At 40.7% G+C, this 144,179-nt stretch overlaps 4 protein-coding genes across 5 annotated transcripts; 3 read left to right on the forward strand and 1 right to left on the reverse strand.

Moving 5' to 3' along the window:
• The first annotated feature begins 11,914 nt into the window (after positions 1 to 11,914).
• LOC108439342 (carboxypeptidase A1-like) lies at positions 11,915 to 21,218 on the forward strand. The gene is made up of 11 exons (XM_017717707.1): positions 11,915 to 12,027; positions 12,114 to 12,195; positions 12,293 to 12,427; positions 12,829 to 12,930; positions 15,162 to 15,263; positions 15,408 to 15,506; positions 15,621 to 15,731; positions 17,059 to 17,149; positions 17,233 to 17,432; positions 17,960 to 18,044; positions 20,551 to 21,218. The coding sequence occupies exons 1-11, from the start codon at positions 11,930 to 11,932 to the stop codon at positions 20,736 to 20,738; spliced, it is 1,293 nt and encodes a 430-aa protein (XP_017573196.1). The 5' UTR covers positions 11,915 to 11,929; the 3' UTR covers positions 20,739 to 21,218.
• Positions 21,219 to 24,302: 3,084 nt separating this feature from the next.
• On the reverse strand, positions 24,303 to 31,686 carry cep41 (centrosomal protein 41). The gene is made up of 11 exons (XM_017717705.2): positions 31,523 to 31,686; positions 31,066 to 31,129; positions 30,533 to 30,580; positions 29,320 to 29,381; positions 29,134 to 29,200; positions 28,639 to 28,780; positions 27,732 to 27,901; positions 26,184 to 26,251; positions 25,968 to 26,082; positions 25,603 to 25,818; positions 24,303 to 24,481 (listed from the first exon to the last, which is right to left on the reverse strand). The coding sequence occupies exons 1-11, from the start codon at positions 31,553 to 31,555 to the stop codon at positions 24,366 to 24,368; spliced, it is 1,101 nt and encodes a 366-aa protein (XP_017573194.1). The 5' UTR covers positions 31,556 to 31,686; the 3' UTR covers positions 24,303 to 24,365.
• A 235-nt stretch (positions 31,687 to 31,921) lies between these two features.
• On the forward strand, positions 31,922 to 82,688 carry poc1b (POC1 centriolar protein B). Of its 2 annotated transcripts, none has more exons than XM_017717704.2 (13): positions 31,922 to 31,985; positions 32,227 to 32,337; positions 32,863 to 32,947; positions 33,901 to 34,072; positions 34,178 to 34,357; positions 36,777 to 36,884; positions 37,029 to 37,144; positions 37,251 to 37,384; positions 37,784 to 37,852; positions 37,944 to 38,096; positions 38,324 to 38,401; positions 79,528 to 79,755; positions 80,378 to 81,077. In XM_017717704.2, exons 2-13 carry the CDS (start codon positions 32,323 to 32,325, stop codon positions 80,516 to 80,518), a joined length of 1,479 nt encoding a protein of 492 aa, XP_017573193.1. In that variant the 5' UTR covers positions 31,922 to 31,985; positions 32,227 to 32,322; the 3' UTR covers positions 80,519 to 81,077. The 2 variants fall into 2 exon arrangements, 1 of the variants encoding a protein (XP_017573193.1); XR_001858752.2 differs by lacking the exon at positions 31,922 to 31,985 and adding an exon at positions 81,173 to 82,688 and having other exon boundaries at positions 32,039 to 32,337; positions 80,378 to 80,570.
• Positions 82,689 to 107,967: 25,279 nt separating this feature from the next.
• dusp6 (dual specificity phosphatase 6) lies at positions 107,968 to 112,930 on the forward strand. Its single transcript, XM_017717702.2, has 3 exons — positions 107,968 to 108,989; positions 109,754 to 110,188; positions 111,170 to 112,930. The coding sequence occupies exons 1-3, from the start codon at positions 108,587 to 108,589 to the stop codon at positions 111,484 to 111,486; spliced, it is 1,155 nt and encodes a 384-aa protein (XP_017573191.1). The 5' UTR covers positions 107,968 to 108,586; the 3' UTR covers positions 111,487 to 112,930.
• The last annotated feature ends 31,249 nt before the right edge of the window (positions 112,931 to 144,179 follow it).

Below are 144,179 nucleotides of genomic sequence, written 5' to 3' on the forward strand. Positions count from 1 at the left end.
TACATTGCCCCTAGATGTGAGGGACTGTCTGTCTGCCCTGCGATGGACTGGCGACCTGTCCAGGGTGTGTCCTGCCTTCCGCCCGAAGACTGCTGGGATAGGCTCCAGCACCCCCCCTGCGACCCTGACGGAGAAGCGGCTTAGAAAATGGATGGATGGGTTACTACACTTTCTGTCACTGCAATGTTAGAAAAAGTTTTTTTTTGGCCCCAACTGTAAAGAGGAAGAATGTAGCGTATTACTCTTTACTTTAAATACGTATCAGTCAGTATAGTGGGTCAGTCATTTCAAAAGCCTTGGATTTTGTATTACGTATTTTTTTACTTCTTTATACACTGAATCATACAATCTATATATCTCAGTAAATACGATGCCTATTTTACCACTCCACCACCACCATAGGTCTGTTTTTAGACCTGGTCAATCGCCTACATCAAACAGAACAAAGACCTTCATGTGACATTTGAGGAAAGAAAAAGGGGGAAAAATACTTACTACTACTTACTACTACTACTACTAAATACTTAGAATATTAAACAAAACACCTAATGTTTCCAATATATTGACACCTTAGAATAATCATGCACGTTTAAACACTTATCTTCATGCGTGCCAAAGTGTCAAAAAATGCATTTATTCTGTATTTCCAATTGTTCTCTGATGTCCACATAGAGGGTATGTGATTTTGCTTGGGGGGAATAATGCCCAGAGCAGTTTTATATACACATTTACAGCCCTATGATTTGGCTGTAGAATGAAATGAGCTGTTTTCTCTTTTGTTGGGTGGCTTTTGAATAATTTGATGAGCTCTGCTCTGATTTTTGGTTTACAGCAAGGCACCGCGATGGCTCATACAAAAGCAACATGTCAAAATAGACACAGCCAGGAAAATAAAATGAACCTCTGTGTAAATAAGCCATTTACTTCTTAGTTAGCTATGCTAGTTACTTGGAGCTTACTGGTAGCTAATGTTACCTGTATTAGCTGTACCTGTGCTACTTGCTTACGATCTCAACAACAACACAAAGTAAACAAAATTTGTTAGAACACCTTTCAGTTTAAGATGATCTGACTTCAATCTACAAAAAGTGGCTAAAATCACACAGTATGGTTGCTGCTTACGGGTTGCTGTTGGGGTTACTTTTGGTAAATATGACTGAAGATGTGGGAAATGAAGCAGGAGTCTCATGTGGCAGCCTTGTCAGGGTGTGACTGAAAGCAAAGGAGCACAACAAGGAGTCCATTTAAACATTTATTACCCCTACACAAGGTTCTGGCCAGGCAAAAACACCTTTTTTCCCCCCAAAGCAGGGCAACATGGCTACTTTTAACAACATGGGTGAAACCACAAACAATCCACAAGGTACCTTCTCAACCAACAGTAACTAACAGATTACATTTACCTTAACACTGTTTCCCATTTCACAGCACATTTCCAACACACAAAATAATATTTCTATATTAGAGAGCTATATACATAGTATAAATAACAGTGTATTTCTATACTTATGTGGAGCAATTTAAAAAATGCATTAAACTACATGAAATCCAGAGCACATTCCAATGCCCAACACACACAACCCATGTTGATGTTACATGTGGGGACCTTAGTGGGCCATCACAAGCCTCAAGGTCATATAACCTCAGTGCTTGTAAAAGGCCACAGTCTCTTTGAACGGTTCTACTGCAGGAAGCAATGATGAAGCGTCTTTTGGTCTTGTTCGCTCTGCCTGTGGCCAATTTTTGCCAAGGAAAACTTTGTGGGGTAAGCTTCCACAAACGTAGTATATTTCAGTCTTTGAGGAGTTTTGGGGTCAGTTACTTTACTATGGTTGCTATTTCAGAGTTTTGATGTGGTGTTCAAAGAACTGAACTCCTTAACTTGGCTTCACATACAACGTGCAGATTCTCACAGGAGATTCCTCATATAAAAGTGGAAGCTACACATGTGTAGTTAAAAGCAGTACCTATTCAACTGGGCCCTTGCGCTAGTGCAACTCTCTAACATTGGCTTTATTGTAAGAAGATTGTGAGGTCAATTACACAGTTATCTGTGACTGGGAGTCCAACAGAGCATAATTGGCCTTGCACCCACTGGTGGGCAGTACAGACCTCCCTTTACCCCATCACTCACTTACTAGCCTACACAAGCATTTGTTAGTTGACATGACAGAATTAGCAGTTAATGTTCTCATCCAAACGTGTTGAGCGCCTGAAAATATTCAGTGGTGCTTGAAGTATCTCAGCAGATACAAGCTAGGTTTCACTTTCTCAGCCAGCATAGGGGGAGAGCAAGCTAGCAGGTGGAAATTGGAAATGACTAAGTTGAAAAGAGAAAAAAGTTATCCACAAAAAAGTAAAATATCTGTAAAAATGACATTTGCTTATGTTCAATAGTGATTGTGATACTTTTTCTTGTAGCACTCTGCTTAAAGCAATTTAAAAGAGATCTTTTTGATAATGTATAATGGAAATCATTGACACAATAATCATTGTGATCTCACTTCTAAGACAATATTATAAGATCACTATCCTGCAGTTTGGGGAATAAAGTTGGTAATGCAACATTGCCAGGAATTCTGTGTGAAAGTAAGCTCAACAATAATGAAAGACATAGATAAAAGATTGCTTGAGTGGTTTACCAGCTGATTAATAATACCTGTGACCAATGAGACTAATGCTCTGTTGGACACCAGGTCCTTCACAAAGATGGAGCACTTTCAGGTAAAACTGAATCATGAGAGATTTTTAGAACTTTACTAATGGAATTACACATAGCTCATTTGATGAGCCTGATGGAATCCTCCTTAGCTGATATGTAGAACTCCTTTTTTGGATATAACTAACCATGCTTCCATATGCATACCAAAGATTATAATGCCGTTTGTGTATTTGTCTTTTTGTGTTTGCTGCTGGATTTGTAGATGGAGCCCATTGATGAGTATCTGCCCATAGATTTCTGTGTTCTAGTCCACAGCCTGCACCCTGTCAGGTCCTTACTGGATTATAATGAGATCCACCATGATATTATGATTGAGGATGTTCGGGTACATGTTTTAACATGACTTGATCTGGAAAATGCAACTAAAAGAGCTATTGGAGTGTGGTTTAGTGTTGTCAGTGCTGTTTTCACTTTGCTTGACAATCACCTCTTTGTACACTAAGGAACTTCTGGTTATAGAACAGCAGGAGATGATGAGCTCCTGTGCTCTTCAGCCCAGATCCACTGATGACTTCAACTACACCAGCTACCACACTCTGAGTGAAGTTAGAACCACAGTATTTCTGTGTTTTGGTTAAGAGGGCTGTCCCTTAAATGTTCTGAAGGTAAGTGTCATGCATCCCTGTAGCTCTAATGCCTGCTTGGACAACACCAACAGGTTTTAGCAAATGTTACTCAGTCTCTGGAGCCTCTTATGCAACAGAAAATAGAGCAACAAGTCCAACTAGCTCTTTTCGTTGCTAATATTTCAACACCTGTTGATTTTAACAAGCTGTTTTTTTCTGTCAGTAAGCCTGATAAGTTTGATGGTAACCCTGAAATGTGCCATGGATTTTTGTCAGATTTTCCTAAATAATTCCCTCCAAGCTCTGATCAGGCAAAGATTTCTTTTTAATCTCATGTCTGTGCAACAGAGCATTAGATTGGGCAACTGCTATCTGGTCTAAGGTTCAGAACCAAACTTATGAACAAGGTTTGAAGGATTTATGTTTTTTTTTTGATCACCCTCATGAGGGAAAGCTCAGTGGTGAACTTCTGAACAAGGTAAGTGTTCAGTTTCTGATTAATCACTGAAGTTTTGCACGCTGACAGCTGTAAATCACAAATGTGGTCAGTGTTCCCACAAAAGGGTTGGTTTCTTGCCTGGCTCATGCCTGTAACTATTTATTGCCAGAAACTATCATCTGTTGTTTCAACCCTAATCGACTCTGGAGCAGAAGGGAACTTCATTCATGACCAACTCATGGATGAACTGCAGATTCCCGTGACATCCCTGAAGACAACTTTGTGTGTAACTGTTCTGGAGGACCTGTAGGAGCTGGATCCAGAAAAGATAACAGAATTCATAAGAATATGTACCAGGGCCCTCCATAGTGAACAGATTTCCTGTTCAGTATTGGACTCTTTAGAGTTCTTTGTAATATGAGGTCTTCCTTGGTTAGAACTAATTTCTTGTCCAAATTACTGTCACCAAAACTGCATCACCTATCCTGCCGTTCCTGTGCAATCCACTTCCATTGAAAGCCCTGTTACTGACACTGACCTGTAAGATCCCTGAAGAATATTCTGATCTCCACAAGATTTTTAGGAAGGGAAATGCCACAAAGCTACCAGCTCACCGTCCCTGTGGTTATGCTGTAGACCTCATTGAGAATATGACCCTACCCAAGTCTCAAGTTTACCGTTGAACTCAGGAAGAAAAGGAAGGAGGCTTTAGAACAAGGGTTTATTAGACCCTCAACTTCTCCAGTAGCTTCAGAGTTTTTCTTTGTCAAAAAAACGATGGTGGCATCTGTCCTTGTACAAACTACCGGGGTTTAAATCAAATAACTAAGAAGTATCTGTACTTCCCCTCAATCCTCTAATTTGAGAACAATTAAGGGGAGCTCAGTTTTTCACCAAATTGGATTTAGGTAGTGCTTATAATTTGGTGAGAGTTAAAGATGGTGACAGAGACCATATTTGTCACTACTTTATGGTACTATGAATACTTAGTCGTGCTGTTCTGCCTGTCAAATGCCCCTTTCGTCTTTCATTAAAAATGTATTTTGCAACATAATTGGTAAGTTTGTACAGAGCCCCGCTGGTGGCATCCTGCCATGGCTTAGTAAGACATGGGAATGAGATGATTAAGTGATGGCCGTGACTTATTAAAGCATGGGAACGGGATCCTAATGTGTGGTCATGTCTTAGTAAGCTGTGATCTCGTTCCCATGCCTTACCAACTCATGGCCACACATTAGGATCTCACTTCCACACGTTCTTAAGTTGTGGCCACATCTTTCTCATCTCATTCCCATGCCTTACTAAGTCGTGGCCACACATTATTTTTATTTATACAGGATTTCATTGTTTTTTCAAGTTTGTCATTGCATATATTGATGATATCCTTATTTATTCACCTGATCTTGAGTCTCTTGTGTTGAGTTTTGTATAGCAATTTATGTGTTATGGGTGAGAAATGTGAATTTCATTTACAGTCAGTATCTTTTCTGGGTTACAGAATCTGGAGAGGTGGAGGTTTGCACTGGAGAGGAGAGGAATGAAGGTCAGTAGAGACAAGACAGAATACATGTGTGTGAATGAGAGGGAGGCAGGTGGAAAGGTGAAGATGCAAGGAGTAGAGGTCGTAAAGGTGGATGACTTCAAATATCTTGGGTCAACCATCCAGAGCAATGGACAGTGTAGAAAAGAGGTGAGGAAGAGGGTGCAGGCAGGATGGAGTGGGTGGAGACGTGTGTCAGGGCTGATGTGTGACAGAAGGATAGCAGCAAGAGTGAAAGGGAAGGTTTACAAGACAGTAGTGTGTCCTGCTATGATGTATGGTTTGGAGACTGTGGCTCTGTCTAAAAGACAGGAGGCTGAGCTGGAGGTGGCGGAGATGAAGATGCTGAGATTTTCGTTGGGAGTGACAAGGATGGACAAGATTAGAAATGAGCAGATCAGAGGGACAGTGAAGGTGGAGCAGTTTGGAGATAAAGCCAGAGAGGCCAGGTTGAGATGGTTTGGACATGTGTTGAGGAGGTATAGTGGATATATTGGGCAAAGAATGTTGGAGATGGAGCTGCCGGGTAGAAGGAGAAGAGGTAGACCTCAGAGAAGGTTTATGGATGTAGTTAGGGTGGACATGGAGATGGTTGGTGTGAAAGTAGAGGAGGCAATGGATAGGGCAAGATGGAGGCAGATGATCCGCTGTGGTGACCCCTAAAGGGAGCAGCCGAAAGAGAAGAAGAAGAAAGAAGATCTTTTCTGGGTTACATTATTAGTGCTAATGGTGTAATTATGGACGACCATAAAGTAGAAGCAGTAGTAAACTGGCCTTGACCCTCCTCTGTGAAGGAACTGAAATTTCAGTACTATCATGGCACCTTTGACAGTACCTCTTAAAGGAATCCCCTAGAAGATTTGAGTTGGGCACTTCAAGCTGAATGTGCTTTCGACTCTCTTAAAAAATGCTTTTATGCCTGCTCCTGTTTTAAAACACCATGATCTACCCAAACCTTTCACTGTGGAGGTCTAAGGTACCTCTTAGACATGGTGTGGGTGCATTTCACAGATCACAAAGCTCTTGAGAACCTTCTAAATTGTACTCTATTGCATTCTTTTTACATAAACTAACACCTCCTGAATGTGTCTATGGGTTCAGAGATTTTGAGCTCCTGGTGATAAAACTAGTCTTAGAAAAATGGAAACACTATGCTATCCCTATCATTGACATGACAGATCATAAAAACCTAGAATATCTATGTGCTGCCAAACATCTCAACCCCTACCAAACATGCTGATATTATTTATTTTCGAGATCTAACTTCAATCTCGTATCACCCTGGTTATCATAATGTTAAGGCACATGCATTATCTAGAGTACAGCATGGATGAATTTGAGAGCTCTCAGGAACCTGAAAACATTTCGGCCCCACATGTTAATGCTTTCTCTATCCTTTTGGAAATAGACAAGATAGAGAAAGTACTAGAAAAAAAGGTCTAGGTGTCTATCAGAGTTATTCATAAAGCAATGTTTCTCAATCCTGGTCCTGGAGGCCAACTTCCCTGCAGTTTCTAGTGTGTTCCCAGCTCCTAACAAACCTGATCCAACTAATCATTAACAGCCCATTGTTATGTTAAAGCGGAGAAAGCACTTAAATGCGCAGGGCAACAGGCCTCCAGGACTGAGAAACACTGCCATAAAGGACCAGGGAAAGGGAAAAGCAGTGTTTGCCATCTGAAATACATGCATAACCTAACATAAACACTGGTTACCTAGATGATGTCTGTTATCTGTCTATTTTGTCTGCCTGTATGACCTTGGTGAAACCTTGGACACAAATGATGTCCATGAAGGTGCCTGCTGTATGGGATTTATGCTTCAGCACCACAAAGTAAAGTGGAGACAAGAAACTGCTGGGCAGACTGCTTTTGTAACCTTTTAAAGAGGATTTTGAATACATACTCTCAAAGACTTGAGTCTTCCAAAAGCCAGGTTGATGCAATCTTGAATTTCATTATGCGTGATATAATCAGCTCCAATCCCGTAGTTCCAAATAACCGATGTCAAGCACAGTTTTCTGCTCAGGCATCCCTGATTCAATTGTAGATAACTTTGTTTCTTTGCTGGGTTCGCATGGTTTGTTGGAGGGCCAAAGCCTTAACAAAAGCTTTGTAACCTCTTCCACACTGGTAGATTTCAATCTGCATCTGTATTTCTATTTGAGTCGCTTTGCAATGTGGCATGGTTGCTGCTTTTTGAGGCTTTCTAGCCTGCTTCACATTGTTAGACATGTTCTATTTAGATTATGTTTAGATTCAACAAGTATGGCAATAATCATGCCTGGATGAGGCCAGTGAAATTGAACCCAATAGTCAACTGAATTTGTTTAACTGGTTGATTTAGTAGCTAAGGGGGCAATTAGGGCCAGGTAGAACTAAACAGCATTTTTTCTTAAATAAATAAAATGAGCATTTAAAAACTTTTTGTGTTTACTTGGGTCATCTTTGTCTAACATTAAAAGTAAGTTGATGTCCTGAAACATTAAAGTGTGAGAAATATGCCACATTAGAAGACATTTGGAAGGGACAAATACTTTTCACAGCACTGTACATGTGCCTGCACACAATCATGATGCAGTGTAATGAAAAAAGGAACCACACTGCTATATTTTAATAACACTTTTGAAAGTTATAGCTTGGCAATAAATCAAATTCACACAATTGTTCAGTTACCCCAGACATAGCTAATAGTTAATCAGCCGTGACACATTTGGTGCCCAAATTTCACTTCTTTAGTTTTAAACTGGAGCGATGAGTTTAGCAGTGTAGCTAACATACAGCAGAAATCAATAGTCACCCAAATGTTTCCCATAAAAACATCCCCAGATTTTCTCGTAATCCACTTAAATCACATTAAAATGGATTTTTTTTGTCAAACCATTTTGTTAGGAGGCCTTGGTAAGAATGACAGAGATGACTTTCCAAATCAAATCAGTCCTCATCAAAGAGGACTTCCTCTATCTTTTGGCCTTATGATTACGTGAGGACATTGTTAGTCTTGTGAGAACCTTCTGAGCAAACAGTTTGCTGCAAACAGAAAGTCCATAAGATTTGGTGGAAATATTTTGGCAAGGTGATTTTCCAGAGGTTTATATCTGGGCCTGCACTTCTTTTTCAGACTTCTTACTGCAGTGAGAACCTCATTAGACTGTTATCAAGATGTTCTAACTGACAGACTGGTAGAGCACTGCATGATCAGTGGGGTTAGAGTTAAAGTGTACACAGGCACCCACAGAGGTACACTGAAATAATCAGTTGCTGGACCAACACATTGCTTTACACTGGCTTTCTTGTCCACTTCAACAAGCAAATTTTCTGTGTGCTCTTTTGAGGTGTTTTCACAAACTGCGGTGATTATGAAATGGTAACCTCCACACTGCGCAATGGAGCTGATGGTTTTACAGTTCAGGCTCACAGAGACTGGGTTCTCTGTTTGTATAGCTCTGTCAATGAAATGAATGTACTCAGAATATGAAAACTAACATGAGTGCACTGCCTGTCTTTGGATTGGTTTTATTTCCAGTGCATCAGGCAGTGGGCTCCTGCTGGTTCTTTGTGTAAAACCATGATCAATTCTGAAGAACTATCACGTATGCTTATATAATTACAAGAAAATCTTGTACGCAGAGTGTTGCATGGTTGCATAAGTGCCACCACCACCATGGTTTGTCAAATGGCAGATGATTGCTACAGTGTTCCAGTAAGCCGTGGTGGTTTCAAAATCCTCATTGCATTCCATGCTGTATTAATAGATTCTAAATTGCACAGCAGGGCTATGCAGAGACCCTTAGAAACGAAGGTGGATTGTAAGACCCCAACTACAGCATAACCACTTCATCTACAGCAACAACTGATATTCAACTAGGAATCTTACATCACACCATATTACATCTTTTGATTGGCTTTTATCCAAACATTTGATTGCAATTATTTAAAAATAGCATCAGTCATAATTTATGACTCTATAAAATGTGTAAAATATTTACAACATGTTGATAATGAACTAAAGCCATGGGTCATGCTGCAACAATGAAACACATGGTTTTTATCACCAACTTATTCCTTTTGTGACAAATTAGTAGACTTCCTCTGTTATCTGTAACAGATAAATGTAAGTATATTGTATTAACGTTTAGTTACAGAGGCTGAGACAAAGGATTTACAACCTCCCCGGGTCTTACCTATTTTAGACTCAGATCCAGAATAACAAACTATGAAAATTAGAAGTGAAAAACAACAAAAATAGGTTTCTAATGCATATTAAAATACCACAAAATGAGCTCTGAATGAAATAAGGAAAAATGTATAGACTTGCAGATACAATTAACCAGACTGTAATACATAATATAATACATAATGTATAAGCTATATCAAAAATAACTTGCCCTATTAGACCTTTTGAGATTATGCTATATATGTGTTTACCAGAAAATATGAAATTTCTGTTAAAAGTTCAACAGAAAAATAAAAAAATAACAGTTATTAAGGGTTGATGCTTAGGCGCCGACTCAAAAATGGCCTGAAAGTGACACATTTATTTATTTATTTATTTTTCAATTTGAACTTTATATACTAAACAAGAACGTTTATAAGCCTGTGAAAACATTTAAAATATATTTTAGAATAAATGATTCAATTGCTGTAAAGGCTGTGGATACTGATAAACACCCACACACCCACACACCCACAAAAAAATGTTAGATATGCTTTCAATACAACTCAAACTTTACCAGGCCACTAAACCTGCATTTTACTTCAAAACACATATTGGAACACTTATGCATACACACACATTGTCACGCATCCCTCTGGCTCTAACTCTTTGGAGGAGTCCATCTCCCAGAATCCTCTGAATGAACAGATAACTGTGACGTCATCCCACTCTATCTATCAGAGATCTGCCTCATCAGATTACTAATTCTGTTCATCTGCCCTGTGTGCCATATGACTTAGGATAGTTTATAAGCCAGAGCTTTTAGCTTTAGACTTTGTGAGGTATTGCTTGGATTATGTGCTACTGATCACTCTTTCCCTAGTGCTAAATGTCCTTCGGGATCAAGAAAGTATCTATCTATCTATCTATCTATCTATCTATCTATCTATCTATCTATCTATCTATCTATCTATCTATCTATCTATCTATCTATCTATCTATCTATCTGTAGTCAACGATGAGGTCCTTGGTCTTGCTGGTGTTAAGAACTAGGCTGTTGTCGGAACACCACGTGGCCAGGTGCTGTAGCTCCTGTAGGCAGACTTGTCATTGCCTGAGATGAGCCCTATCACCATGGTAACATCTGCATACTCAATCATGGTATTTGTATTGTGGACAGAAACGCAGTCATAGGTGAGGAGAGAAAAAAAGTGGGCTCAGTACGCAGCCCTGAGGAGCACAAGTGTTCACTATTAGTGCAAAGGACTGGTATGTCCGCAGCCTGACTCACTGAAGGTGACTGGTCAGAAAGTCCAGTGCTGGGGTGTTGACTGAGGCCCAAGTTCTGAAGCTTGAAGGCCAGGTAACTGTTTTCTTTGGTACAGGAACAAGGGTTGCAGTCTTAAGGCATTTAAGAATGACAGCCAGTAACAGAGAGATGTTGAAGATACTGGTGAATAACTGCAAGCTCAGCCACACAGCCTTTAAGAACCCTGCCAAAAATCCCATTTGGGCCTGCTGCTTTCCTAGAGTTTACACATGCAGAGGACTTCCTCACCTTGTGTGTCTGTAGCACCAATGGTGGGTCTGATGTTGTGCATTGCGCTCTAGTGATTTCTCCAATTTGACCTTTGTCAAAGCAAGCAAAGAATCTGTTGAGTTCTTCAGATAGTGTAGCATCACCAGTGGACAGCACTGCACTGTTGCGGTTGATAAGAGATTGAATGCCTTGCCATAGATGTCGGGGGGTTATTGCTGATTAAGTAGTCCTCAATTTTCTGCCCTTGAGCCCTTTTGGCTTGTGTGTCTCTGAGTACATTATTAATGAATGATTGAACAACAGAGGGCACTATAGACAGCCCGAATGGCATTACCAACTACTTGTAGTGGCCACTGGCCTAGGCTTATATTCTGACCAGCTAATGACTAGAGATGATAAACAAGTGTGTAAGTTCAACATTCCAGTGAAGAGGAATGCAGGAATGAACATTCATTGGTGGGGTGAAGTGTGGGGAGTCGCATGATCTTCCAAAGGCTTACGTGAGCTGGAGTCCTCTATGCAATCCATGGACTCAGCAAATCCCACAGAGAAAGAGAACAGGTAAAGAACTGTCCTTGGCGGTGGGCGTTACATGCATAAAAAAGATAATGGTATTCAGTGTGTCCCAGGACTTTGTTTCAGCACTGTATGTAGGCTGATGAAACACTACTTGTTATATAATGATATTTATTATATGTTCCACATGTGGTATAATATATTCTATAAAATCTCTGAAGATTACATATAACCAGCAGGTTAATTGTTAAATATGTAATAGTACTGAAGAATAGTAAACAGTTATGCAACTCTTGATTGTAACACACTTCATCTTTTTTGTGTATTTAGGGGACTGCTATGGTGTAACTGTATTGGTTTTTTTAACGATGCAACGTAGGAACTGTTCTGTTGTCAGTCATGTGCAATGCCTCAGACCATCCCATCAGTGTAGAAACAGTATATAAGGCCAATGCCACAGAGCAGCTCTGCTACAGGAGGCAAAATGAGAAAGCTGTTGATTTTGGCATGTCTGATTTTGGCCGTCTTGGGCAGGAAGACTTTTGAAGGGTATGTGTTTGAAATTGACTTGATACAGAAACATACATTTTTATCCTTGAGGAAAGTTCATGAATTGCTGAACTTGACATTTACAGACACCAGGTCCTGCGGATCACAGCAGCCAATGATGTTCAGATCTCTCTGCTGAAGAATCTGACTGATCATGAACATCTTGAGGTAAAATTCTTCCTGAATGTTGTAGGTAGTTTATGTATCATTAGCATTTGCATGTAAAATATCAATGTGCTGCATGTGTCTGTCCACCTGTGTGCAGCTGGACTTCTGGAGGGAGCCCGTTCATGAGTCCCTGCCTGTTGATGTTCGTGTTCCCTCAAGCAGTCTTCACAGGGTCAAGAGCTTCCTGAAGAACAACAAAATCCATTATAAAATCATGATTCAGGATCTTCAGGTTGGGTAGTTTTGGGTTTTGTTATCATTATTATTTTAGCAACAAATTTCTTGTATATTTAAAACATCTTAGATCTTGTTTTATCCATAATAAAGCATGTGGGACTACTTGTGCTCTCACAAATCTGACCACTGAGTCGCTTGTCCTCCTTACACAAATTGTAATGTTTATGATTACTACACGCTTAATATATATTAACACATTTAGTTATGATCAGTTTTAAGTTTCATTTAAATTTCATTTCAAAAGGAAAGTTTTATTACACACTACTATAACCTAAGAACAGCTCAGCCAGTTTGGAAGTCCGTGTAGTTACTGGAAAATAAGCATTAGTACGTAATGCTGAAACTTGAAAGGGGTTTAACTTCTAATAACTCATTTAAACTCTCTTTTTCCACCAGGATCTTTTGGATGAGGAACAGCAGGAGATGATGCGCTCTCGTGCTCATCAGCCCAAATCCACTGATGGGTTCAACTACTCCACCTACCACACCCTGGATGAGGTCAGAACTATTCTACTTTAATGTCCTGGCTTTGGTTACACATAGATGTGTTTATAGCCCATATTTGTCTCCATCAGTTTAGTTATTTTAAGAGATTTTAAAGTCATGTGATGGCAATGCGATCACAGTCAGAAATGCGTAGCTTTACTCATGAGGTGTGACTTACACGACTTAGATGATGACTGTGATTTCTTCAGATCAGACATGCTCCTGGTCAAGATCCGTCTAAATGTTCCTGGAACAAGATTTGTTTTAACCAGTGACAACCATCTGATAGTAATGATATTGTGCCCTGTACTGTGACTGAGCAGTTTAACAATTCTTCACAAAATTCAAGTGAATCACTGATTGTCTTTATCAGAAGTCAACCATGTCAGCCCAAAGGAGCACTCTTCACAATCTCAAATGGCCCCCTACTCCCTGTGTAGTGCATCTGCATCAACAGTGCATAATATGTCTAGCAAATCCGTTTGGGATTCAGCCATGAATGCACAATTCCCTCATGGATGTGTAGTGTGCTATTTCTGTGTAGAAGCCAGTTTCATAACTCACATGTAGCTATATGTAGGGATTATGGAGCTTTTTGCGATTCATCCTTAGTATTTTGTATGTGTAGTTAACATTCCATCCATCCATTTTCTAAGCCGCTTCTCCGTCAGGGTCGCGGGGGGGTGCCGGAGCCTATCCCAGCAGTCTTCGGGCGGAAGGCAGGATACACCCTGGACAGGTTGCCAGTCCATCACAGGGCAGACAGACAGACACAGACAGTCACTCACACCCAGGGGTAACTTAGCATGTTCAATTGGCCTGACTGCATGTCTTTGGACTGTGGGAGGAAACCCACGCAGACACGTGGAGAACATGCAAACTCCACACAGAGAGGAACCCAGGCCCTCCTTGCTGTGAGGCAACAGCGCTACCCACCACGCTACCGTGCCGCCCCGTAGTTAACATTCAAAATGTGCAAATGCATTTTTAGTTCCTAAAAACTGAATCTCTAAAACATTTAAGCTTTCTTTGATGAGTCATTCAAATAAGTACGATGAGTAGTCTTAGCAGTAGCAGTCTTAATCCAGAAGGCCATCATCAGAGTAGCCCCTCCTCCTTGAGTATTCTGCACAATTTGACCCATCATGATATCATCATTGACTCTGGAGAGATTTTCTAATGTTGATTCAGGATCCTCATCTTCAGTGTTCATCCTGGAGAGATGTACTAATGTTCAGGTGAATCATCTTCATGTTGATCTGGACTTCATTTGCAAATTTTGACCCTGGACAATTATCTTCATGTCCATCCTGGATAGAGTTACTAGTGTTGGTAATGTTGGATTAAGAGCCATTATCTTCAGGTTCATGCTGGATAAATTTACTAATGTTGATTCACAATCGTCTTCTTCATGTTGGTCCTGGATAGACTCATTAATGTTGGTTCAAACTATCATTTTAATGTTGTTGACCCTGGTCAAATTTGCTGTTGTGCACTGAGGACCATCATCTTCATGCTGATCCTGAATAGACTTAGTAATGTTGTTTCAGGACTATCACCTTCGGTGCTGATCCTAGAGAGAATGTAGTAATATTGATTCTTCACCAACATCATGTTGATCTGGACTATCCATCCATCCATCCATCCATTTTCTAAGCTGCTTCTCCGTCAGGGTCGCGGGGGGGTGCCTGAGCCTATCCCAGCAATCTTTGGGCGAAAGGCAGGATACACCCTGGACAGGTCACCAGTCCATCGCAGGGCAGACAGACAGACACAGACAGTCACTCACACACTCACACCTAGGGGCAATGTAACATGTCCAATTGGCCTGACTGCATGTCTTTGGACTGTGGGAGGAAACTGGAGAACCTGGAGGAAACCCACGCAGACACGGGGAGAACATGCAAACTCCACACAGAGAGGACCCCGGTCACCCAGCAGGGGAATTGATCTGGACTAGATTTTCAAATTTTGACCCAGGAACTTTATCTTCCCTTTGATCCTGGACAGATTTAGTGAACAATTTTACTTGATTTTAAGAATTTTCAAGTGGCTCAGGAAGGATTATCTAGCACACACTGATGACATTATCAGATGGCAGTGATTGGTCAAAAGAAGTGTTGCAGGAACAGGAAAGGCATACTGACCCATGAACTTGTCTTACTTTAAATCATGTTCACTGATGTTTGACCTCTGACTGACCATCAGATTTGCAGTTCTAATGATGTAGCTCTGACTTTCAGATTTATAGCTTCATTGACATGCTGGTGACGGAGAACCCTCAGTTAGTTAGCAAAATTGTGATTGGTCAAAGCTACGAGCGCCGTCCGTTGAATGTTCTTAAGGTAAGTAACTATTGTTAATTAATGTTTTTAATATTTCATTAAAGTAAACTATTTTAGACAACACAGTAAAACAGTTAGGGGGAAGAATGGGGTGTGGAACATGAAATTTCTTCTAAGTTATGGTTTGTTTGCTCTCTCACACAGTTTAGCACTGGTTCTAACCGCCCTGGAATCTGGATCGACACTGGCATCCACTCCAGAGAATGGGTTACCCAGGCCAGCGGAACCTGGTTTGCCAAGATGGTTCAGTTTTTTCCTTTCCTCCTTCACTAACAGTACTAACTCATATAAATAAGACCTTGAGGTGAAATCCATGTATATCACTTAACTTTAACGCATGTCTGTCTCATCGTGCAGATTGTGGCTTCCTATAACCGTGATCCTGCTCTTACTGCCATTCTTAATACGTTTGACATTTTCCTGGAGATCGTCACCAACCCTGATGGATTCCAGTTCACCCACACCTCTGTGAGCCCTCACATGTTCAGAAAAACAATAGCCCATATAAGATCTGTTACCTGTTACCTAAGATCTGTTTAACCATAAAGGTTTTCTTCTGGTACAGATGAGACCTCGTTCCTACTGATGTTAGGCAAGAATTTATTTGCCTTCTTTTCTGCCTCAAACACCATGAAAAACTGAAATGATATAAACGTTGAATTTTATAAACAAATTGCATCATCAACATAAAATGAGCATTTCTCGGCAAAGTCCATTTGGTGTCCGTTCAGATTTAGTTAGCCATTCTGCTTTAACCAATGTCAATGCTCTCTCAAGTCCCATGTTTACATTGACTTGTGAAACTGTGAATGAATATATTACAAAGGTGAACAAAAAGCAAATAATTACATACAGTGTGCGCCTTCTGACCAGAAATTTAGGAGTCGTAACAATTTTAATGTTGAACTGGAGCTCTTCTTTGGCCAAACACTGTGCACAGCTCCTCACAGTTCCAACCTACATATTTTTCTCCCGCAACCAGTCGGCCTGATCACATGACCACAGCATATTGCCCATTCAGTGCAGCTCATTGGTTTGAACAGTAGGGGCCGCTATTACTCCTAACATTCACAGACCCAACGTTATAATTGAAAAATACACTCACTGGCCACTTTATTAGGTACAACATCAGGTGTTCAATTGCTTGATAACACATAGCTAATCAGCTGATCACATGGCATGTAGAGGTGGTCAAGACAACTTGCTGAAGTGCAGGCCGAGCATCAGAACGGAGAAGAAAGGGGATTTAAGTGACTTTGAACGTGGCGTGGTTGTTGGTGCCAGACGGGCTGGTCTGAGTATTTCAGAAACTGCTGATCTACTGGGATTTTCACGCACAACCATCTCTAGGGTTTACAGAGAAAGGTCAGAAAAAGAGGAAATATCCAGTGAGCGGTCAGTTGTGTGGACGAAAACGCCTTGTTGATGTGAGAGGTCAGAGGAGAATGGGCAGACTGGTTCGAGATGATAGAAAGGCAACAGGAACTCAAATAACCAACCAAAATCTCTGAGGAACATTTCCAACACCTTGTTGAAAGTCTGCCACAAAGAATTAAGGCAGTTCTGAAGGCAAAAGGGGGTCCAACCTTTTACTAGCAAGGTGTACCTAATAAAGTGGCCAGTGAATGTATGATTACAATATAATTGTCCAACACCACATATGACAATAAACAAACTATTTCTCTGAAAAGGCATTTCGATACAATAAGAAAACGATACAATATCCTATGACCACTACACAGTCCATCATAGTAATCCAATAAATCATGGTTCTTTTAATCCGTCATGTGTTTAGGACCGCCTGTGGCGCAAGACAAGGAAACCCAATCGTGGATCTTCTTGCATTGGAGTTGACCCCAACAGGAACTGGGATGTTAACTTTGGAGGTACAGTATACAAAGTTATACTTTTTTTGTGATTTATGTACATTTACACATCAGGCAAAATATCTAATAAATTTAATCTCCAGGCCCTGGTTCCTATAACGACCCGTGTGATGATCGGTACTATGGACCTTATGCCAATTCAGAGTCTGAGGTCAAGGCCATTGTGGACTTTGTAAAGTCACATGGCAAACTCAAAGCCTTTCTGTCCATCCATAGCTACTCTCAGTTTTTGCTCTACCCTTACGGCTACACCTCAACTCCTTGCAGGGACAATGCAGAGCTGGTGAGAAATAAAAACAGAGCTACACAGTAAAATATACATCACACATTATGATATATTACACTTACTACATACCCTGACAGGCCACTTCATTAAGTACATCTCCTTGTTCTACACTCATTGTCCACTATATCAGCTCCACTTACCATTTGCACTTTGTAGTTCTACAATTACAGACTGTAGTCTATCTGTTTCTCCGCATACTTTTTTAGCCCCTTTCACCTTGTTCTTTGATGGTTAGGACCCCCAAACGACCAATACAGAGCAGGTATTAGTTGGGAGATTGATCATTCTCAGCAGTGACATTGTCATGGTGGTCCCGTAGCCCTCCTGGTCTACGGTGAAAGAGTGAAAGAGGACTAATGAAGCATGCAGAGAAACAGAGGGACTTCAGTGCGCAAGTGGATTTGACAAAATGGACAGAGTGCGGATACAAGATGGGTGTGCTTAATGAACTGATTGATCAGTGTAGCTCAGGTGTTTTATTGCTTTATGCTGTACAAAAATATTTTCCTACTATTTTCTCACAGTATAACCTTGCATGGAAGGCTGTCACTGCCTTGTCTCGTCCTTATGGCACCAGATACCGATTTGGCAGCATCATCAACGTCATTTGTAAGTAGAACAAAACTAGTGTTAAATCAGCTGCTCCTGTGTTATAACATTTATGAAAAGTTATTATGTGTTTACCAGTGAAACTAAGCTATTAGTGCAGACATACACCAATCAAAAAAATAAATGCCCACTTTTATATACTACCGGTGGACGTTGGGTTCAATAGAAGTTTAACTGATTAAACTCTTAATTTGGCTTCCTGTATATTGCAGCTTAACCCTCAACCAAGTCCCTAACCTTAAACATGTAGGGATACTGTAGATAACCCTCTTGCCAGTGATTACTTGTGGCTAACAGAAATGTAAACAATAACAGTAATATGCAAATATTTGCACCAACAAACAACCAATGGTGGACGAAGAACACAAATCATGTACTTGAGTTAAAGTAGAGATACCCAAGGTGAAATATTACTCCAGGAAAAGTAGAAGTCCTTACTCTAGACCTCAACTTGAGTAAAAGTACTAAAGTATTTGCCTTCAAATGTACTTAAGTATCAAAAGTAAAAGTACTAAAAGAGTAATTCTGGCTCTGATGTCCTGTTATCATTTTTGTAACAAGACTCTCTTCATGAACTCAGTTTAGGTGAAAGTCCTCCAGCGTCTCTCTTGGTAAACCAGTCTTTTACTAGAATGTCATTAATTCGTCTGACACTGACGTCTATTAAAATGATGTGATTGTGAGACACAAAACACAGTTTCCATCAGGGAGAACCGAGTCCCTCTGAAACAAGTTTTTACAAACCAGCAAAGTTTCAGTTTAAGGTTACTTTGTAACTTAGTTACAATGTGAATAAAAACTTGCTTTAAACTCAGGATCACAAATAAGTTTTCCTTTACTATGTTGATCTGTAGGACATAGAAAATGAAAGTTTTGAATTCAGAAGAAAAGAAACGCGCCAGTCACAACTGCATGTGTGGACATATTTCTATATTGTGGTCTATTTACACAAAGTTAGGTTAGTTCATCATTTAGGTGACGTATGTGCTCCCAAATTTTTACACTGCTGCACTAACATTGAACCGTGTGCTGCACTGGGTCGGTAAAACAAGCTCAGAACAAAGTGACCGCTGGGCCCTGATTGGTGCTCTTTTGTTTTGACACGTTACATTTTTATACACACAGAAACCAAAAGGAACGACATTTCTCAAAATGTAGTGGAGAAAAACGTCAGATATTAGACTCTGAAATGTGGTGGAGTGAAAGTAAAAAGTCACCAAAATGGGAAAACTTAAGTAAAGTACAGATACACGAAAAAACTTGAGTACAGTAACGAATTACATTTACTTAGTTACTGTCTACAACTGTAAACAACCATGTGAAATCAAAGGTTTATTAGAAAATGTTAGACGACTTTACTTAAGGGCTACTTTCAACTCTCAGCATCAAAATCCATTGAATATTTGGTTCTCACTTTTAGCTTAGGTAGCCTTACCAGATCATAATGTCATTTCAAAGCAACATCAAGGCCCTTTTCTATTGGCTATACTACAGGACCAATAGAACTGAGATAAGCTGGTTAAACTTCTAATTTACTGATTTAGTCTCCCCATTTAATACTTTCTTTATTATTTTCATACTAAACTGATCTATACCCCCCCCCCCTTTTTTCTTTCTTTATTATTTATTTACATTATTTTTTGACCAGGCTACATATATAAAAATGAAAGTTACAGTTACAGAATAGTTACAGAATCTTACAGTAGATTCAGAATATCTCTCCAGTTTACTGCAATATAGTACACGGCTATTGTAGAACACTGTAATACAGTACTACATGAATATTAGCCTACAGAAGGAGAAAATACAGATTACACAAGTATTACAGAACAATGTAGAAATCTCAGTTTCTTCTTACTATGGATGATTTTTGTAAGGGTACAATCACTATCAGTCACTCAGAACATCTGATGCTATCATCAGCTTTAGTTTTAAAATAGCTGGATTTACGGAACATAAAAAAAATATTTATGCTAATAAAATAAAAATACATTTTAAATACAAATCAACTTTTTGTAGGAATTAAACTTGGTGTGTGAGATTTCTGGTCTAATATAGACACATTAATGCCTATCCCAATTAATTTAATGGAAGAAACCATTAAATTGTGGTATGTTTGTTTTACATGTCATATTTCATGTTTTTTATTAGTACTAGTAACATTCGTACTTGATCAAATGAAATGTTTGATATCAAAAAGCTTAAATGGCTTTCAATAGAATAGAAGTTTCTATTGTGAGAAGCTAAAAGCCAGTTTATATTATTACTGAGCAATCATTTGTACATTATAAATATGCTAAATTGCTTGCATTAGTATGAATAAAAACACAAACAACTGTGTGTTAAAGCTCCCACTCAAAGTCTACCCACCATATTTGCTATATATTTGGATCAGTGTTGGAAAATAAAGTTGGGTTTATCAGTCCTGAGGAATGTAAACTGAACTAGTACTTTTACAACTAACTGTTCAAGCCCCTAAAGGTCATTTGTCAATCTTATCTCTCAGACCAAGCAAGTGGTAGCAGCGTTGACTGGAGCTATAACCAGGGCATCAAGTACTCCTACGCCTTTGAGCTGAGAGATACCGGTCACTTTGGTTTTGCCCTGCCTGCCAATCAAATCATCCCCACTGCTTATGAGACATGGCTGGCCCTCATGGTCATCATGGAGCACGCCAAGAACAACCCCTACTAAACCAACAGCTGGCTCAAATAATGATGCTTCAGTTAATATTGCGCCTGCACATGCATGATACTAACTAATAAAGTTATTTTTATCAGAGCAAATTCCTCATTAAAGCTTCCAGGTGCTGTGAAGGACAGCGTTTTTGTGTGCTACAGTAGCCAGTCTTTAAAGACCCCTGCACTCAGAACATGTTTGCTTCTTGGATGGATTATTATGAGTATTGTCACTGTGCAAACAAAAGTGTATTAAAAATGTTTTAATGTAATTGTTTTCCAGGTAATTTTGGAGCATTTGTTCGTTCATTTATTCAGAAAATTTTTCAAATGCAAAAAAGTAAAAAAGTGGAGATACAGTATGAGGCTTGTATGCAATAGCAACAAGTTCACGTTTTTCCATTGAAAGCATGTTTTCTCAGTACTGACAATTTAGTTTTGTATGTCACAAATAAGCTTGAGCCTATCACGGTCCAATAAATAAAAAATAATCCAATGAGTCGATTCCGACATGATAAGAAACTACAAAACATGTCTGCCCTAAAGTGTCAAATATGGGGTGTGCAGCCGAAGAGCATAAATCAGCCTGGATTTTTTTTTTAAACCTGTTGGTATCCTGGCGAACCCAGTGATGTGATGTTGAAGTTGCAGATAGCAGTAGCTTCACACACCAAAGTACAGGTTTGATTCTGGCTCACCAACACTTCTGACACAAGTTTAGAGGGTACAGGATCAAATCACTCTGAGGGAGTGAACCTATGCAGGTGTGTGTGGAAGCTACTCTATCATACTGTCTTGGTTTCACATAAAACACAGGTTCACCGTCTCACTGATGCCTTAGACATGCTGAGACTTGACCCTAGTGTAGAGGATAACTGGTGTTGGAGCAGAGGTGGCCAGTGCCACTCTGTCATGAAGCCAGTCATCCTGGCCACTCCAGTTATGGAGTGCAAGACCATCATCATCAATAAAGCAGTCACCAGGAAAATAGCATAAATGGTTTACACGTTACAATGGAAATCTGCCATCAGGTAGAGGGCCTGTCTAAATGTTATGTTACTGTTGTGCACTGAAAAAAGTGCATTTATAGCTTCATTGACTTGACCCAATACCAATTTCCTCATGAATTACATACATTACATAAGTCAGAACTGCAGGGTAGCAGGGGGAACTCACAGAAAAGGAGGCATTTGCAATTTGCATTATTGTGTATATTCGTAAATCTTGGGATTCTTAATAAGTGCACGGTTTAAGGACATCACTATGTAGTTTCTTGGGTCTAACAATAATACATAACAATATTTAATAATTTTTTATTCATTATAAATCAATGCTTTTTTTGATGGTGGATATTAGGCTTTAGAAACACTCTAGGTTTAATTTAAATGCCCCTGCAGTACAAAAAATACTTCCAATGAATAAAAACCGACAATGTAATTTGCTTGTTTACACACTATTGTTTTGTCTCAAGCAAGTTGATGCTCTGAAGGCGTGCCATTCCACTCAATAACACCTAATGTTTGTGGCTTTTTAGGATTTTTGAGTGATGCACAATAAATATGATGTTGTGAAGAATCTGTTTAAAATGGTTAACATGGATATACAATTATACCAGTACTTACATGAGGGGCCCAATAAAGATTCCAGGGGTCTCAGTAGCCATGGGCCCCCAAGTCTGATTGCCAACCCTACCTCCTCAGTAGTTACACCACTGAGTAGCACCTTGCTATGGCACCATAACTGGCATGCTTGCACAACTGCCAGTCACGGTATGCGGGGAGGACTGCTATAAAGTTTCAGCAAGCTATAGTTTGGTGGTAAAAGGGCTCAGTAGCTTCTCAACGTCTCAAAGCCAGTAAAAACTAACCTGCAGGCTATGTTTTACAAAAATGTACACAAAGGATCGGGCTTCCCTGGTCAAGTTACAAGTTTTGTTGATTTTCTAAGTGAAAGTATGTTAACACATCCTACACAGAACACACTCCTGCACATTGTAATGCATGGTTTCTATTTCTTTGCTGAATTTAACATATTAGGGAACAAAATTTCCATTAATTGCCATATTTCTCTGTTCTCTGTAGAGGAAATGAACAAAACCTGCTCAAATTTTGTGCTCAACTACACTGGACTATGGTAAAACACCTATATCAATCAAGCACGCCTAAAAAAACTCTAAACAAAAATGAAAAATGTGTGACAAAGGAGAGATAGAGGCAAAATATTTCAACAGCATGTCTTTCCATATTACACTGAGGAAACATTAGTAAAGCGTAATAATGAAAATATGTTTACAGTATAAAATATTTCTTTATTCAACTTTAAATATACAAACGATAAACCAGGTAGTTTTCATTCATATAATCTTCACTGGTCATTCAAGCAAGGTTTGTTAAAGATTAGTGTAACTGACTTTCATCAATCAAGCAATGGACAAAATGAAAGCTTCTCGCATGCGCGCGCACACACACACACACACACACACACACACACACACACACACACACACACACACAGCATGTCACACAGGCTTTCAGTGCATTTTCAAAATTGCGTTACAGTAAATGCACTTTGATTTCCTTCATCTCTTTATCTGTGTTCACAACTACAGGCACAGCAATACTGAGTGACTTCTATGGTGCTCAGACTCGGTCTGTCGTGATGCTCTAGTATATCCTTCTGCAACGGATGAGATGGAGTTAACTTCATTAGCTCCACATTCTATTTGACCATGCATTTCATCCTACACCAGTGGAAGGCTCTTCTGCTGTATGTGTTTATGAGGTATGGGTTTGTTTGTCTCAGGCATTTTACACTACAGCTGTTTTGCAGACAAGACTGGGAAACTGCCACTTGCTTTTGATTTGGATACCCCATTAAGACCTGTTAAAATAAGTCATCTTTAGACGGAGAGGAAGGCGTAGTGCTAGAGTGTAAAAAGAAAGAATAAGCAGTACAGCATCCATGCCTATTCAGAAACAAAGTAATTCACCTAAATCGAAATAGAGTCAATGTTATCTCTTAGCATTCAGATGAACCGAAGGAATGCACTGACAAAGCTTTCACTAAAAGGACAGTAACAGCCATTCCATATTCCATATTATTAGTTTCAGAGGAATGCAGTTCAAATAAGCCTCTACTGGAATGAGAATAGATTCACATCATCTACAGCACAGGTTCCGAACCCTGGTCCTGGTGCCCTACACGCCCTACACATTTTAGTGTTTTCCCAGCTCTCGACACACCCACAAGTCACGAAGGGCTTTGGTAATGAGGTGATTAGTTGGATCAGATGTGTTAGGAGCAGGGAAAAGACTAAAATGTGCAGGGTAGAGGGTTCTCCAGGATCAGGGCTGGAAAGCACTGATCTACACTTAGTTAACTAAGTGTCATGTGATAAAGCCGATTTAAAATACAACTAACCATGTAAATAATCAGGAATAATAATAGATGTCAGAGATGATCAGTGGTCAGAATATTTCAGTAATAACTGAAATCATTCATAAAGCTAGTCTACAGGTCATCTAGGCTAGGAGCATGTAAATGTGAAGACTCATCACTAATGTTCACAGGAATCCTGGTGTACCAGAATATACAGGCTTTATTTGGGCTGCAGTGATGACGATGAAGATGACGAAGGCAGCGGCTATTTCCAGGGCCGGCTGCTCTGTGACCTGGCACTTGCCGAGCCCTGGCGACTACTCCGAGCGCTGGACACTTTAGAGTGGGCACTGCTGGAGGACATTCTACTGCTTAAACGACCTGGAGTAAGAAAGGACACACACATATACATGTTTATCAAATCTAGTCTAATGTTTCTCGGATGTACCTTGATGTGGAAAAAAGGTAAACTAAGTAGTCCGTACAGTACCAGTATGAGTAGCTAGGTTCGATGCATTGTTGGCAGAAAGAGGATGGCAAATATTAAATAAAAATGTTTGTTTGCCAAAAAAGAAAATATGGCCAATTACAATGGATGCATCCACTCTTATTATTAAGCCATGTGACTGACCACCAAGTGTTTCTGTTCTTTGCTCTGCCCTCGCTACTAAACTTGACAGAAGGTGCCATCTACCGGCTTTCTAATTAATCATTTAAAATATTCCTTTAACATAAACATAATTGCTATTCAGCAATTAATGGTCAGTACATTCTGTTATTATGCTCGTGCTGCAAAATGTAAAAAAAATTCAATATTTAAAATTTCACTTGCACCATATTTCAGTGTTTTTAAGAAGTGTGACTTTGAATGGAGTACTTTTACTCTCTTGTAGAAAGCTGAAATTCAAATTTTTTGCAACATCACTCATTTGATGGAATTTCATTTGAAATAGAACTACAAATAATAAATTACAGCTTTCTTGCTGTTTTAATTTGACTTTATATCGCCATCTACTGGTGAGTGGAGCAAAATGACTACAACAAACTAAGAGGATCTTTTCATATTTAAACCTTAGTTATTAGTTAAACTCGCAGTTATTGCCAGTGGTAACAAAAGCATGTCATTACTATTTTGCGTACTATTTCTGACTCACAGCTCATTGAAATGAGTGGAGAAATTGTGTGGAAAGCGCAAACTCTAAACTTTCCTCCCACATTTGTGTTAGAGCAGAGGAGATCTTTTATTATGATCTGAATTTGATTAAATAAAATGGTGCAGATTTTTGCCAGTTTTTGACTGAAGTGTCGGGTTCAATCTGTCAATATAAAATGTAAACTGAATGTAGATGTAAATGACTATGTAATTATGCAATTACATTTAAACTGTAGTGCTAATCACTTATCTCACAAATACAAGAGTGCAATTTTAAATAGAAATCTACATAAACATAACACAAGTGTCTTATCAGACCCTTTATGTCAGCATAAACCAGATCACTTACTGCTAGTCTCACTAGGTATGAGCACTTCATCCAGATAATGCTGGATTTTGCCAAGGTCTTCTGAAGAGAAACGCCATTTCTTTTCAGCAGGTCGCTGTGTCTGACGTGGTGTGGAATACTTCCGCGCTGAACACCCCACTGGAGATTGAAGACAGGAGATGGGAAAAGAGCCTGTCGTCATTCCTTCTGGAAACTTCTGCGCTATTACCTTCAAACCTTGTACAAAGATGGACAGAAGAAATTCAGAACTTTGTTACTTTCACTCAGAACTGTGTATCCACATCCCACCAAAACAAGACAAAATAGGTCTAAATATGTCTGCACTGCTATGCTTTGAATATGAGCAGCTGCTTTAAAGGGCTCACCTCCAGAGAGCATGAAGAGATTTTCAAAGCCCCTCTCACACATGGTGGTGGCCGCCTGGCTTGCTACCCTTTCATCCTCATCATAGAGAATGATGATCTTTCCTGACACGTTTTTCTGTGAAAAGGTTTAAGACTTCTTTCACAAATACGTGTATTATTGCTTACTCTAATGTAAATTCATGTCTTACTTTCAACAGTAATGAGCCAAAAGGATACGTAGTCCAGCACTTCCTTGGTGTAAGGATTCATTGTTCTTGACAGGGTTGCAATAGGGTAACTGTGTGCTGTAAACAGAGACAGAAATATCCCAAAATCTCAAAACAAGGATTAAAACAATCCCAAAATCAAAGGTCAAAGTTAAGAGCAGATTTACCCTCATTTGGAAATGATTGATTCAAACTATTTTAAGAGGTTATTGAAAACTAAAAAGAACCGATTTCCTCTGAACAGGTTTGGTCTAATCAGAAAATATAAACAATACTCAATTCAATCAATTCCCATTTTCTATTACAAGTCCATACACTAGTAATATAACCCAATTCAACACTAATCTCTGTGCTTTATTCAGGTTTTATTAATATATTGCTGTTGTTGGAAGAAAACCTCATATCTCCATTTTTGTGATTTTTCAATTTGAAAATACATCTTATCCTTAACGTATGTAAATTTCATGAAGAACGGACCAAAAGAAATGGCCCAAAATGACTTAGAAAAAAGTCTGATTCCACTGACTTTCCACTGAAGTACTGCATACTTTGTTTGTCCCCTTTTACCCTGTTCTTCAGTGGTCAGGACCCCCATGGACCCTCAGAGAGCAGGAACTATTTGGGTGGTGGATCATTCTCAGCACTGTAGTGGTGCAAGGTGGTGGTGGTGTGTTACTGTGTGTTGTACTTGTATGAGTGGATCAGACACAGCATTGCTGCTGTGTTTTTTTTTTTTTAAAGCAGTGTCCACTCACTGTCCACTCCATAAGAAACTCCTACCTTGTCAGACCACCTTATATGTAAAGTCAGAGACGACAGCTCATCTGCTGCTGCAGTTTGTGTTGGTCATTCTCTAGTCCTTCATCAGTGGTCACGGGACGCTGCCCACAGGACGCTGCTGGCTGGATATTTTTGTTTGGTGGACTATTCTCAGTCCAGCAGTGACACTGAGGTGTTTAAAAACTCCAGCAGCACTGCTGTGTCTGATCTACTCAGACCAGCACAACACACACTAACACACCACCACCATGTCAGTGTTACTCCAGTGCTGAGAATGACCCACCACCCAAACAGCACCTGCTCTGTGAGGGTCCATGGGGGTGCTGACCACTGAAGAACAGGGTAAAACAGGGTAACAAAGTATCAGAGAAACAGATGGACTACAGTCTGTAACTGTAGAACTACAAAGTGCAGCTATACAGTAAGTGGAGCTGATAAAATGGACAATGAGTGTAGAAACAAGGTCATAATGTTAGGCCTGATTGATGTATAAGCGACACAAACAAAACAACATCTACATATATACATACTTTGAATGGCACATGGAAAGATAATTTCGGAGTTACAGAAACAGTAAAACAGACAAGCTTGTACAGAAGAAGGGTGCTAATGTGCCAGGCAATATTTTGGCTTCCATCCAAGCAAATGCAGAGAATCTGTGGATGTTAACACCATTACATGCCATCAATGCAGCATACATGACCATTATGAAGTAAATGAACTACATATGGTCACAATGATATCGTTTGTCTAAAGTTTATACAAGCTTATTTCTTACCACTGATAATATGACACTGATCATATTGGTCTCTGTCCCGGACGTCTAGCAGCAGGTAAGGGCAGTCTGGGTAGGGGTGCTCTGCAGAGCTGTGAGTGGGCACTGGAGTCAGGCTGACTGCTTTCTGTCCATTCTTATCCAAATCCATTTCTCCAACGCCGCTGATCACACTGGCAAGAACACAAACACTCTCAGTTTAACTGACCTAGGGTAGCTGTCGGTGCTTCAGCAGAATGTAAGTAATATAACCTCACTGGGTCTCTGAGGGGGGAGTCTAGTTGCACTCCTCTGCCCCGGTCAAGTCTAATGGAACTCAGGGCCCTGAGAAAGGGGACTATCCAATGTGGGCTCTTTGTGGATGTACAATAGAGGGGGGTGTTTGGGGAGGACGAGCTGCTCAGATATACAGGGAGACAGGTTGGCTAGCCCGATTAAAGGAATAAGGTTACAAGCACAGAGGTCTGTGTGTACAGTTGAATGCACCCCCAGTCAAATGACATGTTTTGCTGATTTTGTGAAAGTTCTGAGTGAAAGTAAGTAAACACAGGAAACTTAAACAAGGCATTTTCTGCTAAATGTAGTGCACATTTTCTATTTGTTTGTTCAGTTTAACATATTGGAAAAAATAACACAAAGCATAAAACATGTTAAATTCAGCAAACAACGTGATTCTGTGTGAAAACGTGCAGGAGTGTGTTCACTTTATCAAATCAAATCAAATCAAATTTATTTATATAGCGCTTTTTACAACTGATGTTGTCACAAAGCAGCTTTACAAAAATGGGAGGATGGCTAAGTTACTTTCAATAAGAAAATTAACAAAACTTGTAACTTGACCACAGGTGCCCAAACTTTTGCATACTGCATGCATGAGTGACATTTAATGAGAACAAAAGGTTGAAGTTACCTTTGAAGTGTGGATCTAGGAGAAAAGCCAGTGTCTCCTGATTCACTGCCATCGATGAACTGAACAGGTTGAGGTGTAAGCTGGGGTGAGCCATTGGTCTGATCTGAGAGACGATCTGTTTCTGCCGACTCCAAAACCTCATCTAGGACAGGAAGAAGTAGAATAAAGAAAAGACGAAAACTCTAAAACGGTGCAATGATGGATATCAGTATAAGATATTAACCGAAAATTTAAAAAAAAAAAAAAAAAAAAGGACAGAGAAAAAGAATGAATCCATTAGCTGTGCATTCCTTCTTGTTTGGCAGTTGAGTGATATATTATTGAGTGAGTTTTTAAAGACGACCTACTGGATCGTATCGGCAGATACTCAGGGTTTTAATATCAGAGTCAGTATCAAAAAAGTGGTATCGGGCCACCTTTGGTCTTTAATATCAGTTTCATTACATAATAATTAAAACACGAGTCGGGCATTCACTTGATAGTGTAAGAATTTACCTTCGAGTCTAGGGATTTCATCCATTATGCTCTCATTCAGATCAGACACTGAAGCAACTTGTATTATCTGATAAAAGACAAAGGCAGACTTTGTTAGTAAATGATCCCATTCACAGCAGATGATGCATCATATATGCACAAGAACATAGCTACTGAAATAACAGCTACTGTACTTATATAACTTACCAGCTGAGCAAATGTCGTCACTTTGAGCCTCTTAAAAAGTTCATCTTTTCTATATCTGTAATCTGAGAGCAAATGCATTCACAGTTACACAATAAAAAAACAAAATGCCTCTTGAGTCACTATCTTAACATGACTCAAACCCACATTTAGCAACAGTAAAGGGCAAAGTGATTCCCACATAAAATCTCACTCACCTGGGTCCTGTGAATCACCATTTTTAACCTCATCCTCATCAACCAACAAATCACACAAGTTCAACCCTCCGATATCCGTCCCCATACTGTCTAAAACAAGAGGCTGCAGCCTGTGCTGGACCTGAGCAGCTTCTGAAAGAAACACTGTCAGCGTCTCCTTTTAACGCTGGCAAGAGTTCCAAAGGCCGACCTCACCATCTAACCCACTAAAGAGCAAATACGGACACTGCCGCACACTGGCTAAAACCTCACAGAGGAATTATTGTAATCTACAGTACAACCAGCCCCCTCTGCTCATTCAGTCAAACCAGGGAATCGTTGTGTTACTTATCCCTGAGAAATCTGAGAGATGGCTTTGTGTACAAAGTGACCATTCTTGGAGAAAACGACAGGTTATCTGGTCAGAAAATATCAGTAGGGCAGAGCTTCTCTTATTTGCAATGCTTAATAGACAACAACTGAAAAGTATTTCCTTAAATACCCTCAGTGCTTATTGCAGTAATTTAATATAAAGTAAAACTGCCACATTTCACTTGGTGGCCTTGTTTTTCCGGCAAACCTCAGTAAACTGTAAGAAGTACAACAACATGTACCAGTGTACTAAAGAAAGCTATAGTGGTGAAGAAGAAAGCAACAGAAACCTGACCCAGCTTTAATTTAGAGGTGGACGATATGGCAAAATGTAATATCACGATAATTCACTGAGCTTTTTATGATATGCTGCAATATTCATTTTTTTCTGACATTTGATGAGAACAAAAATACAGTGCCACATTTCAACAAATACTGTCAAAAACTATGAATCCAAATACTTGTCTTCAACATTTCTCACACTGTGCTGCTCTAAATCGGACTAAATAGGACTAACTGTGCTCTCTTTTTAATCAGACATGCAGTTGGAAAGTGTAAGTACTGGTGATACCCAGGACATGCTCTGAAAAGCATACTTTTGTGAAGGAATTTATCACAAAAATGAGAAAGATTGTCATACTGCTCAGCTCTACTTTAACTGTACTTACTTTTCTTCATCTCCTCCAACCTCTCCATGTATTTTGTCATGCTGGATCCTATAAAATAAACAGCAATTATATTTTGAGACTAATATTATAATAGCAACCTGCCCAGGGTGTATCCTGCCTTTCGCCCAATGACAGCTGGGATAGGCTCCAGCACCCCCGCGACCCAGAAGGAGAAGCGGCTTGTGTGTATTATATTAACACTACATGGTTCAAAACAAAAATATATAAAAAATACACACATTAAACTCTAAATATACACATTAATATACCACAATTGCATCATTTCCAATGTCCAGTTTTTGTAACAGTAATATAGGTTATGAAATAACAGCTACGATATGTACAGTTGTACATATTTCCATAAATTCATTTAGTGAGTGTGAGGGAGATGAATGAGATACAGGATACATAAGAGATAAAATACAGATTATATATGTTCCAGATTATACAAGATATGGATAAAAGTGAACGAAGAACTCCATTTTCATCCCTCACTGCATGATCCATGGAAAGAATGAAACCAAGAATGTTACCTGTGTCAAGCCTCGATTTTACATGTTGATATTTTGGATTCTGTGGGATTCTCTTTTTCAGGTACTGCAAAAAAAGGAGCAGACGTGATAGGAGTGGGCCTGGTGAGCTGCACCATGTTTCAAACTCAGGCTGGGACTCTCTTCCTTCAACTCTTTCAAGGTAACCCAGTAAAACAAGCTGCAACCCAGCCAAAGCAAACTGTAACTGAGCGGACACAGAGAGCTGGGCTATTTCACATCTAGCAGTGATGCAGTTACGCAGTGAAAACAGCGTCCAGCCTCGAAACCGTCGTTTGAGCTGCTGGCAACGCAGGAATCATCAGCCATGGTGTCAAATGACTGCAGGAACCTGAACGCCACAGCTTCCACAAACCATTCTTAACTAGCCAGGTTAGTTCGTGTAAAGCAGTTATTTGGCTTCAATAAACACCTACAAGAACAAACTGAAAACACTGACCTCTGCGTCGCCAATACTCCGTTTCGAAGACATCTCACAGACGCGCGGCCGAGCACGGCTAACGTTGCAGCCCTCGAAATCAAAATTCACAGCTTTGCAAAATTGAACAAAACCGCCGCTGATTGGCTGGTTGGTTCGCCTGGCCAATCAACGAGACTGTTCATATGCCGTCCGCGGCGACTTCCATCGACTCTGCAGTTGCGTAGCAACAGTGGCGTGAAGCTTTTAGCCGAGTTGTCGAGCCGGCGTTACTAAGCAACCTTTTAGCCGAATCCTTTTATTTATCGATTAAATAATAAATAACGTTTCGGGTTGCGGCATAATAAGCGAAAATAATGTACCTGACGGATTGACATTTCACGCTGCCGTAAGGTGGACTGCTTGCTACAAGCTTTCTGTTTTAAGTTAGCTTGCTAGCTAGTTGGCTAACTCTCCATAAAAGGAGACTTGATCATGCCTGCAGGTGCCGTACATAATTCATATTCTGAATTTACATAAGTAATACCCACAGCTGTGTTCACAATGGAGATTGTTGCTTTTTTATAAAAGCAACTAAGTTAACTAAGTTATAATGGATCATTCGAGAGAGTATCTTGACAACGAAATCGACCCGTCGAGGTTCGACTATTTCGGACTGGCTGTGTGAAACGCGCCTTGTTTGACAGATGGGAAGTAACTTCGCTGCATTCTGTTTGCCTTATTAGATAAAAAGAGAAAGACTAAAAGTTCGTAACGCATGCGAGAAGTTTCAAGACATGCGACTAGCTACCTAGTCAACGTTAGCTAGCTGGCAAAATTCAATGGCATCTGTCTTGGTAAGTGTGTAACGTTACCAACCTGAATTAGCTACTTCGCTAACCGTTTTAAGCGTAGTTGTTAAGTTGCTAGCTAATTGGCTCATGTTAACTAGTTAACCTAGCTCACTTAGTTGGCAGCTGTACTGCTGTACCGAAAAAACGTATAAAAAAGTATATAACACCATGCTGTAGTTGGTGTCCTATTCGCCAGCTTTTTAATTCCAGTTTTACGTTCCACCTTAAGTGGCGCAGCAGCCGTGTAGCGGTGTACATGCTCCAGAGTGTAGGTGTCGCAGCGTTTAAGGTGGAACGAACCGTTCGAATGAGAGGCTGACTGATCAATATCAATTATCAAGAGTAGGCCGTGATCTGACTAAAGATAGAAAGCTCGCTTAAAACAACAAGCTGGAAAGCAGCAGTTAAACTGGTGTCATAGCTTATGAAGTCTGCAAATGCTCTGCTTTGGTATAGTTGTTCTGTGATTGATTTTAGTATATTTAAAGGCATGTCCGCACAGAAAAATAACGTGTATTTCCATTTCAGGAGGATCCCACCCTTGAGAGGTGTTTTAAGGGACACAAAGATGCTGTCACTTGTGCAGATTTCAGTCCCAGCCATAAGCAGTTGGGTATGTTTGAGTATGCCTATCCTGTTAAAGAGAAATTCCTCATATATATATATATATCTTAAGGACTGAATTATGCACAAAAAAATTTATGTATTTATTTATTTATTTCTGCATAATTCAGTCCTTAAGATGTATTCAAAGTAAGAGAGGTTTGGTGTAAGATGTGCTGTAGAGAAACTTACCAGTTCAGATTTATTTCTTGCATAAATTTCACAGGCAATAATGCATTAAGAAAATTTGCTAAAGGCCAAAACCATGTCACAAAACTATTGTAAAATAGTCAGACATCAGGCAATGCTTTCAATCAATGTGTGATTGAATCATGTAGAAAATCCAAGTACAACCCCAATTCCAATGAAGTTGGGACGTTGTGTAAAACATAAATAAAAACAGGATATGATGATTTTCAACAGCGTGGCTTCGTAGTAAAAGAGTGCGGGTACTAGACTGGCCTGTCTGAACTCCAGACCTGTCTCCCATTGAAAATGTGTGGCGCATTATGAAGCGCAAAATACGACGACGGAGACCCCGGACTGTTGAGCAACTGAAGTTGTACATCAAGCAAGAATGGGAAAGAATTCCACCTACAAAGCTTCAACAATTAGTGTCCTCAGTTCCCAAACACTTATTGAGTGTTGTTAAAAGGAAAGGTGATGTAACACAGTGGTAAACATGCCCCTGTCCCAACTTCTTTGGAACGTGTTGCAGGCATCAAATTCAAAATGAGTGAATATTTGCAAAAAACAATAAAGCTCATCCGTTTGAACTTTAAATATCTTGTCTTTGTAGTGTATTCAATTGAATATAGGTTGAAAAGGATTTGCAAATCATCGTATTCTGTTTTTATTACCCAATGTCCCAACTTCATTGGAATTGGGGTTGTAAATTCCTCTTTAAAGTGTATGACCATTCTGTTTTGCCCTATATAATTATGGTGGACCTTTGTTTTCCAGCCACTGGATCCAATGACAAGAATCTAATGATCTGGAACCTCAACCCAAAAGCCAGAGCTTTTAGATTTGTGGGTCATAAGGATATCATAACTGCAGTCCATTTCTCCCCGTCTGGTGACTTGGTAGCTTCTGCATCCAGGGACAAGACTGTTCGACTTTGGGCACCGAACATGTGAGCAAAAACATACAGGATTTTTAATATGTCCTCTTTCTAATGGGTTAGACTTAAATTCAATATTGCTGGTGTGTCTAAAATGTCTCTATTGTCATATGTCAGCAAAGGAGAGTCAACTGTGTTCAAAGCACACACAGCCACGGTACGCAGTGTGAGCTTCTCCAGTGATGGTCAGAGACTGGTTACTGGCTCGGATGATAAGTCAGTGAAAGTGTGGAGTGTGCATCGACAGAAATTCATCTACTCCCTTAATCAGCACACCAACTGGGTGCGCTGTGTGAGGTATGCAGCTGGTTTCTCCAATTTCTCTAATTTATAGTAAACTGATAATGATTTTATACATTTTAACAGAATTACAAACTCAAGAAAAATAAAATTGTTGGTAAATAAATCAATTGGTAAATAGAATAATTGCGATGCATACTGCGATGACTAGTGACAAAGGAAAAAAGCAACATGAAGTGTCTTAGTAAGATCTTGGGCAACCACAAACAGCTTCACTACATCTTGGCATAGATTCTGCAGGTCTCTGGAGGTACTGGAGGGAACACTGTTCTCAAGTGTGTCTCAAGTGACACACTCCAATCCTTATGCGCCAAAACATTGCAGACTTCTTACTGCTTCATTAAACACACATGATTCAGCTCATCAGGCCTTCATGAACTGATTTCAGTGCGTTAGATGAGGGTAAACACTTATTTCCTCAGCTCTTCAGCCTGGAGGGTCCCCGGTTTGACATGCCTGTACTAGAAGATATTTCCTTAATTGGTTTTTCGATGAGGTGGTGGAGAGCGCCATCTAATACATCACCACATTCCAAAATCTCCCATAGGTGTTCAGATTGGTTAAGCCATAGCGTACGATTTCCTATATATGATTTATGCCATTCCAGCAAAATCCCTACAGCATAACAAATCCTCCAGAACCCCACACTGTAGGGGCCAAGCTTTCAGGCCTGTATACAACTTTTGGTGTACACCAAACATGCACTTTCTCACTTGTGATGCATGTGGGGAAGGATTGCTGTGACTGTGCCAATTTTTCCACATCTCTGTAGACCAGAGCTCATTGTATTTCTTCAGTGTACTCTGCTATACAGCTTTACTATAATACTCATATGTAATTGAGGATGGACTGCTGGCACAGTCTGATCACATCCTGCATTGACATTCTCAGCTAACTGAGGAACACTTGCTCTTCTGTTTTCCTTATATATCACACTGATGCTCAAGCATCGCACTCATTGAATGTGCACTTTCAGCTGTAATTTCCAACACCGATCCAAATGTAGACATCATGTTCTTCATTGATCCTATTGACACACAAGCCAGGTGAGCAGTATTTGTGATTGAAGCTCCTGCTGTCCATTCCCCAACAATGAACCTTCTTCCATTTAACACAGATCTTTTCTGTTTGCCGTCTTATTCCAAATTCAAGGTAAACTGGGCCTGATTATCATTTTTTAAATTATATTTTAATTGTTTTACAAAATAGAATTATGCATATATACAATACATAGTGTGATAACAGAACTCTGGAAAACAAAGTGAAGTAGAGAAGGAAAAACCCACACATACACACAGGAGACAAAAATGGCTGCAAAAGGCCACTTAGTGCAAGAATACAACATTGTAACATTTGTAAATTAAGATATTAAAACAGCTGTTTTAGTGCTTGGACTAAATAAAACCAGGATGTAACAGCGATACTGTACTTGAGGTGGGCTATATTAGTAAATGAAGCAATCCAGAAATATTTTACATTTATTTTAGGAGCAAACAATAGCTACAGTGTGGCTTTCTCTCCAGCTGTAAGGGCAGCCTGCCATTTAATAACCTTTTCTGAACTACTGAGATCATTTAATGGGAGTAAACGTGGATCTAGGCCAGAAGTTAATCTTATAAGTTTAAGTTTAAGTGATACTTTTTTGATCCCACAACTGGGGAAATTCCACCTACGCATTTAACCCATCCGTGAACACCACATACACACCAGTGAACACACACACTAGGGGGCAGTGAGCACACTCGCCCGGAGCGGTGGGCAGCCCTATCCACGGCGCCTGGGGAGCAGTTGGGGGTTAGGTGTCTTGCTCAAGGACACCTCAGTCATGGACTGTCGGCCCTGGGGATCGAACCGGCAACCTTCCGGTCACAGGGCCAGATCACTTATAAGATCACTTAATTCTTGCACCACATATTTCCAGAAAAATAAAGTGGTTGCAAATCATACAGAGAAAAGCAGCGTTTGAAATTGTTCTTACATATATTGCAGTTAGAGTTAGATTTTGTTAAATATCACTTGTATGGTGTACACTACGTTTTATAAATAATCTTGAAATGAGTCAGTATATTTGTTAGATTTTTGGAAGTGACATAGTGATTTGACCACGCTGTTTCCCAGTTTGAGTGGAATCCTAGCCAGGAAAGCCCTCTATCCCACTGGTTTATATGAATTTCCAAGAAATTTATTGTAAATAAAGGTAACTGCACCTTGAGAAGTTACAGAGCACTCAATCCTTGCTTGGCATTTTTTTTTATACATGCCACAAAGCATGGTAGAATGGTAATAACGTATTTGTGTGATGCATCATCTCCACTTCTTCAGTTTCTCCACTCGTTTATTCATTTTTTTCTGTGTCACTCGTCTGTATATCAAAGATATGTTTTAGCTTTTGTCACAGTCGGCGTTTGCTTTTCAGGTTTTCACCAGATGGACGATTAGTCGCATCCTGTGGGGATGATAGAACTGTTCGTCTGTGGGACACATCAACCCACCAGTGCATCAACACTTTCTCTGACTATGGCGGGTGAGGTTTTCCTTTTCTCGGTTATGTCTCAGTTTGGAGACCTGAGAAGAATGAACATGTCTGTGTTGCTGCTTTTACTTGGTTTCTTTTTTTTAGATCTCTCGTTCCAAAAGTATTTCTTTGTCACCTCATTTTCATCCATAGGCCAGCAACATTTGTGGACTTCAATGCCAGTGGTACTTGCATTGCATCATCAGGAGCAGACAACACACTTAAAATATGGGACATCCGAACAAATAAACTTATCCAACATTACCAGGGTAAATTATGTTCTCTGCTGTTTCTTTACTGCTAAACTGATTTGAAAACATTTGAAACTATCATTAGAACCATGTTATTCACCAACCTCACATTCCTCTGTCTTAGTCCACAGTGCAGCGATCAATGGCTTTTCTTTCCACCCATCTGGAAACTACCTGATCAGCGGTTCCAGTGACAGCACAGTAAAGATCCTGGATCTGCTGGAAGGAAGGCTCATTTACACTCTTCATGGCCACAAGGTGAAGCGCTCAAAGCTCTCTGTTCGCTTTATGACCTTATGTTACACTTCATGTGGTGTAAAATGTATCATCTGATGAAGAACAAAGCTGAAGTGGGAGTGGCAATGTGGCGAAAATACACCACAGTGATATTTCAGACACTTTCACTATCCTCAATGTGCATCATGATATTTAGGTTTTGAGAGGAAAAGGAGCCAGTATATATTAAAAATACTATTAAGAACGGTCAACACAAGGATTTTTATTAAACTTTTCACATACTGCGCTGCACCAAATCAGATTAAAGTCAGATTAAAATGGATTAATTATGCTCTCTAAAATGTGCATTTAATCCTGTGGACAATGATTAATATTGTCATATTGCCAACCCTTTAGCAGAAATGTTTTTTCTTTTCCCAGGGTCCAGTTCTGGCAGTGGCATTTTCTCGAGACGGTCATCTTTTTGCCTCTGGTGGAGCTGATTCGCAGGTATAGAGTAGCATAATAGGATCTGCTTTCCCTGGACTGGAAGGTCGATCGGTCTGTGTCTGATCCAGAGCATCTGGTGGTGTCTACATAGGTTCTGATGTGGAAGACCAACTTTGATCTGCTGAACTACAGGGAAGTGTTAAGCAGTCACAGCAAGCGTGTAACCCCAGATCCCCCTCCTCACCTGACGGACATCTACCCCAGGTCCCCCCACCGTCACCACACCCAGAATGGAACTGTTGAGGTTAGTGCTCAGACAACAGATAATTTCTCAATTGTCACTATGTCGTCGTTGTTGTCTCACAGTGTTAATCATTCAACCTAAACAGATGAGCCAATCATTGTATCAGCCCTGAGAAACATGTAAACAACTCAAGAGACTACAAGAAGAGTCTATTAATGAAATGCGCTTGTAATGTGATGACTTGTCTATTGTGTCTTTTCTTAACCTTCCAGCATGTGCCATTTCAGATTAATCCTGCTGTTACTGACATCCAGTCAGCTGATCCTCATGTGGTGGAGGTAGGAGAGGCTCCGTTCTCCATGACGGTAAGATTTCAAGAAACAAAGAGAAGAAACTCCTTCAGAATCCATGTAGAGTTTAGTTACACAGACTAACAGTGGAGATGTGTTTCTTAACTGAGGTTGCAAGTAAGCAGATGTATCCATGTCCTATTATGTAGTTTCACCAAAGTTTGCATAGAAAATCTGCAGCATTTTTGATCATTGCCTGTTTTTATTAACTTTAGCAGTTAGCAGTATTTACTTTGAAGGGATTGCCCCTGACAAAGAGTAGAGTATTGTATTGCACCTTTACTTTGTAGTTGCTCACACAATAATTACACTACTGAATCATTTCTTTAGTGAGTGCACAAGCTGTGTTAAAACACAATTCTTGCCAAGCCAAAACTAAAACATTTATCTTGAGTTTCTGTAACAAATGCAGTGAGAAAGGAAATGCCTATTGCAGTCAGTGTTGCTGTGGATTTTTTATCCTGGGTAGTTGTTTACACTACACAGGCAACTCTTTAAAAAGAGGCCTCAGCCTTTAAAACTTATTTAAACCTATGTAGGGCATATAAGATTGCAGCACATCCACCAGGGGGCAATGCAGGCTATATATTGCATGGTGTGTGATGCGATGCCTTCAGACATGCACGTTGTACTGCCACCTGGTGTTGGTGAACAGCTCAACAGTGTCACTATTGTGCTCTAGGATAAAAATGGTAGTTAGTTTGGCTACTGGAATACATTTTTACTGCAGTCGCTGTGGTAGTGGAGAATTTGGTAAGATGATAAGAATTTACAGTCTGTATTCTGCCTGCATGAATATTCATAAAGCAGGGCAGTTATTGAATCCGGAGCACTTCTCCAGATGGTAGCGTGCAGAGGGCACCGTGCGCTGGTGCAGTTCATAACACAGCGCTGAGAGCTCACATGTGATCTGCTTAATGCACACTTCAAACACAATAACGTCAGTTACGTTATTACTCTTAGGGCTGTACAATATTTGGAAGAATAACATTGAGATGTTTTAGTTTTTTTTTTTTTTCAGTAAATGTAGTGATAATTGAGTGTTTGATTTGTATTTTATCTGTCTTTTCTTTCACCAAGACAGATCAAATGCACATCAAACATTCTCAAATGGAGTAAATTATCACTCCATACAAAGAATGTGTGTAGAGAAGAAATTCAGGCAATACCTGTTATAAATAGAGTTTATACTCTTTATAAATAAAGAGTTTCAGTGACGTCAAGGTCTGATATGATTGGCTTTGGTTTCCCTAATGTCAAACAGCAGAGGAGGATCATCATCTACCCTTACATTATAGAAATAAAGGTGCTTTGCAGGGAACATTTACATTCATCAAGGTACAAACAACATAAAACTTCCCTCAAAGGTATAACAGTGGTTTTAAGGTCCAACTGAGAACCTTATATACGTTTTTTTTTTTCTTCCAAGGAAAAATTTGTATTTGTGTTTTTTCGTAATTCAATGTTTTAAGCCTGGAGATGATATGGGGTGTGTGGCATCAGTACAACATAGAAAATATAGTTTCAGTGGATTATGTTACAGTTATGTTCCTTGACTAAAGGTTCTGAGATGGACTCTTGAGGGTGCCACTCTGGTGACGAGGGTAACTGCCCCAGTGACAGTTTACTGCTTTTATTTCTGAGTGTAGTGTAATAATATGGTTAAATCAAAATAACAGTTGTAAAGTGTTAATACTAGGGTTGCATATGTAGAAATTACTAGCGCCAAATACTAGTGCGCCATTGGCCAAGATTTTGTCTTTTTTTTTTTGCTTTTTGGTAATTGGCCAATTTTTTATGTTTATTTTTACGTTCATGATCTGTGTAACAATATTATAACATAATGTGCGTCTATTAAGAGATTCTTTAATACAAGAGTCAATGACGACCCCCCTCTGCTGTTTGGCATTAGGGGAAAGTGTAACACCAACTTGGCCATTGAAACCAAAGCCAGACCTTGACGTCAGTGAAACTCTTCCAAATGTAACGACAGTTCTCTACAGTAATGGCAAATTGTGTCATGAGTGTACCACTAAGCCTTTAATGATAGTACTTTTCAAAAGTAAGTTTTGCTGAAATGATTACTTTAACTGTTATTATAATCGACTGAAATGGTGATGATTACAAACTACATCTGTTTAGTCCTGCATACACTGCTGCAGCTAATTGTTTTCTCGCTGACTGTCTACTATTGGCAGCTGTTAGCTTTTTTTGTCATTATAAAAGAACATTTAATAAAATTAAAAAGCACAGTTTGGATGTTTGCTGGCTTGCCAGTAAGTTAAACTTGTGCTACTTTGTCTTGTTTCGGCTGTAAAACTGATTTGACATGTGTGCCCACTTTGGCTAGCCAAGTTAAATCTTAGAAATTTGTGCATTGTTTAGATTCTCATCAAGGTAATTACGACTGGTTAATGTTTGATTAACAATGCACAGCATACTATTGTCATTTATTTTGGTTTTTAACAAAACGGTACTCATGTCTGTACCAGTCAGTTATAACATACTTTTCTACATTATTTAATCTTCTGTTGGCCATACATACCATCTCCATTTGGAAATGACTATGAAGAGAAACCAATGCATTGATGCACCAGTGACAGGCCTGAAGACAGACCTGCATATTTTGTTTGTTTATTTGTTGGAGCACATGAATACTCTTGATTCATCCAAACACCCACATAAGCTCATCTGAAGCCTTTGAGGTTGGCCAGAATGCTTAAAGCACACAGTAAAAAAAAAAAGTGTAATTTGCTAGACGGCTCAGTGGCGTATTGCAACCTTTGGCAGTATTAATGTTGCTGGTCCAATAGCACAATAATGATTAACAAATATGTATTGTGTGTAGGCTTGACACAATTATTACATAATTGCCTAATCATGATTGTTTGGGATGATCGCAGTGATCACTTTCCACATTAGATTTCACAGTATTAAGTGGTAACAAACAAAATGTAAATTGAATGTGGTGGGTTGAGGCAAAATAATGTAAATATCAGCAGTAAATGCATTCATTGAGACACATCATAGACCTTAGATTTTGTTTATATGTGCTTAAAGGGTAATGCGAAGTAATATGGTTAAAGGGCAGCTCTGAGTAGTGTTTATTTGTTAGCTATGTAGCTAGTTCTAATGTTTTGAGCATGCATGCTAGCAGAATAAGAATTCTTTTGCTTATATTTTCACTCTCAAGAAAAAATATCAGCTTTGCCTGAATATGCGTGATTCTGTGTAACTGAGACATTTGTGTGAGCGTGCTTAGTAAACATGGCTAGGAAGCAAGATGGCTGGTAAGCCAATATTTCCTTCCATACTTTTGACTTTAAATTGAACTTTAATAGATAAAATGAACAAGGGGAAAAAAAAAACAAATCTTTGATCGCAATTATTTATATGACAATGAATCAGTCAGATAAAATTTCAGGATCGTGACAGGCCTAATTATGTGGGCCTGCAGTCAATTTCTCTCTGAATATAATTCTCCCTTTCAATCTCCTCTGTCTGTTTAGTCTTTCTCTTACTCAGTGTCTCTCCCAGTCTTTTGCTTTTTGTCCCTCTCACATATTCTCTGCCTGTGTGCTCTGTGTAGCAGCTCAAGCGTGAAAGCAGCCCAGTAGTCCGTACACACACGCATGCACACACAGACACACACACACAGACACACACACAGACACACACACGTGCCTTTAGCTGGGCTCTAAAGTGACCTCACTTTGCCACTGGAGCCGATGCCTAATAATAGACTATTTCATGCTATGACTTCAGCTTTGCGCTCCCCCCCCCCCCCCCCCCCCCCTCTCTCTCTCTCTCTCTCTCTCTCTCTCTCTCTCTCTCTCTCTCTCCTTTGCACTTGCATTTTTTTTCTCTTTTTTTTCCTTTCCCTCTCTTGCATTTCCATTTCCTCTGTCATTCACTAAATTGCATACAGGACATAAAGTCCCTGACCAACACCATGCCTGCTGCTAAGTGGGTTCAATCTGGTTCAGGGTGCCCTCCTGTTCCGGAGCTGTCAGGCTGTATTTACAGGGAAACCCTCAGATGTCCGGCCCCACGCATCCCTCTGTCCCCCAGGTCAGAGTTTCCTCAGTTCGCAGCCCTGTGTTGCGTGCGTGGGAGGCCAGAGAGGAGGAAGCAGGCGGCGTGGTGAAGTCTAACCCAGGGCACCTTTTTGTGTGACACTTCCTGCCATTGCTTCCCCTTCACTGACACTCTCTCTCTCTCTCTCTCTCTCTCTCTCTCTCTCTCTCTCTCTCTCTCTCCTCTCCTCTCCTCTCCTCTCCTTTCAGCTCTAGCATGTGCCTGTGTGAGATGATACAGTATTTGCTTGATGCCCTCCTCAGTGCGGCTCCTCAGTGCGGCTCCTCAGCCCAGCGCATTAGCCCTTAAGCGCTCTCGTGCATCTCTCAGCATTAGCAGGCCCCATCGCTTCTGAATGGGCACACAGAGCACGTCAGCACTGAGGTCAACACACTCGGCCCATTGATGAGAATTCATAGCATCCTCTCTGATACTATGCATCCAGTTTTATAGCGGTAGTTCAGTGAGACATGCCAAGACCTGTTTGGTGTCGGAAATTTGCTTCTTTAGTTTTGCACTGAAGCTACAAGCAAAAGTAGCTAACAAGAAATTGAAGGTTTTACCCCTCAATTAGCACAGTGCAAACTAGCGATGCACTGAAATTTCAGCCACCGAAAAGAGGAAGAAGGCTAAAAATGTTGGTCAGAAAAACGCAATAGATTTAATAGATCTGCACTGATGTGTCCGGACCTATAATATAAATAGTAATCAAAAATGAGAAATGATGAATGCAATCGCTCTGTTTCCCTCCACCTCCTGCATTAGTCAGACGCATTCAAACTGAGCAGCAGCAGGTCAGCAGTGACGCATTCAAACATGGTCTTCTGCAGCTTAGACCTACACACTATACAATCTTTAGCTTACATGCTTTTCAGCATTAATTGATTTAATGAAGATCTTTTATGGAAATCACTTTTATTTATAACTCACTGGCCATTATTCATCAAAGTTGCGTCAAATCTGATCGTAGAATGAGGGCACACCATCTGTACAATCAAACTCTGGTAGGAGTTTATGTACATTTCAGTTCGAGTTTAACTGAAAAATAGTTTTTGATTTGTAGTTAACGAACCAAAACTATTATCAATGTTGTCTATAATACCAACATTAAGAGCAATATTAGGGCTGTCCTTATCATGATATCTTAGCTGACAGATGTCACATGTTTTTGTTTTTTATTTTATACTATTAAAGTACAAGCTTAAAGTGGCCAAATTATTTGATCGTGTATTGACTGTTAAAATTGAATCAAATTGAAAGGACAAAATCTAGGATAGCATACATGCTAAAAACGTTAGAATTAGCTACATTACTAACAAATGAAAAAACTTTGCTCATGCTGCCCTCTAGAACTTTTTTCCATACTTATGAATTTTTTATGCTTTTTCTCTGGAAATACTGCACTCAGTATGACGTGGTCCACCATGTTAGGTAGGTTTACAGATCACATCATAAGACTGGTCACTCCAAATCACCAATAGATGGTGTAGGTCAACATTCTCTTCAAAGATGGTGTTGAAAATTTGCCAGATGCAGAAGTAATATTTCATAAGTGAAAGAATGATTGCAGAAGCAAAAGTGTATCTGCAAAATCAGCAAATAGAAAAATGAAAACAATGATTGGCAAAGTAAAGAATACATTTATATCAAGTTGAGTGAAAATGGGTAGTAATCTTTCTGAAATTATCTTTGATTTGTATTTGCAATACAAATCATGTTTTAGAAATTTACATATAAAAGTTTTACATTTAACAGCTTCAACAGGGAGTGTGAATGTAGGACTTTCTAGCAAGTGACAGGCATTTACTGAGTGATCAGCTTGAAGGTGATCTGCCTGAGAGAGTGTGTGTGTGTGTGTGTATTTGTGTGCTGACCAGTATCATGTTCCTAGAGTGGGGCTGACAGGCAGGAAACGAGCACAAAGTCTCTTCCTGTGGCATAAAGAGCAGGGGATTGGGTGGCCGCGAGGTGTGGATGCCAGCTTTAAGTGCTGCCATCGGCTCCAGTGACAAGACGTGACGGAAGGAAGTGGCTAAAGATAGAGCAGCCCAGGGGAAGGCTCACTTTCCACAGGGAGAGCACGGAGGAAGATAGCCTTACAGGGAGAGAATTCACTCTCCAAACTGCCAGAAACAGACTCTTATTGATTTGACAGAAATTGTGAAGAAGTTCATGAAGGAAAAGGGCACATGTTTCTGTTCATTTCATGTAGTTACATGACATTAGCGCTGTCACTGTTCATTATATTAGCAATAAAGGCGTTAATAATTATTTGAACGATGGCTTTAGGAGTCAGAGTTTTCCAAAAGCCCAAATGTTCATCGTCTGGTTTGTCATTGTTCAGTTAAAGCCAAAGTCAGATACTCTGAGATGGTTTATTGATATTATCTTTTAGTGTTTTGAAAGATGTAAAAGATGTAAGAATAAAAGAAAACTTTGAAAATACTTAAAAAAGGAATAATACACTATGGGCCTGGTGTTCTGGGCCTTCTGTGCCATTTTGCTTGCATGTAATGCACAAAGCTGGCGGCAACACAGTGTGGAAGCGTGGCTGATCACTTAGTCCACTAACATTTCAGCAGCTAGCAGTTCTCAGTTTTACATGGATTTTAGTCCACTTTTTGAAACTAGAAGTAGATCTGGGGGGCTTCCTTTAACAGTGGCAGCAGTCTAAACAGAGGCGTGAGCCACAAATACATGCTGAAGAAATATTTCCCAACAGAATAGCACTTTAAAGTCTCAGGGTCAGATATATAGTTGTCTGCAAAAGTTTGTTCACCCCCTGGTCAAATGACCTTTTTTTTATGTGTGTGTGTAAGTCAACACATCGTCTACAGAGAGCACACTTCTGCACATTTTAATATACTATTACTGATTACTTGCTGAATTGAACAAATTAGGCCATACTTTATATTGTTTCCAATATGTCAAACAAAGACAATAAATAAAACTATAAGGCATTTGAGAATCTAAAATATTCTTTATCATCATGCAAACTGCCAAATAAGCATTTAATCAGCTTTAGTTTATAGCAGCCCTATATGGCATTTTTCTTGTATTTCATTTCGTCCACTTATTACATTTGTGTGGTTTTAGGTACCGAAAAACAGTAAACTCAGAAAAACACATGACCAATTTCCAACATCTCTTTATTCCTGTTTTAATCCTCAAAACAGGCCAAGTTGCCATATATGGCCTGTATGGACTGAGGAGCGAACAGCATGTTTACACACTGCATCAAAGTTTTGTTTCAAAGAAGTGAGGAAAATTTAGTTTTGGGATGATATGGGCCCTTTAAATCCATGTTCTCTCCTATGAAAGAGCTACATGTCAAATAATGGGGTTATTTTTGGCTGGAGAAAATCCAGCAAGGGAGAAAAAGTGATCCATCAGTAAAACAGTCAGTAAAAGATGAACATAAATCATTATAGAATGGCATTTTTTAAATTAGCCTTTTTGCCGTAAAGCGAACTGACATGTCCTGTATTTGTTTGTACAGTATATTTTGCAGCTTGTGTATGTAGTTCTGTGTGATTATTAGGAAGCAGTAGGTGTTTGAGTGTGGGGGGAAACGTGTTAAGAACGTGTTATGGTTATATAATGGCAGTTCGCAGCTATATTTCCGTTGTGTTATCACAGGCTCGCTGGTGTTGAGTGCTTTTGTTATGACAGTGGGTGGTATCTGGACTAGTGTTCTGATGACCCACACCGTTTTTCCCTGCCATTTCCTGTAAGTGCAGACAGGGTGAAGAAGGGCTGAAGCGGAAAGAGTCTCCTCTGGCCTCCTGGGTGCCCACTAATCCGTGCATTGTTCCTGGTATCTCTTGATGGTTGTGTACCCCCAACTATGCTATATTCATCCACTTCCACTCCTCTATACAGCATACTGTGGCTTAGATAGCATGGCACAACAGAGGTCCACGTGTTGAAGATACCGGAGAGCCGACTAGCTCATTGCTTATTCACCACACGCACAGACAGACCGTTCTGAAGGGCACATTGTCTGACTGATTTTCTGAACCCTGTGACTTTTTGCCTTGGAGATATAATTGAGTATTTAAATACTAGCTTGAGATGTAATTGTTAATGATAGTGAGTTCTAACACTTGTCCTCTGAATTCTAATTCTGTTCCCTTCAGCAAAGCAGGACATGCAGCACAGTTAGACGTCCTGCCCACACAGCGAGAGCATGTCAGCCTCTGGTGTCACCGCTGGGCTAGTCTGCTATAGACAGCAACACATTCAAATGCTATTTTTACCTAAAAAGAGCAAGAAAGTAAAAGTAAACGGCTGCCTCCCCCAACCCACCATTCTTTTAAAGGAGTATATCAGCATTTTTCAGCTACCTAATCGCTATCATACTGTCATCTACCACAGACCAACTCCACACAGTTCTTTATAGGTAGAAAACAGTGGAAAAACCATTGACTCAGATCACTCACAATAGAAGCCAATGGGCAGTTGTGTTGTAATCAGGAGGTTTTCTTTTTACAGACAAATGTGCAGAAATAAATGTCCTTTGTTACTGAAGGCATAGCACAACTCTTCAGATTTATTTAGTAGTAAAAGACATGGGACGTTCTTTATTTCTGCCTTCCATCTCTCTGCATTTTACCTTCTCTTTTAACCGTATTTAACACATTTCATTCAGACTTGCATTTTGTCACTACTGTTTAAAAAGGAATTCTACTAATATTTCAAAATCCCTGATTAATTACATGGTTAAGGTGTTAACAAAGTCCTTCAAAGTTGTTTGATGTGAAATGCTCTGTTCTAGAGAAACAAAGTCAGGATTACTCACCGTGATGGTGATAGGAACCAGATGTCTAAAATTTTAAATGGATGCCTTATAGAAAGCAACTACATGACGTGGTTACGAGTACTCTGCCTGATGTCTGAGTTGTTTTAAAATCATTGTAAGATAAGATTTGCCCTAAAATGAATACAGTATCTTACAAAATTGACTACACCCCTCACATTTCTGCAAATATTATATCTTTTCATGGGACAACACTATAGAAACGAAACTTGGATATAACTTAGGGTAGTTAGTGTGCAGCTTGTATAGCAGTGCAGATTTACTGTCCTCTGAAAAGAAATCAACACACAGCCATTAATGTCTAAACAGCTGGCAACACAAGTGAGGACACCTCACAGTGAACATGTCCAAACTGTGCTCAAAGTGTCAATATTTTGTGTGACCATTATTATCTAGCACTGCCTGAACCCTCTTGGGCATGGAATTCACCAGAGCTGCACAGATTGCTACTGGAATCCTCTTCCACTCCTCCATGATGACATGAAGATGCTGGTGGATGTTAGACGCCTTGCGAAACTTATCGTTTCTATCGTTTCGTTTCTATAGTGTTGTCCATGAAAAGATATAAGCAAATATTTGCAGAAATGTGAGGGGTATGCTCACTTTTGTGAGATGCTGTACTCTTATGGTTGATGTGTACATTCTCCGTAAGCCAAACCAGTAAGAAAAAAGCATTTTTTACATATAAAAAACCTGTTTAATTTGTGCTATCAGCACAATGACTTTATTAATATATCATTTGGAACTGCATTAATCAACATTTAGTATTGTGATTCAATATGAAATATAAAGGTTATTGTTTTGAGAGTGGTTTTAAGATGAAGATTCAAGCTTTGTTCGGAAATACAAAAAAAAATAAAAAATCAAACCCTGATCCAGAAACCAGATGCTTTCTTGTGGCGAAACAGAGGTTTCCTCTAAATGTGGCCTTCTCCTAAAGTACTTGTCAGAACGTATGATTTAGTGCCTGCTTGTCAGTGTTGCCATGATAAATGTAGCAGGGTGACTCTCTTATCCAAATCGAGTTTAGGTCTGTTTGTCATCTCCTCACCACCCCCACCCCCTCTTTGTTCTTTTGACTCTCAAGGGTATACATCGGCCCAGAGAGGCCAGGGATAAAAATACGCTGACAGTCCGTCGACGTGGTTTCTAAAAATAGCATCGCGTCCCTATTACAGGTAACAGGGATGCCTCAAAGGCAAATAATGAGCTCCCCTCTTGCTCTCCTGCTCTTCAGCATCCCTCCTCTCTTTGTCCTCTGTTCCATCTCTGGAAACAGCACGGATGTTAAAAAATGATTAGTGTGAATGTTCATAACAGGCTCACATGCTACCTTGTGACCACATATTATCGTCTTAAAGATGCGGCATAAATTTTTGATTGTAAAATGTCTGCTGTATCATTGCTCTATGCCCATGTGCTGCCTTTGGTGGGTAAATTTGCATCCAAGTTGGGCAAAAACAGCCTAGTGGATTATCACAGTTCCACGTGAGAACAGTAGATGTGACATGTTAAAAAGGCCAAGAGCTATCTTGATGCCTTTTTTTAAAAAAAAATGTAATGCTCCACAAATAGTACAGTTATGCAACTAAGACAGTACAGTGAGAGATACTTCACTTATACTGACGAGTCAAGGCCAATTGGAATGGAACAGGCTGTGACAGTCAGACCAACCTGGCCGAGTGACATTTTGAAAGAACAAATGGAAGGGAGACGAATGTGAATATACAAATGCAAAAGACCTTCCAAGCACAAAAACAGTGTAGGTGGAAGGATGAAGAAAGGGGAAATTAAAAAGGTTTAAAAAAGTGGATGTATGTTAGTTGAAATAACTTGCAACACATCAAGTTGTTAAGATGGATGCAGGTTTGTTTTGCAGGGTGCTTTTACTGAAAAACCTCATGGGCAACTGAAAAAGCCACCGTACCAAACATCAAAAAGCATCCGTATATTTTTTTTGCAGTTCCTATCAGAATGTGAAGACCTGCAGTACTTTGAGACCATTAATGGCAGCCGTGTCAATCGTAATGGATGTATTTTTTTTTTCTTCTTCTTTCAGACTGGTTCATGCTTTTGCAGGCCTGCCTCTGTTTGCCTACATAAAAGTGGCTCGGCTTGTGTATGTGCTCTTTGACACTGGTGCTGTGGCCTCTTCAGAGTTTCATAGCTTCTGTGAAAAACACGGGTTCATCCCTCCATAACCTCGCCGCGCAAACGGAAACCCACTGTGTGCCAGTTTATGATTTAGTGCCTGCTTTTCTTTTTCATGCCCCTCTTTAATCCTCTCTCACCTGTGGGTGCTATTTTTAGCATTACCATGAATGTAGGTTGGAGCTGGCCCCAGTGAACTGTGTGGGAAGAGCCATCAAAACATAGTTACCACTGCAGAAAAATGTGAATGTGTCTCTCACTTATCAGCATCAAACAATGATGTTTTGCATGACAACAGGACCATTTAAAACATGCCCTTGTTCAATCGGCCTTGTCTTTGTTGATGTTGTTTTTGCAAAATAGTGGAGAGGCTTAAAGAGAACTGCAGGCGTGATGAGTTTCTGGTGCACAGCTTCAAGGGAATGGCTTAAAAGGGAGGAAACGGAATGCTAGGGATGATGAAATGTTGTTTTTTTGCCCTCCAGTGAGGAAAGTATAGAGGATTTACTATGAAAAGGGCTGTAAAACAAATCTGCTTCCTTAGAGGAAGGGGCCAGGGGGTCATGGGTTTGAAACCCAACACCGGCTGGGCTTTGGAGGTAAGGCCCACCTGTTAGGAAGTCATTAATTTCTATTTCTATTCCAACTCTTATTCCGGTTCCGTGAGCTCTGTGTTTATGCAACATAAATTTGTCTGTTTTTAACCCCTTAAACATGAACAGTATGTGAGGAAACTCCTTACTCACACAACTACATAATTTACACATACACTTCATAAACGTTTATAGAACTACTATGAACTATAAGGCTACTGTATTACTGTAGCATAATAGTTTACAATACATAAAATAAAACAAAATGACTGCGGCTTATGCAGTTCCTCGGTATTGCAATGGTGTTTCTAGGCGCTAATAGATTTACAGTGTTTGCTAGTTGGTTTTATATTCTGGGTGGTTGGTGTTAGGTTTTTAGTAGATAGTATCTCAGGTGGTTGCTAGGGTGTTGCTCAGCAGTTCTTATGTTACTCCAGGATGGTTCTAGAGTGTTTCTGCATGGTATCGCTGCTGCTGCTTGCTATGGAATTTGAGATGTGGTTACAGTGGTGCTGTAATAATGGAACGTGTTAGGTGGTTACTGTGGGATCTCTAACAACATCCTAGCAACCACCTGGAAAACCATAGCAATCAACTTCCTAACACCTACCAAAAATTAGTGTACTTGTATCAAGGTGAAATGAGAGAGGTGTAAAAACATTTGGCCATGGAGTGCCTTTCATGCCTATGGATGAAAAAAATGAGACATTGAACAGTTGCTACTCAGAATCCATCAAAAGCTGTATACAAGCACATCTCTCACAATTAGAAGGAACATTCTGGTGTTGGTACAATGTTAATATCTTATTCTTCTCAGTGAACTGTACAGCAAACACTAATAACTGAATTATAAAGATGCAGATTACTGCAGATTTTTCCTTGTTCCTTTGGCCATTCCTGTACTGTCATTTTCTTTTTCTCTTCTACCTTCATTTCATTCAGTTACATTTTTTTTATCCAATAACTTAAATGTCATTTTTACCCACAAAATCTCAGTAGCACTTTTGATTGTTCTGATGCGAGTTCAGCTGGTTATGGAGGCTTTCAATGAAGCATGACAGTGATGGCCATGACCCTCTGAACTTCCATGCCCTTATATCCCATCATGCCTACAGCCTATCCCCCGTCCCTATCTTGGCTCAGGCCTGCAACGGCTGCCCGGCGCCTCCCTGTCCTGCCTGGGCCCTGCAGGCTTAACCTCACAAAAAACGCTGGCATTCCTCTCTGCCTCTGGGAAATGTATTAACCTCGCTCATTGAAGGTGAGGTTAAGACTGTACATTGAAGGTCATATGGAGGGGGAGTATGCTGAGGGGAAACAGAGCTTGGCTGAAGAACGTTTAACCATCAGGCTCAACATTCCTCACAGGCCTGCTTCATATGAGCCAGGCTGGGGGCTAACGCCACCACGCTACCCACGTCCATCTCGGACACCCTCCAAATGTGCATGGGTACTGGCAGTTTAAAGTCAAAAGTGCCCTTGACTTATCAGAATGGTCATGGAATTGCGTCGATTTGACATTTGGCTTCACAAGGTCATTGATCTCTTCAAGCATATGAAATACCCTACTTTTAAAATGTATTCATGTTGCACAATATTATGGGTTGAGGGTTTCCTACTGAATGTGGAATGCATGTTAAGGCAGATCGTCCAGTCATGATTGTGGATGCTGCCTTTTAAGATGTTATATGATTCTGTTGTGGCTTAAGACGTTGCTAGTGGCACTGATGTGTTTCGAAGCCTGGGTGGGAATTCAGTAAAGGTTTTCTGGGAATGCAGGCCTTGAGTGGGGTTAGGTGTTAGCATTCCTGTTGTCTGACTGTGGAGTAATTAGTGGCTAGCTCACTGCGCACTGCAGGTTCCCACAGCTCCCTGCATTCAATTTGGTATTATCTCGAGTTCAACAGCAGATTATCTGGTATTTGTGTAGCAATGGAGTTTAGCTTAAGTTAAATCCTATACAGTGACCCTCTTGTTTCTTTCTGTTTGTGAATTCATGGTTGTGTTTTTAGTTTCACAGAGTTCTGAGGTCTATGAATTCTTTGAATTAGTTGCACACCATAATTTCAAAGGAAGATTAATTAGCCCAGTTGAAAAAAGTCAAAAAGCACTCTGAAGGTGGCAGGGCTTGCTGTTGTTTTATTGTACAGGAAGAGATTAGTATTAATCTTTTAATATAGAACTAATAACCTTAATGTTCTGGAATGTGGATGCCAGTTAATAGGGTTTGTTGCACACAGAAGGTGTACTATAGCAAATCCAGTTATCGTGTCATGATTGGAATATTTAATGGACCCTTGTTCTTGATTATTGTAGAACTGTTTTTCATTGTACCTAATAAACTAACAGTACAGTGCACCAGAGAACACCCTTCATTTATTTAATTTCCATTGCATATTCATTTTTCAGGATCACATTTCCACTTGCATAAGAAAGAGGATAGTCAAAGGAATATAACACTGTTGTTAGAAGAAAACATCGTATCTCCAAAATTACAACTTTTACAGGAGAAGGGGAAAACCTAGTTTACTTTTAGTTATTTTGGGCCATTTCTTTTAGTCTATTCATCAAACATACACACAATGTAAAGGGTGACATGCTTTTACAAATTACACCAAAAACTGAAAATGACAAAATGGGGTTACAGGGTTTTCTTCCCACAACAGCAATAGAACAGGAGATTCCAAAACTGAAGTTCAATAAATGATTGAAAGATACAGAGAAAACGGGCCTCCTAACAGCCACCCGCAAGACCTGGTAGACCACCAACACTGCCCCTATCAGATAAACAGCAATTAAAGCTTTCGTCTTTGAGAGAGAAGGGAAATTCAAGCTGCTTCAGATCTGAAAACCTCCACAGATGCTTCTGTCCATCCTTTCACTGTGAGAAGACAACTCAGCAATGTGAGTCTGAAAGGATGTGTAGCTGTTCAAGACGTTACTGAGAAAAGGAAATGGAAAAAAGAGGAAAACATTGCACTAGAACAGGAAAACTAGACATTTGAGATGTATAGGGAGGTTCTAGTGATGGCTGAGTCTAAATTTTGCATTGTGAGAAGCAGAAAATGCAACCAACGTCTGAGACTGAGCTTGTAGGTGTGGAAAAATATCCCTGCAGATTTCTTTGCAAAACTGAAAGCAAGTCTCCTGAAAAGAATGGAAGCTGTAATAAAGGCTAAGGGTGAGCACACTCAGTCCTAAAGTTGTTATTATAGCTTGCATAATTTTCTATTGAATATAAGGTTTTTTTATTTCCTTGTGTGTTTTAAAAGCCGAATCTTGGCATAGCGGTATAATAAATGGTCGGGAACGGCTCTGGTGTCTTGTGACCGTAGTGTGAATGCGTAAAAGTATTAGTAGAGTGTGTGCAGTATGTGTTGACTGGCCTCCAGCAGGTGAGAGATTTGTAGCCTGTGAGGGGCCTCCGTCCTGTTAGGCCGGAAGCCTGTCCATCATTAGCACTGAAGTGAGAGAAAGCTCTGGAGCCTGAGAGCTGAACTTGGGTCAGTAACCCCTCTCTCTGTGCCCTCTCTCAGCTAGAAGGCAGAAGTGCTCTCATTAACAAAACCATACCACTGCCAAAGCATTGAACTGAACTGTCAATTGATGGATTTCATGCTTGGTTTCTTTGACAGTGGTAAAGTTTTCTTCTGTGTGATTCCGGGAAGAGCCCAGAATCGCAGCAATTAGCGACAGTTTAACAAACCTGCAGTAACCTCTACTATGCACAGGGTGCTCAGCTACTCTCCCACAGTTTCTCTCCTCACGTCTCCTTTCTTTACTCTTCCCTCTCATTCAACGAGCTCTTTCCTTTGTGGCCCTTTTTCTGACTCTGAAGATGTTTTCCTGACTTCTACCTTTTGTTGGCTGTTCAAGGTTATGAAGCTGCTGACTGTCTTTCAAGGCAGCAAGGCAGCAAAAGCATGACTTGCCTGAACAGTTAAAATATAAAATAGCCCGCTTGAGGTTGGTATGAATAACACGGTCCTCGCTACATTCTTTAAAGCAGAAATAATGCATCGGATTAGCCAAACATCCGCAGTTTTAATTAGCTCTTGTTATTATTCTGCATCAGAAAATGAAATAAACTGAAGAATATCTCACTGTATCTTTGTACTGGTACCCTGCTGATGTTGATGTTAGTACTTTTATGTTTTGTCTATTTTTTCTTTTTTTATATATATATATATATATATATATATATATATATATATATATATATATATATATATATATATATATATATATATATAGTGTGTATGTATGTATGTTAACACTAAATAAGTAAATAGTTGCTGAACAGTAATTTAACCAGCACCATCATTATCTAGTTTTATTCAGCACTTTAGGCAGTGATGGCCTGGTCCTGGTCAGTTTTGAACAGAATTTTGTTAGACTTGAACCTTGATAATGTGGGTTAGGTTTGGTTTATCAAGCTCAAAATTGGTGGTGGCATTTTAGGCTTTTTAAAAATCATGATGTAAATGGTATGCATCTCTAGGCTTCCCTAGAGCTACCTCGGCTTCCCTATGAGCTCCTAATTTTATGTTAATGGGAATACAAAGGCTACTGAGGGCTACAGAGTTCATGGAACTGCTGTAAGGATCCAGTTTCAGACTCAAAATTTGAAGTTAATTTGTTGGGTTTAGACCGTTTTGTTTCGGTTTGGACTCAAACCGTGATGATGGGTGTTGCGCTATGTCGAGCTAAGTTCTCAGGCTGAATTCTGGTTTGGACCAAAATTACAGGCCCAAATAAAGCTCCGACTTAAACCCATTTCCATAATTAACAGTACAGAAATCCTAATAATTGAGATTGTTTGCCCCAACTTTACTCATGACCACTCAAGACCTAAAGATTATTTTCAAGAGATGTTGCAGTTTTATAGGAGAATCCAATTACTGTGATCACATTGCCCCTATTTCTGATCTGTATTTTTAGAAGCACTTGTTGCCATCTTGGAGGAACTGGCTGTGTACTTCAAAGGCCGTTCACTGGAAAGTAATGTTGACCTGTTCTTCACTCGCACTCTGTTGTCCTCTCTCTCTCTCTATCTCTCTCTCTCTCTCTCTCTCTCTCTCTCTCTCTCTCTCTCTCTCTCTCTCTCTCTCTCTCTCTCTCTCTCTCTTTTAAAGACTGGCTCATGTGAGGGCAATCAGTCAGGAGACACGCTTAAGAAGCACTCCAGTGATGTCCACTGATTTTGCACAGATCAATCGGATTAACCCGAATCAAATTACAAAATGTGTGTCCCTGCAATTCATTGGGATGCCTGTGGGAGTCATATGTTCTGATGCCTTTCAGTGTTCAGTAATGTGCATTTTTTGTTTTGGTATTGACTTGTGGGTGAAGTCTGAGGAAGGAAAGGAAAGATGCCAACAACACGTTAAAGCAAGGGTGCAGTAATAAGCTTATGCCTTAATAAAGCAGGACTGTGTGAGTTCGTACTGCCTGCGAGTGGTAATGGGGGATCATGTGGCAACAGTGTGTCTGACTGAAGTTTTAAGTGCCGGGTGAGGTTAGTTTATGCACCACTTACGTGCAAAATGCATAATAGAAGGTTGACTCTTACCACACAACAGATGCCTTTAAGAGTGGATATGGGTAATGACTGGTTTAGGTCTGGCTAGACAGAACGGTATACTACCATATTACCTCCCTGCAACAAAGACCTATACATTGTACAAAATACATAGTAAAACCTGCAGTGGGCCTGCAAACCATGGGATCTGTTTGAGTGGGCAGTTTAGACCAAGTACATAATGTCTTTGTGGTTGAACAGGTGTGGAGGAGGAAGGATACTGCGGTTTAACTAGGGTGAGGCTTAGGACAGGGTCGTCACTTCATGGGTAGCGAGTAGTTCCGTCCTCGGAGCCACCTCCACCCTCAAAGCCACCTGTGAATCAGATGTTTGGAGGAGAGAAGAATAGTACTTTGAATTTGAATTGGATCTTTTATGAGGCAACCCTCCCTGGACAGGCGAAGTTCTCCATTGTTTGCATTGTTCTAGTCTTGTTGTGTCTGTCTGAAGAAGGCCCATTGTTTCAGTCCTTGGGTGACAATCATTCAAGTTTCTGTCTTGGCCTCCCACTGGTTTGCAAAATCCCCCTCATCAGCACAAGAAAGTTGTAATTGAAGTTCGGGTGAATGCTGCATTACTAATATAGCTCTACTAGGATTTCTGCCCTTTATGTGACTTCTAAGGTAGCCAGTTTTCCATACCAAGGAAACCTGAAGCTGAAAATGCACTTCTTGTCATACTTTTGTGGCACAGTGGACAAATCTTGGTACTTTTCCTTTGCCAAATGGAAAATTCTAATTTGTAGCTTTTGCTCTGTGGTTGAGATGATGATCTGTTGTGGTCCTCAGCCACCTTTTGCTACAAGAACACAAAAGACCTCAGTGTTACTAAGACAAAGAAGTACAGTGAATGATCATCCTCACTTGACTTTATCATGGAGAGGAGATCTGCTTGACATTAACCCGACCCACACAGGTGGTGGAATTTCAGGGCCGGTGAAGAACATCCCTCTTATCTTTTGTTTTTCTTCTCCCACAAGTGCTTTTACTTTTTTATCCTCCCCACAACCTTTTTTTTTTTTTTTTTTTTTTTAAGTGCATAGGAAAACATCCGCCTCTCTGTCTGAAGCCTTGACTCGTTGATCTCCTCACCCACTCTTTGCCATGACCTATGCTGACCTTCCCTGAGCGATGGTACAAGAATGCATCAGGCTAGGAGCTTGAGTTCCAGCACATTCTACAGATGCCTCACCGTTCTCTCTTCCTGTTCCCCTCCCTCAACCACTCCCCCGGTACCCCTTCCCTCACTTCTCTCACAGATAGTTGGCACTCTTGTTTTTTTACGAGGCTGTCATGGGAAGGAGATCCCACCACCTTTCTACTGGGGCTAAAATTAGGTGCTCGTTTCGCACATTTTGAAAAAACCTTGCGTATATTATATCCTGGAGGTGCTTCAAACCATTCCGGTTTTGCTCCTGTCTGGCACAGGGTGAGGTGTCTGCCTGGTCCCAGGTGTGGGAAACTCATGCTGCAGTATGGGCTTTGGTTTCAGGTTCAACACAAGACACTTCTCTGGCACTGGGAGAATAGAATTCCCAGTCTCTTGGATGACACCCTTACTCACTCGTCCTTGTTTGGGTCCTTCTATTCAGAGACTTGTAATATGTGATGCATTTCTAGTGCATCTGTTTTTTCATTCAGTATATGCTCTCATTCATTTCAGTGCAGTTGTCCATCATGAAAGAAAAGAACCTGATGATCAAAAAAGTATTTCAAAAACAGCTTTTAAATATAAAGCATAAAATATAAGCCATACAGATAGATTGCTTGTACCTTTTCTTAATCAGTTTCATGCTCTGTTAAGCAGACCTCTTCAGACTTAACAATCAGTGCCTCTAATGGTCAACTTCTATTTTATGTTATTTTTAGGGATTGATAAATGGAGACATGTTTACTCTTGTGCTACTGAGAAATTGCATGTCCTTATTCTCAGCCCAGCAGCGTAAATGAAGCCACAATTGAACCTTCGGCTGCAAAATGACTGTAGAAGCTTAGAAATGGATAGTGACAATTTAGGCTTTTTATCATTTGAAGTGAATCATTAGCTTACCCACAGGCTCTTAATTTCATGTTAATGGAATGCAAAGGCTCCCCAGGGCCAGAGGGTATATGGGGCTGCTGCGGGGCTTTAGATCTGAGCAAACAGGTTTTGCCTTGGGCATGGTGGGAAATGCAGCCTAGAGAAAGGGGCCAATACAGGCTTTTTTTTAATTGTGTTTGGACCTAATCGGCTTGCAGTAGACTGGAAAACTGAAGCTCTCATTGTTCATGACAATACCACTTCAGAAATGCCACACGTCAGCTTACAGTCAGTCAGACAGACTCTGTGGAAGTCTGGAAGGAGGTGTAGTGCAGGAGACTTTACTGTGGGTGCTGGAACTGCATTTCAAGTGTAAAGCAGCTAGGCATGGGTAATATGACAGTTTTATCAGTGTTTAGAATGTTATCAAGATAAACAGTAAGCATTCTGAACGTATTGTGGACATCACCAGTACTTAAATAACACAGACCTGCTGGGTTCATAGTACTTTGTACTCGTAATTAGTATTTTTAGTTTTATTGGATTCAGTACAGCACAATATGTGAAATGAGCTTTCAGTAGCACTTTTTGTTGCATTTTGCAAATTGTGTATCTTGAAAATGACTTTATTGATACACTATTGTTTTCATATTGTCCGTCCACACATTAGCATGTTCATATACGTGTGTGTGTGTGTGTGTGTGGAGTTTGCATGTTCTCCCTTTGTCTGCGTGGGTTTCCTCTGGGTTCTCCAGTTTCCTCCCACAGTCCAAAGACATGCAGTCAGGCCAATTGGACATGCTAAATTGCCCCTGGATGTGAGAGTGTGAGTGACTGTCTGTGTCTGTCTGTCTGCCCTGCGATGGACTGGCGACCTGTCCAGGGTGTATCCTGCCTTCCGCCCGATGACCGGTGGGATAGGCTCCAGCATATATTTTTATTTATTTATTTATTTTTTTTAATGTAACATTTTTCTGAGGTTTGCTGTTGGAAGAGTGCTGCAAAGTGGTGGGCGATATGGCAGAAATACAACATGCTTTTTCACAATACATAATACATATCACAACATGTTTTTCAGACTTTATCTGTTTTGATATGAACAAAACCATCAGCAGTGCTACATAAAAAAAGGTACATTACTGCACTAAATTATCTAATATAAAGTTTTTCACCTACAGCTGGAAGAAAGTCTGGTTACATAAGAATAGTTTCCATCCATCCATCCATCCATCCATCCATCCATCCATCCATCCATCCATCCATCCATCCATCCATCCATCATCTTCCGCTTCTCCGGGGTTCGGGTCGCGGGGGCAGCATCCTAAGCAATGAGGCCCAGACCTCCCTTTCCCCAGCCACTTCCACTAGCTCCCTGGGGGGGATTCCAAGGCGTTCCCAGGCCAGCTGGGCGATATAGTCACGCCAGCGTGTCCTGGGTCTTCCCCGGGGTCTCCTCCCGGGTGGACTTGCCTGTGACACCTCCCAAGGGAGGCATCCAGGAGGCATCCTAACTAGATGCCCGAACCACCTCAGCTGGCTCCTCTTGACGTGGAGAAGTAGAGCCACTGCTTCTGAGTCCCTCCCGGATGACCGAACTTCTCACCCTATCTCTAAGGGAGAGTCCAGACACCCTGCGGAGGAAACTCATTTCGGCCGCTTGTATTCACGATCTCGTTCTTTCAGTCATTACCCGAAGCCCATGACCGTAGGTGAGGGTGGGAACGTAGATCGACCAGTAAATCGAGAGTCTTGCCTTATGGCTCAGCTCTTTCTTTACCACAACAGACCGGTAAAGAGCCCGCATCACTGCTGACCCAGCACCAATCCGCCTGTCAATCTCCCGCTCCCTTGTACCATCACTCGTGAACAAGACCCCGAGATACTTAAACTCCTCCACTTGAGGCAAGAGCTCATCCCCGACCCAGAGAGGGCTCTCCACCCTTTCCCACCTGAGAACCATGGCCTCGCATTTGGAGGTACTGATCCTCATCCCGGCCGCTTCACACTCGGCTGCAAACCGAGTGAAAGCGAAAGCTGAAGTTCACGGCTTGATGTCCTTAATAGGACCACATCATCTGCAAACAGCAGCGATGTGACCTTGAGGTCACCAAACTGGACACCCTCCGTCCCCTGACTGCACCTAGAAATTCTATCCATAAAAATTATGAATAGAATCGGTGACAAAGGGCAGCCCTGACGGAGTCCAACTCTCACTGAGAACGAGTCTGACTTACTGCCGGCCATGCGAACCAAACTCCTGCTTTGTTTGTACAGGGCCTGAATGGCTCGTAGCAAAGACTAGTTTTGTTTTCTTTATAATGAAGCTTGCAGTTGATCAGTGTTCTCTAAGTGCAATAATATTATAGTAAGTATATTATAATATTAACAGTTATACTCAGAAAAGCATATTGCCCTCCCCAGCGCCACATATAAAAGCTATGAGTCAGTTTCTTTGACCAACAATAAAACTGATTTCCAAAGTATTTTTACCATTGGCTTTGCAAAAAAAAGTCCAAGACTTCTTTTTTTTTGCATCCAGATAAGTAGGGCCAATTAAGATCTTTCAATCATTCCCAGCATTATAAGGATTCCAACTTAGAATCTTCCAACAATAAAGCATAACAAAAAAAATCAAAAACTGTAAAGTCAGTGATTTTTTTTTATTATTTTTTTTTTTATTGAGCATGTCACATGCTGTACTGAACTACATCTAATTAAGCATGAGTAATTATACTCTTTGCAATGAAACATGCAGTTGGTCAGTGTTCTTTAAGCTCTCACAATATCCACAATATGTTCAGAAAAGTGTATTCTCTAGCAGTCTGTCATTTATCATGGAAACCAGAAATATTGTCATATTGCCCACCCTTAATATAAAGGGGAAACATTACATTTGTCATCTTAAGTGTCTCAACTTTTACCATGTTCATTGGCTTCTAAGAGGCAAAAACAGGGGTCAGCACTCATGCACAGCTTTATGCCTATAGTCATCGCTGTATGTGTAGGGAAGGAAGTCAGTAGCATGCTGTGCGGTATGAAGAGTCAAATGACAGGAAGAACTTCACCACATCACAGAACTGCAGATCGCATGTGACATTATAGTTAATTTAACTGTCCTGATTTGTTTGTGCATTATAACTGGCAAGTAGATAACGCAATATTAATATGGTTTGTCCTAAATAATCAATTAAACTAAATTTTTAAAAAATCTATTAAATTGTACCTTCTCAGTGAATCAGAATTCATACGTTGTCATACATTTCTTGTCACATTTTTTGCAAAATTGTGTAAAGAACCCTTTTTAAAGAATACCTTGTATTATATTTTCTTTCTGAGCCCCGATTATGACATTTGTGTATTATTGTGTGTCAGAAACAGTCATTATTTCTTTAACCTTAGAATTAAACTGGCTGTGTTTAGTGTGTATGAATGGGTATATACGTGCATATACACTCACTGGCCACTTTATTACTACTAAAAGGTGGGATCCCCCTTTGCCTTCAGAACTGCCTTAATTCTTCGAGGCATACTTTCAACAAGGTGTTGGAAACATTCCTCAGAGATTTTGGTCCATATTGACATGATAGCATCTCACAGTTGCTGCAGATTTGTTGGCTGCACATCTATGATGCGAATTCCCGTTCCACCACATCCCAAAGGTGCTCTATTGGATTGAGATCTGGTGACTGGAGGCCATTGGAGTACAGTGAACTCATTGTCATGTTCAAACCAGTTTGAGATGATATGAGCTTTGTGACATGGTGCATTGTCCTGCTGGAAGTAGCCATCAGAACATGGGTACACTGTAGTCATAAAGGGATGGACATGGTCAGCAGCAATACTCAGGTAGGTTGTGGCATTTAAACGATGCTCAATTAGTACTAAGGGGCCCAAAGAAAATATCCCCCACACCATTACACCACCACCAGCAGCATGAACTGTTCATACAATGCAGGATGGATCCATGCTTTCATGTTGTTTACGCCAAATTCTGACCCAACCATCTGAATGTCGCAGCTGAAATCGAGACTCGTCAGACCAGGCAACATTTTTCCAATCTTCTATTGTCCAATTTTGGTGAGCCAGTGCGAATTGTAGTCTCAGTTTCCTGTTCTTAGCTGACTGGAGCGGCACCCGGTGTGGTCTTCTGCTGCTGTAGCCCATCTTCTTCAAGGTTCGACATGTTGTGCGTTCAGAGATGGTATTCTGCATTCCTTGGTTGTAACAAGTGGTTATTTGAGTTACTGTTGCCTTTCTATCATCTGGAACCAGTCTGCCCATTCTCCTCTGACCTCTCACATCAACAAGGCATTTTCGTCCACTGAATATTTGCTCACTGAATATTTTCTTTTTTTTCGGACCACGCCACATTCAAAGTCACTTAAATCCCCTTTCTTCCCCATTCTGATGCTCGGTTTGCACTTCAACAAGTTGTCTTGACCACCTCTACATACCTAAATGCATTGAGTTGCGACCATGTGATTGACTGATTTAACTATTTGTGTTAACAAGCAATTGAACAGGTGTACCTAATAAAGTGGGGTGTGTGTGTGTGTGTGTGTGTGTGTGTGTGTGTGTGTGTGTGTGATGTAGGCGGCATAGGTGGATATATTGGTTGTTGGTTCTTATGACTAGTTTAATAATGTTTAACGCCACATGAAATTCTTTTATTTTCAATAAGCAATAACAAGTCCAATCACCCAACTCAGCCAGTGTCAAAGAATTAGAGTAAATTTAAAACTCGCTTTTTACAGCAGTAAGTATTGCATGTGGTACTTGGCTATAGAAGTGAAGGTCCGCTGTGTGGCTGCAGGGCTAATGGCAGGGCTGAAAGACCCCCCGGTGGCTCGGAGACCCACTCGCTGTGCCTGACACTCTCTGGCTGGGCTCTCTGAAGGGCACAGGCTCAGCTGGGCCTCATGCCACCCATGGCTACAGCTGTCAATCAAATGCCTGAACTTTCAATTTGACTCTGCTTCCTACTGCAGCACTGCAAGCTTAACAGCAAGAGCACACGCAGGCACTCTACACACCAGTACATACAATGAACATGCCTGCCACACGAATGCAGAAGCATCTGGTACGTGCAGGACACTGTACCTTCACTGTTCACACACACGGGGAACTGCTCATACACCACACAGCTATTTACAGGAACTTATGTAAAACATGCATGCTGACGTGTCAGAAGTTCAGTATCATTTTCATATTCTTACACACATTAACGCACTTTTCAGGTTACATATTTGCATACACAGTGTCACAATAGTTATCAGTTAATCGCCTTAGGGTGGAACAGTAACACTGAAGGGGAATTCCATTGTTATTTCAGAATTTCTGCACATTTGTTTAGATTCAGAGTGGTTTGATGTGAAGCTGTAAATTGTAGAGAAATTAAGCAAGGGCCTTGGAATTTAGAGCCAGTATATTTGATATTTTTCTTACATATGTGTGTAAATTGGGACTAAAGACTTGAATTAGCATTACAGACAAATGCAGTGAGAGTGACAAATGCAGTACAAATAAAATGCAGGACCAGAGTTTGTGATGTCTGCAATACAAGTGACCAGTGAACCTTCATGTGTCTTCTGAGTTTTTATATATACTGTAAATGGTGGTGATTAATCTGGGAAAAAGTGTTCTCTGGGGACTTCTCTTATCTTCTCTTATCTTCTCTTATCATACTGCACATACCCCTTCAACAGGAATGTATTTAATAGGTTTTAGGCCAAAACCTAAAAGCTGTCATAAGCAGTGTCTCAGGTGGTGTATTCGTAACTATTTCATGTAGTAGCATTTAAAAGCATTAAAGGACTCCTATCATGGAAAAAACCTTTCTTTTTTTTGTAAAGGGTTGGGTATAGTAGGTAAACATTGTTCAATAAATTGTTGACTCTCCTCTTATGGAAACTAAGCTGAAAAACAGACAGCTTTGAATTCATTGTTTCTGTGATGTCATGAAAAACTCAATCTTTTACAAATATCCTGTTCAGCTATTTACGCTGATGTTGTAAGGAGTGTTTCAGCTCAGACTGCTTTTTGAATAAGGCTTGATATAGGACAGCCAATCAGACAACAGGCCATTTGCATATATCAGTCTTAAAAGCAGAGTAACAGAAAAATTAGCAAGGCTTAAGAAAAATCCTGATTCTGGAGTTTTTCCTGAATGTGGCGCGTCAGATGACTCTGACCGTTTCGTTCTATCTCAATGAAAGTAGTTGACGTGTGCAGAAATTTTGAAACATCTATGAATTTGTCCTTTAAACAGGAGTTTTGCAGTCCAGATTGGTTGCGAATCAAATGCTTGTATAGTAATATGTGTGCTGAGTAAATCTGCTCCTCTGATTCCAGCTCAGTGCATCATATGGAATGCTAGGAGGAATGTAGTTAAAACAGGCTTATATATAAGATGACAAAAGATATCATATTTTATAAATCTTATGGTTAATTATGTCTTGCTTGCCAGTGTGAATTGGGTAGAGACAATGAGAGGTGGAGAGGGGAGAAGTCCAGAGATAAAAAATACAGTATCAGTGCCCTCCAGGGGGTCAGCCAATGAATTTTTATTGGACTGTTTGTACAAATCAAGAGCTGTTTTTATAGCAGATGTTTTGTAAAGCTGTCTGAAAGCAGTGATCTGGCTGAGCCAAGCTCAGGGTCATCCCTCCACGTTCTCTCATTTGAAAAAGAACGACTTAAATCTCCTTATTAATTTGCTCGTTTCCATGCAGATACCATGCATTCGGACCACTTAGATATGCTGTCAGTGGGCTGTGGACCAGACAATTTCTTACAATGTTCCTCTGACTTACGCAGCAATTGCACAATGTTCTCTGGCCCTGTTGCGGCTACAGCTGCACCCAGAGAGGGAGGGAGAGAGAGACCGAGTGAGAGAGAACTAAAAACAGAAGTGGCTGGAGGAGGCAGAGGAAGAGAGGGAGGGTGGAGAGTGGAAACCCGAGTGCTTACTGCAGTTCACAATAAGTGGAAGAGCTGCAGAGGAAAAAGAGGAACAGAAAGTTAAAAGAAAGTTAAAAAAACAAAGACAAATTCAGGAGAGCATTGAAATGTGTGGGTAAATGGAGCAGAAGAACAGCGTGTATTGTAGACAAGAAGTCAGGAAACCGAAAGGACACTGTGAAGTATGGAAACTAAAAGGAGACGAAACAAGATGCATGAAGCAGATATAGAAACATGTCATGCTTTATGAAGGAATTTCCCATCAGAACTGTACTAGATTTTAGAGGATATTGCCACTGTGTGCCATAATTCTATTTTCTGCAGTGAAAACAACTAAATAGCATTACGTTATATAAAATGATTTAATTTAAATTCAGTAACATGCATATTATCTGAACTCTTGATATGTATTTCGACTCATTTTGGTGCTCTAATATCTGTAAGCGGTAATGAATGGATAATCAGTTAATCACAGGGAAGGGAAAAAATGGACATTTAAGGGCTGCTTACCTGGAGAAGGTGCCGACGCTGGTGTTACACAAATAAAATTAGCAGCATGAGCAGGAATACATTTCAAAACATCCTTTATTATTTAAAAGTAGCCAAGGGAACTCAGTAACCTAGATTTTTCTGTTGGATGAGTAACACAGGCTAACTCTTCAGAGGAGCTAATGAGCTGGTACAGCACTGGAAGTTCATGAGAACTCGTCATGTTCTTACAGGTGAACAATGGGCCAAAATGTTAGCCTACTTTGGCCAGAGCCCATCACATCCTTAACAGCGTGTCCTTGGCAGTACTCTTGTGCTAAGGTGTAGTATCTTAGTGTAATATCCACACTTACTCACAAAAACGAGCGAGCTCAGCATGTTGTCCTGCATTGTTAAAGCATACAAACGGCATTTCACTGAATTGTTTGTATTTTTTCTCCATCTTTCTGGGATAAAATGAGATGAATACAGAAATCGAGATGTCTGTATTTGAGGACTGGCACCTCGAACGGTTAGTGAAGTACTGGAGTACCCATGCACATCGCTAGTCTCAACAAAACTGTATCTTATATTAATTTTTGTTGTTTTTCTGATATAATTTGAAAATGGCAGCTGTTGTTTATACAGTGCCAGAATTTCATGATAAATAGACCAATAGATCCAATAGCAATGGTCCAAAATGACTTGGAATAAAATCATGCTACATTAAATTAGATTGAAATTTATTTTAAAAAATGTAACATTCACCATTTTTCTCTTTGGTTTTGCTTGCATAATCAAATAAACTGTATTTCTGTGTTTTATTCTGTTGTCCTTAACTACCATGTCATAACATATTATAAACTGATGAAGATGAAGCCTAAGAATCCTCACTGACAGCATAATGCAGTGCTACTTTAGCTCAAAGCAGGCCTGTGACTTCAGATGCGGTAAACAAGGTAAAGATAGCATACAGTGTAAACTGCATTTGTGGCCTGCAGCATTGTTTCCAGAGAAGAAAGTATTCAGGGCTTCAGAGTTACTGTCTACTTCATGTCACATGTATATTTAACTTTATGTGCAGTAATATTGGCTAAACTGTGCTCAGCAGATGTGTGTAAAGTTCCCGTCCCACCTTGTGCACATGTTCTCTCATTTCTTTATCTCTCACCCACAATTCTGCCTATAAAAGCAGAAGGGAAGCGGATATGGTTTCATCTGGTGTGAAGAGCACACAGGATGAGGGATTGTTCAAACACAGCTGAATGAGGTGTCAGTTGGCTGTATTATATCTCAGGCTGATAACAGAGTCACAGTGGGTTGTTGACCCTGATGTTAATCATTGGCTGTAAGATCGACAGGTTGAGCATTAAACCAACATTTGCCTTTTATTGCAGCCTGCAGGTTTACAATAGCACTGAGTTTCTGTCTATCATTTGTTTTATCTATACGTTACATGCGTGCATCCAGTGACATGAGATTGGTTCACGTGTTTGTGTAATTCAGTCAGTCAGTCAGTCAGTAAAGTTTTTTTTTGCTTTCTTAGTGCCTGGAGTTGCAGATGTATGCAATAATTTTACACACAGCTTCTACAGAGAACACACATCTGCAGTTTAGTGCATAATTACTGTTTGCTGAATTTAACATACTGGGGGAAAAAACAAAATGTGGTCTGAGCAAAAGTTACGTATATATGGACCCTTTAGAATTTTCTATGTTTCTGCAGAATTTTGACCTAAAACTTTATCAGATTGATGCTTATCATCTCACTCATTGGTGGCCATCCCACCAATTGAAAACACCTGATTTTAATTTCATCTTCAACTTATCTGCTAATCCTATAATCTTTCACTTACTTTTGCCACACAGATATGTAATATTGGATCATTTTCCTTAATAAATGACCTATAAATGACAATTACTTAATAAATATCTATCTACTATTAGAATTTTTGTGAAAATCCGATTGTTTTATGTTTTTTGCTTGTTTTTTTTGTTGTTGTTGTTGTTGTTGTTGTTGGTTTTTTTTTTTTTTTTCCCCCCCAGTAACCTTAACAAATAGAATGGCATGTTTAAGCATGTTCCATATAGAGGACATGGTAACTTATTTTCATGTAAAAAATCAACAGCACATACTCAGGACAGACCTGTAGTGTGCTGTGGTTTTTGTCTGTGATGCATTAACATTGCTTATTCGCTACAGCGTCTAATGCCCGCTCCTCACACCTGGACCTATCCGCTCACCTCAGTCCAGCTCTCAACCAGCGGAAGGCAGTAATGATCAATTACCTACAGGCAGAACTGTGACATCAGTTTCTCGTGGACAGGCGGATTTAATTTCCTGCCCTGCGTCTGCTGCGTAATGCCACCGTAATGGCTTCCTGCTCCGAACTGCTGCGGCTGCCGCACCGATTGCTAATTTGTATCTGCCAGGAGAGGCGGCCCGGCCAGTTCACCTGATCCAGACATCACACCGTCTACTTCTCTGGCCCATAAAACACAGTCTCCTCTCTCGCGCTCTCTATCTCGCTCTCGCTTTCTCTTTCTCGTTTTTTCTCTCTTTGTCTCGTGTTAATGTACTCCGCCCTGCTTTGGGACAGAGAACACATGCAAACCTTCTCTTTTTAGAGACGGCTGGTTTTGATAGGTACCAGTGGTGATCAAGGTGTGTGTTTTAATTAGGGCCAGACAAATACGAAAATTTTGTGGCTGATACAGATTTTAAAGGGGAATTTTTCAAAATTTCTTTGTAATATGGTATATATTATATGTGTGTGTGTGTGTGTGTGTGTCTATATATATATATATATATATATATATATATATATATATAGATAGATAGATAGATAGATAGATGAAAAGTCAAATGTGAAATGGTGCTGGTGATGCAACACACTTGTCACTAGAACAGCCCTTTCTGCAACATTTTGAGGGCAGCCTGTGTTTGTTCGATGTTCTGAATCACATCCTGATGCATTTTAGAACGCAGTGTCATGCAGAAGCTCAAAGTATGACTTTTGTGGAATATGTTTCTGGCCTTGGCGTTTATTGTCAGGAGACTGCAAGTTCGCAGTCATTCATAGCTGGGAATGTAAGAGCGCATCTTTTGGCCTTGTTCTCTCTTGCTCAGTGCAGTGCTTGAACGAGCTGGTATCTGTTAGCTCACACATCAGTTAGTGTTCTCCTCCAAGCATGTTAAACTGTCCACCGAAGAGATGCAGTAGAGCTCTGCGCATCTTGGAAAAATACACTCTAGCCTTCACCCTCCAAGTTTGATGCCATCATGTGATAGGAGGAGACGTTACTTGCGACTGGAATTGGAAACGACTAAATAGTCAAGAAACTTGGGTTTAAAAAAAAAAAAAACACAAGGACCTATCAATTGAGTTTCCATTAGTTTGTGTGTGATTTCACTGCTGCATTTTAAAGAATTTTATAGATTAGATGAGATTAAAATGTGTCTGTGCAGAGTACAGGTACAGAGACAATGAAATGCAGTTAGAATGTAACCAAAATACAGTGTTATTTATATATAAAGTGCAGGAAAGGAACCAAACATATCACTGTTGTCAGAACGAAACCTCACAACTCAAAAATCATAACTTCACAAGAGATTGAAAAAACCTTGTAATTGAAGTCAGTGGAAAGTACTTTTGAGTTATTTCTGTTGGTCCATTCATCCTGAAATTTGCATACAATGTAAAGCGCAACAGGTCCTTTCAAATCAAAAACTGAAAAACGTCAAAAACAGAGATATGAGGTTCTGTTCCAACAACAGCGATATATACATCTGTAACGAGTGAGTGAGTAAAACTACATGATAGCCTAGCATTTCATCGCTTTTGAAAAACACTTTGCAATTATACTGTCTAAGAAAATACAGTAACACCTTACCTAAACCCTGCTGCAGAACACAGCCATAACCATGTAATGAACTAAACATTATGACGTCTGCTATGACAATTATCAGTAATGATAGCATGACGCTGTATTACTGGACAGAACCTAACAGCATATGATATCTGCAACGTTATGTATCAGGTTCAACTAAAGTGTTGCCGACACTGCTTTGTTGTTTTCAGACACTCGATATAAAATGACCCTGATTGAGATTTGGGGCAAATCTGAAATGGGACATCGCTGTCTCGTAAACTGTTTGCTCTCTTCCTCTCCTGCAAGTTCTCACACACAGCCTGTTTCGTGCTCTCCTTTAGAAACTTCTGCTTTTCTGTTCTTCTTCTTCTCCTGAAGGGTCCTAATGCATCAGTTCATCTAGGAGTCACTTGCTCCTCGGCTGCTCGTCCCAAAGGGAATATGCATGCTAGTCAATGTTGACCCATTGAGCTATTTAATGAGCTTTTAATGCTGATGGCCCCATGTGCTCTTCGCGTCCCACATGCTTTTTGCGCAAAAAAGTTTTCACTTCAACTTTTTTATTTTCTGCAGTGCAGTCAAAAAACGGCCATGAGTCATACTGAGACTTTTGAGGTCCGCATTTCATTATCTCTTGCTGTATTTTCTAGCTCCTTTCATTCAAGAAAATCTATGAATATCAGAGGCCCTCGCGTACGTCTTTTGACTTTCGAGCTGCAACAATAGCCAGTGTTTTAATACCACACAGTCAACAGGCTTAATCTCTACATTTCTCAAGATGACTAATCTTCTCTGATGTCTTATGTAAGATGGTTAAATTTCCTTTGGAAGCAGGCCAGAGATGCACAGATACCAGCAGCATGGCCGGCTTGTTTAACCCTGCCCGCCTTCTGGAGAAACTGGCTGGCAACAGGACACAAACAATAACAGCAGCTCCGATGGCAGACACAACAAGCGTTGAGAGCACGGCACGGCGCGCTTCTGTCGTCTCTCACAAGGTTATTTAACGCTGCATTTTCACATCACGACTTAGCCGAGCGCTGTGAGTCACAGGCTCTTAAGAGAAAATTACTGGAAGGATTTGTGTGCAGTTCAACATTGCAGTGCACTGCAAACGGACGCGGTCCCCATGTGCTCTGCGTGGCTATGCTGAGGCATGTTAAAGGCTGAAATAAGAGCATGTCAGTGTAATGACGGCCCCGCCGGCTCCAATGCATAGGGAGTGCTTAAGCTCCTGCTTGTGAAACAGAGCATTAGATGCACTTCTGTTGTGCGCAGAAATGGATTGTTTTTGTTATTGAGATGATCACAAGCAGCCCAAACAGCTTTCAGTGTGCTTTGAGCAATTTACTGTGTTTCTGAGGCCTGCGCACACTCCTCCTGAGCTGATGACTCATCCGCTCAGTGGGATCTCAGTGACAGACTGCGCTTCAGCCGGGAATTGGGTCAGAATGCAGCTTTTGCCTCCTTCCAGCCTGTTCCCATTTCCGCAGAGGGATCGCCCCGTTCCACCAGCGAGGCATTCAGAGATAATCCACAGGCTAATATTGGTCATTATCTGCCCTTTCCTTGCCCGCATCATTAGTTTCCTGAGCGATCTGTCACTTGTGTAAGCAGTTTGTTGGTCCTGCAGGCTGGTTTGCATAAGAGACTTACATCCTGTGGCCTCGTCTTTCAATAGGTGCAGGAAACTGATTAATGTAATGCAGCTGGACACACACTGACCATGGTTGGAGACAGAAAGGGAACACTTTGTCCAGCTGCACATTGCCGTTGCTCTGCAGGTTTTATTGCTGGACCTGTTTGATCACCGGTTCCACTAAAGGTGCACACTCTAATCCCAATCGAAATATGACATAACCTCTTAGTCACAAAGCTGGTTATAAAATGGTACAGTTTTTATGGCATCCGTAGAAGCGGATATTTATCTGCCCTGGAGCCAGTGTGTGGGCGAGCGAGTAGTGGTGAGAGAGATGTTGGAGAGCGAGAGGTGGAAAAAGAGAATTCGAGGGGGAGCGAAAGAGAGTGTGAGGAAACGGGAGGAATGTGTTTCCACCCTACTCATCTGGCACAGGATCCAAATGGAAATTCTATTTTCTGAGCAGTGATATTGATGAATGTAGAAAAGCCTCGGCTCTGGGCCTCGCTGACCTGTCCTCCTGTCCTGCGAAGCTGCAGACAGCTGTGGCTCATGTCCCCTGACAGGAAGTGGCCTACATTCAAAGTGACAAGTGTTGGTTTCACATTTCCGCTGCGCTAGCCAATGTCACTGGTCATCTCTGCTCACTTCACTGGGTACGGACAGCTCACCGAAATATCTGCGAAGGCAGTCGTGGTCCTCTAGCATGATACGTACGATTAGGAGTGTTACAGTTTGCTGTAGGGCTGTCACTGTTATTTATATCAGTGATCGAGTAATCTGCAGATTATTTTGAGAAGTTTTTAAAAAAGGCCAAACAATAAATCATGCGTAGCCCTTCAAAGATTCCTGTTTATTTGGAAAAAGGTGAACAATGAAGCCTTTAAGAAGACTTATTTAAAATGCATATAAATTCTGTTCAAAAGTTTGGAATCACTGCTGATGTATAGAATGTCTAAAAACTGTAATCTACATTATTCATTTTTTTTTCTTGGAACGAAACCTTGTATTTCCAAAATTTTTCATGAGAAGACCTTTTAATGTAAGTTAATCACTCACACTTTTATTCTAGGTCAATTTGTACTGTTTCTTTAGTGAAAATTTGAAATTATGCCACAGAAATTGTGACAGAAGGTTTTATTGTGACTAACAAGATGTTTTTGTATGTACAGCACTGCAAAAGTCACAGACTGCCTTACATTGATTATTTTAACCGTTTTTGAGAGATATTTCTGGTGTAATTAGATATAAGATAATCCACTTGCATAAGGAGGAGGAAAGTCAACATAAAACAAGTGAAAGAAACAGGAATTCCCAAACCGGGGGCTCAAAACGTTAAATGATACAGAGAAAGTGGGATTCTAACAACTATGCAAGACGCCAAAACTGTCCCAATCAGATAAACGGCACTTAAAACATTCATCTTTGAGAGAGAGGAGAAAATCAATCATATGAAAAAAATCCACAGGTGCTTTTATGGATGGAAAGGTTTAATGGATTAAAGAGTCTAAAGTTGTGATGAGACAACAGATGCTTGGGTGATGAGAAACAAGAAGTGCAACCAACTTCTAATACTGAACTTTGGAGGTGTGGAAAAACATCCCTGCAGATTTCTTTGATAAACTCAGTCTCTTGTAAAGAAGAGAAGCTGTAATAAAGGCAAAGAAACTACACTTGTTTGTTTTTCCCTGATGCTAAAAATGAGCAACATGGTTTTAATCTCGGTTTTAGTAGTAATTTTAGTAAACAACGGGTGGTCTTTGACTTTTTTATTTGGTAACCAGATTTAATTGAGTAATTGTAACAGCCCTCGCTACTATAGCTACGTTTGCGGTGCTTTTAAAATCACTGTAATGCTGGACCTCTTAGGGACATAGTCAAATACTTCAGGTAAATTCACACATGGCTTCAGCATCTTTGAATTCAAAGTAGAAGAATATACAGTATAGTGTCTTTGGCACAAGCAAGACCAGATGCTTCTTAACTTCCTGACTTGATGTGATCTATTGTGAATAGTACAGGAAGTATAAGATGTGTGCACACCAATATGAAACCTAATCAGAGCAGTGAGTGGAGCCAGAGAGGAGCTTTAACTCCATTAGCCTCCCTTTAGCAGGTACTCTACACAGCGGAAATCAGACTTTGATCTGCGCAGAGACTGATAAAGAGACAGAGAGCGAGCGGAAGAAGGCTGAAATGAACTTGGTGGCGGAGGAGAGAGTGGGAGGTGGGTCAAAAGCTAATGCCTCCTTTGATTTCAATAAGGATTTCCTTGTGCTGGGAGTGCTCACTTTAATGGCATTACATGGCATCCTGTGACAAGGAAATGTTCTCTTCTCCATCACAAGACAGCCGGCACTGCGCTCCTAATAGCTTAATGTGTTTGAGTCAGCGCAGGGGAAGGTTAGAGATTACCTACGTTCAGTGCAGCGCTACTCAGAAGCTGTTTCCTCAGTAGCTTTGTGTTTAGTGGCAATAATGATATTACAAGCTCAATAGAGAAATGAGATATGAAAGACGCTCATCACTTCTGATGCCTGCTAAGAAAGCTCGCGCTTCGCACACTCTTAAAGTGATGGTTCGGTGAAATATCAAATGTACACAGTTTTCCACTTAACCCAGATGTAGTCCCTCAGCCAAGACATCTTTGGTGTCCAAATTTTCCTTCTTTTACTTTAATTGGAGCTAGGAGAATAATGCAGCTAACAAACACTAAAAGTCAATAGTCACCCAAATTTTCTCTGTCAGTAAATCCCTAAAACTGCTCTCAAACAGCATCCGCATATTCATTAAAGTCGCACAGACTTGTTGATGTGGTTTACAAGTCATGGGGGTCACCATTTTACACCACAGATGTGTATGCATCTCATGTAGACCTCAGAGGATTTTCTTTCCATCTCCTTTATGCAAATGCACATTAAACATGGGAAAAGCCAGAATTGTTTTTAAAAAAGTGTGATTCAAAAATCATTGTTCAAATAATTGTTGAGGTGGCAGGAGGCGTATATATTGCAGTGCGTCCTTTCGGAACTGTTCAGTGTTCGTAGGGGTTCTGTGGGCAGTAGTGAAATGGGACAGCAACTTCAGCCCTCGTTAAATGGGCCATTGCCTGCTCCAGTCAGCATCTCTGAACTGTCAGGGCTCCAGTCATGGACAGCTGGAAGAGGGCTGTCGAAAGTGCTTTACTGTGAACTAATAAAGTTCAAAATCTTCCTTACGCCTCGCACAATGTGTCATGTCTTCAGAAATTTGCACAAAACAGTAGTTAATGAACACACTGCACTGGTTAAATCATGCTTCCCTTTTTTCCTTTATTGATTTTTTTTTTTTTTTTTTTCTGCCTAGAAATTTGCTTAAAATTTGCTAAATATTTGAATGGAAAACCCGCTGTATGGATGCAAAAGATGACATTCACAATTTCTGTTTGTGTTTTTTTCATAAGTAAATGTTAAAAAATTCAAACTACAGATTTATGTTTATAAACCGAAAGAACAGAAATGATGAAAATAGTCTAGCATCCATATGTCTGTGGAGACGTATGGACAGAGTTGGGATTTTGTGATTGAGGCAGAATTTGGCAGACCTGTCTAACCTGTCTGAAATGGCTGCCTGTTGTATTTTGCTACATGTTGGAGTTCCTTTTTAATAGTTCACAGTAAGTCATAATGTGTCTTAAACCACATCAGCAAGTTAAAGTGAGAGAACTTTTGTGGATGTATTTTCTTTGTTTACATCTAAACCATGTGTTAGGCTCATGGGCCTCATTACACACCTCATCAGCTAATTAGCAAGGCCTTTATTAACTGAATTCGAAGCATTGAATGAGGGTACATGTTAATCTCTGCATCACTTTGGCCCGGGAAGTTCCACAGTTTGATATGCCTACTCTAAACTAAAGAAGCAAGATTTGGACACCAAACATGTCTTGGCTGATCATCAACATCTGGGGAAAGTGAAAAACTATGTACCTTTTTTGGCTGCACCATTCTCTTGAACTGTAAAGGTCATAAAAGTATTCTTTGGAGTGATGCCGCAGAAAAAAAGTTTGGGTTCCCTAAAGAACCTTTAAACCTAGATAGTTTTTTTTTATATAGCAATTAGCTATTTTTTCTAAATTAAATGTGAAATTGGGAAGAACCACACTAAAGTTTGAAGTACCTTAACATCTTTTATACCAGTTTAAAGGTTTTTTTAGACCCAAACATCCAAGTAGAGAACCATGTAGGAGGGCAGAACTTTGCCAAATGACTACAATTAGTCTGTTCATCACTACTTAAAGAAACTTACTGACCACTGAAACCTGAGGCAGTTAATATTGCATTTGTGAACTATCCAGGCTATGTTAGTGTTGTAAATGAAGCTCAGGCATCAGGTTGCACTTTCAACTGAGTGCATTAAATCTGCCAGATTTGGGGAATAATGTCAGGAGGACATTGTGGAGAGGAGGCACGTGACTGAGCCTTTGTTTCATTGATGTGACTACAAGAGGACATGATTTCCACAATCCTTCTGATCTTTCCTATGTTAGACAAAACATTCCATTTCTGGGATGCAGTGCATGGAACTGTGCGATATTTCAAAGGCTTTTCTGTGGGGCTAAAGGAGCTCATAAATATTCCCCGTTGGCCCAGTAGAGACCAAGTACCTGTTTAGCAGCCGGCAAGCTTGTTGACATAAATTATAGCCTGGCCGGCATAATGGCCATGGGTCTGTCCTCGAAGCTGAATGATTATATTCAAGCTGTAATGACCCACCTGTGCCCACTTCAGACCCACTGAACAGACTGCCAGGGTCACACCATCATTTGACTATATATGGTGCTCTGCACTCATTCACACAACCATATTTGAACGTTCATGCTGCTAATTCACAGTAGCTTTGGCAGCTAATGGTAGAATGCGTGGGTCTTTATTATATAACTGTACTCCAGCCCGTGGTCCTGGATTTGCATGAATGATTGTATGGAGGTCTGAAGGTGGAATAGTTTCGTCTGAGAAGGCTCTCACTGGGCTCGGGGACAAACAAGGTTAAAAGAGCCTGAGGTACAATGGAAGACCTATTTCAGCAAATTGGCACCCAACTGAATATGTGCCTTTTTCTGGAACACTATTGTAAGTAGAGCCTAACTGATATATCAGTTGACTGATAATATCAGCCGATGTTTATGAAACATAAGGCAACTTTTTTAAACCTACAGTCTCTCATCAATCAGGTGAAACTTTAGAGTTTTTAGCCCTTAAAAGCCCGATTCGAGGCACACCGTCTTAATCTACACAAAATGGACTGATCAATTTGAACACCAAACTGTCAGGCAGTTATATTGGTAATTGAGCAATCTGGAATATTTTGACAGATAATCAAGTAATCATGCAAACATTTGTTACAGCAAACATAGACTTATACTTTACATTCATAAGCTTTAACTATGTACACACAATCATGTTATCCTGATGCTGTGGGTTTCCTTTCTTTTGGTGATGAACACAAAATTGATTTACATGAAAATAGCACCCCCTGTGAAGAACTTCAGACTGCTGAACATGGCTTTATAGTGTGGATATCTGTGGATATCCTGTTTTTCATTCAAACTGCAAAGTAGTAAACAGATTAATTCAAGGTACGTTTTTAATGTTTCTTTTTTTATAGAGTAACTGATTTTAATTGCATAATCAAAATAAAAAACACTGTCATGGTTAGAATAAAACAAACATGGAAAATACATCAACCGTTATCACATGAATAACATGTTACAACTGATTAAAAATATGGAAAATAAAAGATGACAGAAACTAAAATTGCTTCAAATTCTAGCCCCACCCCAGCTAGAGTATCTGTAATTTTTAATATTAATTATTTTGTTTGTTTGTTTCTGCTTTTTATTTGAGTTTCAGACACAAGACCATTGAGAACTGACTGTCATATTTCACAGTTGGCAGTTGGCAATCATACCAGTCAGTAAAGGGCCCATGTCCTGTTTTTCTTCTTTTTAAATATTTATTTATTTTTCCTCCTCAATTACAACTTTTTTCTGTACAAAAGCAGTTGTAATTCTTTTTACATTACCATTTTCCAAACTCCCTTTACCTTTAGGCTTTTTTTTTTTTTTTACTCTTCCGTTAAGATTGATATATAATAAATGGCCTCTATTCTGATTGGCTACCCTGTATTGTGCCATATTCAGGTCACAGTCCAGACTGAAACACTTCTTATAACTTCGGCAGAAATTGGCAGGCTAAACTGCAGTAGGAAGAACAGACAGAGACACATACATACATACATGCATTGGTTTGTATGACATCGTCAGGAACGATAAATTAAAAGTTTGACAATGTTTACATCAAATGACATCAAACTTTTATTGGATGAAGAAAATTTGTCAATAAAACTACTGGAATATAAAAATAAATGCAATATAAATAATATTTTATCGGCTGATATCAGTTGGAATTTTGTCCCCTTAACATCGGTATTGGTATAAAATGTTCATATCGGTTAAACTCATGTTGTGATCATCCTGACCAGGTACAAAGATTTAATCTAATGCTGCCTCCTTAAACCACAACATTGGTAGATGGTTCATGGAAGTTATGTCACCTATAAGATTATGAGTATGAAGTATTTAACAGATTTGAAGGCGCTGAGAAAGTACTCATCCTGTATCTGTGGGAAATTTTATCTGACCTTATACACTGGCCATTTTGTTAAACTCAGTGCTTTGTGGTTTGAGCTTGTCATCAATTAGTCATCTATCTATTCAGTCATTCATATTCTACTAAAGCTAAAGTGCTAATGGCCTGTTTTTGCATGGCAGTGATTCATGTCCGTTTAGCCTGGACTTCTAAGTGAGGCCCAAAAGACCACTCTGATTGGCAGTCAGGCGAGCCCTGTTATCCTCGCCCCTTTCTGCCCAATTGAACTTGGGCTTCCTGTGCTGATGGGGAGGGGGAGGGGGTGTTGTGGTGGTGAGGAAGAAAGAAGAAGCATCTAGATCTGGAGAGCTAGGAACTTGCAAACGACGTGAACAGATGTTTCCCAGATGTGGCCGGTGGGTGCAGGAGGGACCCACAAGCTGGCTGTACTACACACTAACTGCTTTGTTCACCTCCTCCCCCCCACATTCACCCCCTTCCCCTCCCAGGCCATGCTGCTGTCTCTCAGGCCTGGCCTTTGAAGTCGGGACGCGGCACAGGAAGCAAGGGGCTGCAATCGATTTTCTTCCTGCATTAGGGCAGGAATGTGTGGACTCCCCTCCCCTCCAAGGCTCCCCACTCTGGTGATGAGCCGTGTCTTAGCGCTGTTTGGCCCTGAGAGTCAATGACCTCTATGCTCTGATGCAAAGCTTTCAGAGTCAACAGAGTTCAGCAGAAGTACATGGGATAGCAGGTGTTTGAATGGTAGTTAGTAGTAGAGAACCCTTAGCATCCTCTTATTGAATAATGACCATCAGAAGTAGGTTATGATGGATAACTCAGCTGTTGAAGTTCCCTTGGACTGAGGATTTTACTGTTTTTCCTACATCAACACACCCACTTAAACTAAAGGTGGACAAAATCAGGACTCTTGAAGACATTTTCACAATAGAATCAGAATCATTATATTTCACCAAGTATGTTACACATACAAGAAGTAATAGATACATATTATGATATTTTGGTTCTATATTGTGCTTTTTTTGAAGCTTTGAGTACAGTTTTTTTTTTTTTTTTTTCAACTTATTGCGCATTACTACATCAGTTAAATAGGACCATGGACTCCTGGCATCAACATTATTTCACACCAGTTACTCTTTTTGGTAAAGCATGTTGTTTGTTTGTTTGTTTTATTTGTGTTTTTTTTACCCATTACACCCCAATTAAATGATGGGTATGTCCACCCACCATCATACGATGCAATAAAGCCGGGAGGGTGAAGGCTAGCACGTTGCTTCCTCCAAAACATATAACACAATGTCACTAGACAGCGCAACACGCTTGAAGGAGACCACTAACTGTTAATTCTTTTACATCTGTAAAAGAGGCCTGCATTGCAGTGAGGAAAGGGATGACCACATCCACTCCCGACACACATGGCAGTGGCATCAACTTGGAATCTCAATCTCTTGAGGATAGTGCTACTGCTTAGATGGTTGTGCTCCCCTGGAGTAAGACTGAATATATACCAATACAGATGCCTTGGCTTCAATGCTGATTCCTGAGTTATAGTTTTCTCATACCTTTCTTTTAAACTACAAACTGAAAGTGGGTGTGGCTTAAACCAGAAATGAGTGTGATGGCCTGGAAGTGGGAGTGTTTCCTGACTGTGACGGATTACGGACTATTTAAAAGTAATGGCTTTAAAGACATGCATACAGCGTGTAATTTGGACAGCCAATCAGCAGTCTGGAGTTTTAATATGTATGCTTATTTAACTTACTGATGCTGAGATGATGGAGTACTTACATATTCAAATGTGATATTTAATAACATGGAATTTTTTGAAACTCGGTAGTGTTGAAGTATTTGGTCGATTCCACCAAAATATTGAATTATGATGGCCTTCTCAGGAGCTCTTCAGTGTTCTTGGAGAGCTGCAATATGCACAGTATATTCAGATAAGCTCATCAGAATCAGAATCGCTTTATTTCGCCAAGTATGTTGCAGTGTGTTAGGGCTAGTGTGAAATAAGCTAAAGAGAAATGTGAATGTCTGTACATATGCAGACATTCATCATGTTATCCTGTTGGAATTTCTCTTATTATATCGCCTCTAACAAGGACTTATCAAATTGCGTGTTCAGGCAGGGAAAAATATACCAAAATATTTAGGTAAGAGAGTCTGCACAGCTGAAAACCACTGGGTCAGTACATATTCTAAATGAACAGCCTACTCTTCCTGGACCCTATTTCATCCTTTGTGCTGATGGTCAGTAGTAGTCAGGTCCTTTGGCTTCTCATCATCCTTTCTCCTTCTTGCTCTTTGTTAGGGCGTGAGTGGACGTGCAGGTGGGGTCCCAGGTTACAGAGATCGCCCAGGCACCAGCAGAGCCTCAGCTTCCACCTATACTCATGCATACGAGGAGCAAGAGGAAGATGAAGAGGAGGAAAGCCCGGGACTTGGGGTCACATACCTGTTGGATGAACGCTCAGGACTTCCACCAGCTTTTAGAAGCACTCTAGAGCACATTGTCCAACAGCTGGACATTCTGACGCAGGTGAGCAGAGCTGGCTGTCTTGCGCTTCTGATACTGGCTTTCTCCATGTCCCTTAGAAAACAAATTGATGCAAGGGTGTACATCTGTACAATTTGATTTGATTCAGTTTAATCCAGTTTTGATGTGAATTAAAATGATAAATTACAGAATGAAGAAATGTGATTGGAGAAAGTGGTAGTTTCTCCAATTGGTAATAAAAGTAATAATATATTAATAGCTTAATGATAAAACTGTGTAACTACTTGGATAAATGGGTTTGAAAATAGCCCAGTACTTTTCATTTTACTTTTAAAATACTTGGATATTGGATATTTTTATCATTTCATAATGAATTAGCACTTTAGATGGATGAATTTAGTGCATTTTACTGCGCTCTTACTTTAAAGGAGAACCACATTTTCTCTTCTTTTAATTTCTAAAGTCAGTCATTATAAATAACACCAAGTGAAGTATTTCTTAGTATGTAATGTAATAACCTTCCCTGAAAATGTTCTCTCAATGACTTTCACTTCATGTGCATCTCAAGAATTTCATTATGCAGAATTTTAAAAAACTGGTGGATTTCCCCTTTAAATTCCCAAGAATGATTGGAGTTAACACTGATGCTGTGCTTGTTCCTCAGACTGTGGCTGTTCTTGAGGAGCGCCTCACCTTGACAGAAGACAAGTTAAAAGAGTGTCTGGACAACCAGGCCGTTATTCTCCAGACGCTCCACACGGATGAGCTCCACGAGGAGAGGGGCGCTGAGGGGCCGGCTGTGTGAGAGGCTGACCCTCTTCAGCTGCCACTTCAGGGATTATTGTCTCCGACCTGAAGTAGGACATAGACATAGCTAACATTTACCATTTCTCCCTCCTCCTACCTTACACATCATTCCTTCTCTCTCTCTCTCTCTCTCTCTCTCTCTCTCTCTCTCTCTCTCTCTCTCTGAGAGAAAGACACGGGAGAGAGCAAAAAGTAGACAAAAGAAATGGAAGGGATTGAAAGTGGAGTGAGGAGGGGTTAGGGTTGGAGAGAGGGGGGTTTCAAGGATCTTGTAGCAGTCTCTTCCAGAAATTCATTAAGTCCCTGTGGAGGAGACAGCTGCAGCTAGCAAAACATCCCAGCCTTGTTTTGACAGCAGTGAGGGGCGGCATTCTTCAGGACAGCCGCTCTGAAGACAAATCAGGAAAGAGAAAGAGTAGCGGTCTCTTTCTCTCTTTCACTATCTATCTCTCTCTCTCTCTCTGTCTCTCTCTCTCTCTCTCTCTCTCTCATTTATCCATAAGTCTGTCCATGTAATCTTCTCTCATATTTATAAGAATAAAGACTGTTTCAGATGAGCAGTGGTGTGATTTGCATGCATTCATGTTTGCATGTGTAAAACTGAGTTGTCGTCCCCAGAGACACTCTTGGCCTTGTTTACTCTCTCTTGCAGCCTCGTGGCTTTCCTCTGGGTGGAGGTCAGGCGGAAGTGGGGAGAGGCGAGACACAAAGGGTCCGGCAGCTCGTGTTTGCTTTGGGTACCACATCCTTCCCAAGTGTTGGCGCGCTGCTCCACTCCTCCCCACACTTGTACTCTCACACAGAGAATGTACGCCACTGGCCGGGGGACACAAAAACAAAACATTTAGTCCACTTAAAATGAAATCTGCAAGTGGAAACCTTTAGGGTCCAAGCACCATTTCATAAAAAGTTCTGATTTTGTTTAAAAAAAAACAAAAAAAAAAACACTTTTTGAGCACTCTGCATTTTTAAAGTACTCTTTTTTTCAAATTACATCCACCAGTCTCTGCACACCATTTCATCATGCAGCAGACACACGTGTTATGTTTGATTTTGGTCAGATAGCATTGTTGAGTTTATGATGCAGTGATAAAAATGAAAAATGCTTGATCGCCAACAAGATTGTGATAAAGTTCAGGGGCCTCTGGAAAACAGTCATACACATAGTTTTGATCTAAAATAATGTTACATGTGTAAGATTCATGTGTAAGTAGGGATTTATAAAAAGTGAATTTGACGTGAAAATTGATGTGCATTTTTGAATGAGAGTCTGAGTGTGCTCCAGGCATTTAGTGATTGTCTGTGTGATTTATTTTTTATTTACTTTTTATAAATCAATCAAACGCTTATACTGAGAATTTACCTTAAGAACACATTAAGTATGAAATTAAAAAGTTTTTTTAATGAGGCCACTGTTTTAAGGCTACGGGCTGCCACGCACAGTGGCACCACTCAGCATCTTACTTTTCCTGTACTATGTTAAACCCAGACCATAGATCTCAGTCTAAAGTCTATAATATAAACAGACAAATGCTGATACAAACATTACTACCCCAGTCACACTGTATATCACATTGTACCTTTGAGCTGGAAAAAAGCAAGTTTGTGAATATTTAGATAACTATTACCAAACAGTGTTGGTTTTATTCCATTAAATCTATCCTTAAATCAAAATTTTTGGTAGAGTATAAAATGAAATTCAGCTTGAAGTTTATCTTCACTTTTCCAAGATGCTTCCTATGTGCTATAGCTGCATTTTGTACTTTCTGCTAAACGCCGCCCGCCCCTTTGGCGGTGCCACACTTGGCTTCTACGGTGTGTGGTAGACTTTAGCCGGCTGCAGTAAAATTTCTATGCTTTCGTATTTGGACTAAACAGATAAGAAACTGACCAAAAATGTTGACCCTTGAGCTCCCTATGGTGGAAAATAGAGTTCACACACCTATTGGTTCTCAAATAGAAAAATGTATAATGAATATATAATGAAGCCAATTTGTAGATCTACAATACTAATGTACTGCTCAATTTTCATAAAGGCCTAGTCCAGTATTCCAAAATTCCTCCATTCCCAGCCTCAGCCCCTAATAAAAGGCTCATGAAGAGGATCTCTTTAGTTGATCATATGTACACTTCTGTATAGTCCTGCAGACATATAAAAGTGATTTAAACAAAACTTTAGAACGTTGTTTTGAAATTTAGAAAGTTATGTGATATCTGTTTTGTACACATCGCTGCTGTTGGAAGACAACCTTGCATCTCCCATTTTTTTTTTCTTCAGTATTTGACATGATTGACCAAAAGACACGTCCCAAAATGTCATGGAAAAATGGTTCCATTGACTTGCATTAAAAGTAAAGTATGTTTTTCCCTTCTCCTGTAAAGTTACAAATTTGGTGATACAAGGTTTTCACCTGACAACAGCGATATGTTGTGTTTTGGAGGGAAATTACATTCTGCATTACATTCCCTGTGCATTCTTGCATTCTGTTTGGCAGCTATTTCTGTTTTTTGTCCTACACAAAAAATATGGCGAATATGTACCTCTTGTTGTGGAACATCACTAGACTGTATGAAGTGTTCTGATGTGCCAGTTGACCCCTTTTCCTGTGCTCTTCTGATGAAAGAGCCTTTTGCAGTTCTGCTCTGCAGGCATAACATAAGAGCAAACACTCAACACGTGACGCTTGTTTTTCTAATTATCCCCCCTACCAGCCCCTCAAATGCTTCCTCACACATAAACACACTCCCACACACAGAGCAGGTGTGCCCCATGACCTCTTTGCCAGTGGCACGGGCCCTTTGTTCCTGATCGGGTTTCCGAACAAGGCTCTTCCAAGCAGCCAGCAGCTCCGTGGCTGCGGGTTCACGAGCCAGTGGTAAATGATAAGGACAAAAATAACAGAGTGCGTGTGTGGCAGGTGTCTGAGGTGGGGACTCGAGTCACATTTTGACTGACTTGTGACTCGACTTGTATTTGCCCTTAAATGGCTTGGGGCTCAGGACTTGTGAAATTTTAGGCTGAGCAAAAAGTCATTACTACAGTGGTGTTCTCACACAGCTTGCAGTGGCTTTAAGTTATTGAACAGGATTCAGTCCGATGGACAGAATGAAGTGTTTGTAATGCAGTGTTTAAAAAAGAAGATGCAAAACCACTTGAAAACCAATGGCTAGCGTGTAGGTTGGAAAGCAGTATGTTCGCTTTACAATACTGTACAGCTACAATACAGAAAGCTGGAGTTTTTTCTATAATGGGGTTGTTATATTAAGTCTTGTCAAACCTGATATGTTTTGCATGCATTTTGCATTTTGTACAATGCAGTGCCTGCAAATAATAGTGAGACTGAATTAAAATTCCTTGCTAAAGACTCAAGACTTAACTTGGACACCAGAGACTCTAGATTCAATGCACATACTAGAGACATAAAACCCAGACTCACACTGCAGAGACTCAAGATTCGACTTGGACCTGCACTTCAGAGACTCGAAACCTGACTTGGACATGCACCTTACAGACTAGAGACAATTCAGAGTTACACCCCAGAGACTCAAGGCTCAAGTGACTGGACTTGGACTTAGAGAGACTAGAGATTCAACTCTGACTCGCACCCCAGAGGCTAGAGACTCAACTGGACCTTGAGCTAGAGAACAACTGGAGCGCTCCAGACACTAGATTCTTGACTTGCACCCCCAAGTACTCCACTCAGACTTTAACCCCAAATACTCAAGACTCAACTGAGACCATCACCCCTAAGTACTTGACTCACACTCCCTCCTTAGAGACTAGAGACTCAACTCGGACTTGCACCCCAGAGACTCAAGACTTGACTTTGACTCACGCTCCAGAGACTCGAGACTTGACTCGGACTTGCACCCCCAGGTACTCGACTCAGTCTTGCAACTCAGAGACTTGAAACGTGATTCGAATTTACACCCCAGAGGCTCTAGAATTAACTCAGACTTGCACCCCAAGTACTCAATGTGGTTTCACACTCCAGAGACTAGTCTTGACTCGAATCAGACTTGTACCCCAGAGACTTTAGTGCAGTACACTACAGTGTCGACTTGTACTCGCACTCTGGACACTGGAGTCTCGTCTCCGATTCCTGTCCCAGACTCTCAAAACTCGTCTCCGTCTTGCAGCCCAGGGACCCAGTTTAGACTCTTATTAATGGACTTGTGAACATTGTTGCCAGGTGTACGTGTATTTCTCAGGATGCGCACACAATCCTGCAGGAGAACACAGATTTAGAGGCCTCCTCTCCTTCCTCCTGTTAGCAAGCCAGGGTGGTGCTGAAACATACACAGCAATAATCTGAGGAAATTCCCGCTAAACCTCCAGCCCTGGAGGAAGAAGAGTAAACACTAGGTTTGTATGTGGGGGTGAGAGGGGGCGTTTAAAAAGAAAAGGAGGAGAGGAAAAGAGGCAGTGCTCAATCTTTCTGCTCTGACATCTGTACACAGCAGACACATTCAGGTGTCGCCTCGCTTTTAGAGAGAAAGTGTGTTGAAAGATTCCCTCAGCAAACAAAAATAGACCCGGTGGAAAAAAGTTGAAAGCTTTGTATCCACCTGTAAGGGCTGCGGGCTGTATTTGGGTTAGAGATCAAGCTGGAGCGGCTGGGTGGAACTGCGTGTAAGAGGGTATAGAACAGGGTTGTCATTTAAAGTTACAGTTTGGCACCCGAATGTGGTTGATTACCCTAGACATTTCTGTTAGTTTTACACTTGAGCCACGAAGCTAATTTAGCTACAAGTTAGATGCATTTGAAGTGGAGTTGTTATATATAATCTCTAATAGTCTTTCTCATGTGGTTGCTGACACTGTATGATTCACTGTTATCTGCAAAACGATTAGACAGTCAAGCACAGTTCATACTTTTTAGAAACAGTTGAAAATTTTACCTCTTTAGCTCCTTTTTGATTGAAATTCTTCCTTCATTTTTCATTTCTTTTATTCAGTTCTTTTATTGCTGATACCAAACTTTACCACCTGTCTGTAAAGCACCTTGAGCTGCCACTAGTGTAAAAAGTGCTCTGTACATAAAGTTCATCGTTGTTTTTGTTGGTGATTTGCTATGCATTGCGCAACACTATTGTTATCTGATTTCTATTCTTCTACTTTTTTGGTTTCTTGTCCGCTAACTCGTCCTGCGGTTTTTGGGATATAGATACCGTTCCAGCTCCGGAATGTTCGGTCTGAATGGGAATGTGCTAATATACAGCTTTTTGATCCTACACATATTGTTTTTCTCATTCCTCATTTTTCCCATGGACTCCCATTCATACTTGCCTTCACACAAGCCCAATTATTTCTTTGCCTAACAGCCAGCAAATTGCATGTTCACACCCAATCTCTAATCCAAAGCCACACTGACCTGCACTCCTCTGTGTCATGTTTTTTCATCCCTTGTACCTCCCATAGTCTCCCGTTTATTTTCAAAACAACTAGCAACCACTCAGTTCACACCCTCATGCCATAGCAACTGCCTGTAAGCGCTTTATTAAACTACACTACTAAAAGCTACTGCTCAAACGTTTGGAAATTGGTCATATTAATAATTGTTGTTCAGTAATATTGTATACAGTATCTGTTGCAATGTTATAATTAGACATCAAAACGTAAACCCATGGTTTATTCACAATTTGGAAGAATTTGGGAATAACAAGAATTTTCTGTAAGCATAATATGTAAAAAAATGTATAATAATAATAAATAAGCTGTTATTTATAGTTAGTAACTGGTCACATAATTACTATGAATAGCCATTTGATTAGCAAGATTTGGTCACTGCTTTTCAATTATGAGGCATTTTGGATAGTAATTTTATTCTCACTTCTGTACAGCTCCATTCATCATCAAACATTTCTTAATTTTTACGGCTTCCTACAAATAGAAACCTATAGAACATTAGCTTCATATGAGAATCGCTTTCCATATCGTCACTGTCCAGTAAAAAACGGGTATCTCCAAAATAGTAACTTTACAGGAGAAGGCAATAACACTCTTACCTTTCAATGCAAGTTAATGTAAAGATGTTTTATTCCAAGTGATTTTAGAGCATTTCTATTGGTCCATTCATCATGACATTTTCACACAACATAAAGGACAGCTGGTGTGTTGAAATGAAGTAGGAAAATAAAAATCAGACAAAAACAGAGACACTTGATTTTTGTTGGACAGCGACGATATGCTTCTGCATTAAAGTCCAATAAAGTGGAATATTCAGGACATGCTTCATGATTATGGACTGTGTTCTTCAGTGACCAGTTGACCCTACCTGCCATTCTCATTTGACCAGTTTAGCTGCACTATTTGTCTTTTGGCCGAGTGTGGACCACACAGGACTTAAAATAAAAAAAGAGAGAAAAAGCAGCAGTTGGTGGACAACTCCCGTTAAATATGTGAATGGTCTAAGCAGGTCATTAGATTTATACATTTTAGGGCTTTTAGAAGGCATTAAAGCCCTGGAATCCTCTTTAGTGTCTTCTTGTGCTTCATCTTCACTCAACACCAGCTTTGTGTGTGCATTTGAAACAAGACTTTCCCGTCTACTGACAAATCTCTGCCCTCTTATCTTCTGCTCTGTTTTTCTAAGTCTGGCTCCTTTTTGAAGTCGAATGCTTGCTTGGCCCATAGCAAATCCTTTGACCCCGAGTATCTCGGGCTTTCCTTTGATTGTGTAATGCTAAGAACCTGTTTTGCTTCCTGAAAGGAGAGACGTCTGGTTTAAAAAGGCATTTAGGTATGATAACACCGCAGCTGCACTTAACATTTCAGCCCGAGCCGGAAAAGGACAAAAGACGTTTTCGGGTTTTGTACCTGTTTGGAGTGTCTTTGTTGCAGATTTTCGCACAACAGTCCCTGCCTGCTTTCTGAAGTCTGTTTTTTGCTCTCCGTGTGATGTTCCAGCGAGGGTGTTAATTGGACCGGGAGCATCGTTTGCAAGTGTGAAACATTGGTGCGAATGCTTTCGAGCCGCTAGATTGCTTGCCGTGCCTGAAAATCTCCCGTTAGGGACTCTGATTGATTTGTATATATGCAGTTAGGAACTTGTATGTTAATCATATGTTAGACATTATTAGATTAAGAGGAAATTACCTTTGGTCTTAAAGGCCTAAGTATCCTGCTCTTTCCCTTTCTTACGAATCACTTTGTTTTCATAAAGTCTCATGAGTTTCCGGTTTTCATGGATATCTTCCCTTTTTTCTGTCTCCCTCGTTTCCGTTCCACTGAAAGAGGAAGTGTGACAACAGGTTTCCGATAATACGGAACTCCCCACCTCTCCTGTGTGGGATCGGGCCTCGACGGGAAAGAGAAGCTGCCAGGGGTCACTGTGAGGGCCCCAACGTCCTTCCTGTCCCTCCACAACCCGCTGGACAAACCTGACCTTGTCCGTTTTTGTACTGGAAATGACTCAGGTGGTCAGGCGTAGATGGTGTTGGTAAAGGTTTACAAACCAACGCTTTTACAAAGCAGGGCTAACCACTCTTATAAGAAGGCTCTTATCTGATGTTGAGAATCGCTAACCCACAACCTCATTTCATAATTCCTTCATAATGTTTTAGCACTTCTTACAGTCCAGGTCCAGGCCCAGGCCCAAAGTTGGCAAACTAAGGTTGACAGTGGCAACTCCTTAAGAGCAAGAGGAAGAAACCTGAAGGCCCAGAAGTGGAAGCCGTCTTTCTCTGCTCAACAAAGAACACAACAAGAGCAATATGAATAAAGAGAATATCAAGGAAAGAAAAGAAATGAGGCTGTCATTGGACAGAAGCATTTAGATTAACCAATGAAAACCAAAGACTGATCACAGAGGCCTACTCTTAGAGGCCTATCGCAAAATAAAGGATTATGTCCAACGCTAAAATGCTTTCAATATTAAAATCCTCTGTTTTCCTGTCACATTATCTTCTCGTGTTTTGGTAGAAATCATGTATTTAACTAGCCTAGCCAAATGATTAGCAGACCCTGAGCTTGTTCAGTTTTTAGAAACCTTTGTCTTTCTCGGCCACTCTGGAACACTGAACTGTGCTAAACTGGTTGACAACATGCTTCAAGCGTTCACGTTGATAAACTGCAACATGTCACTGAAGATGCATTTTCTGCGTTCACACTTGGACTTTTTCTCATCCTGCCTCAGGGCTGTTACTGACAAACATGGTGAAAGGTTTCACCAAGATCGAAAAATGGAATCAGGGCAAGTGGAATCTGTCAGTGCTTATTGGCAAAGCAACTAGAAACGAAACATTTTTTTGTTTTTATTGCTGCCACTGCAGCATGTATGTGTGCTTAAAGTCAGAGACTACCTTTTAATTTATTTAATTTCAAGTCAGAATGGCCTATACTATGACCATCTGTGGAGAAATAGAAAGGAGGTCATAGAAAAATAATTGAAAAAAAGCCCAGAGCTTCCAAAGCTGGAGTTAAAACATTATTGAAAACAGAGAAAATGGGACTAGGCTGTGCAACTGTGCAAGACCTGGTAGACACCAGCACTGTCCGCATCAGATAAACAGCACTTAAAGCTTTCATTTTTGAGAGAGAGAGGAGGAAATCAAGCTGCTTCACATCTGAAAACATCCACAGGGGTTTCTGTCCATCCTTTCACTGTGAGAAGACCACTCGGTGATATGGGTCTGAAAGGATGTACAGCTGACAAGAAGCCCTTACTGAGAAAAGGAAATAGACAAAAAAGCAGAACATTTGCACTAGAACACTTAATCTGGTGGTATACATTTCTAAATAGGACCGTGGGAAACAGAAATGTTTTGACAACCTGAAAGCAAGAGTCCAGAAAACAATGAAAGCTGTAATACCAGCAAAAGAAAACCACGCGACACGCTTGTTTACGTGGTTTGTGACACAGTATGACACACTTATATGAAATGGACAATGGTTCATTGCATAGCTAAAAACATAAGCGGAGTAGTACTTTCATTGTTATGATTTGAACATGCGGTTTGTGCATTGCTGTTTAGCGTGCGTGAGCTTCCGTTACTCGTCCATCTGCCTCAGCAGCCCTGCCTGTCAGATTTCCCTCTCTTTGAGCAGTTGTAGATTTTATCTGTACTGTATGTTGGCATGTGTGTCTCACATCTGAATCACTGGAGGTTTCCTCAGGGGGAGACTGCAGCTGGAGCGATGGGGCCTCTGGAAAGTGCCATCTGGGTGGTGGGTGGCAGAACTCCCTGACATGTTGCTCCTTGGCTCCCCAACAAATGTAGACCACACTGGTAACGCCTCGAAACCGTACTGCTAAAAGGTATCAGGGATCATAACAATGCATGGCTTTTAAAATACAGTTAATTTCTCAGTTTGCAAGAATGTGCATGTAAGTGTTTGCCTGCCCGTGACATATGCTCAACATTCTCGTTGAATCAGAAGAAAATGATTTGTATTTATTTTATTTATACCTAACTTTATTTTACGCTTCTTTCCACTCTGGAAAAGTAAGAGGAGCGTGGACAGTAGTTTCTGTACCTCATTTAGCAGCCGGAGCTTTTAAAAATGTTGGCCGCTCAGTTTGAGCTTATTTTGGAGATGCTAACAGCATAAATAATGAAGCAGAGGACAAACGAGTCCCGTCACCAGTGAAAGTTGATCAAGCAGAAAGTGAATATAATAACGTTAAATTTTCGGCAATTGAAAAATTTTGTTTGATGTGCAGGATACTGTCAGTTATACACGGGATCAAAATAATTCACTGTCATCCGAAAATACTGTACAAATAAATTGCGTGAGGTCTTTTTTTTTTTTTTTTTAATGAAACTTTTTAGCGAAACAATTAAGCTTACAATTTGAGGCTAAACAAATATGCATCTAACCCTGTTGAACTGAGCCAGAGCTGCTTTCACAACTTTCATTTCTTTAGCATGTCATCCAGCACTTGGTAGCTGCCAAACAACATCAACTAGCTCATGTTTGGTTTGGTTATTTGTGTTTATTGTGTTGCATTATGTTATAAAAACATGCAAATCTGACATATTCAATTTTTTTTTTTGCTCATCAAAATGATCTGATCATCAAAATCTTGTGGGCCTCAAAGCTTTTGAGGTCCATTGCGTGGGCTGCTAGATCGAAAAGGTTGGGAAGCTTAACAGGCAATACCAAAGAATTCTTGTTCTTCTTCTTCTTATTATTATTATATATAAAATATCAATAAAAATGAAAACATTAAGACAGAAAACTATCATCTTTACAATGGAGAGAATGGATTTGAATGACAGAAATGACTCCAACAGAGACAACAGGCTAAATGCTAAAGTTAACAAGGTGGCTCCCAGGCTATCTAGATACTTTAGATAGGAGTTTGGCTTTATTACTCTGAATGGGTAAAAACATAGAATGACTGTTTTCTTTATGATTTTGTTCAGTGGCGAGTAAGAGTTACTCTCATGCTAGCTTGGTTGTCTGCATTAGCCTATAGATCAGTGGCTAGGCAAGCAGTCCGGGCTGGTTGACACCACATGTCTCAATATTTGTGTAATGTATTTGCATAATGCTTGCTTTCTATTAGTAAGAGAACATTGAAGAACAACACATGACACAATACATTCAACACTGTGAATTCTGCCAAACTCATGAGGCTGAGGACACCATAGAATACTGCAAATAATACATTTAATTCTAGTGTTAGTTTATAATTGCCTTTGATTTATGGTTATAATGCACATTTTAATTTGCACCATAGCTTTTTTGGTCTGTATCAGGTAAAATTTGTTAATAACAGTGTTAAATATTAGAAATGTAGGCGTATAAACATGCTATGTGTACCTGGAAAATACATGGCAAAGACGATATGATATCGCAAAGGCAATATCACTTAATGATGATAAGCCTTTTGTCCAACAAAATTGAGGTCATGCCTGTTGATAAAAGCTTGTGTAGACACCGTCACTGTCTTTCACCAAATGTGTGCACGTCATTCCAATCAGCTTTGATGTTCCTTGGCCTTACTGTAGTGAATGTGATGTGTTGGGGTGTGCATTGTGACCGTGTCACAGGCGGCTTTCCCAGCTCCGTGTCCATGTGCCTGCTCTGTCAGGTGCCTCATTCCCGGATTCCATCTCCATCATCTCTAGTCTAATGGCTTTTGCTTAAGCCGGTCTTTGGGCCTCTTCCCGTGGGCTCCTGAGTGGTACTGGGTCCTGACTGCGGCAGGTGGACAAGCCCAGGTAATCCCCCTCCCCTCGGCCCTCGGCCCTCATCCCGGCTTAACAGCCGTCCTGCCAGGCTGAATGAGACAGCTCATCTGTCGATTCATCTCGGAGGTGTATACAAGCCTGAGGGCCACAGAGCTCGCCCTGTCTGAAACCCTCCTTCTGCACTGATTGGATTGGGCAGCTAAAGGAGTGCTTTAGAGTTTGGAAGGTCACAGATTTGTTTCTTGGCCATTCTGACCAGATCTCCCTTTCTAGCACTTTCCAATTCTCACTTTACATCCTGTTTACTTTCATTCAGTGGTGGACAAAGCATTCAAATCCTATACATAAGAGAAAGTAACATAAAACAAACTATTACTGGAGTAAAAGTTCTGTTTTCCTCTATATTAATACTTCAGTTAACTTACATAATTACTTTTTAAGTATCACAAATAAAGATTCTCTTTTTTTAGTTACTCTGGAGTTTTTGTAGTTACTCTGTCAGAGTATTTTAATGAACAAGTTCTATTAAGGAGACCTGTGTGGTTACAGACAAGAAAAACTGCTAAAATGTTTAGGACAGGGGTCGCAACCCAAATGTTATGAAGAGCCATTTTGTCCTTTCAACAAAAAATCAAATCACACAATATTTTATGTCCATTTTAGCAGCTTGGCTATAAATATGTCTGAGTGTGCGCCACTAGTGCAGACGAAAACGCAGACTTATTTTGCTCTGCTTTAAGCTTTGGCTCAGCTGTAGCCGCTTTTCTCGCATCTCTGGCAGGAAACTTTTCCACAAAAGTAGAATTCTTTCTTGTGAAACCACTCACAACATTCTACTTTTTAGGAGGCTGCTTCAATTTCCCATTCCACCTTAAATAGTGCTCAAGGCAATTGTTGACTGTGTTACTATATGACCAGCAGCCTGCGTACCAACCTTCAGAGTTAAAGAGTGAATTAGTAGTTATGCATTAACTCCAGCGTTTAAGACCTTATATTGTTAAAACTGTGCTGAACCATCAGCAGAGATTGCCTAAAAATCGAATTCTGCTGTGGAGCCACAACAGGGCAGTAAAAGAGCCACATGTTGCCGACCCTTGATGTAGACAATCCAGCTTTCTCTAGTTTTCTGGGCTGAAAGTAAAAAGTCTCAAAAAGTGGAAATACATATAAATACTTTGATGATGTCAGGTTACCCTAACACATCGCCAAGACTGCAATTCACCCTTCCTCAATAAATACTGTGGTGACTTTCATTATGACAGGCACTTAATTGTATTAATTTAAACTTCTACTTACCTGAGGTCCAGGGGGATCCAGGCGAGGTGGGAGCCAGGTCGCTGGTACCTGTAAACAGCTAGCTTAACAGTTAAACATGCATGTGTATATATGAAGGAAATGGCCATTGTATGTATATAAGTGATTAATGTGTGGATTGCTTGTTCTGGATAATGGTATGACCCAAAATTAAGGTGGGAGGGGCTACCAGGTTAAAAGGGAAGGGCGGCAGTGGAGGAGGGGAGGTATGTTTAGGGAAGGTCTGTGTGGCTTCCCTATGCAACAGAATTGTTTTTAGTTCTGTATGAGACAAGTGGCTGCCGGATGCTGACTGCAGAGTCAGTGGGGTCATTTGGCTGTAGCTTTGTTTTTTATTTATTTATTTATTTTATTTACTCGCGAGCGTAAATACTTTTGTGTGCAGAACTACAATAAAACTTCAGAGCACTGTGGAATTGAGTCCTGATGTCCAAGAGCGTTGAATGGTGAGCCTCCAGACCACTTATTGACCACAGCACCATCAAAGTGGTGACCACACCTATCAGTACACATACTCAAATGAAGTACTTATTTACAGTAAAGAATTACTTTATTGTTCACTACTGCTGTCATTTCTGTCTTTAGGTCCTCTTTGATCCAAGAATCTATAACAATAGTGAAAGAAATACCTAATTCTATTAGCATTAAAATGTGAGCACTTAATGATGCAATTATTGACACCAGTGCAATAGGGTCAAATGTTTTGGTGACCCTTATTTCACCCACTGGATCCTGGTCATCATTTAAGTGATTTGACGGACAACTTCCGCTCGGATGCATCCCACTCTAGTGACTCGTCCTTTCCTGCTGTGAATGTCTTTCTATGGGCCACTCTGCTGCTGCTAACAAAACAAATGCTATGTTAATTCAATCTAGCCTTACAGACACTGAGGCCCCGCAGGAGGGGAACCCTCAGGGCCTTCTAGGTCTTCAGAGAAGGCCTGATGATTTCTAGTATTGTTCAGTTCATTTGTATTCAGTGTAATCATGCTTCTTGTACTTTTATGTAGATTTGTAGTACAACTCTTATTTCATTGTTATGTTCTGTTTGGAAAATTATCCACTCAGGATTTTTTTCTGTGTATGGAGGTGCATTCAGCCAAGTGAGCTTTCCCATTGGTTAGGCTTTCAGCTGAACTTCGAACCTTCCGAAAGTCCTTGATATGTCACTGACTGCAAATACGAGCTGTAGTTTAACCAGGTTTCTGTCAGATGTTTGAAATTGAAAACAGTGATGGTTTTCAATGCTAATGTCTTTTCCAAGCTTCAGATGTTCATGTTTAATCTAGAGCGGTCAACAAATATTCTTGTGAATATCCGTTAGCATTGCACTAACATTCAACTGAAATCTGATATGGGCGCCAACAGAAATTGCCATTTTTTTTCCTCATTTTTGACCAGGTTTTGGCATTTCGGACCCAAACTGAAAGCCTAGTTGTAATGGTGAAAGTATTTAACCCTTCACAACAACAGTTACCACTTTTTTTTTGCATTTAAAAAAAAATCGAAACAGTTACATATATTGTTGCATATTTTGTCATCATGCTACTTGTATTTGTCCTCAAACTGCACCAGGCTCTGCTCTGTATATGCAAGGGCTGATTTACTAGGACTTCGGCTTGGTTACCTCATTTTTTTGCATGACACACTGTGCTGGATAATAAGTGCTTAGTCCACTTATGTCATGTCCTCTTCCTGTCCAGTCAGGCTTTATGTAAGTGAGTGGTTAGTAGCCCACACTGGAGCACAGGTGTGTTGTGGGAAGGTCCCACTAATCCCAAGAAGTGCCAACAAAGCAGTGGCCTAGAGTACAGAGGGCTTTGTACGTGTGCGCATGTGTATCCTTGTCTATAATCCTCACCAGGTGTTCGAGCCAAACCCCCAAATTCTCTGACCCTTTAATCAGGCAGTTCCTCTGGTGGTGGTGGTGCTGTGTGAGTAAGTGAGTGAGAGAAAGAGACTGGGGTTCAGGTTAGGCTTCTACCTGCCAAATGCTGTTGTTGTTTCAGATTAGCCACTTGTCTAAATCCCACTCCCACTGCTGGATAGCCCTAGCCCATCTGTCGGCTAGCTTCTCTCCAAGCAGAGGGGGAGCAGGGGATGAGAGGATCTAGAGGAAGAAGACAAAAAGTGTAGAGGATAAGAGGAGCCTAGGGAAGTGTGGCTGCATGCGGAGGAAGCCGTGTGGCCACCAGGCGTTCATCTCTCCGCACCACTTCAGCCGCAGGTGGCCCACAGTCAAGCACTCTGAATGAATTCCTCACTCTTTTCAACAAGCAGTACCAAAGAATTCTGATTAAAGAGAATTTCATGGCAAAATATCAAAAAAATGAAAACATTGAGATGTGAACGGTCATTCAGAGTGATTTGATGTAAATTGTCAATTGTGTTGTGACTTACCAACCCAGATATGTTTACAGTGGTGGTGATGGGAACCAGGATGGTTATATACTATCTAAAATGACCACTGAACCTTCACATGCCTTTTGAGTTTTTATATGTGATGTTGATCATTTAAATAGTGCTACATTTTTTTAATATATATATTTCTTCTAAGACTATTGTGCCTTTCATTTGAGGTCAAATCTTTATCTCAAATCTGTTGTGAAAGAATTTTTCAGGCATCAGGCAACATATTCATAACCATTTAATGTAAAAACGTTCTGTGAGAGATCTTTTAGAGGCAAGTCTAGAACAGAGAATCTCACATTAAATGACTTTGAATGACTTTATTTACATCTTTAATGACTTTATTTTTCCAAAAAATTCATCCATGGAATTCCCTTCAATTGTATTAAACACAGTGGAACAAGTTCTTGCGTTTGAATATCAACTTCAAAAGCTTGAATTGTTGACGATGTGAAGTGATTAGCATGCTGATCATATACCAGCATTTTTTCAGAGTTGTTTTGTCTGATTCTTCGCATTTCTCGCCTGAATGGGTCATTCTGTAACTGCAGCCCATTTTTGGCTGTTTTCCCCAACAGGAAATGAAGGCACTGTTATGAGGCCTCATAATCTGATGTCAGGAAGAGGGTTTGTTCACAAAAACAAAAGCTAATTTATGTTAGCCTTTCACATAACCTCATCCTGTTTTGGCTCCAGAAACAAAACCCCCTGTTGCCAAGGATTAGCATATACATGTGCTTAGATGTATTTGAATGCATCTAAATAAATGACCAGTAGGTTTTCTGTAAGTTCCTGATTTTTCCACACACAGAAGTTTCTGAGGTGGACTTGCTTGTCACTTTCTGTCAGGTGATGCAGTGTTTTCTCCAAACTGCTTTCCGTGCTAAGCGGCATTAGAACAGTTTCCTAATCTTTTAAGATGGTGAGGCGCACGGGACTGGGCAAGAAGTGTGCCTGGCTGATGGGATGACGGCATGCGGACGCAAAGTTTCCCACCGGCAGGCTGCCCTCACACGTCACTGAGCCAGGAGAGCACTGATCCTCTAATGATGTTTACCAGGAGAGAGTACCGTCTGTTCCGGGCCTTCTGTTCCAACGGGTGCAAGTGATGTTGTTGTAAGTGGGAAGTTAAAATGAATCTGTTGTGGTCTCTGAAGGCGCCACTGATGCTGGTCTTTAAGACGCTGACAGTTGCACTTCATTCAGTTTTATGTCTGTAATGTTTTTTCGAAAGACATCATCCCAAAAAAAAACTTCACAGAGGAAAATGTTATTGCTTAAATGTTGCTCTTTGATGGCTCACGAGATTTGATGGTAATTGACAAAAGATTCCTTAAAAGAGATGCTAGACTAAAAGGAGACATGAAATACAAGAGGTAAGAGTTTGGCAATATCTTGGCAAATCTCAGTGTGTGACTTTATTAAGATCTCTGTTAAAACTGAGGAGAGTCTTTTTACTGTGGCCTTTTGCTCAGGAGGAATATCTGAGCAGCAGGAACCTTAATCAAGAGTCTCCTTTATCTTTCCACTTGAGCTTATTGTTGTCTAGGAGAATCTAGGAGATATTAAGATCACTTTTTAGATTTTTGTTTGCAGTGGGTTTCCAGAATTGTACATGCAGACCCCCTTATTAGCAATTCAAGGGAAAAGTGGCAGGAGGAACTTTGCGACTTTTTAGTGTTTGACAGTTTCTCGTTGCAGATTAAATGTATCAGGAAACCCACTGGAGTGCTTATAAATGCATATATATTTTTTTTATTTTATAAGAAGTCCATTAATCTCTAAATGATCAATGTTCATCTTAAATCTTTCTCTTTTCCTTTTCATGAGCTACTAGTTAGACGAGACTGTTGTCTGCGTTGCTATGGTGTAGGCGCCAATCCTCAGTTTAAAGGGTAAATTATCAGTGATAGGCTACATTAACTTCAGCATTTAAGACCGTTTGTTGTTGACCTGTGTTAGAACAAAAAGCAGAGCTTATTTTACTACAAAGGAGAATTATTTTATTTTTACCAAAACATTTAATTCTGCTGGGGGGCCACAACAGGGTAGTAGAAGAGGCCCATGCAGCTCTGGAGCTGTGTGTTGCCGACACCTGCCCTAAGAGCATTAGGACGAACCAATAAGAGGAACCAAGACTCATAAGGAAAAACTCCCTTAGAGCTTGAGGAAGAACCTCTGTGGGGAAACTCTCTAAGAGCGATAGGAAGAACCACTGAGAGTAACCAAGATTCAAAAAGAGACCCTGTTCTCTGAACCGGACAGTGGAATTAGGGTGTATGAGATGATCTCAGAAATAATTATTGCTGCACAATATTTGTGAAGTAAAGTCATATCTTCTAGATGGTTCACAGCCGTGACAAGTTTGAAAAGCAAACCTTGAAACCTCTGACCTCCTCCTCTCTTCCTCACCCAGCCTAGAGCTGGAGAAAGAATGAGAGGCTTTTGATTGGGTCCCATCTGCTCTCTTCCTCTTGTTAAAACACAGCTCCTCCTGACCTTGACAGCGCTGACACGCGTGCTCACACACTGCCAGTGACTCTTGCGGAGCGCTGTGGACATTTCCCAGCTGGAGCTGTTCAGCCACAGCCTCTGTAATTAGCACAGCTTCCTCCATCCCTCATTCAGCTCCATGGTCAACAGTAGTTCTCGCTCTCAGCCCAACTGAACAAACATAAACCAAAAGCTCTGCAGTGTCGTTCAGGTTCAGTACCAAATGTTGACCCAAATGAGAGTTCTCCAGCTACTGAATTACATTCTTTCAGCCTCAGACAGCACTTTTCTTCAAGGCTTGAAAGGACTTTCTAAAAAATAAATTATGTGTGTCTTCAGTCTCTGAGGACACAGTGACTCATTTGTCTATTGCCTAAGGCAAAATTAGAACCCCTTCTTGACTAATTGTTTGAAGAGATCTTGATCTGGGTACAACAAATATCTGATTATTTCTCCGGGGACCAAAACAATGCTCCTGTTGAAGGCCTGGAATTGCCAATAACCTTGTGGGTGGTCCTCCGGCAGAGTGCTTTAGTTAATAATATGTAGCAGGCCTGCCTTTGCATCCTCATACTCAAGCATAGGGTGACCTTTGTGATCAGCTCTCCTTGAAGGAGAAGAAAAGGACCGCTCTGAATGTCCCACCAGGGTGCTGTCGTCCCGGCTTTAAGCACTCCAGACCATCGACTGCCTTGGACGTTGAATAAAATAACACTTGCGCCTTGTTTGGGGAAAAAAAGAAAAGAAAAAAACGACTGAAAGTGTTCAGGTGGTGACGTAATGTGCCGAGGCTCACTCGGCCTACCTGGCTAAAAATGGGCATGCGGTGTGTGCCCACATTCTGGTGGGTGGTCCAGCACTGTAGGCCGTGTCCTTGTGGCTCATATGTCTTTGTTAGGCCAGGCGGGATTTGGATGTTGCCACTTCTGCATGACTAGCATAACAGATGTGAAACTATGAGTAAAATTCTGTTTCACTAAGGAAAATAATGTACTAACCAAATGGAAGTTAAGCAAGGAATCCAGAGGGGATCTGCTGAAAGGTCAGTTGGTCTCTAAGCTGTGTCCTAGAGTACCCTCATGCACATAGTATTTTCTATGCTCCAGCACACCCCCATCAACAACAGCTTGATGATTAGCTTACCTTAACTAGTTAATATGGCACATTAAATAGGAAAAATACCCCGTAAATATGTCGGGGTTGGGAACCACTGGTTTAACATATGCTTTCTACAGGTTTGTTACGTTGTGTAACCTTTCTTTTACATGCACCTTTTCTGCAAAACACATTTACAATGTATGTACAAAAGGATATAGCATTATGGTGAACCCATTGCTAAGGGGGGCATTCATTTGAGCACAAACAGTTTATATAATCTCCACAGAAAAACAGAAAAGCATTGGAGATAGAATAGGATACTCTGGAGCATCCCCACATATGCCTAAGGTCCCCATACCCAATGCCAAGTGCTTGATAGAGGGGTACAAATCATGTTTGTGGACCAATTTCATGAGAAACAAAACATAAATCTAGGCCAATCTAGAATCTAGATACAACTGTCACTGTAAATACAAGCCATAGTTAAACCAGGATTTATGCAGTGGTTAGAAACAGCAGCCGAAGTTATATATATATATATATATATATATATATATATATATATATATATATATATATATATATTACACATATATAAACACACACACACACACACACACACACACATATATATACATACACACACACACATAGTATATATAATATCTGTGTGTGTGTGTGTGTGTGTGTATATAATTTTTTGTTTGTTTGTTTTTTTACTGTTTTGCCACGTGAAGGCCCAGCTCTGTGGTTATCTGATTATTTAAATGATCATGTATATGGCACACTCCAGTTTCTTAGTCTGGAGTAAGGTCTAGAAATCTGTTTAAGGAATCCAATAAAGACAGCTGGATTTATCTCAGTTCAGATTTCTCAGTGCATGAAAACTCTTACTCTGATTTCTCAGTCGAAAACAGACCATGGTACTGGAAATAAGATGGCAGCAAAACACTTTTGGAGCAACGCTGAAACCAACTACATGCTTAATGAAATTCAGGATGTAAATAGTCTTCATCTTCTAAATGATGTATATTAATTTTTTCATTTAAAGCGACTTGATGTTTAAAGAAAACGGCATGAGGTTTGAGTTTACATTATGTTTATATGTCTTCTTCTGTGAGTTTACTGGCTGGTTGCAAAGCAGAAATCCGATTACTGTCTGAATCATGTAGACCCAGAGTTTCCCATTATCTGATTACAAAAGTGAATATACACACGTTGATCAGATTGCTGAAAATATCTGATTTTCTGCAGTTACTGGATTATTAAGTGCTTGTAAACACACTCCTTGACCACACATTTCATGAATAATATATTTATACCTAAAATATATGTGCAGGACAAATGGAGATATACAATAACAGGCTACTAAATGTGGCTCATGTTGAGAGAAAAGCTCAGGCTGTGGCCTAGGTGTGATCCTGTGGTTTTGTCCTTCAGATTGTTCTGAATGATCTCTTTTCATTATGCATTATGCAGTTATGCTAGTAAGGCCAGGCCACAGTGCAATAGTGCTTTTAGCAACAGGAGGAGCTGTGTAGAACTGAGCTGTGCCACAATGAAGTGCAAGATTCTGCCCCCTTTTCAAGGCTCTGACCTGTGGGTATCCACTGAGAAGTGTGAGAGGTCTTGGAGCTCTTTATGTGGCGTTTCCCACCTCAGCTCACCGGACGCTGTGATTACATGCCATGGGCGCTGCAATTCTCCAACAAACAAATAATAACCTTCTTCCTGCCCTCCTTTAATTAACCCCCCCCCCAACACACACATACGCCTACCATCACACAGCTATTACCCAAGATACCTCGGAGGCCCCCAAGCCGGCCGCCCCTGTTTACAAATTCTTGCCATATTTCACGATCTGCAGGACTTCTGTTTAGGAGGCGAGGAAAACAGCTGTTGGAGGAGCAATGGCTTCCAGAAGGGTCTTTCTCAACAGCCAGCAGCGGCCAGAATCATCCATCAGGAATGTGTTGAAATGGTCTGGAGAACAAGAGCGGCACAAGGCCAGGGGGTGCACTGGAGTAGCTGTGTTATTTTGCATTTAGAGCGTAATGGACATTGTTTCAGGGGGCATTCCTGAGAATGAGTCCAAGAAAGAGGTGAAAGCTGCTTGTTGTTATGGAAACAACGGAGGACAAGGTGTCCTGAAATGCCATTACAATGGGCTTTTGTGTTTCGGTCCAGACACACCCCATGAAGTGATAATGGTCTTCTACTCAGGCCTAGATATTCAGTCCAGTTATGCTAACAAGGGCATAACCAGGACTGATGGTGGGAAAATGTGTGGTCTATTATGTATTAAGGCTTAGGAGATCCAAATTTGAGAAAATGTACTAAATGTACTCGGTTCAAATGTAGTCATTTACATATAAATGAAATATGTCACCGTGCTGTTCACAAGTCAGAGACCACCTTTCATTTATTTCATTTAATGAAAACGGCCATTAAGTACGAATTGTTCAGTTTTCAGCATCAGGAACAAAAGCAGGAAACAGAGGTTTACACATACAAATAAATATATTATTATATTTTTCTGTATTTAAAGTATCCACTGTTGACCTTTATTACAGCTTCCGTTCTTTTCAGGACACTTGCTGTCAGATTTTCAAGAAATCTGAAGGGATATTTTTCCACATCTCCTAAGTTCAGTCTTAGAAATTGGATGCATTTTCATCTTCTTACAATAGAAGTAATACAAAGTACACATTTTGACTGACTTTCAGATAAAACAGAAAGATGGTCTTTGACTTATGCACAGTGCTGTTATTTGACAGCTATTCACAATTATTACCAAGATTAGGTCAATTAAAAGACTAATTTTGTTGATGTTGACATTTGAATTAAGCAGTTTCACTCAATGTCCAATGCTAATTGATTCATTAAGTCTCAACACATTTCATCAAACTGTGTTCCTCCGCCTTCTTAGTTTACTGTTACTGTAAAAGAGTGAAGTCCATTTGTAAACATTCTCCGCTTCGGCGGAACATTGTGTATCAACATGGCTCGCACATCCAGCCTGTGGACATGTCCGGCCGTGTCTCTCGCAGCACATCCTGTTTGTGGCTGTCCCGGGCCGGGCGCCTTCTTCCCTGGGGAGGCCCCGAGGGCTTTATTTCCTGTTTTGGTCAAAGCGGCCAGTGTGCAATTCGAAACATGTCCCCGCAGCGCTGCTCTGAATCCAGCCCAGACCTGAAAGCGCAATTAGGCAAAAGTGCACGAGAACACCCACCTCCCTTTAGCCTCAGGCTGAGCGCCTCTTCAACCAAGAATGCAAACAAGTGTCACCGAAGTGGCACATGCAGGTAGACAGGCATGTAAAGGGCCGCTGAAATGCACTCACACAGCATGATACTGAAGCTTTTGAAACTTGCAGGTCACATATTGGCAGAGTTGGCCAAAAGAGTTGGTGCAAAATCTTAGAAGGGGACGAAATGTAGGTCGTTGTTGACTTAACCCAACCTTAAGCTAGTTTTATAGGAGAAGGAAAAAACAATATTAACTTTAATGTCCACTGCTCTGTAGTATAACTAGAATCTTATGCATCAATGCCTATAACGTCAATGTCATTGTCTTGTTTTCTCACTATTGTTATGTATAAAACAAGCTGATGTTATTCTGGTACACTGCTCCGCTGACCAGCATCTGGTATCTAAAAAGCCTGGGATTTTATAGGCTTAAACAATTTTCTTAGCTGCTCAAGACTTTTGCACAATGCTGTATGTGCAGTATTGAAATAGCTCATGTTGAAAACCTCTTTAAGCAACTTTCAGAGGCTCCAAGCTCACTTCTCTGAACTCTATGTACCTGTCTTGTCATACAAAGGACAGGCCACCATCAGAGCTCCCTACAGGATCCAGTACGCAAAGCTGCACAATGGTTAGCCGGCAATGGGAGATGAAGTAAATATCCAGCCAACAGGAACTTCCTCCTGTCTGTCAGGAGGTGGGCAGGAAGAGAAAGCCTGTGGTGAAGCCCAGCACACCCCAGATGACCTTTCACCCCTGCAGGCCTCGAGGGCCACCTGTCCCCGGAGCAGAGAGAGAACAACAGGGCAGATGACATGGGATGGAGCCAGGTGATTGAAGTGGAGCCGTCATTGTCTTAAGCTGCGGGCTGACTTGTGTGAGGGGGTTGCAGGGGGGTGGTGGGGGGCAGTAATTACGTCCAGGAGCCTGTAGCCTGTCAAGAAACAGGGACCTTCCAGCTGAGAATTTTTTTTTGATGCCCCTTTATTCCTTTACCTCCTACAGCGGCACACTTCGTCCCTCCAGCAGAAATCCCCAAATATATTCATTTGAATGCATTTGTATATAGGAAAACAATGGCAAGCTCATTTTTAACAAGTCAGCTTCCCAACAAAGGAAGGAACTGTTAAGCTCGTTTCACATGCGATGCAAAGCAGGCGACAGTGTCTTTCTGTGAGAATCCTGTTGCCTTGCTGTGTGGCAGGGCCCTGCATGCCGGGCTTTGACGCACTAGATCGCATCAGTGCTGTTGTGATAATAGCAGGAAAAGGCGAGCTGTTATCAGTTCGCCGACTGCCTGCGTGACCTGAGCAGCCCACAGCCTGTTGTTTGACGCCGCCTCAACTTTAACTGTAGTCTGTGCGAGTATCACTTGTTGGCACTTGCGTGACTAGTGAGAGGGTGGAGTCACAGAAGAGTCGCCAGGAAGACTACAATAGAAACACTGCAGCAGCATAACACACAACCCAGGAACTCAAGTGGCTGTTAAATGCTCCATCAAAACCAGGGTTTATCAACCACATCACAAGCCACTGAAAAAGCACCCTTTGGTGGCCCGAGGGCCAATACTAAGCCCCCTTAGTATGTGGTGCGTAGTCAATGGGACACAAAGGCAGCTTCGTCAAACAAAATATCGTTAGTATAAAAACAGCTTAATGGTGTAAAAATTGTGTCGTAAAAACATTCAACTTATTTCACCACCATTCTTTTGATACTTTATGCTCACTAATACACTGGCCTTCATGCTTTCTAGTGCAGATTGAGGTGGAAAAGGTGGAGAACCACTGTGGAAGTCCAGGGCTGTACTGTATCTGAGGACTGGCCTGTTTATGGGTCAAGTTTTCATCTTGACTTCATATGTTGACTTATGGCACCTATTCCTAGATCAATACTCCTGATTCTGTACAAAACTGAGGTGAAGCACTCTTAGAAAAAAAGGTTTCTAAATGGTTCTCGTCTAATTGGTATGGAAGCTGTACATTAGTTCCACATCCTTTGGACTTCATAGAAGTTCTTCACTCTTGCACATAAAAAAAAAATCAGTCATTAAAAGTTTCTTCAAGTAACCAGAAGTGTTTTTCTATGGAATGTTGCCAAAGAGCCACCTTTACATTTACGGGCGTGTTCCACTGACTTTGCAGAGTCAAATGGTTAAGATGTAAACAAAGTCATTCAGAGTGGTTTGATGTGAAATGCTTCGTTCTAATGGAACTTATACAGTGGTGGTGATGGGAACCAGACGTCCAAAATGTTTAATGCCTCTGAAAGTTAAGGGAAATTCCACCAACTTTGAACAATTCTGCATCATTAAATGGTTAAGATGTAAACAAAGTCATTCGGTGGTTTAATGTGAAATCCTTTTTGATGTTCACAGTTTTGGTGATAGAAACCAGATGTCTGGAGTTGTTTTATAGCTTTTAAAAAAAATCCTTACAAAAAGCGGCTGCCTGATGACCAAGATGCTGTTTTACAATTGTTTTAAAATCAGATTTTGTTTTTAATTTGTATTTATTTATTTTTATTTATTATTTTTAATAAGCTTATTGAATAGTAAATAATATGGCTGTATTTGTGTCGTGGCCGTCTCACCTCCTGGTTCCTATCACCACTACCATTTTCTAAAAATGGAATTCTCCTTTAAGAGTGTACATTAACTTCATACTAATACAAAATCAGCACCAGTCCCATCATGTAGACATTCTAACCAGGAAACCAGGGCTAGCACTTGCTGATAGACAAGAGTGATAGGTTTCTTGCTTATCAGCAAGAGCAGGGGATCCTATCACTTTATCTACAGGCATATCAGACATGCCTCAATGCGGGTGATGAGATGGAGCTTGTCTGCTTGAGACAAAGCCTCACCCACACTCATGACCCTAAGGTGCTTGGGGGAAAAAAAGAACAAGTCAAATGGAAAGCTAGAAAGCAGGAGCACTGCTGAGTCTCCAAAGAAGCATTTCTAAAAGCTACAGAATAATGACTGCGATGGCGCGCTCCCTGCCATGCGTCCTATATTACAATCTCAGCACCTTTTCACCTGTATGCTCACTCTGCATGTGAATGGCAGGCCTAAATGGACTATTAAGGCCAATTGACTGCTGGACGCCACTGGAGACAGCGAGTCTGAGAACATGTCAGCTGCGCCTGCTTGTGCTTTTCATTTTTCATCGGCATGACAAAATTTTGTTTTACAAATACCAGAGCACTGCAGGGTTTCAGGCTGCTGTTAATGGAAACCTACTGATTATGAAGCTGCAATCATGTTCAAATTGATTTATCTCAAACGTTTAGAACTGCGGTGATTGTGGTGCTTGGCCGACTGCGGATTCAAATCGGTAAAACAGTATCTGAGCTTATTAGATCAGAGGCATATTCCCAACACTGATCCATGGTCAATTCACCAGAGGACTAATACTTAAGCTGTTAAGTAGGTTCCTAACGGTAATTATAATCACAGTGTGAAGTATATTGAAATACTTCCACTTGCTTGCAGTCATCGCTCCCCTGGAAGCACATTTTTAAAGCGCCCATCTCGTGGAAAAATGGATTTTTCTCACTTTTCTGAAATGAGTTTAATGTGTGCATGCACATGGTAACAAAACATAAAGCATACCTAAGCTGCAAGCACAGCATGTTTAGATTTTTTTCCCAGTTTTGTGACATCATTAGCTCATTTACATACATCCCTCTTTTCAACCAACAGCAGTTTAGCCCCACATACTAGTAGTTTATAAAGGGTGTTTCATCCTAGACTGCTTTTTGATCTAGGCACTATGCAGGGCAGCCAATTAGAACAGAGCTCATTTACATGTATCAGCCTTAAAGGCAGAGTAAAAAGTGGCTGGAAACTGGTCATATAAAAATGAATGAGGATTGTTTTTCACTGACATTTTTCACAAATGTTGTAAGTGGACCTCTGGGAGGAAAATAGGAAGAAAATGCAAGAAAATTGTAGGACATGGGCGCTTTAACCCCTTAAATGGCCAGGGCCCAACATTTTATTACACATTTCTATAACCTAAGAATAGCTCAGCCGGTCTGTCCCTGTAGTTACTGAATAATAAGCCTTAGTATTTAATAAGGCCGGGTTTTTTAAGGGGTTCAACCTCAGAAACACGAGGTTTCCTGGTCATTTGGGGGCTTTTATGCACGAAAATCACCAAATAATAAATAATAATCCACCAGCAGTTGCATTTCATGGTCAGCACTATTACTAAAAACTAAAATAACAAATTTAGGTTAATTCTGTGGGGGGCGTGGCTAAATCAAACATCAAACAGCTTCAGGTCTGGTGGCATTTAAAAGAAAATTTCTTATTTTTCTGGATTCTGGATTCGTCAGGTCGCCGTTAACTGGCTGTGGTCACAAGGAGAAACAAAGAAACTGAACAATCGTCCTAAACGATTCAGCCCCCCGAGCCCGGCCGTGTCACGCGCGCTAAAGTGCACTGATGGTTCTGTTAATGTGTTTAATAGAGCATCACTTTAGACCGGATAGAGCCCCGCTGAACACCCAGAGAGCCATCATCTGATCATCTGGCCGGAGACACTTCAGAGGGTTCGGGGGCTGTCAGGTAACTGCCATGTCCAGTCTAAGTTCAGCAGTGACGCTGTAATAGAACTACACCACAGTATAACTGGCTGTGAGCTGTCTATAACGGGTGATTGAGGACATTATAGAAATCAGACAAACCAGTTTGTTTGTTAGTTTGGCTTACACTGTATTTTTAGAGACGGCTGTAGACGCTCATGTCTTCGGCACAAACTCAAACCAAGTATGGTTTCAAAGCAGAACTTTAAGCTGAACGTGTCTGTAACTCTAAACCTGAGCCGGCTGATAATCAACTGTTCACAGATCATCTGTTAACAGTTTAGAGCATCTGTAGATTATCCACAGAGGGACTCTGAAAACAAAAAGTGACCGTTTATTTGTTTGTACACATTGTACTCACGCATTCTCTTGTTTGTTCGTATATTTGAACGACTGCATTATATTACAGACCACTTTCAACAACTTTGTTATCACTACTGCCACTATATACGTTCTTAGGAGTGAGCTTTACACATACAAGAAATATAAGTGCCATATTATAAGATAAGATGCGTTTATTGTCATTGCACAGTGTACAACGAAACTGAGCAGCAGTGCAACGGCACTTACACCTACATACAAAACAATTTAAACATACGGCTAAAATATATAAAGTGCAGATTTAAGGGGGAAAAAATGATTAATAATTAATTATGATTAATACCACCTTTATTAGACAAGCAGAATGCACATCATACGTCAGCTATTCTTAAAAAAAGTCTTTTTTTTTTTTTAGAAATTCAGCATTTTGCGCTGAAGCTCTTCGTTTATTTTTTTAATTATTATTTAATTTTGCACCAGCCTACATTTCCCAGCATGACTAGTTTTTTTTTCGCATTGAAAACTCGGCCATTAACAGTGTCTCATTTGGCTCTTTCTGAAAATAAATAAATAAATAAATGTAATAATGAGCGTCTGCTCTGCTCCGTAGCTCCATTTAAACTGTCTCGAGCGGAGTATGTAACCGGAGCGAGGTCCTCCTCCTGCCGCTTCTGCTCCTCCTCCTCCTCCCCCCTCAGTCAGCCGCCCTGAAGCGCCGCTCCTCCTGTTTGTTTGCAGTCGTTCAGATCCGGAGCGGAAATTCCTTTCCGTTTTTGTGAATGACAAACTCATTAACAATTCATCGACGCGGCCCGTTCCATCCGGCCCCGTTGCCGTGGCGACCGGCGCTCGGCGCCCTCCCATTGGTCGGCGCGCGTAGAATGCGGCCATTGAAACGAAACGCCCCTCGCGCCCCGAGATCCATTCACACTCTCGCGCGCTAGAGAGCAAGAGGCGAGCGTGCAGCGTCCGCGTTCGAACTCGAGAACGCGAGTCGGAGCAGAAACACAAACACGAAGCCGAAGGACTTAAACCCGCGGCCACACACGCGCCCGCTCGTGCGGACGGTGAGATCGACTGTCCCCGAGACCGGAGACGGCGTTATATAACGGGGAAGGCAACGTCAGCCTCCGCGGCTTCACTCACTGGCTGGCGCTCGAGCCATTGATAAACGCGCACGCATTCTCGGTGCGCTCGCATGAATGGACTGGAGCGGAGCGAGCGCGGGCTCGACTCCTTAACGAGAGAAAGGCGACGAGCAGCGGGGAAAGACGCGGAGTGAAAGCCGTCCTCCATCTTTGGCTGTTTTTGCCTGCTTTTTGGTTTTTTGAATGCTCGGGGCCTCGCGGATCCGTGAACGCCTGCCCCGCTCGCCTTCCACAGCGCTTTAAGGTTGTACGGAAAGGAGGTACGCGGCGTCGGTCTCGTGCCTGTCTTCGTTTCTCACCCTGATGCTCGATAAGTTCAGACCCGTTCAGCTCGATTCGGCGGCGATGGCGATCAGTAAGAGTGCGGAGTGGCTGAGAGAGCAGCTCGAGTCGCGGCGCGACGGCTTGCTCGTGATGGACTGCCGAGCGCGGGAGCTCTACGAGTCGTCGCACGTCGAGACGGCCATCAACGTGGCCATCCCGAGCCTCATGCTGCGGCGGCTGAAGAAGGGCAACCTGCCCGTCAAGTCGCTGCTCTCCAGCGGGGAGGACCGCGAGAGGTTCGCGCGGAGGTGCAAGACGGACACGGTGGTGCTGTATGACGAGTACAGCAGGGACTGGAACGAAAACGTCGACGGCGGCTCCGTGCTCGGCTTGCTACTGAGGAGGATGAAGGACGAGGGCTGCAGGGCTTTCTACCTCGAAGGTATGGCCGTGACTTCTGGCTCGAACGCTGTTGGCCTTAATGGAAACACAGAAGCCTTATTCTGTATTGCTTTCCTCAGAGACTAGGCTGAAGTTGGCTTCTTGGTGGAATTTTCCCGTTCCACCTTAAGTGGAATCTGCTGCACAATATAACTGCAACGCAATTTAAGCTGGAACGTGAAAATTCGAGTAAGAAGCCGACTTCAGCTTCGTTCTTCGTGGTTAAATCTCACATTATTGCTTGAACATTAGGCTTTTTGTGATAAAAGGTCTGTCCTTGGAAGCTAATGTTCTCAGCAGAACATCTAAACACACATGCTAAAACCTTGGCCTTGTTAAAAACATGAGCCTTTTTCTCGAAACCTTATGTTGAGATCATGGTCAAGCGCTAGCCTTGTGATAAAGTCTCCTGTACTTGCCAAGCCATTAGCTGTAGTGATAAAAGCTTATGTTGTGTTCATAAAAGCTTATGATTCCACTAAAAGTCGTGTTATATTCCTGCCTTGGTAATGAACATCATGTTCTAGCCTTGTTGATCAAACACCACATTCTAGTTCGAACTTTATCTTCAGTGAAATAAACAGAAGTATTTATTAGCCATTGGTGATAAAACTTATGTTCTTAGCTTTAGTGTTCAAATCCAATGTTGTGTTCTTGTTGAAGGTCTTAGGGAAACCTCCACTCTTACTTAGACCTGACCTACAAGGTACATGTGAATGTACCACTTGTTCCCTCTCTAAAAAAAAAAACCTCAATTTTTTACAGGTGGCTTCAGCAAATTCCAAGCAGAGTACCCTGCCCAGTGCGAGACGAACCTCGACGGCTCGTCCAGCAGCAGCTCCCCCACGGCTCAGGTCCTGGGGCTGGGTGGCCTGCGGATCAGCTCCGATTCCTCAGACATCGAATCGGACATCGACCGTGACCCGAGCAGCGCCACGGACTCGGATGGAAGCCCCCTGTCCAACCCCCAGCCCTCTTTTCCTGTGGAGATCCTTCCGCACCTCTATCTGGGCTGTGCCAAGGACTCCACAAACTTGGACATCCTGGAAGAGTTTGGCATCAAGTACATCCTCAACGTTACCCCTAATCTCCCCAACCTGTTTGAGAACGCTGGAGAGTTTAAATACAAGCAGATCCCAATTTCTGATCACTGGAGTCAGAACCTTTCGCAGTTCTTCCCAGAGGCCATCAGCTTCATTGGTAAGCATCAGAGTCATAATTAATGTTTTTATTGTCTGGATTTGGGTCCTGTTGTTATGTTGATGTTAAAAGGTGACTACAGTTGTGTTTCACGGTTAAAGAGCAACAGTTATTTCTGTGCTCTTGTTGACAGTAGTGTTTACACAGTTCCGTGATCTGTGTCTCCTTAATACATGAATGGGTCAGAACTTAACCCAGAGCTGACACCAGAGCGCTCTAGTAACCCAGTGCGCAAAGAGCATGAAAAAGCAACTCTTTGTTTAAACTCTAACCAACCAGGGTTTGAGTGGATGCCACTGTTCCTTTATATGCGCAGAGGAGTTTAGCCGAGCCTTGTGTAATTGTGGTACAAAGGCTTATGATGAAACAGAAGAAGGGGAGGGGGGGGCGTAATTTGAGCTCAACAGGAAGGAAGCGGCATTGAAAGTAATGTAGGACAGAGCAATGTTTCTCCACACAATGGGGCCCATTTACAGGCGAATGTTGACATCCTGCTAGACATGACAGGGTGCCCCCATGACTTCTACATTTACACGCCCAAATGGTGCCATTGTCAAGTAACCTGGTGAGCGGAAGGATCACTTGATAGGCCATAATAGCCCATTTCCATGTCAGATTCCACAAAGAAAATGGAAGATTTGTTTTTACCCTGTCTGCTGTCATGCACCGGAGAGCTCACAGAATGAAGGGGTTTTGTGTTAGAGCCAGGAGTCTAATGAATTCTGACACACAGCTCTCTTTCGGCAGCATGGCTAATGTAGTATTACACATTTATAAGGGCGCTTTGCCTCAGCCACGCAGCCTCGCAAATTGTATTATTTAGGGGAAACTGAGTTTGTGGCTTCTTGAGTTGTTTTCCTTGTCTTGTCAAATTGGTGAGGCATATCGAGGATGTGTTCTGCCAATTGCAGTGCATATACCTAGAGGACAGAAATTAATCCTCTCTCTCTCTCTCTCTCTCTCTCTCTCTCTCTCGTGCAGATGAGGCCCGAGGACAGAAGTGTGGTGTTCTGGTGCACTGTCTGGCTGGCATCAGCCGTTCGGTCACCGTGACGGTGGCCTACCTCATGCAGAAGCTCAACCTGTCCATGAACGACGCCTACGACATCGTCAAGATGAAGAAGTCCAACATCTCACCCAACTTTAACTTCATGGGCCAGCTCCTGGACTTTGAGCGTACGCTGGGCCTGCAGAGCCCCTGTGACAACCGCGCTCAATCAGCCCCCTCACAGCCGCTCTACTTCACCACCCCTACTAACCACAACGTCTTCCAGCTGGACCCACTCGAGTCCACGTGAGGGTGGCTCCCTGCGGCGCAACCCCTCCTGGCTGCAAAAGGTGTTCAAATGTTGAAACGTGGGTTTCTCTTTTTTCGTCACCTGTCAGAGGGTTCCTGATGTTTTTGACACAGTTGGCTGGAGACGACAGCTGACGTGAGTAGCCACTGACGCGGCATGTGGTTTTGGCTGAGGCGGAAAGGCAGCTGCTGTTCTGGGACAAGAGACAGAGAGCAGACACCACAGCTCTGCTTCTCTCTGAGACTCTGTAAGGTAGTTCCTGTTTTATATCTTCGTATCCAAGCATGTGAAGACTGTCAAAGCAGACAGGACTTTTTATGTGGAACGTCACATACAATATGGCTGGCGTGCCAAAGAGACTTGACTGGAACTGGACAATGATATAGACTCTTTTTTTTTCTTTTTTTCTTCTTCTTCTTTTCTTTTTTCTAGCACTTGCACCTTCACGTTTTTTTGGGTGTGCTCTCCTTGTCTTCAGTGAAGACTTGCCTGTTTTGGGGATAACAAACACCCTCGTTGATGATGGCACAGTATAGTGTACTCCAGTTTATTTGCGTGGAGTCAGTTTTGAAACGTTTATACATGTGTATATTAAAGACGTTGGTAAGCCTTGCCCTAGCCACAGTATACCTGTTGCAAAAGAGCGGGTACTGATACTTTTTTTTCCTTCCTTTCTCATCTATGTAAACAAACTGAATATTGATCAATATTATATATGAGTTAAATGCCAAAAATTGAATAGGTTTTGTGAGAACATATGTGTATATGTATAATATATTTCTTCTACTTTTTTGTTTGTTTTTTGTTTTTGCTTCATTGATGAATTCAGCCTATATCAGCCTTTTCTTATGCACCCTTCCACACTCAAAGTCACCTTGTTCTCTTGCCTTAGGTCTTCTGTACATAGGAGTAATGTTGTGCATTAACCTCTTGGAGCAATCCCCCCATAAGCTTATCTGTTACCAGCTATCAGTTCTCCATAGGATCGAGCTATAACAAATGGCACATTCAGAAAGTATTGTTCAAAAACTTGTATCTGTATGTGTTCAAGGCATACCTTAAAACCAAGTTGGTGTGAATACGGATGCATGCTCATGTTCAATCTAGAACCAGGACGCCTTGATAACGCTCTGTTTTCGTTTAATGTGGGGACGGTGGAAGGTTGATGCGAGTGACGCTTGTTTTTGTGCAACAATTTGAGGTTTCTGAAATGTTGACAAGGCAGGAGACATTAACATGCCTCTCCTCTTCAGGGAAATTATGTGAAATGCAATTTAGTTGTCAGAGGAATGATTGAAATGGATTTTAAAGGGGACGCTGGTTCCCTCAAAGCGAAGGCCTGTTCTGATGGAGGAGGGGCTACTTTTCACAGCCCCTCACTCCAACCCTACGAATGTAAAGAGATAAGTTATTAATAAATTGCTATTTTGTCTATTCAAACCTACCTTCCTGTCTTTGTTTTCTTTCTTCCACAAAGTTGAAATCCGCTTGTCACTCATAAGCCAGGATTCAACCATTCATTCATTATTCTATTGCTGGATTTACTTTTAACTGGAAGATCAAAGCACGGAGAACATTCTCCCCCAGGTTTGAGAGCGCACGCGCACAGAGGTTTAACGCGGACACATCCTGTCCTGAGGTCAAGGGTTTTTGAACAGGGCCCGTGGCAGCAGCGTAGCAGAGCAGCTGGTGTTTCAGAGCTGCCGGGTAACGGGGGCCGATCTCTCCCTCTCTGCTTCCTGTCTGGAGATCAGTGGCTCGGCCTCCGCAGGAAGTGAGCCGTGGAGAATCAAGCCGTAACCTGACTCTGTAACCGGGCTCTGGTGTCTGCTAGAGCCAGAGATAATCCCAACGTAGGAGTGGGAAAAAAACTGGAAGGGAAAATAGTCGTTTCTCATGGATACTAAATATTCAAACTAGCACTTGCTTATGAAATTGACTCTGGTCACGCTAATAGATTGGAAAAGGTATTTAGATCTGTTCTTTTATTTATCAGGGCCAACATAAATCCACAAAATAGAGACTCGGTAGTGAACAGAAGTCACACCATTCATTTATTTCATTTCCAGTCACAATGACCATTGAGTACAAGTAGGAAAAGCAGGAAGTCTAACAGCAATTTCATTTTTTCCGCTCTTTTCCTCTATTATAGCTCTCATTCTTTATGAGAGGCTTGCTTTGAGTTCAAATGAATTTGCTGGGATGTTTTTCCACACCTCCAAAGATCAGTCTCGGAAGTAATCCCGCATTCAGTGAAACTGAGGTCTGGACTCGAATAAGTAATTTGTATTTAACAGCAGTTTTGACTAAGTTAGTCGAGTAAAGGGTGGTCCCTGATGTTCACAAACTACTGTATGTGACAGGTATTCAATAGACATTCTGCTACGTTTTGATGTACAGTAAACTGTTCCTTTAGGTTGCTTCCAGCTAGGTTAAAAGCCAGGAATCACAGTGTATTTAGTCAGTTGCAAGAATATTCCATCGTTATGTTTCTGCTAATCATACCTGTATACCTCACTGCAGCAATTGTGCTCAGCATAATGACAGTATGTGGTGTAGTTTTGGGCAGTTTTGCCTGCTGTCCACGCCTGGAGCCGCTGCTCCTGCAGGCTGCTGAGATCTGCAGGCAGTGAAAACAACCCCACAGCAGGTTGAGGCTATACTTGGTCTGTGTGTTAATCCTGTGTGAAGGGTTTCAATCCCCATCATCCTCCAGTGACAGCCTGCCCTGCCGAGGATTTGCTAGCACCCCTAGCAATTTCCGGTCTTGTGGCGGCTCGAGTTCCAGCACCCCAACACGAACGACGCACACACATTTAAACATGCCAGTCGCTTCCACCCAGCTAGCCAGCTGCACTCAGGCAGTGGTGCTGTGAAATGCTTCATGCTGAACTCACTCAGGTTCTAGGTGTTATAGGCTAAATGAAAGGTCCTTGCCTGTACTTGACCCTTGGTCATATAGCTAGGTAGTAGTTATGTTATGTCATATAATTATATAGTCATATAACTCTAGAATCTGCTAAGGTGTTATTTTTCCTCCATGACCCTTCGACCCTGTGCGCAGGCTCTGCATATTGCACACATCACACCTTACATATCTTTCTCAGTTCAGACAGGTTACTCTTTAAGCACTTAGGACGACTTTACAGGGTGAAACTTTAATGCAACTTGCATTGGGTTGCATAATTTAAAGCATTGTGCAACTTGAAACTGCAGTAGTTGCAAGCAGCTCAACTTTTTGGAGCAGATTCATGAAATAGCCAAAATGCTGATAATGCATCATGTGATAACATCAAATGGCATCATTTCAAATGACTGGTATCACTGAGCCAGCGGACGAGCAAATAAAACAGAAGATGGTTACTGAGCAGCTGAAACTGAGATCCTACCTGAACGATTGAGGTAAAGGCTGGTAGTTTGTCGTTTGATCAGTTTTCTTAGCCATGACAACAAACAAATATGAGCTTCTTAAAGATAACATTTCTGTAACCAGCTGGCTGTACTAGCCAGCTAACATTAATGGCTGGCTGTCAGCATTTGTTCTCCTCTATCCTGCTGTTTTTGTGGTCTACATTGCTAGATTGGTCATCTTCTCCTCTCTTGACGCCCTCTAATTTTGCACAAAGCTGAGAATCTCCTGGGATCTAAATGATAAAAACTTTACAGAGGGTTGTGTCTGAGATGTGTCCTCAATGAACATGCGTTGCTTCTAGGACAAGACGAGCAAAACATCAAGTAACTGTAATGGTCACTTAAACATTAATTTCCAAAGGTTTAACATATACAAAAAAGATTCAGAAGTCAAGCATATAGTAAAGAACCCATATTGATAAAATATAAATATGTAAATATAGAAAACTGTATTTACAATTGGAAATATGATACGAAGGTGATACAAGTTTAAAATATATAAATAACACCACATGGATGACTTTACATAGCAAGACTGATCAGTTCTATTAAAAATGCAAGCTGCTAATTTGGCTAACTAGATAACTATATGTGCTGCATGCAACTTTGCTTGGTGTATCTATCAAGTTGCATGGACATTAAATTGCATGCAATTCATAACTTTCAACTTGCTGCATGAAAGTTTCACATGTAAAGAAAGGCCTTGACTCTAAGTTTAACTTTAAGACTTATTATTCAGTAACTATGATTACACTAATACTATAAATAAGTAATGTACACTATGCTAAAAGAATGCCTTATCACAGTGTGTCCTTACAGTAGTATACTGGTATAGAGAGTCTATCACAGAGCCCTATTACTGTTACTTATACTACTGCCATAAGTAACTGAGAAATTACTGTTCATGTAATATATTTTATTCACATGGAATCAGTTAAATTCAATCCAGAGTTGAAACATGGGCCCACATGCGGGGGGGTTTGGGTTTAAGGGGTTTAAGGGGATGAAAGCTTGGCGTGACTGTTCTCACTTTGTTACTGTAAAGGTGCGACGACTTCAAAGCAGTTGTATCTGCATGTGTTTTCCATGCTGCGATGTATCTGCTTCCTCATCTCCACTGTTTTTCCCATAGCAGACGGATGGGCCAGACTAAACATGTCGGGGGCTCTTGAGGACAGGTGGAGCAGGCCTCTTGCAAGGCAGATTTGACTATCATCAGCACATCTGGTATGTGACATTGTGGCCAAAAACTGCACACTTTGACAGGAAGAAGCTGCTTGACTGACAAAGCAAAGCAATCAATCATAGGCTGTTGTTTTAGCGTGACGTGTAGTGCAGGCTACTGTCAAAATGGTGCTACAACAAAAACAGATCACATGAAACAAAATTGTGTGCCTGCTGGCAAACGCACAAGCTATCTTTTTGCTTGCTACTATCTGCTTTAAAAAACTTGTGAAAAAAGGCTGATTTACACGTAATTAAGTATTAATTTACACTCCAAGCTGCACATTAATGTATCTGTGTGTTGCAGAGAAGGCTTGCAGAGGCCATATTATGCACAATGGACGTGTGGGAGTGGGACAAGACCAAATTACTCGAACGAGAACTTGTCCAAAATCGAAATGGAACAGTTCGAGGATCAGCTGATGAAAGAGGTGCAATCTTGAAAACATCTATACAACCCATCTTTAAAATATTACAGTCTTTCTTCTTTGTTTTCTGCACATAAAGGATCGGTGCCCCCTAGTGTGCATGTATTTTGGCAGCCACTTACGCAAAAATCTATGATGCCCACACATGCTCACAGATTCACAGAGAAGTACAAATCAGCTCTGTCTCTTAGATTTGGTGCTGTGAACTTTTTCAATTGACCAATAATATCTTGCACTGATAGCTCATTGTTGTCAAAGTGCATGGAGCAGGTAGCTGCTTGCTGCTTGTGACTAGCTAGCATTTTGCTCGGTAAACAAAAGTTTTTTTTCTCTCTGAACTGACCCATCAGAGCTGAACTGATAAAAATCCCAAGTTTGTGAGCATCTTATTGTACAGTGTTGGTCTGCGTGTCTTTGGGCCAAGCCTCTGAGGCTGAGACTGGGCTGAGTGTGTGGAGCAGACAGTGCAGTGTGTGGGGTGTAAACTGAGCTGAACGGCCACAGGCTCAACTCCAAACCGCCCACCACACACATACAGCTTCCGCCAGTGTGGCAAAGAGAGCATTTTACCACCTCCTGCTCTCTCTCTCTCTCTCTCTCTCTCTCTCTCTCTCTCTCTCTCAGTCTGTCTCTCTCTCTCTCTCTCTCTCTCTCTCACACACACACACTCTCTCTCTCTCTCACACACACACACACACACACACACTTTCTCTCCTTCTGTCACTTTATGTAGATTTCTCTTTCTTTCATTCACACTTCTGTGCCTCTCTCTCTTTCTCTCTGTCTTTCTCCCTCCCTCCATCTCTCTCTCTCTCTCTGTCTTTCTCCCTCCCTCCATCTCTCTCTCTCTCTCTCTCTCTCTCTCTCTCTCTCTCTCTCCCCATTTCTCTATCTCACTCTGTCCACCCCTCTCTCTGTCTTTCTCCCTCTCTATCTCTCTCTCTCTGTCTCTCTCTCTCTGTTTCCCTCTGTCTCTCTTCTCGCTCTCTGTCTCTCTGTCTCTTTCTCTCTCTCCCCTGTTTCTCTATCTCACTCTGTCCCTCTATCTCACTCTGCCCCCCCCTCTGTCTTTCTCTCTCTGTCTTTCACCCTCTCTCTGTCTCTCTCTCTCCCGTTTCTCTATCTCATTCTGTCCCTCTATCTCACTCTGCCCCCCCTCGCTCACTCTCTCTGTCTCCCTCTCTGTCTCTCTTCTCTCTCTCTCTCTCTCTCTCTCTCTCAATGAGCAGAGACTCCTTAACGAGCTGACCTGCCTGGGAGGAATTAATCAGAAATCCTGCCACTGTTCTACACAAAACACCACCCAGTTGTACACTGTATGGGTTTGTTTGTCTGTGTGTGTGTGTGTGTGTGTGTGTGTGTGTGTGTGTGTGTGTGTGTGTGCATCATTAATAGAGTCCACTCATCAGCCTCTACCTACACACATGCTGCAATGCTGTAGCAGAGTGGACTGAATGGTGGAGAGCACAGTGAGGTGCTTTGTTTCGAGATCATGTTTGTACTTTCATTTCTCTTGTGCTTTTCCCAGGCCTGAGCACTGGAGTCAGTGTGTAGTGTGTAGTTTTACAGTCTGACTGTAATAATTGTGGAGTGATTTTAATCCAGTATGAATCTGCAGTGTGTGTAGTTTTACAGTCTGACTATAATAATTGTGGAGTGATTTTAATCCAGTATGAATCTGCAGTGTGTGTAGTTTTACAGTCTGACGGTAATAATTGTGGATTGATTTTAATCCAGTATGAATCTGCAGTGTGTGTAGTTTTACAGTCTGACGGTAATAATTGTGGATTGATTTTAATCCAGTATGAATCTGCAGTGTGTGTAGTTTTACAGTCTGACGGTAATAATTGTGGATTGATTTTAATCCAGTATGAATCTGCAGTGTGTAGTTTTACAGTCTGACGGTAATAATTGTGGATTGATTTTAATCCAGTATGAATCTGCAGTGTGTGTAGTTTTACAGTCTGATGGTAATAATTGTGGAGTGATTTTAATCCAGTATGAATCTGCAGTGTGTAGTTTTACAGTCTGACGGTAATAATTGTGGAGTGATTTTAATCCAGTATGAATCTGCAGTGTGTAGTTTTACAGTCTGACAGTAATAATTGTGGAGTGATTTTAATCCAGTATGAATCTGCAGTGTGTAGTTTTACAGTCTGACGGTAATAATTGTGGAGTGATTTTAATCCAGTATGAATCTGCAGTGTGTAGTTTTACAGTCTGACGGTAATAATTGTGGAGTGATTTTAATCCAGTATGAATCTGCAGTGTGTGTAGTTTTACAGTCTGACTGTAATAATTGTGGAGTGATTTTAATCCAGTGTGAATCTGCAGTGTGTAGTTTTACAGTCTGACGGTAATAATTGTGGATTGATTTTAATCCAGTATGAATCTGCAGTGTGTAGTTTTACAGTCTGACGGTAATAATTGTGGATTGATTTTAATCCAGTATGAATCTGCAGTGTGTGTAGTTTTACAGTCTGATGGTAATAATTGTGGAGTGATTTTAATCCAGTATGAATCTACAGTGTGTAGTTTTACAGTCTGACGGTAATAATTGTGGAGTGATTTTAATCCAGTATGAATCTGCAGTGTGTGTAGTTTTACAGTCTGATGGTAATAATTGTGGAGTGATTTTAATCCAGTATGAATCTACAGTGTGTATTTTTACAGTCTGACGGTAATAATTGTGGAGTGATTTTAATCCAGTATGAATCTGCAGTGTGTAGTTTTACAGTCTGACAGTAATAATTGTGGAGTGATTTTAATCCAGTATGAATCTGCAGTGTGTGTAGTTTTACAGTCTGACTGTAATAATTGTGGATTGATTTTAATCCAGTATGAATCTGCAGTGTGTAGTTTTACAGTCTGACTGTAATAATTGTGGATTGATTTTAATCCAGTATGAATCTGCAGCGTGTGTAATTTTACAGTCTGACTGTAATAATTGTGGAGTGATTTTAATCCAGTATGAATCTGCAGCGTGTGTAGTGTTACAGTCTGACTGTAATAATTGTGGAGTGATTTTAATTCAGTATGAATCTGCAGTGTGTAGTTTTACAGTCTGACGGTAATAATTGTGGAGTGATTTTAATCCAGTATGAATCTGCAGTGTGTAGTTTTACAGTCTGACGGTAATAATTGTGGAGTGATTTTAATCCAGTATGAATCTGCAGTGTGTAGTTTTACAGTCTGACTGTAATAATTGTGGAGTGATTTTAATCCAGTATGAATCTGCAGCGTGTGTAATTTTACAGTCTGACTGTAATAATTGTGGAGTGATTTTAATCCAGTATGAATCTGCAGCGTGTGTAGTGTTACAGTCTGACTGTAATAATTGTGGAGTGATTTTAATCCAGTATGAATCTGCAGTGTGTAGTTTTACAGTCTGACTGTAATAATTGTGGAGTGATTTTAATCCAGTATGAATCTGCAGCGTGTGTAGTTTTACAGTCTGATGGTAATAATTGTGGAGTGATTTTAATCCAGTATGAATCTGCAGTGTGTAGTTTTACAGTCTGACGGTAATAATTGTGGAGTGATTGTAATCCAGTATGAATCTGCAGTGTGTGTAGTTTTACAGTCTGATGGTAATAATTGTGGAGTGATTGTAATCCAGTATGAATCTGCAGTGTGTGTAGTTTTACAGTCTGACGGTAATAATTGTGGAGTGATTTTAATCCAGTATGAATCTACAGTGTGTAGTTTTACAGTCTGACGGTAATAATTGTGGAGTGATTTTAATCCAGTATGAATCTGCAGTGTGTGTAGTTTTACAGTCTGATGGTAATAATTGTGGAGTGATTTTAATCCAGTATGAATCTACAGTGTGTATTTTTACAGTCTGACGGTAATAATTGTGGAGTGATTTTAATCCAGTATGAATCTGCAGTGTGTAGTTTTACAGTCTGACAGTAATAATTGTGGAGTGATTTTAATCCAGTATGAATCTGCAGTGTGTGTAGTTTTACAGTCTGACTGTAATAATTGTGGATTGATTTTAATCCAGTATGAATCTGCAGTGTGTAGTTTTACAGTCTGACTGTAATAATTGTGGATTGATTTTAATCCAGTATGAATCTGCAGCGTGTGTAATTTTACAGTCTGACTGTAATAATTGTGGAGTGATTTTAATCCAGTATGAATCTGCAGCGTGTGTAGTGTTACAGTCTGACTGTAATAATTGTGGAGTGATTTTAATTCAGTATGAATCTGCAGTGTGTAGTTTTACAGTCTGACGGTAATAATTGTGGAGTGATTTTAATCCAGTATGAATCTGCAGTGTGTAGTTTTACAGTCTGACGGTAATAATTGTGGAGTGATTTTAATCCAGTATGAATCTGCAGTGTGTAGTTTTACAGTCTGACTGTAATAATTGTGGAGTGATTTTAATCCAGTATGAATCTGCAGCGTGTGTAATTTTACAGTCTGACTGTAATAATTGTGGAGTGATTTTAATCCAGTATGAATCTGCAGCGTGTGTAGTGTTACAGTCTGACTGTAATAATTGTGGAGTGATTTTAATCCAGTATGAATCTGCAGTGTGTAGTTTTACAGTCTGACTGTAATAATTGTGGAGTGATTTTAATCCAGTATGAATCTGCAGCGTGTGTAGTTTTACAGTCTGATGGTAATAATTGTGGAGTGATTTTAATCCAGTATGAATCTGCAGTGTGTAGTTTTACAGTCTGACGGTAATAATTGTGGAGTGATTGTAATCCAGTATGAATCTGCAGTGTGTGTAGTTTTACAGTCTGATGGTAATAATTGTGGAGTGATTGTAATCCAGTATGAATCTGCAGTGTGTGTAGTTTTACAGTCTGACGGTAATAATTTTGGAGCGATTTTAATCCAGTATGAATCTGCAGCGTGTGTAGTTTTACAGTCTGACTGTAATAATTGTGGAGTGATTTTAATCCAGTATGAATCTGCAGCGTGTGTAGTTTTACAGTCTGACTGTAATAATTGTGGAGTGATTTTAATCCAGTATGAATCTGCAGTGTGTGTAGTTTTACAGTCTGACGGTAATAATTGTGGAGTGATTTTAATCCAGTATGAATCTGCAGCGTGTGTAGTTTTACAGTCTGACTGTAATAATTGTGGAGTGATTTTAATCCAGTATGAATCTGCAGTGTGTGTAGTTTTACAGTCTGACAGTAATAATTGTGAAGTGATTTTAATCCAGTGTGAATCTGCAGTGTGTAGTTTTACAGTCTGACGGTAATAATTGTGGAGTGATTTTAATCCAGTATGAATCTGCAGTGTGTAGTTTTACAGTCTGACAGTAATAATTGTGGAGTGATTTTAATCCAGTATGAATCTGCAGTGTGTAGTTTTACAGTCTGACGGTAATAATTGTGGAGTGATTTTAATCCAGTATGAATCTGCAGTGTGTAGTTTTACAGTCTGACTGTAATAATTGTGGATTGATTTTAATCCAGTATGAATATGCAGTGTGTAGTTTTACAGTCTGACTGTAATAATTGTGGAGTGATTTTAATCCAGTATGAATCTGCAGTGTGTGTAGTTTTACAGTCTGACGGTAATAATTGTGGAGTGATTTTAATCCAGTATGAATCTGCAGTGTGTAGTTTTACAGTCTGACTGTAATAATTGTGGATTGATTTTAATCCAGTATGAATCTGCAGCGTGTGTAATTTTACAGTCTGACTGTAATAATTGTGGAGTGATTTTAATCCAGTATGAATCTGCAGCGTGTGTAGTGTTACAGTCTGACTGTAATAATTGTGGAGTGATTTTAATTCAGTATGAATCTGCAGTGTGTAGTTTTACAGTCTGACGGTAATAATTGTGGAGTGATTTTAATCCAGTATGAATCTGCAGTGTGTAGTTTTACAGTCTGACGGTAATAATTGTGGAGTGATTTTAATCCAGTATGAATCTGCAGTGTGTAGTTTTACAGTCTGACTGTAATAATTGTGGAGTGATTTTAATCTAGTATGAATCTGCAGCGTGTGTAATTTTACAGTCTGACTGTAATAATTGTGGAGTGATTTTAATCCAGTATGAATCTGCAGCGTGTGTAGTGTTACAGTCTGACTGTAATAATTGTGGAGTGATTTTAATCCAGTATGAATCTGCAGTGTGTAGTTTTACAGTCTGACTGTAATAATTGTGGAGTGATTTTAATCCAGTATGAATCTGCAGTGTGTAGTTTTACAGTCTGACGGTAATAATTGTGGAGTGATTGTAATCCAGTATGAATCTGCAGTGTGTGTAGTTTTACAGTCTGATGGTAATAATTGTGGAGTGATTGTAATCCAGTATGAATCTGCAGTGTGTGTAGTGTTACAGTCTGACGGTAATAATTTTGGAGCGATTTTAATCCAGTATGAATCTGCAGTGTGTAGTTTTACAGTCTGACGGTAATAATTGTGGAGTGATTGTAATCCAGTATGAATCTGCAGTGTGTGTAGTTTTACAGTCTGATGGTAATAATTGTGGAGTGATTGTAATCCAGTATGAATCTGCAGTGTGTGTAGTTTTACAGTCTGACGGTAATAATTGTGGAGTGATTTTAATCCAGTATGAATCTGCAGTGTGTAGTTTTACAGTCTGACGGTAATAATTGTGGAGTGATTGTAATCCAGTATGAATCTGCAGTGTGTGTAGTTTTACAGTCTGACGGTAATAATTGTGGAGTGATTGTAATCCAGTATGAATCTGCAGTGTGTGTAGTTTTACAGTCTGATGGTAATAATTGTGGAGTGATTGTAATCCAGTATGAATCTGCAGTGTGTGTAGTTTTACAGTCTGACGGTAATAATTTTGGAGCGATTTTAATCCAGTATGAATCTGCAGCGTGTGTAGTTTTACAGTCTGACTGTAATAATTGTGGAGTGATTTTAATCCAGTATGAATCTGCAGTGTGTGTAGTTTTACAGTCTGACGGTAATAATTGTGGAGTGATTTTAATCCAGTATGAATCTGCAGCGTGTGTAGTTTTACAGTCTGACTGTAATAATTGTGGAGTGATTTTAATCCAGTATGAATCTGCAGTGTGTGTAGTTTTACAGTCTGACAGTAATAATTGTGAAGTGATTTTAATCCAGTGTGAATCTGCAGTGTGTAGTTTTACAGTCTGACGGTAATAATTGTGGATTGATTTTAATCCAGTATGAATCTACAGTGTGTAGTTTTACAGTCTGACGGTAATAATTGTGGATTGATTTTAATCCAGTATGAATCTGCAGTGTGTGTAGTTTTACAGTCTGATGGTAATAATTGTGGAGTGATTTTAATCCAGTATGAATCTACAGTGTGTGTAGTTTTACAGTCTGACGGTAATAATTGTGGATTGATTTTAATCCAGTATGAATCTGCAGTGTGTAGTTTTACAGTCTGACGGTAATAATTGTGGATTGATTTTAATCCAGTATGAATCTGCAGTGTGTGTAGTTTTACAGTCTGATGGTAATAATTGTGGAGTGATTTTAATCCAGTATGAATCTACAGTGTGTAGTTTTACAGTCTGACTGTAATAATTGTGGAGTGATTTTAATTCAGTATGAATCTGCAGCGTGTAGTTTTACAGTCTGACGGTAATAATTGTGGAGTGATTGTAATCCAGTATGAATCTGCAGTGTGTGTAGTTTTACAGTCTGATGGTAATAATTTGGAGTGATTGTAATCCAGTATGAATCTGCAGCGTGTGTAGTTTTACAGTCTTTGTAAAAATGTATAATGTTGTGTATCATTATAAAATTATTTCAGTTGAAACCTCTACAGTGTCAATATGCGTATGTTTAAAGAGTGTTTTCAATTAATGACATTCATTCTGTATGTGTGTGGCTGGTCTAATCATTAGGACAGATAGAGAACAGTCTTTTGTTGTGTAATCAATCTAACATTAGCATGGTTGCCTACAACCTGCCTAGTCAATTGATTACAACAACAGATCCCAGCTCAGTAGCACAGCATTTTAACCTGAGAAAAAGAAGTGGATGAAGTACACAAATCATGTACTTGAGTTAAAGTAGAGATACCCAAGGTAAAATACTACTCCAGTAAAAGCAGAAGTCCTAAATCTAGACCTCAACTTGAGTAAAAGTACAAAAGTATTTGCCTTCAAATGTAGTTAAGAATCGAAAGTAAAAGTACTAAAAGTGTAATTATGTCTCTGATGTCCTGTTATCATTTTTATAACAAGACTCGCTTCATGAACTTATTTTAGGTGAAAGTCCTCCAGCGTCTCTCTTGGTAAACCAGTCTTTTAATAGAACGTCATTAATTAGTGACGCTGACGTCTATTAAAATGATCAGAAGCACAAAACATTGAAGGTAAACAGTTTCCATCAGGGAGAACTGAGTGGCTCTGAAATCACTTTTTACACACAAGCAAAGTTTCAGTTTAAGATGACTTTGTAACTTAGTTACAAGTTGAATAAAAACTGGCTTTAAACTCAGGTTCACAAATCAGTTTCCCTTTACTGTATTGATCTGTAGGCCTCTGTTCATAAATATAAACAAAACTAATTTACTATAAAATGAAAGTGTTTGTATGAATTCAGAAAAAAAGAAACATGTCTGTCACGACTGCATATGTGGACATATTTCTATATTGTGGTCTATTTACACAAAGTTAGGTTAGTTCATCATTTAGGTGACGTATGTGCTCCCAACGTTTTACGCTGTGCGCTGACGTTGAACCGTGTGCTGCACTGGTTCGGTATGACCAACAGGTCAAAACAAGCTCAGAACAAAGTGACCGCTGTGCCCTGATTGGTGTTCTTGCTTTGCGTTTCTTTTGTTTTGACATGTTACATTTTTATACACACAAAAAATTAAAGGAACGACAGAGTTCTCAAAATGTAGTGGAGTAAAAAGTAAAATATCTGACTTTGAAATGTAGTGGAGTGAAAGTAAAAAGTCGCCCAAAATGGAAAAACTTAAGTAAAGTACAGATACACGAAAAAACTACTTAAGTACAGTAACGAATTACATTTACTTAGTTACTGTCCACCACTGCTGAGAACTCAGAGGAAACAGCATTCCAAGTTAAATACTGTACATGTTTTGATAAAACAGTGCTATAGTTTTGCATTAGGTTGATTGAGACTTTTGCCAGTGTACTCTGAAGCTTGTCTAACATCGCAACAGGATGATGGAATAATACCACCATGTGCTGTGTTGGTGTTGTTATTGAGTTTGTACTGTAGTGTAATAATGATGTGTACATCTGTACTATATACGTATGTGGGAATTTGGAGAAATCACGTAAATACCCATCAAGCAGTCAAGTCCCAAAATTGCATTATAAAGCCTCAGGCTTTTTTCCCGAGCCAGGTCTGGATGTTGTGCATCTGTAAGTATGTGTATATGTGTATGAACATCCTAAACTGTGCGCTTGTGTGTTAGCCTGTGGTTGTCAGGTGAGCACCTTTACCTTGAAGAAGCTCACATCAGTGAGTCGAGCTCTCCAGAGCAAACACACACTTAAAGAAAGAGGGAGAGAGAGGGAGAGAGAGAGAGAGAGAGAGAGAGAGAGAGCAGTAGCCTTGAGGCTGGGTAAAAATAGAGCTTTATATAAGCCTCATCTGTACACTCTCATTATCTTAAGAAATGACCAAAGTGAAAGCTCTCATGTGGACAGGTAGGGAGCAGGCTGTACATCCTGTGGACTAACCAGACCACACAGAGGTCATATGTCACTCAGCTGCATCGGGTAGTGCAGTGTCACCTGACTTCATACCCTTAATCGGAATTCTGAATTGAAACTCCAAAGTGGTGTCGAAGCTGAATTTCCTTTTATCAAGCATGGTTCTGTTATGTCATTTTTAAATGAATTGATGGGCTAAATCAAAATTCAGATGTTCAGATGTTAAGTGTGGTGTTAGACAAAGTGCGAAGGAGGTCAAGGTAGTCCTGGGGGTATTTTGCACACTGATGATGAATCATTAGCCACTACATTCTCTGATTGACATGTGAACACTGAGACGGTGTGCACTGTGCTTTCCAGTGGATATATGTATTATTCAATGAGAAACCTACCAGTTGCTGATGACAAACCAAACTGGTAGTTACATTTTGGTCCACAAGGACCACCTGAAAGTATGAAATATAGCCCAGATTATTGCCAGGTGCCACATTCACTAACAATTACAACACACAGCCGTGTCTATTGGCAGGTTTTGTTATTCCATTGGCGTGAGGAGGATGGGAACAGTAGTACTATTACTGAGGGAGCACTGTTGTCAGCCAGAAGACCGTTTACTCAACAATTATCATATTGATTACTGTCAAACTGTACCAACAACACACATTGGTGATTCATGCTGGAATAAAATCATTGGTCTCTTTAGTAATTATTGAAATTACAGGTGAAAGTAATCCAGATCAAACAAGGATTATGACTAGGCTGTGTAGTAGAGTCTATGTGTGATTGTGGATTCTTCATATTTAACAAATATATATAGAGTTCAACTCTTGAGGAAAATCATGAAGACTCAAGTGTTTTACTGTAGAGGCTCAGCAAATGTAGGCCAGTGTGCCAATACTTCAGACAAATGTCGTATGTCTTAAACAAAGCTTTCATGCCGGAATCTTGCCCTACTTTAATACTTAGATCAGTTAAATCAGAGTCAGAGGATTTAAATCAGGGGTCGGCAAATGTTAAGAAGAGCCATTTTGTCCTTTCAACAAATATCAAACCTCCTCGGGAGCCACATTTTATGTCCACCTGACCATCTTGGCTGTACCTACAGTATGTCTCAGTACGTGCTAATGAACTAGTGTAGGCTAAAAATATAACACACTAAAATGCAGATTTACTTTGCTCTGCTTTAAGCTTTAGCTCAGCTATAGCTGCTTTTCTCACATCTCCAGCGAGTTTCCAGTGATTTCTTGTAAAATGTCTCTCAACGTTCCACCTTTTACTGAGCTGAAGTCAAGTTTCTCATTCACCAGCTCCTTGTTTAATTTTTCCCGTTCCACCTTAAATAGTGCCTGAGTCCGCAGAATGTAACGCCGGCACTATTTAAGGTGGAACGGAACAATTGGAACAAGAAGCTGGAGAAGCTGACTTCAGCCTCACGACTTTTCAGCGTTTGACAGTTTCTCATTGCAGATTAAACGTGTCAGGAAACCAGATGGGGTGATTATACATGCAAATAATCTCCTCCTTCTTCAAATGATTGATGTTTGTCAAACTCTTTCTTTGGCTTCTCGCTAGCTACTAGCTAGGTGAGATTTCTATGGTGACCTGCAGTCTATATGCCAGCCTTTAGGGTTTAAAGGTGAATCAGCAGATATAGGCTTCATTCACTACAGCATCTAAGACCATTTGTTGTTAAAACTGTGTTGAATGATCAGCAGAGCAATATTGCGCTGAAAAGGAGGAATATTTCGTTTTTATCTGAAGATCTAATTCTGCTGTGGAGTCGCGACAGTGCAGTGAAAGAGCCGCATGTTGCCGGTCCCTGGTTTAAACAGCAGGTAAAACACACCTAGGATCGTGTTTATGGCTGTTGGACATCATATATGGTGCTGTAGTGGTGTTTCAGAGCTGCAGTGGATTTCTGTACAGGCTCAGTAACTTGAGATAGAGAGAGAGAGAGAGAAAGTGTATGTGTGTGTGTGTGTGTGTGTGTGTGTGTGTGTGTGTGTGTGCGCGCAGTGGGTCTCTAAAGGAACACTCCAGCTGACATGAATCATCCGCTGCTGTCTCTGCCGAGCCCACGCGCCGCTCAGAACTGGGGGTAAAAATAGTCATTATCATTTAAAAAGAGCTTTTAAAAATAACATGTAGGAGAGAGAGAGTGAGAGAGAGAGAGAGTGAGAGAGAGAGAGAAAGAGAAGATGTGGAAACATTGTGCTCGGCCCACACAGCCTCTAGCAGACCTGATATTAGACCCAAATATCCAAATATTACATATTATATCTGACTCACTGCAGTCTAACTCTGCGCTCTCACACATCTCTACTGAAACTCTCTCTCTCTCTCTCTCTCTCTCTCTCTCTCACACTCGCTCGCACATTCACTCCATTCTTGCCTTTTCTATTTCATCTCTCACCTCTCTCTCTTTCCTGTTTCTCTTCTTTCTCCCTGTCTCTCTCTCTCATCTCTCTCTCTCTCTTTCTTTCTACTTTCTCTCCCTCCCCACCTCCCCCTCTCACTTTCTCCTCTTTTTCTTTCTTTATCTTTTTCTTGTTTCTCTCTCTTTGTTTTTGTTGCCTCTGTCTTTCTCCTCTTTCTGTCTCTTTTTCCTCTCTCTGTCCCCCCCCCCCCCCCCCCCCCCCCACTCAGGCAGACACAGGAAGTGAGTTCAGAGCCTCCTGAATGGCAGCTCTCCAGGAAACGATTAAAGCCTCCCATCACAGGACAGGAAGCGAGAGAGGGAGAAAGACAGAAAGAGAGAAGGAGAGGACGCGAGAAGGAGAGAGAGAGAGAGAGAGAGAGAGAGAGAGAGAGAGAGAGAGAGGTCATCTAATTTGACGCAGTGACAGTGGGAGATTACTGGGCTTATCTGTGTGCCTGAAGTGTTCGCACATACTACATTTCAGCTCCTAAAGCTGGAGGTATTTTACAGCTGGCTTTATCATCCCTGCCACTGTTATTCATCTGAGAGAATGCCATGAATATGTCCTGCCCCTCGCACCCCTCCCTGCGCATCCCTCTCTCTCTCTCTCTCTCTCTCTCATTCAGACAGAAAGTGCATTCAGAGCTTTTATCAACAGCAGCCTGTCCGTCTGCACTCAGTACGACAGCCGCCTGACTCATCCCTGCCCTGCCTCGCTTTGCGGCGCCGTTGCTAAGCAATGGCTCGGAAATTAAATAAATAAATAAACCAACAGGAAAAGAGAAAGAGAAAGAGTGAGGGAGGGTGTGAGTGAGTGAGCACAGTGACCCTTATGAAAAGCATGTGTAGTCATTTATATTTCTCTTGTTATTTCTAGTTCATTCAGTGGTGAAACAGCAACACTAGAGGAGTCAAATATGAATCTGTATATGACACATTGTGATAATTAGGCTAATACAGTTTACTAACATGTATTAAACAAGTATTACAGGTTACATGAGGGTTTACTGAGGCTACTGCATTGTAGATAATAGAGATGCATGTCATAACGTCCTCTAATGTGGCAAGAGATGACAGTAGTTATGACAAAACTTATGCAAATAAGCTGAGCAGTGACCAACCTGATTGTTGATTTGTGGCACGGTAACTGATTGTGCTACACTTACAGGCAAGCTACAGGCTGAGATTTAACACTAGAACACACACCGAGCTGGAGATATGATAAAAAAATCAGAATGTATTAAAAACACAAGACAGTATTGCATTAAAAAAGCAATGCAAGTCTCTATGGAGGTCATTTATAGTGTACATGTTTATATCGCTCTAATGACAATGCAGCATTGACCTAAACAGTGTACAGTTCCTGCAGATTTGGAAAAAAAAAAAAAAGAAAAACAAAAGTTAGGTAAAACCTTGGTGTAGGGACTTCATAGTGTATTTATAAAGTGCTTATAAAGCCTTAATAAACCAGTAATTGATAAATGCAATGCAATAATAAACATCACTCTTAGCAAACTTGTCTCTAAACAATACTAAAAAGGTTCTGACTCATAACAACAGTAAAATCCTCTCTGGTGCCGTGTTGTATATGTTAAAAAAACCTTTTTTTCTTTTTAAACAACCACATATATGAGAGTTTTCAGTCTTTGAAAAGAAGCACTTAACCACACAAAGAGCCATTATGCATTCAAAAGGCTATATCTGCTTTTTTGTAGGGTGAATGAAGCCTTAGAGTGTCTGTAAAGCTCTGACTAAGCCTTAACACACTAGTAATTGGTAATTAACCATCAGGGGTAATCAGCCGTCAGTTGCTTCCAAATGTCAAAGTGCACACGTGAACAATCTGAACATTTAGGCAGGCTGATAAGCTAATATTACTTTTAAGTGTATTATTGTGATAGCTATATTTTGTGTAATGGTACCAGGCTACAAAGAAATTTCAGATCTTAATATTTTCTTGGCTCAGTCTCAATAATAGGAGCATTACACGCACTCTGGAAAATGCTTAATGCAGCCTAGTTATGGATTAATGATGTAGTAATGAGCAGCCTGTTAGTATTTATTGGTTACTAGCTATTGATGTATTCATGCTCTAGAAAATGCTATGTTGTTGGTAATAAATGTATTACCAAACAATCAGTTAGTTACCTATGACTGGTTTGATAAGCCTTGATAAGAGCGTAATAGGTGCTCTGAATATGTTTAATTCAGCCTAATTATTGCTTCATAATGCAGTCATATGCAACCAGTTCATTACCAACTACTGGCTTGATAAGTTTTAATAAGTGCATAATAGCCGCTCTGGAAAAGGTTTAATTCACCATAATTACTGGTTAATAATGTAGTAATAAGCATCCTGTTTCCCGCCGGCTACTGGATTGTTAAGGCTAGATTGTTAAGTGCATTACAAAGGCATTAAAATGCCCTCTATTCTGCAGTCATTTTTTCCACAAGGTTTTTAGTAAGCATTAATGTCAGCAGTTGTGGTTAATCAATCCTGAAATCTGGGGCTACTACAGCTCCATCAGCACTGGTATAACATATATGTATATATATATATATATATATATATATATATATATATATATATATATAGAGAGAGAGAGAGAGAGAGAGAGAGAGAGAGAGAGAGAGAGAGAGCAACAAAGAGACGGAAAGATACAGAGAGAGTTCATATGTGTGTGTGTGTGTGTGAGTGTGTAGGAAGTGTGAATGAAGGTGCTCTGCAGGCAGCTGAATGAGTTGAATGCAATAGCCTCTATGTGAATGGACTGAGGCAACACACTCCTAACACTGTATATTAAAGTGATGGCAAAAAAGTCAAATTCACATAGAGCCAATACCAATGGTGGTAATACTGATGATGATAGTAGTGAAGGTCAGTCATACGCACAAAGGAAGAGGCGACATACACATTAAAGAAGGTAAATAAGAGTCATGTGGACAGGACATGTGATGCATGAATATGTAATTGATGCTGAGGTGTAGGATAGACTTCTATTAGGCATTCTGAATTCATATATTGATATTCCTAATATTAGTTATTAGTAGTTTTTTTCAGTAATTTAAATGTTCAGTCACTTTTTGACCAAAAAGCATCATTTCATATGATATTTCTCATGTTATGTGATATTAATTAGTAAATAATTGCACATCCAGGTATGCAGGAAAGCTGTTTAAGTTGGGAGCGCAGATATTTTAAGTAGCATATATATGATGTGAACGATGATGTCATGAAAAATTATTTTGTATAATCTACACCAGAAGGTGTCATACACTGCTATAAGAAGGCGAGAGATGACAGTGGATACATATAACTGATGCATCAAACCACTGACACACATCTGTTCTCTCCTTCTGGACGAATTATATGCAAATGAGCTGAGTGTTGTGGTGACCAATCAGATTGATGAGGCATGCCGAACGCACATAGAGCAGGAGATATAAAGGTTAATAAAAGCTTCATCACTATGTTAGATTATTTTTTTAAGTTTAAAAAAGTTTACAATCTGCTGCTCTGGGGCCCAAAACAGGCCTTTAACTCTGCACTGACTTTCTTGTGCCTCAACCTGCGTGTGTTTTAGTAAGAAGGCCTAAAGTGGCCATTTATGTATATATAAATGAAATATAAAAATACATGCTCGACTCTAAAACATGCACACATGCTCAAAATATTAATACACAATATTTTATTATTAGTTTTATTAGTTGCAGTCCTAAAATCTTCCCATGTCTCTGAATACCTAATACAGCCATCGCAATCCCCCCTCTGCCATGTCAGTGGCTGTTTGCGTGGCCAATTATGTAGATGCTAATAAATGCAGATGTGATATTCAGCTCCTAGCAGTAGCGTTACATTCCATATGCGTTATCCAAAAAATCAAACAACCCACTCACATGTACCTAATCCAAAAAGGTTCCCCCTGCCTTCGAGATGCATCATCAGAAGGGGGCTTCTCTGCATCCTCTGCTAGTTACCATCTATATTGGGGGCAGTCATGGGCTGGAGGTTAGGGATCCAGCCTCGTGACTGGAAGGTCACCTGTTTGATCCCCAGAGCCAACAGCACATGACTGAGGTGTCTTTGAGCAAGACACCTAACCCCCAACTGCTCCCCGGGCACTGCGGATTGGGCTGCCCACCGCTCCGGGCAAGTGTGCTCACTGCCCCCTAGTGTGTGTGTGCTCACTAGTGTGTATGTGGTGGTTCACTTCATGGATAGGTTAAATGTGGAGGTGAAATTTCCCTGTTGTGGGACTAATAAGGGTCACTTAATTTTAATCTTTCCTAGTCTTTAAACTAGAAAAGCTAGTTTTCTTTGACACCACTGTAAGACTGCAGTGTGGAGTGCTTACTATAGATGTAGTAATGGTCCAATTTTAAAATTTGTCTGGAGTGCCCCTTCAACAGCTGCAATTTTTTAAAGTACAACTTCACAAAACTGTGTTGATGTGTAAGTAAATATTAATTTGGTTAAGACTAATGCTAATCTATTTTGTTGACGTTTCAATTTAATCATTTTTATTGTAAAAAAATGTAAATATTTCCTCTTTTTGTGGAAGAGGAGACTTTTAGAAGTGTCAGTGTCATTATGAGAATTCTAACCTGATATCGCGACTCAGCATAAGTTTTCAAAGAAAATCAATGATATCGCCTATTCCTAGAAGCCACAGTCAAAGTACAGAGTTCAATTGTTGTTAAGCGCTGTTTAGTATGTCTGTCTGCATAACACGCCACTATGTTTATGATGTTACTGGATTTTGTGGCTAAATACTTTTGCGTTTCCACATAAAGTGTCAACGATTGGAATCCTGTACTCTAACTACAGACACTGTAACTGCATTAGACTATACATTGGTATATTGGTAAAGTAACTCAAAGAACCTTTGAGGACCCAAGTATGTTCAGTATTTGGAGAGGAAGTGAATGAGTAGTGACCTTATTAAACCTAGATTAAAATAACTTGGCTATCAAAAATTAAATGCCATGCGAAAGAATAGCACAGCTATTGCGACACACATCAATCAGATGAACCTTGAACAAAATCGCTCAAGCCTGAGGTGACTCACACTGGCCCGCTGTCATAGAGATACCTCAGTAAACAAGCCAAAACACACACACACACACACATTGCCACAGGAAGTGTGTTAGCTCTGAGTACCAGCAGGTTTTTTTTTCTCTCAGTGCGCTGGTCATTGTGAAACCCAGTACTGTTTAAACCTCCTCTTTTCCACATGCCACAGGACTCACACTCACACAAACACACATCATCTTGTTTCTGTGAATTGCTGGGACACTACATAGACTTCCATTCATTTCATGGAGACTTGCTCAAACCTCAACCAGACTGCTAATGGCCCAAGCTGAACCCTGACCCTAACCTCAACCTGCAGCTTAGCCTAACTTTAACTGTACCCTCACCTTAAAAGTCGTTGATTTACTTTGTAGGGAGCGAGTTCCCACAATATGAGTGTATGAACATGTTTTGATTCCCACAATGTGGCATAAAGCTGGTCCACATACACAAACACACAACACACACACACACATTTCTTGTTTCTTTGAATTGTTGGGTCATTCCATAGACCTCCATTCATTCGCTAGAGACCTACTCAAACCTTAACCATACCTTCTACTAGCCTGAACCTTCCCTATCCCTAACCCTAACCTTAATCTTAACCCTACCCTCACTTTAAAATCTAATTATATACATTATGGGGACCAGTATGTAGGTAAAGGTCTTTTTTGTAGGTAAAGTTTTGGTCCCCACATGTGTGCCATAACCCTGGTCCACATACACACCCCCACACACACAAACACACATGCACAAGTTCGTTTTCATGCATTGTCCAGTACCTATAGTAATATTAACATGTCCCGTGTGTCGCTGCTGTGGGAATAAAACCTTGTATCTCTTTATTTTTGTCAGTTTTCAGTTTTTGACAGAATTTGAAAAGGCCTGTGGCCCTTTATATATAACTGTCAAGATAAATGAACCAAAAGAAATTGTCTAAAATTACTTGGAAAAACATCTGGTTCCACTGATTTACAGTGAAAGTACAGTATGTTTTTTCCTTCTCCTGTAAAGTTACCATTTTGGAGATATAAGCAGCGATATACTATATATACGTAGGTTCCTATTAATATTGACATGTCCTATGTGTGTTACGTATATTCCTGGAACAAAGTCTTATATCTCAAATTTGAATATGTTTTACATTTTTTACATAAGTTGAAAATGCCTACAGCCCTTTACATTGTGTCAATTTTTTGATGGACAAATACAAATGATCCAGAATTACTTGAAACAATTGCCTTAAACTCAAAGTTTAGAACATTTTTCCTTCTCCTGTAGGTCTTTCAGTCTCTTTTTTCTGCTGCTCGTCCCTCTCTCGCGCTGCTCCCTCTCAGCTCTTTTTAAAGGCACTGCCAGCCAGATGAGAATCAGCTGCCTCTCATTGAGGGCAGCGTGAGCACCAGTGCCAAGAGGGAATGAGAGCTCACTGCTCCGCCTCCCCGTTACCACCCCCAGCTGGCAACTCAGCCGCCTGGGTCGAATGTAGTGGCCTTGCTGCGTAACAGGCAACAGGGCCCGGGTGGCGGAGCTCGGGACTCGCTCCTTCCTCTGGTGCCTCTAGTGGCCGGCACCAGTGTCGTCTTCCTCCTCCCGCTATCACTCCCGTGACTCACATCCAACGGGGGAACTCGGGCTTTGCGCTCCGCCCCCTCCACCCTCGCGGCTTTCTCCCCAGCGTCCTTGCCAAGGTTCGTCGCCGCTGAGTGTTCGGGCCTGGCCTTCCTGCCGGCTCTTGCGGCCATCATCGCCAGGGCCCGGGGGGGGCGGGGGGGCGGGGGGGCGCATGCCTCATCAGGACATAACTTCTTATCTCTCTTTCATGATAAACAGACCAATAGAAATTATCCAAAATTACTTGGAATAACAAGAAAGAAAAAACATACTTTACTTTTAATGTAAGTCAATGGAATCAGACATTTTTTCAAGTCATTTTGGGCCATTTCTGTTGGTCCATTCTTCAATTTACACACAATGTGAAAAGACAACATGCATTTTCAAATAATGTCAAAAACTGAAAAATGACTAAAACAGAGGTTTTCTTCTGACAGCAATGACATGTAAGTGGCTACATGTAATAATGACGCTCATATTTATTATTTTTATGTAAATAGCCATGTGTAACAATACATTTGTCCCATATGTATTTTAGATATTGTTGCTTTCCAAAGATAAACACACCTGGCCAGGTGCTGGTCAGTTTACTGCTTATGTATCTCCAATATACTAATTTTACAGGAGAAAGTAAGAACCTTCTTCATTTGTAAAGTAAGTTCAACAGTTGGGAAATAAAACTCTATGACTCCATGACGAGAGTTGTGTCTCTTTTAAAAGCAGTGAATGCTACAATATGTAAGGGCCTATATTCATAAGACTATGTTTAACACCATGACCATCTTGGCCTGCCTCCGTGTGCTGGTATTTACCAGCGTAACAGCTCTGCTTCCTGACTTATCACACACACATACATTCACTCGGGGAATGTGGATGGCCCCTCAGTAAACTGACCAGCACCTGGCCAGGCATGACCTTCCTCCTCTCTTGGTGTAGTGGTGTTAAATTGCTCTGACCTCACATTCAACCCACTCTACATTCTGCCTAGGGGAGGGGGCAGAGCTTCAGACAGCTTTGATAACATTGTGATAGCCCTGAGTTGCTATTGTTTTTCTTTTTATTGGGAAGAGGATAGGGCTCTGGGTTTATTGCTGTCTTCAGCTGGTGCAGACCTTTGGGTGACCTGTAGGTCAGTGACACTGTTTAGAATGAGTGTGAGTCACTAGAAATTATTAAATCGTCCTGTTTGATTTCAAGTTGTTTCTGAATATAGCAGGTAATCATCTCTGCACACTTCCCGAATGAGTCAAGCTGAGGAACGTCAGAGAGTGCCCAGTTAACTCGGTCAAGATCATTCCAAGTCACATCTTCCACCAGTGAATGTCATCACTGTATACTTTTGGTTTTTCCACTGTCCCCTTTTATTTTTGGGTGAGATTTACTTCTTACGTGTTGCTAGCGTTTACTGTATTTAGCTCCTGGGTCAAAAGGCGTGTCTATGTTTATCTAATGTCTGGTTGATGTGGGGACCAAAAAAAGTGGATAGAAAGAGTGGCTTCACATACACTCAGTCTAGAGCAAGAGTTTCCAAATAACATCTTGGTGGGTATACAACACAGTGTGGGCCTTAGTCCAGCATAGTTTGGACCTTAGTACAGCATAGTTTCTGTCTTAGTCCAGCATAGTTTGAGCCTTCGTTTAGCGTAGTTTGGGCATTAATCCAGCCCTGTTTGGGCCTTAGTCCAGCATAGTTTGAGCCTTCGTTTAGCGTAGTTTGGACATTAATCCAGCCCTGTTTCTGTCTTAGTCCAGCATAGTTTGAGCCTTCGTTTAGCGTAGTTTGGGCATTAATCCAGCCCAGTTTCTGTCTTAGTCTAGCATAGTTTCAGCCTTCGTTTAGCGTAGTTTGGGCATTAATCCAGCCCGGTTTGGGCCTTAGTCTAGCATAGTTTGAGCCTTCGTTTAGCGTAGTTTGGGCATTAATCCAGCCCAGTTTGGGCCTTAGTCTAGCATAGTTTCAGCCTTCGTTTAGCGTAGTTTGGGCATTAATCCAGCCCGGTTTGGGCCTTAGTCTAGCATAGTTTGAGCCTTCGTTTAGCGTAGTTTGGGCATTAATCCAGCCCGGTTTGGGCCTTAGTCTAGCATAGGTTTAGCCTTCGTTTAGCATAGTTCGGGCATTAATCCAGCCCGGTTTGGGCCTTAGTCTAGCATAGTTTGAGCCTTCATTTAGCGTAGTTTGGGCATTAATCCAGCCCAGTTTGGGCCTTAGTCTAGCATAGTTTGAGCCTTCGTTTAGCGTAGTTTGGGCATTTATCCAGCCCGGTTTGGGCCTTAGTCTAGCATAGTTTCAGCCTTCGTTTAGCATAGTTTGGGCATTAATCCAGCCCGGTTTGGGCCTTAGTCTAGCATAGTTTGAGCCTTCATTTAGCGTAGTTTGGGCATTAATCCAGCCCAGTTTGGGCCTTAGTCTAGCATAGTTTGAGCCTTCGTTTAGTGTAGTTTGGGCATTAATCCAGCCCAGTTTGGGCCTTAGTCTAGCATAGTTTAGGCCTTAGTCCATTTTAAGTTTATGCCTTAACTCAGCAAGGCTTGGGCCTTGCTCCAATACAGTTCGGCTTTACTCTGGCACTGTTGGGCCCTAGTCCAGCATATTTTGGTGATTCCTCTAACTGATTTTACTCATTAGTTAGCTGCTAGTTTAGTAGATGCAGGTAGTCAGGTACAAATCTGTGCTGACATAAGATCCAAACTATGTCAGAATAAGTTCCAAACTGTGCTGGGCTAACATTCAAACTGTGCTGGCTTAACACCTAAACTGTGCTGGACTAAGGCCCAAACTGTGCTGAGCTAAGATTCAAATGGTCCTGGACTAAAATCCAAACTGTACTGAATTAGACCCCAAACTGTGTTGGGCTAAGATCCAAACTGTCCTGGACTAAGATTCAAATTGTGCTAAACTATGCTCCAAACTGTGCTGGACTGAGATCTAAACTGTGCTAAACTAAGACCTAAACTGTGCTAGAATAAGAATAAGATTTAATTATCTAAACTGTGCTGGACTAAGACCTAAAGTGAAGTAAACTAAAATCCAAACTCTTCTAGAATAAAATCTGAACTCTGCTGAACTAAAATCCAAACTGTGCTGGACTAAGACCTAAAGTGTGCTAAAATTAGATCCAAGCTGTTCTGGACTACACTGTGTGTGCGATGCTGGATTAAGAACCAAGAGTTAGGATCTCAATGAGCTTCTTTTCCCTTCCATCTGAAGTCCTGTGTCTTTTACTCCATGATGCTTGACAAAATATGAGCAAGTGTGCTAAACTTCAAAACAACATTTTCAGACCTAAAGCCCAGGGCACCTTCTGCTCAGGTGCAATTTCCACCCATCACAGACGCTCATTTCTCTGCCCATCCTATCCTCTAAATACATTTTATGTTCTATACCCATCCATCTTCTACATTTATCTATCCATCCTCTACATCCACCCCCAACTCCCACTCCTCTAGCAGGCCTCAGCCCACCAGGTCCTGAAAGAAAGAGAAAGAGAGGCTGAAAGAAAGCAGCATGAGCGACAGCTGCACTCGAGCAGCCTCGGGTGGAGGAGGAGCTGGAGAGGAAGCACGGCAGGATGGGGGAAATGAATTCTTTTCAGGTGGCTGAGGGGACGGCCCAAAACTCAGAGTGAAGCTGTCCTGCTGGGCTTTCAGTGCCCTCACTGACCCATACGCCATAAAACATCTACACTTCCATTCAGAATTCCTGATTTTGTAATGACAAAAAAATTGCACTCATTGTTTTTAGAAACCACCCAGGCTGTCAGAGTCACACTGCCTAATTGATGCTCAAAATATTTTACTTTACATCTTTTTCTTGTCTTTGCTGAATATCTGACTGTAGAAATATGGTGCTTGTTTTATATACCAGTAGTCTCACTAAATTGTTTAAAATAATAATCAAATATTGGCCAATATTTTTATTGACAATTTTAAATATGTTAAAATCCTGAGTGTGTATGTCTGTACACTTCCAATTTCTCTTGTTTCTTTATCTCAGGATTTAACAAGATTACATTAAAAACAAGTATATTGCTGCTGTCGGAACAAAACCTCGTATTTCCAAAATGGTAACTTTACAGGAGAAAGAAAAAACCTACTTTACTTTTAATGTAAATCAATGGAACCAGAATTCTTTCCAAGTCATTCTGGACTGTTTCTTTTGGTCCATTCATCATGAAATTTAACTGGAGATATAAGGTTTTGTAAGGTTTTGCAGCGATTGTCGCTCCTTTTGCAAAAAGCCACTGCAAAATCAATCATTTTAATCCTCAACAATCACATGAAAATGCTTCCAGATCCTGGTGGGACTGAATTTTCTTTTAAACTGGATTTACATGACTGACAACTTGTCCAAACTTCAGAACAGTGAATTCCTGCCCAAGCCAACCACAGCAGAGGCACTGACCCTCTTCCCCTCTAACACGGGTGCCAACACTGACTGTTTAGCTAGCGCAGTAGCCGTTAAAATGTAAGTGGCCAGGGGGCGGGAAGGGGGGTGCTTTACTAGTGAAGTGTGTGTGCTTTCTCTCCCACAGAAAGCTGCTGCTAGGCTACAGCAGAGGGCTATCAATCAGCACAAAGGGCCTGGTGGGGCCCCTGCGTCTGGCGGTGTTGAATTTAACTCCGAAGGGGTCAGGAGCGGGCCCGGCCGGACACTAACCCAAACCCTCCCCAAAACATACCCTGCCCCCCCTCCTGCCCCGGCTGGAGAACAGATTTCACACTGTCTGAGGAGGAAAGGCGAGAGCAGATTGGAAATGTAGAGGAGGATGGGCTTTACCGACGCTCTTTGAAAGGTGTTAAATGATAGTGAAATGGTGGGATTAAGTGGGACAATGAAGGGCACTAATCCCCTTTTCCATACCCCCCCCCCCCCCCCACTCTTTTCCTCCTTCTGTTCCACTCCTCAGCTTGTGCATAAAGCATAATGTGGAAAAGAAAGGAGAGGGAGGAGGGGGAGAAGAAGGAGAGCAGCCCTTTAACCTTTAGAAGGATTAATAACGAAGGCATAGTGTGATCTTTCAAAATAGAGCACATTAATATTATTATTATCTGAATTTCAGCCACTCTTTTTGACAATTTTGCTTTGTTTTGGTTTTTGCTTGACAACTACACAAACAGAACAACACGAGAAAAAGAGATTCAAACTAAAATAGACTTTAAATGTAATTTATAGGTATGTAAACAGTGTAAACCCCTTAGAATTCCAGGCTTGTTACACACTAGGGCGTATTATTCATTGACTACAGGGACAGAGCTGGCTGAGCTATTCTTAGGGTACCTAAAAAAACCTAAAAAAAATGACCGTGGCCATTTAAACATTCTAAATCTATCAATCACCATTCCATGCAGTCTATGTATTGCCGCTGTATCAAAGAAAAACTTTTTTTTTTAATTTTTACTTTTCTACATAATTTGAGCGGAGAAGCTGTCGTTTACATTGTATGAAAATTTCATGGAGATTGGACCAATTGAAATGCTCCAAAAATGCCTGGAATCAAATCTCTTCGCATTAACTTACATTGAAATTAAAGAAGGGTTTTGCCCTCTCCTGCAAAGTTAGTACTTTGGAGATGCTTGTTTTTCTCTGGAAAGCGACAATATGGAAACTTATATGTTTGTTTTTATTGATTTTCTAATTGAAACATTAACACATCCTCTACACAGAGCAGACTTCTGCACATTTACTGTTTATTTGCTGAATTTTCCATATTTACATAATACAACATGAAACGGCCTGTGTAAAAGTCATGGCACATTATATATTTTATGTTTAATTTTTTTTCAATATGTCAAACTCAATGAATGAATAGAATTTCATGGACCTAAACATACAGAAAACTAGTTCTGCGTATGTCTGTTCAACATATGCCTCTTAATGTTGAAGTGATGAGGAGTGTTTCAGCCTAGTCAACTTTTTGAATGAAACAGGGCAGCCAATCAGAAGAGCTTATTGACATATATCAGTCATAAAGACACAGTAATATAAACAGCTTGTTTAATTCTAAGGGAAACAAGTGAGAATACAGTCATGTTCAAGTGAATTATGACTATTTTTGGTACATGAACTTATACAAACATTATAAGTGGACGTCAGGAGAAAATATTAACCTAAAAAAATTTGATATGGGCCCTTTAAATATGTAAACATGTAATTACAGTTGAAAAGTATAGCAAAATTAAAGCAAACTCCCGAGGGGAGTGAGTTTGAGTGGCTGTGGACACTTTTAAGCAGACATGATTCTTGAAGCATTTTTGGAGTGAAGTTAGCCGCGGGATGGAGGTGTGAAAGCAAAGCCTTCTCGGAGGGGCCTGAAGGTCAAGGGTCAGGAGCTTCCTGAGGGATTTGCAAGGTTGTTTTTCTTGTCACCCTCTTTCAGAGAGCTGGCAAGAGTGGGGGGGGGCAGTCACAGCTGGGTCAAGAGGTCAGCTTTGAGCTTTAGAATGAGAGAGAGCGGGCGATGCAGAGATAAGCATGGAATGTTCCGGTTGAACCTCCACACGGAGCTCTGAGCACTTAGATGTGACTCTGACAATGAAGAAAAGCTTTAGAGCGTCAGCCTCGCTGAGCTGCTCTTAAACTTCTCAGACCCACGTCTGGCCTACAGAGACCAACTCAGCCTCACTGACTGACCCACTGCCTGACAAAGGCATTACAAATATGACAAAACAATAATCCTGGCCAAAATCCACTTGGATAAAGGCCGCTCTGTCTCCATGATCACCTACACACACATTCCCGCTCTTCTTATGTAATGTTCTGTTGACTAACGCTGCGTTTCGGCAGTCTTTTGGTGTGTAATCATATTTACAAGCACAGTACTCAACTAAATAAGTGCGTAAGTAAAAAAAATAAACAGTCAAAGCGTTAAATAATTACACAGTGTCAGTGTGCTGTGTGTGTGTGTTTGTGAGTGTGTATGTGCATGTGTGTGTGTTTCTGAGTGTGTGAGTTTGTATGTGTGAGTGTGTGTGTTTGTATGTGTGTGTTTGTGTGTGTCTGTATTTGTGTGTGTGTTTGTGAGTGCGTGTGCGCATGTGTGTTTGTGAGTATGTACATGTGTTTGTGTGTGCTGGTGTTTGTGTGTGTGCGTATGTGAGTTTGTGTGTGTGAGTGCATATGTATCTGTGTGTTTGTGAGTGTGTTTGTGTGAGTGTGTGTGTGTGTGTGATTGTGTGTGTATATACGTGTGTGTATGTGCCAGTGTGTGTTTGTGAGTGTGTAAGTGTTTTTGTGTGTGTCTGTTTGTGAGTGTGTGTGTGTGCATATGTGTGTGTGTGTGTGTTTGTGTGTGTGTGCATATGTGTGTGTGTTTGTAAGAGAGTTTGTGAATGTGTTTGTGTGAATGTCTGTGTTTGTGTTTGTGAGGGCCTGAATGTGTGTTTGTGAATGAGTGTGTGTGTGTGCATGTGTGTGTTGGTGTGTGAGTGTGCGTATGTGTGAGTGTGTGTGTTTGTGTGTTTATTTTTCTGTGTGTTTGTATGCGTGTGTGTGTGTTTGTGTGTTTATTTTTCTGTGTGTTTGTATGCGTGTGTGTGTGTTTCTGTGTGTGTGTTTATATGTGTGTGTGTGTGTGTGTGTGTGTGTGTGTGTGTGTGGACATAGAGAGAGAGGTTGGAATGTGTGTGAAGGAGGTGGATGTGTTCTGAACGTGCTGTTGAAGGTATGCCAGCTGTCTGTGTGCTGTGCCACACCCTGCCCCACGTGGGGGTCATTCTGAGGCCATAGCAGCTGAACAGGCTCCGCCTCCTCCACCTACTGAACTTTCACAATACTCGCCCTGTTTGTCCGTGACATTCTGAGAAGTTCTCCTCCAAAACAGTCAGAACAGATTCCTATGATAATGCCAAAGGGACGCGGAGACTGTGCGTAAATATTTAACCCACAAACCCGAGCTGATGCCACAGAAGAATGGATTTTGGTTCCTTCAATGTCATTTTTTGTGACATAGCATTTTCTCATGTTAAAATGTTTGGATGCATTTTACATGTTTTTGTTAATTTCACTATGAAGGTTGTGTTTTCTTCAGGTTCACCAGTTCAGTCGGCAGTCAGGAATGCTATCAAGTGGTGAATAACAGCCCCAAGCAGTTCTGAACAGAGTGGCCAAGATGCTCTAAGCCCTTTGAATCCTCAGAAATGACTCTATGAAGAAGTGGATCAGACAGTGTGTAGATATGCAGCCATTTGTTCATTACTGAATGAAACAATCCATTAAGTCCCTTAAATGGCCAGTTCCCACCGGTGGGCCCACAGTTTTATTACACACTTCTATAAGCTAAGAATAGCTCAGCCAGGATGCATTGAAGTCCCTGTGGTTACTAAATAATAAGCTTTACACTGTCAGAAATAAAGGTACTAAACTGTCCATGGGGCAGTACCCTTCTTGTCACTGGGGTGGTACCCTCAAGGGTACATCTCACTACCTGTAGTCAGGGAACATAATTGTACCATAATACATTGAAATGATATTTTCTAAGTTGTGTTGACTCCACACACCCTGTCTTATCTCCAGGCTTTTTATTTTATTGCTCTATTTTAAAACATTAGGTTACGAAAAAATATAGATACGTGCTTTTCACCTCGGAAAAACCTATTTAAGGTACACAGTTGGACCTTAAAACCACTTTTGTACCTTTGAAGTACAAATATTTGATTGTTAGCTGATCGAGAACAAACAGAACTAGAAAATATCGAGTTCTGCCAGCTTAATTGGAACTACACGGTTAGAAATTAAGGTTCTATGCAGGTACATTTTTCGCTCATTAAGGTACAAACAATATAAATGTACCATTAAAGGTACAGCAGTGGTTTTAAGGTCCAGTTGTGAACCTTAAATAAGTTTTCCCAGGTGAAAAGTATGTGTTTGTACCTTTTCATAACCAAACATTTTAAATCAGAACAATA

The sequence above is a fragment of the Pygocentrus nattereri genome, chromosome 8 (genome assembly GCF_015220715.1).
Source record: "Pygocentrus nattereri isolate fPygNat1 chromosome 8, fPygNat1.pri, whole genome shotgun sequence".
Classification (NCBI taxonomy): Eukaryota; Metazoa; Chordata; class Actinopteri; order Characiformes; family Serrasalmidae; genus Pygocentrus; species Pygocentrus nattereri.

Excerpts from the sequence above, each read along its gene's own strand:
- LOC108439342 (XM_017717707.1), top strand. The coding sequence starts at position 11,930 with ATGCCACAGAGCAGCTCTGCTACAGGAGGCAAAATGAGAAAGCTGTTG. Across the intron at positions 12,028-12,113 it reads GGCAGGAAGACTTTTGAAGG|ACACCAGGTCCTGCGGATCA; the intron begins GTATGTGTTTGA and ends TGACATTTACAG. Across the intron at positions 15,507-15,620 it reads GAACCTGGTTTGCCAAGATG|ATTGTGGCTTCCTATAACCG; the intron begins GTTCAGTTTTTT and ends CTCATCGTGCAG.
- cep41 (XM_017717705.2), bottom strand. The coding sequence starts at position 31,555 with ATGTCTTCGAAACGGAGTATTGGCGACGCAGAG. Across the intron at positions 28,781-29,133 it reads TGAAATCCCTAGACTCGAAG|ATGAGGTTTTGGAGTCGGCA; the intron begins GTAAATTCTTAC and ends TTCCTGTCCTAG. Across the intron at positions 26,252-27,731 it reads TCAGTGTCATATTATCAGTG|CACACAGTTACCCTATTGCA; the intron begins GTAAGAAATAAG and ends CTCTGTTTACAG.
- poc1b (XM_017717704.2), top strand. Across the intron at positions 32,948-33,900 it reads TCCCAGCCATAAGCAGTTGG|CCACTGGATCCAATGACAAG; the intron begins GTATGTTTGAGT and ends TTTGTTTTCCAG. Across the intron at positions 37,145-37,250 it reads ACTTATCCAACATTACCAGG|TCCACAGTGCAGCGATCAAT; the intron begins GTAAATTATGTT and ends CCTCTGTCTTAG.
- dusp6 (XM_017717702.2), top strand. The coding sequence starts at position 108,587 with ATGCTCGATAAGTTCAGACCCGTTCAGCTCGATTCGGCGGCGATGGCG. Across the intron at positions 108,990-109,753 it reads CAGGGCTTTCTACCTCGAAG|GTGGCTTCAGCAAATTCCAA; the intron begins GTATGGCCGTGA and ends AATTTTTTACAG. Across the intron at positions 110,189-111,169 it reads AGAGGCCATCAGCTTCATTG|ATGAGGCCCGAGGACAGAAG; the intron begins GTAAGCATCAGA and ends TCTCTCGTGCAG.